The sequence below is a fragment of the Myotis nattereri genome, assembly GCF_964212035.1.
Source record: "Myotis nattereri genome assembly, chromosome: 3".
In the NCBI taxonomy this organism is placed as follows: Eukaryota; Metazoa; Chordata; class Mammalia; order Chiroptera; family Vespertilionidae; genus Myotis; species Myotis nattereri.
In genome coordinates this window covers 179,686,254-179,809,207 of record NC_138077.1, presented here as the reverse complement: position 1 = coordinate 179,809,207, position 122,954 = coordinate 179,686,254, and the positions used below count along the sequence as shown (strand labels likewise).

At 54.7% G+C, this 122,954-nt stretch overlaps 1 protein-coding gene across 10 annotated transcripts; it reads right to left on the bottom strand.

The window, feature by feature from the left end:
• Positions 1–1,531: 1,531 nt before the first annotated feature.
• Positions 1,532–72,844, bottom strand: LRP8 (LDL receptor related protein 8; the record flags this gene model as incomplete). Of its 10 annotated transcripts, XM_081087346.1 has the most annotated exons (21): positions 2,425–3,008; positions 5,258–5,434; positions 6,555–6,727; positions 9,920–9,988; positions 11,590–11,814; positions 13,082–13,234; positions 14,070–14,211; positions 15,825–15,964; positions 16,204–16,322; positions 17,185–17,412; positions 19,559–19,733; positions 21,415–21,540; positions 21,613–21,732; positions 22,942–22,980; positions 24,788–24,910; positions 26,035–26,157; positions 26,970–27,347; positions 30,366–30,494; positions 37,601–37,723; positions 71,721–71,840; positions 72,605–72,716. In XM_081087346.1, 21 exons carry the CDS (start codon positions 72,714–72,716, stop codon positions 2,970–2,972), a joined length of 3,033 nt encoding a protein of 1,010 aa, XP_080943472.1. In that variant the 3' UTR covers positions 2,425–2,969. The 10 variants fall into 10 exon arrangements, with proteins under 10 accessions (XP_080943475.1, XP_080943474.1, XP_080943476.1 ...); XM_081087345.1 differs by lacking the exon at positions 22,942–22,980; XM_081087349.1 differs by lacking the exons at positions 5,258–5,434; positions 24,788–24,910 and having other exon boundaries at positions 1,532–3,008; positions 72,605–72,844.
• Positions 72,845–122,954: the final 50,110 nt, after the last annotated feature.

The window sequence follows — 122,954 nt, the reverse complement described above, 5'->3', positions numbered from 1 at the left end:
GCAATCGCAAAGAGAGAATTGGAGGGATCCATAGTGTTTATTGCTATAAATTTAAATCCAATCTCATCCTGAGGTTACAGGTTATCTCCATCTATTTTTAAAATAATTATGCCATCAAAAGTAAATAAATGAAATTTTAGTTTTCCCTGTTTCTGGAAGGCCTTTTCTGCCAGTGCCTTCATAATCCCGTTGGAAAGATAGGTGGCAGGTTTGGTGCAATGTTCAGGCAGTGCAAAGTAGTCAACTGGAGAAGAAAAGGGAGGAAAAGGACCGCAGCGTTTCTTTTAAATAGAGAAAAATTGTCTGATACACCTTCTGCCCTCCTGGTGTTGTTTCTAAGCATCCTCCAGCTCTCCGTATAGTCCAGTGACTCTCTGACCTGTCCTGACTGTTGGTATATGACGGCATCAGGGCAAAAAGCAACAGAAATGCAACTAAACCTCAGAGTGAGGCTTAAGCCTTCAGGGCGAGAGGATGGACTTGAGTTCTCAGATTTCATCTACTTTACTACTATCCAACACGTGAGTATTCCACAATTTGTTTTTTTGTAGGCTGCTCCCATAGCTGCCTCTTTCAAACTGCAGTTGCAGCATATTCAGAAAACATGGGTATCTCTGAGAAAGTTGTGTTTCATCTTCATTTTGAGATATCGGGCTGAATCATCCTGATCCCATTCATTATTTTTTCTGTGAAGGCCAGTAACTGACTGAAAGTTTAGACATTATGCATTAGACACTATTATAATTTCCCCAGGAAATTCTATTTCTTTGGAGACAGGTTACAGAAAAAGTTGCTTGTTTTTGTGTAAATTTCAATGACTTTTCACTTTCATAATTTTTCTCCAGTCAAAAATTATTTTACTTTTTATTCTTGAAAGAATAGTAGTAAGTGATTAAGCTCCATAGGAGTTGGCCGGATGTTTTTAAAATTCTATTTGGTAACGGTCATTCTAAGTCAATGCATCTTTCCCTCTTACTGGACGTTTCAGGACTATTGGCACATACATATCATGAGGAAATTGCTTGTTTTTTCAAAGCATAGTGCCCAGGCTCCAGAATACGGTTGTTGTCCCAGAATCTAGCAGATCATGAGTGACGGAGAGAAAGAAAGGTCCTAGGAACAGGGTGACAGAACTCCAGAATGCCTGTCTGGAAATTCAAAGGGTAGCAATGGGTGAGACATCCAAGGTTCACTGAGTTGGGGGCAACTTGGAAGTAGGGGAGAGGAATTTGCTTACATGGGCCAAGTTCCAGGTATGCTGAGGTGAGGTACATGTCCTCTGCCCCTACTGAAGCCAAACACGCTGTGTCACATCTTGTTCCTGGTTGTCCAGTGGGAGTACAGTGTGGAACAGCAGAGTTAAGAAAAGACCTTGGACGATAGAGCCAGCGGGGACTGAATTCCTTCTGGGACTATTGGATTGTTTTCAATGGTAGACCCCACAAAGAGAGATGAACACTTCTCCCCGCCTCCCCAAGGCCCAGGAGAGGCAAAGGAAGTGTCCATGGTGAAACAAAGCTGTACATAGACCTAGAGTTCTTCCTTTTATTTACAAAGCAGTAAACTAAACTTCTGTGTGAACATATATCCAGAGTCCTATAATATTGTGTATGCCATTTCCCCCTCAAATAGGACTTTAGGTTTGTCCACCTTTACTGCCTTAAGCCCCGCATTAGTTTCATCTATGCGAACACATGATGGCAACAAACCTAAGTACTACTCTTCCCCACCTAAAGGAAATGGGAGTAGGAGGAAGGGAGAGATGGAGATGTAACAAAACCTATTCCACCATCTTTATCCTCATCCATAGTGCATCCCAGGGGTTCTGTGCCTAAGCCAGTCCCTAGAGTAAACTTGGGCTGTTCTGGAAACATCTCCACTTAGCTCTCTATCATAAGGAATTCAACCTTAATGAATTCAACCCAAGTGTCCTGAAGGAAAATGAAGTTGCTTGAAATGCTGAACTTTAAAACAGGAGTAGCCAAGGTTCAGGCATGTTCTCACCTGAGCTCACGAGGACTTCTGGCACCGTGTAAAGTCTGTACGCTGGCCTTAGCCACATAAGAGAAAGCCCAGGGGGGAGTCCCAGCAGCCATGGGTGAGCTGAAGGGCTTTTCCCGAGTCGGGTCCCAGGAATAGCCAGAGCTGGGGAGGTTCTGCCTCTGCCGCTACATGTTTGCACACACCATGGTATCTGTTCTCCGAGCCAGAGTTCCAAAGGCTAATTCTCTGAAAACTCCAGATACCCTCTGTGGACTGGCTTAAAATATATCTATCGTTATGTACTTGAACAACCGCCATAGGTGCGCCTCTTCTCTAGAGTTTTCTCTTGCACACACATGCAGACAAACACAATGCACACAGAGTCTGTGTGGTGGGCCAATCATACCAAAAATAAATACTCTCATGTCTCTAAATGATTCATAGGACTAATCTTATTTATGAAGTTTGTTAATAAATAATCTAAATTGGGGAGGGAGTTGAGGTGCTTATTTTTCTTTTCTTTTTTATGTTGATGGATAGCCACAAAGCATAATCATTTTATTTACAAAAAAACCCCCAAAACTCCAAAACCTAAAAAAGCCCCCCCCGAAATCAAATATTCTCTCTGTAAATATAGTTTTTAAATGATGAGTAAGCTACTGTACCATCGGCCCCATTTGGTTATGTACATCATGTTAGTCACTCAGCAGTAGCCATTCCATGAATTCCTCATGGGTAGTGCAACCAGTTAAAAAGTGTATAAAACATTATACATATAAAAACTCTCACATCCTTTGGATGTCTGCAGTTCATCATAACTTTGTGGTTACCTTTCTGCAACATAAATTAAAATTACACACGCACACACAGACACGCACGCACTCACGCAGACCCATACAGAAACCCTTCCATCCAGGCATACACCATCCAGAGAGTGTAGTGCATGGAACTGAATTCCGTGAGGCATGAAGGGAGTGGTCCCATCCTTAGGGCAGTCCATCATCTTCAAGGCTTAATGCCACTCGCTGGGGAGACACAAAGAGATCATCGTTAGAACCACAGGAATTACTTGCTGAGTCTGCCTAAGGGCCAGGCATCCTATTACTAGTATGTTACAGGCATTGACTCATATAATCTCTAAGCTACCCCATGAGACAGGCTTCTCATATTTATTTTACAGATGAGAAAATTGAGACTTAATGAGCTTAAACATCTGTCCTGGATCGCGTGGCAAGTGGGTGAACTAAAATTTGAACCCAAGTCTCTGTGAACGCAGAGCTTTAGCCTTTTCCATTATTCTGCTCTGCCTCTTTGTCAAGGAGGGCTGCAGAGATCTAAACTCTCTCAAGCCTTTCTTATAGGATTTTAGGTTTGCATATGTTTTGGGTTCGTTTTGGCATATGTTTAACCTCAGGTCATCAGCTGCTTGGCTCTAGCATGTTAGTCACAGCTAGGAAGGCAATCTGCTGCATCCCTCCCAACTGATTACACAGAACTGGAAGGCAATGCAGGCCAATGAAACTCAGGACCTCTTTCCTTCACCCCTACTTTCTAGCCATTAGCTGCTAGACTTCCGTCTGTGACAAATGCCTGACCACTGGATGGTGAACCTACTAATCCCGGAGCCAGCCTATTCCGTTGTGGACAGTGGGCTTAAATGCTCTCCTATATTGACATGAAATCTGTTTCTTTATCTTCTGATGTTCCCTGATTCTCTCCTAGACTCAGATAGTTCTACACAGACAACACTTAACATTTGCAGTGTTTGAGTTCCCTTCCTTTGGAATGTTTTCCTCTCTGGCTACATATCTAGCTTTCCCCAGCTTGTCCTGTTGTAATCCTGTTTCCCACTCATCCATTTCCTGGATGCCCTCCTTTGGACAGACCCGTGTTTCACTATCTTCTCTGAGCTATGTGAATTTGGGCTAACCATTCACCTCTCGAAGCCTTGGTTTCATCATCTGTCAAATGAGAATAATAATAGGACCTGCCTCCTAGGGTTGTTGGGAAATCAAATGAGATATTGCATGCAGAGTGCTTAGTACATCACTAACACACACACACACACACACACACACACACACACACACACACACACGGGGTCCAGAGTATTCCAGATCAGCCTAACCAGCATGAAACACAACCAGGCTAGCATTTTCCATCTCTGGACATTCTACATACAATAAAAGGTAACCCCACTGCCTTTCAAATCATCTTTTGGTTATTTGTAGTTTTGCGTGAATGCCATGACCTTGCTCCACTAGCATAGATATTTGAGAGTATCTTTTTCTAAGCCAGTTACCCTCCCACTCTCTCCAGGGCAGATCTCCAGGCCCCAAGAAGTGCTAAGGGAGCTCCTGAGAAAGGGACAGGGGAGAGAACAGGTTGTTGAGAATACTGGCTTCCAGAGCATCAAGGCTATTTACCCCATGTCAGAGGGGAAAGAGCATGGGTTTTTGTGTACACACAGACTGGAGTTTGAATCCTGGTTCTACCACTTCCTAGTTGTGATCCTGGGTGTAATGTATTTACTGAGTCTCAGTTTCCTCATCTGCAAAATGGGGATAATAATATCAACCTTATAAGGTTACTGTAAAGACTAGACAAGAAAATGTATATAAAACACTGAGTGGTGTCTGATACTTAGTAGGACCTCACTAAATGTGATTTCCTCACTCTCCTACTCCATTTCTCTGCAACTGGCAGGAGGTTACTCCTCAGGTCTAGACTCCTCAGGAATAGCTGCTCCTGAATGGTTGTATCCTTCTCTGGAAACAGTGCCGCTTCCCATGTGCGGAAGGGGGATGACTGGTCCCATTTTATAAATAAAGGCGAGCAGAGACATGACTAAGATCACAGGTTGAGGAATAGTGAAACTGGGAATCATCTCCTCGCCCCAAGCTCATCATTTCTCCCACTGCGCCCTCTCTGACCTTTAAACATTGCTTCGGCAACTATTTGCTCGGATTGGCCCGGGCCAAGGCTCCTCAGGCCACCTGCTAGCCCTCCTCACTTGCTCAGCCTCATTTCCCCGGACTCCCCTTTGGGAACAGTCTGCTTCAGCAGCAGTTCTGTCTGCCCTGCTCATCCTCAATCATTTCTTCCACATGCCATTTCCTCAGTCTGTACCTACCCCATCGTTTCTCTTGGCGCCAATACCCGGCGCACAGGTGGCAGCCTTCCATGGCCAGAACGCCTTCTAGGCTCGGCTGCACCTGCCTGGGCTCACACCCTCACTCGTCAGCCCCTCGGACTCAGAGTGGCACTGCCCTACCTTGCACTTGACGACAGGCAGCTCGGAAAGAGGGTTCTTCGGGAGTTGGTGCAGCTGTGACCTTGGTTCTCCCGGCAAGACCAAAAGCTCCTTGAGGGCAGGGGCTGGGTCCTCCAGTTCTCTGGTCTCCCCAAGACAGGGCTCTGCCCACAGTGGGCGATCAAAGCTGCTGATTGCCTGACGGGGGGATGGACTGGATGACCTATGAGGTTGCACTCAGCCCCCTCACTGCTACACAACCATGGCACCTGCTTCCGCCACTTGGCAGTCCTTGCTCCCCCAACAAGCCATGCCCTGTTGTGCCTCAGCTTTTGCACGTGCTTCTTTCTGGAATGCCATCTTCCTCCTTCTCTACCTGGGGAACTATTGCTCTTTCAGTTTATCTGCCACCTCCTCTGTGAGGCGCTCCCTGCCAAAGCCCCCAAACCGAATTAACAGCTCCCTGTTGATTTGTTCAACAAACATTCACTGGGAGCCACCTATGCTGCACGGGCATCAGGGAAAGAGATTAGTCAGATCGTCCTACCCTCAAGGAGCTCACGGTCTAAGGCAGCAGTTCTCAACCTGTGGGTCATGACCCCTTTGGCGGTCGAACGACCCTTTCACAGGGGTCGACTAAGACCATCCTGCATATCAGATATTTACATTACGATCCATAACAGTAGCAACATTACAGTTAGGAAGTAGCAACGACAATAATTTTGTGGTTGTGTCACAACATGAGGAACTGTATTTAAAGGGCCAGAAGGTTGAGAACCACTGGTCTAGGGGCAGACCAAAGAGTAAAAAGACCAGTTGACCAGAGTGTGACGTGCTACGATGGAGAGAGGCTGTGAGAGAACAGAGAAAGCCAGGGAAAGTTTCCTGGAAGAGAGACTCCTGAGCGTCCACCATGGCGCCTGGCGCACAGCTGTGCAACAGGAAGTGAGTCTCTAACTCCCGCCCGCTCCTTGGGAGCAAGTGCATTCTCACTCGGCAGAAAGACAGGCACTTGGTGTCTTTACTTCCAGGAGAAGCCTGCTACCTACTACCCCAGCTACTTGCCCCAATATCTCCGTGTCCCCGGGGCCTAGAACAGTGCCTGGCACACAGTAGGTTCTTGATAAATGTTTGAAGGAAAGGAGAGAGGGAGGGAGGGAGAGAGGGAGGAAGGAAAGGAGGGAGGAAGGAAAGGAGGAAGGAAGGAAGGAAGGGAGGGAAGGAAGGGAGGGAGGGAGGGAGGGAGGGAGGGAGGGAGGGAGGGAGGGAGGGAGGAGGAAGGAGGGAGGAAGGACTTCTTCCAGCAAGGAACACTTACTGCAGGATAGACATGGCCAATCTGAGCAGCCCTCCCGATGTGGAGCTCATCTTCATCCTCCTCCTCTGTTGTTTTCCTGTACACGGGGTTGTCAAAGTTCATGCTTTTGGTGTTCTTCCGCTTCCAGTTTCTCCAGATCAGGTAGCCGCTCATGCACAGGAGGGCTATCACCGCTGTGGAGAGAGACGTTGCACTGACCTCCGGCAGGCTCCAGCCCGTTGCTTAGGTGGCAGTTCTTCCCTTGCCACCCCTCTAACCCTACTGGCCTTGTGCCTTAGGCTCTGTTTCTGCTGCTTGGAAGCCCTTTCCCATGTCTTCTTTCATAACCACTCATCCTTCAAATCCAGCTCAAACGTGAAGTTTTGCTCAGCTTCTCAGGTAGATTCTGTTGCTCCCTTCCACGTGTTCCCAGGCCATGGTAGCGTGCTTTACATATATGTGCCTCAACTAGACCGAGCTCTCTGAGGGCAGGGCCTGTGTCTTCTTTCTCTCTCTCTGGCCAGTGCCTTGCCCTGAGGAGGTGCTCAGTAACTCGCCCTGAGTGAATGAGTGAACTTCTTCACCACACCTTTGCCCGAATGCTGCTGCTTCCCTGGATTTCTCTAAGAAAACGGTTCTCCCCCCAAACTCGAGGGGCTCTGCAAGAAGAGGAGCATCTCTAGGAGACAGAGCAGGGAACCCCGGCTCCGCGTTGGAATAAATCAGCATGTTAAGCGCACAGGAGGAAGTTCTCAAACAGAGCTGGGCAAAAATGGGTTCCAGCATAACCTTTTTTTTTAAAAAAAATATATTTTATTTAAATATATTTTATTTGTTAAATATATTTTATTGATTTTTTTACAGAGAGGAAGGGAGAGGGATAGAGAGTTAGAAACATCAATGAGAGAGAAACATCAATCAGCTGCCTCCTGCACACCCCCTACTGGGGATGTGCCCACAACCAAGGTACATGCCCTTAACCAGGATCGAACTTGGGACCCTTCAGTCCGCAGGCCGACACTCTATCCACTGAGCCATACCGGTCAGGGCTCCAGCATAATCTTTATGGATTAACAAGACAACTCTAAAGTTCATTGCAAAGAGAAATTAAATAAAAAATAGCTAGGAAACATATGTAATATTTTCAACAATAAAGATTAAAAAGTAGCTAGCTAGGAAAATGTTGCGAGAATAATAATGCCCTACTAGCTATTAAGACAGAGCACAAAGTTGTGCTTCTAGTATGTAGGAACAGACAGAACTGGTGGGGAGAATAAAGCCTAGAAGCACATCACAGTCTGCACAGGCACGTAGTTTACAATAAAGGTGATCACTCAAGTCAGAAGGAAAAGACGAACCACTCAGTCATGGTCTTGGGAAAACCAGACAGGGATGTAGGAAAAATAAGTTAAATCTCTACCTCACACCAGACTCTAAAATAAGTTCCAAATGTATTAATATCTAAATACTAAAATATGTTTAAAGTAGCAGAAAAATATGTAGAGAGCTATTTTAATAATTTAGAGTGAGGCAAACCTTCCTAAGCAAGACCCAGAAATCATACACAAAAGATTAACATCTGATGCTTAAATTTTTTTAAATTTATGCATGGTAAAAGACACCATAAACAAACCTCAAGTGGCATGATGGGAGAAAATATTTGTAACATGTTTAACATTCACTACGTATAAACATTTCTATAAATAAGAATAAGACATAGAATCAACAGGAAAATAAAAAAAGACCACGAATAGGCAATTCATTACGGATGAAATGTAAACGGCCAATAAGCTTATGGGATGGGAGAACATCAGGGAAAGAATATTCATCTTTCAGCCCTCAGATCAGTGGAAGTTTAACATGTTGACTGTATCAGAGTGGGTTACTGTCAAGAAGACAGCACACACGTGCCTCCGCCCAGCACGGGATGCAGGAAGGGTGAATTTCTCTTCCACTAAGCCTGAGGTCCTCAAACTTGTTAAACAGGGGGCCAGTTCACTGTCCCTCAGACATTCCACACACGCGCACTGCGGCCCGGGACGAGTCGGCTGCTAAGCAGGACAGGCAGCGGCGGCAAAAACACCACACAATATGAGGCTCGAATAGCCTCACCACCATCCTTACTGCTGAACCCATTCAAATGCCATCTTCTCCAGAAGTGCCATTCCTCTCCCCCACGGGCACCATGCCTGTTACAGCACATTTTTAATACCGCGTGTGTAACCACTCTTTTATGACTAAGTCTGATTAAGGACTGAAAGCTCTTAAAGTCTCTTTTTCTTCCTTGGATCCTTGGCCCTTGGCACAGACCCTTGCTCGGTATAGAATTTTTTAAAGCATTCACTCCCTAATTCACCACCATATTGGGGTTCCCAGGTTAAGTGGGCCAAGTCCTTGAGGTACTACTACTCATGGGCAATAAGAGATAAACCTATGAACGGACAGTCCCAACCCAGAGATCCCGCTAAGAGATGACACAGGTATGAGAGACAGGATGCACAGGATACTCTGTGATCACTGCGGTGGGAGGGAATGAATCAACCCCTGGGTTCTTTGTGAGATTTAACAAAAGTTGTTATATATTCTGGCCATACTTAACTCCTACTTCCTGAACCAGGAACTTCATTCCTGGTTCAGCTCATGGTGTCTTCACTGCTTGGGTTGCTCTTGATCCTTCTTCACTTGGCTGACTCAGCTCACATATAATTTCCACTAGGAAACCTTCCCTGCCTGCTCCTCTTCTCTCCCAGTTCTAAGTTAAATGCTTCCTTGGCACTTCTCCTGAACCACATGTGGCTTAATTATAGTACTTACCATGTCATAATCAAATTATCTGTGTTAAGTGTGTCTCTCCAACAAGATTATAAACTTGGAGGGCAGGAACCATGTGTTATCCACTTTCAACCACCTTCCCTCCCCTTATCAGAGTCTGGTACATTGTAGCTGCTCGCTAAATGTTTGTTGAAAACCAAACAGAAAGAAAGCAAGATGGCACGATTAAAGCAAAGGCAAGCAGCTCTCCTCATTAATTCAATACATATATTATTTCCTACCATGTGCCAGACACTGCTGGGAGCCGGGGAGAGACCCACGGAGCCTACAGTGCAGCTCCCATGGCTGGATGCAGAGTGTGAACGAGAGGGGAGTGGGGGATGCATCTGGGTGGTTGCCTGGGGTTACGTCCTAAAGGGCCTCGTGGTGCCAAACTAAGAAACCAAATTTAACCAGGACTGGGAGATGGGCAGGAAGGCTGCCAGGGCAGAAAAAGGTCAAGGGGCAGGTCAGCATGCTAAGCGCTCTGTCCTTCTAAGTGCTTGCTAAGCGCGCTTTTCCCAGACCCCGGGCAAGGTCTCTCTTTTCTCGCAGTGACCTGGGGCCATACTCACCCATGGGCACAATGATCCCAATGACAGCAGCAGTGACCGTTGAGCCCGTCTTGCCGCCTTCGTTTCCGTCTGCAAAACACAAACATTTGCAGGATGGCGTCTCTCATTTCCAGCGGTCCTTCTGCCCATCTGCACTATCATTCGTTTTGAAGACGTAATTGAAGTGGGACACAGTATCATGCAGTGGGATCAAGAGCACAGGCCCCTCGGTCAGACTTCGTGGGTTCAAGTCTAGCTCTACTACTCACTATTTGTGTGACCAAGGGCAAGTTATTATATATCATAAATATATTTGTCTTTAAAATGGGGATAATATTACCTACCTCCTAGGGATACTGTACAGACTAAATGAGATAATTCATGTAAAATGCTTACTTAGCACAGTGCCTGGCACAGCCTTGCCTAGTTCAAGGATGGCAGGGAGTGGGGGAGGGGTTGTTGTAAAGCCTAAATAAAATAGGGTGTAGAGAAGCACATTCTGAATGGAAAAGTGCTTGGAAAGTGAGCTGTAGTTGTTAAGAAGGATGTTGCGTCATCTTTTCCACTCTTAGAGCCATCTTCATTGTAACGTGTGTAATGCACTTTGTAGTCTGGAAGGCATTCCTCCCTGGGGCCCTCATGACGCCCTCTGAGCGGGAAGAGAAGCTATTATCTGCTTTTGCTCCAAGAGAGATGATCGGCCCCTGACAGTGGCCCAGGTGCCACCCTCTCAGTGTGTGTGTTTCTCCGAGCTGCTCGGAGGGAGCCTGATATTAAGGGGAGAGAAGAGCTGCACTGCTTACACAGCTACTGTGGCCACGTGGCTGGCCTCTCCCTGGGGCCCCAGCAAACACTGCACAGCAATCGTGAAGCCTAGAGCAGGGCGAAGCCAGCGGGGACTCCTGCTCAGAGGCTTCGCCAGGCTGAGGAACTGGAATTCACACACAGTCCCCCTGCCTCTCACACCTGCAGGTACGTGCTCAGCTCTGCAACCCCAGCTTCTGCTGGGAGGACAGACCCCGCCAGCAAGGCGCTGCCGAGCGCGCGGCCGGGTTTCTGGGCCTCGCCTGTACAGGAAAGTGTATCCTCTTAGATCACTCCCCTCGGCAGGTAACTCAATTAGCAAGGCGTTTGCTGGTTAATGAGATGGAACTTTTCTGGCAGTGATAATTACTGCTCCTGATGATTTAATTAGTGGGGGAACAGAATGACTTTCATCCCGGGGTTTGGGAAGAGGCACACGCAGACGAGTTGTGGGTATTACTATCTGAGGGACCGACTGAGGGCGTTGAGAACTGAGACCAGAACTTTTGAAGTTTCCAAATCTAAGGGACACCCCCTCCTATACATGTCAGTACACGTGACACAGACACCTCCCAGAGCAGCAGAGGCTGTGTGTGTGAGCACTTCCATTACACTGTCTCCTTTGCCTCTCCTGCAATCTTGTGAAGCAGGTAGGAGAAGGGTTGTTATTATCCTACTTTGTAGGTGAGGAGACTGAGGCTCAGAGATGGGAAGTGGCTTCCTTTAAGACGCTCTGTAAGTTAGGGACACCTAAGACTCCTAAACCACAGGTGCGCACCCCCACTCAGAGATACGCACTATTCAGCTCTGGTCTGACCTCCCATTCCCACAGATGCCCCCGTCGTGGCTTCCCATATAATGAGAGAAGGCAGAAGTCATTTCCTCACAGTGCTGGGAGTGGTTGCTGGTTGCAGGGCTTGGGGTAGACGGGCCGATGCTGGAAGCCCTGGGCACAGTGACTGAGCTTGGGGCTGCAGCTGCCAGGCGCGGCGTCCCTGTGCTGTGGTTCTGGTGGGTGGGGCTGTGGATGGTGGTCCCAGGTGCTCTCGCAGAGTCAGCTTCGGTCCTCACTGTGGTAGAGGCTAATGTCGTAGTTGAGGTAGATTGAGGCGCTGGAGGGGAAACACCCATGGAGGTCACTTGGACAGAGAATTTTATTGACTTAGTGCCTACACTATTGCCTCTATGGACTTTACTTATGAACTCTACTTATGAATGTATCTCATGGCTCAGCTCAAGGGCCACTTCTGGGAAGCCGTCCCTAATCCCCCCGAATGGACTGTGATCTTCCCTTCAGCTGAACCCCAAGCATTGTGTCTGAGTTTATACTGCATGCTGGTTTGAGAAAGATGAGCTATTACAACAATGCTGAGAATTAGGTGTGGGCAAGACCACTGCCAAAGTCTGGGAGGAGGGAAAATCATGTAAACCTAGAAGGATTTTACACGCATGCTATTACACCCTTAGGGTTAAATTCTCACTCCACTTTAAACAATTGCATCTGGAAATCATAAATGATACAGTGGACTTTTGCTCAAACCAAAGGCCTTGGGCCTACACCAAGACTTGGGAATGAGTAGAAATTTATATGGTTGAAGTATGAACTATTAGTCCCAATCATGTCACAAAGGGCTCCTATGTAATATGTTGAGTTCTGGGCAAGAAACAGGCAAGCTCATAGTCACCTGCATATAAACAGTGATAACGCCACGGGGATAAAGGTGTTTTTTTTTGTTTGTTTGTTTGTTTTTTTTAAATATATTTTATTGATTTTTTACAGAGAGGAAGGTAGAGGGATAGAGAGTTAGAAACATCGATGAGAGAGAAACATCGATCAGCTGCCTCCTTCACACTCCCCACTGGGGATGTGCTCGCAACCAAGGTACATGCCCTTGACCGGAATCGAACCTGGGACCCTTGAGTCCGCAGGCCGACGCTCTATCCACTGAGCCAAAGCAGTCAGGGCTTGTTTTTAATTTATTGACTTTAGAGAGAGAGGAAGGGAGAGAGCGAGAGAGAAACATGGAGTTGTTGTTCCACATATTTATGCATTCATTAGCTATTTCTTGTATGTGCTCTGACCAGAGATCGAACCCGCAACCTTGGCATACTGGGGTGATGCTCTAACCAACTGAGCTACCCAGCCAGGGCCAATCAAGGGTTCTTAATTTGAAGTCTTAAAGGGGTTCCTGAAAGTCCTGGAGGGAGTGAGAAGAGGAAAGCCTTGGAAGGACGCCGGGGACACCAGCATTGCAGGAGGTGAAACAGAGGAGCCCGGGGAGCCACAGGAAGCCCGAGCAGAGGGAGGGAGCCGGGGGAGGAAGTCAGCAGGAAGAGGTCTGGCATGGCCAGGCCACCCCTCCTGGCAGGTCCGCCTACCTCGGTAACACCTCTTCATGTCGGGGCCCAGCCACATGGTGTCGGGACAGGCGCACGTGTACTTGGGAGAGTGGCTGGAGAGCTGCGGAGCAGGCAGGCACAGGTACTCGCAGCCGCCGCTGGGCTGGGCACTCAGCTCGCAGGCATCTCCAGCTAGTGGGGGGGAGGGAGAGAGGCAGGCCCTTCCAGCACTGGACCTGGGGCTGACCCCACGCCTCTGCTCATCCTGACAACAGCTCTCGGAGGTGGGCATTAGGCCCCAGACTGACAGATAGAAGAAGCTACGCTGACATGGAGAATATATTTGTCAAGGCTGTACCTCTAAGAATTTGGGAGACAGATTTAAACTGAGGTCTGTTGGACTCCAAAGTCCAAGTTTTCCCCCTATGCCACCAGCCATTTCTCTTTCCTTTTTAAATTTCTAGATCTAGATCAGACACCCACCTTATCTCCTTATCCCCTATGACTTTTCACCTCCACCCTGGCAGCCAGCCCCTCAGTTAGTTAGACTTAGGATACCCTAGAGATAGAGGAGGTGACAGCAGGTGGTAGGATTCCTGGCTTCTTTTCCAACCAACCACCTGCATTACAATCTGGCCCCAGGATTCACTAGTTTATACTACTGTCAAACGGGCACACGTACTAAATGAGAAGCAGTGTGCTCCTTTGAGCAGAGGAGTTCTGGAACCTGAGCTAACAATATTTTGCCTCTGAGCCCCCGCGTCCTCAATTGTTAAATGAGAACAGGAACACCCACACTTTGTAGGACTGGCAAAAAGAGGGCACTTACGTATTTATTTCTTTATGCCCAGGCTTATTTCACCAGGAGCCTGCTTGAGGCAAAAGGAAATAAAACATGTGACAGCTCAGCGCTCTACCAACCGGAGGGGCTGCTGCCATTAATCCTGGGGTGCTGAGCTAATTCGTCGCCTGCGCCTAGTGGAGGGAGAGGCTGTGGGCAGGGGACCTGGGGCCAGTGAAGGCTCACCTCTTGGCTGCTTCAGCTCATGGAAGATGACGATGTCGTGCGGGTTATTGAGGTTCTCAGCCAGGACGGAGATTTCCAGGCCAGTGAGCCGATTTGCACTGAAAATGGCCTCGTTTTCCAGGTCTGTCCAGAACACCTTGTCCTGTGGGCACAAATGCAAAGGATGGGAGGCCTAGAGCCTAAACCCAGGACCTCAGTCTGAGGGTTCAGCCCCAGAGCCTGGCCATAAGAATTGCCCTGCCGTCTCCCGGAGCTCTCCTGTCCACCGGCTCACAGGGGGTCGCGGCCGCTGACCTGTGGCATGTGCTCCGGCTCCCTCTGTCTGAGAGTGTCTTTGGGTGATTTTGTGCTTTGGCCTGGAGGCTGCTCGTTAGAGCTCGGCTAGGCCTGCTTCCTGGGTCTCTGTTAATTGTTACCATTACTGGGGCCCAGGACCATGACTGGAGGAGATGTGTGAGCTACTGAGGACTAGTCCCTGCTGGGCTGCCTACAGCTTCTGGGCATAACACATACGGTGAATCGTACAAGCCTGGATGTGCATCCGTAGAGATGGCCACATGGACAGGAACAAACATGTAGCCTCATGCACAGAACTGGACACATACCCACATGCTCATCAACACACACAGAGGCACACTTGTACCTAAATAAGCACTTGTGTAAGTATTGGTATACATGTTTACGTGCACAAGCACCAGCATATACAGGAACATGCTTTCTTTTCTTTTCTTTTTTCTTTTTAGCAAGAGGGGGAGGGAGGGAGAGAAAGAGAGAGAGAACATTGATCGAGCGATTGCTTCCTTCCTGGGGACTGAACCCGCAACCAAGGTATGTGCCCTGACTGGGAACTGAACCCACAATCCACAATCTTCTGGTACATGGGACAATGCTCCAACCAACTGAGCCACACCGGCCAGGGCAAGGAATGCATGCTTTTAAATGTATTCATGTACACACATGCACATACATGTACTTTACACGCACGTGTCACAAATATGCACAAGCACATACATGTGTCCGGACACACCTGTCTTGAAGCAGGGGCTGGACTTCCCCATAAATTCAGAGCACTGCTGGGTGATGTCGCGCCAAGCAAATACTGCCAGTGCCCACCACAGACCACTGTCCCTTTGCCTTCCCTCCCTCGGTGGCAGAGTTAGTTTTGGGGCAGAAGCGGATGTGTGAGACCTCGGTTGGTTCTTGCTTCTTTGCTCCCCGAGGAGAAAGGTTATTAGGGTCAGAACAAAGGAGGGTCTTAACGCTCACCCTCCTGGGAGCTTCGTGGGCTGGGATAGTGTTTGGTTCACTTCTATGACCCCAAGGCCCAGAAAAGGTCAGTAAAAGTATGTTGAGTTGAACAGTATCTTTCAGGCCATTTCCAACAATAATGATTGTAAGGAAATACAGATTCCTTTTCCCCTCCCTCCTTACCTCCCTCCCCCCCCTCCCTCCCACCCTCCTGCCCCCCTCCCTCCCTCCCATAATTGGGTACCTTCTGTCTATGTGGGCTCAGTGCTGGGTGCTGAGAGTTCCCAGAGAAAACACATGTGGTCTAGCAACTTACCTCTGCGCTTGCTCTGGGAGCGGCCTTGGGAAGGGAGCACAGGAAAGGCAGCCTTTGCACGGAGGCCGCTCACAAAGACACAAACACGCCGGTTGGCTTCCCTGTCCCTTGTTTCTATCTGGACAGCCCTCAGGGAGCCACCCCATCTGAACAAACTTTCCTATGGGCCATGCCTCCCTCACGGGGCTCACCTCAAACACAGCCACCCCAAAAGGGTGGCCCAGGAAGTGGGGGGAGGAAATCAGCATCTTTCTGTGGCCGCCGCTGAAGTCGATGCTGGACAGCTGGTGCAGCTTAGAGTCGACCCAGTATAAGCGCTGGCTCAGCAGATCTTGGGGAGGAGAAAGGGGACGGGGGATCAGGCCACCAGCCTGGGACCACAGCCTGTGTCTCTGCTCTTCAGTGCCCCCTCCCTGCCCACATCTCCAGGCCAGGCCTCCATGGGAGGCCGTCCCGGGGCAGCCAGAGGGACACACGGACCCTGGCACCGCGAGGGATGCAGGAACAAGACCCGTGGGCCTTGGTCAGGGCCAGGTGCTAGCACAGCCCCGATCTGAGGGCAGGGCTCACCCAGGGTGATTCCGTTGGGCCACTCGATATCGTCTGACACCAGTGTGTGCCGGTCTGCACCGTTGAGCCCAGACTTCTCAATCTTGGCCTGGTACCCCCAGTCAGACCAATACATGAACCTGAAAGAGAGAAGAACCCACAGGGCTTCTTGTCAGGGACGTGATTGGGTGGTCTGGATCACAAGGGCCCGATGACCCGCTGAATGCTGAAGAGGACACGCAGTAAGGGCTGGGAAGACCTGAAATCCATGGGAATCATCAGGCTTGGCGTTAGCAGGTGCTTTAGCCTTCACCTCACCCGAGTGCGGGAAGCCTGTGCTCCCCGAGTGTCCCCGGCCTCTGCTGGGTGGCCTGGAAGCCATCTCTCCCGTCCGGCGCTTCAGCCAGAGCCCTGCACGCCAGTGTGGGAGGGCCCTTGCCCACCCTCTCGTACTATTCCGGTCCACAGGGGAGAAAGTGGATGACTACCGGGGCCACACAGCTAGACTGCCCAGGGCTTCTCTCTCTCTCTTTCCTGAACATGTATTGAGGACTTCCCATGTGCCAGGCACGGGGCTGAGTGGTTGGTTTCACCTCATGTACCTACATCAGGACTATGGACGAAATCAAAGGGAGAAAATCCTTTCTAATGGGCAGAACTGTCCCCAGATGAGAAGGGGTCGGGGAATGATGAGCCTGCCTCTGGGAGTGTGTGAGCAGCCGCCAGGGGCCCACCTGCAGCGTGCGGACAGGCTCCCTGCCCAGGAGCGTCTACAGGCAATTCCCAGGCCCTGCTCTGTTCTGAGACGCTGTCGCTGATTCTGTGATAGGATGAATGAGCAGCAGAGTCCTGGAGACTGAGGGGCCTGCACGGACTTTCCTCCCGTGGGCTGTGTCGGAGGCTCTCCGAAGCCCTCAAGGTAGCCCTGATGACAGGTGCATGGGGACTGAGGGACTGTGGCCTACGGTGGGAGAGCAGGAAGTCCCAGGTGAGGACACTCACCCTCGCAGGGGGTCGACGGCGATGGCCCGGGGCTCACTGAGGTCGTGACTGAAAAGGGTGCGTCGGCGGCTGCCATCGACTGTGGCCACTGAGATGGTCTTGTTGCCCGAGTCAGTCCAGTAGATGTGCTTGTGGACCCAGTCCACCGCCAGGCCCTCTGGAGAGTGCAGCTGCTCGTCGATGAGGACCTCCTGCTCTGCCGGGTCGCTGGCCTTGTCCATGTACGCGCTAGGAGCAACCAGAGCTGCCGTGGGGCAGGTGCTCTACCCACACGTCCCCCCGGAGCTGCCTGTGTGCCCTTCTCCCTCCTCTCCCCGCTCTGGGTGCTGGCAGTGGATTTCAGAGGAGCTTAGCTAATTTCTATTCAGTGCATTCCCTGGGCCACCAGGGTAAGCGTATAGGTTTGAATCAGCCACAGCCTCCAGCCCGGAGAAGTTCATTTCAGTGGGCGACAGAAATCGACAGCCAGACCATCACAGTGCAATGTGACTCCATAAACCACTCGGGGCTGTGGCAGCAGAGAAACGGAGGCTGCATCATCCTGGGGGTTGCAGAAGGCTTTGTAGTTGAGTCCTGACGGATGACCGTGCTTTAGGAGCACAGATGCAAACGCCCAGGGGTGAGTAAGGCGTGACATCCAGTGGAGGTGGAGCTGGGTAGTGGGATATGAGACGGGAGGCAGGTGGGAGGGGCCACATCCAGGGGGCTCTGCATGCCCCGAGGAGTGGGATTTTCTCACGGAGCACGAAACTGAACAGGTCAGACGGGCATGTGAGATCACCGTGGCACCTGTGGGCTATGAAATGGATTGGAAAGGGCGGAATGAAGGCAGGGAGACTGGAGGGGGCTATTTACTGCATCCAGGTGAGAGAGAAAGAGGGCCTGCCGGAGGCTGTGCCGTGAGAATGGAGAGAAGGGGCTGAAAACACAGTAGGCGCCCAGGAGGCAATATTAACAGGACTTTCTGTCTCCCAAATGCTGTTTCTCCCAAGGGGGTCTCCCCCGTAACCTCTCTCTGGGAGGTCAGTGGCCACTGCCATCCATAACTCTGACGCTCCCATCCCGGCCACTCTCTGAAGCTCCAGACAGTAAAGCCAGCTGTCTCCCTTGGATGTCCAGACACCTTAAACTCAGTACATCAGGGCCCCTCACCTCCACTGCCCTCCCTCAGCCAGCCTGCTGGACGGCCCCAAACCCCACCTCAGAGAACAGCACCACCCACAGCACCTCCCAAGCCAGAACCTAAAACCCCCAAAATGAACCCGGAAGTTCATCTGACTCTTCCTCCTCAGCCCCGTTTCGTCTGTCATCAAATCCTGCCTCTTTCAGCGACAGCTGCTTCTGTGTGTGTGTGACCTGAGTGTGTCTCTGTGTTGGGGGTGGTCGTCATTGAGTTGTCAGTGAGTAGCATTTGGTATACAGTGGGGCCTTGACTTACGAGTGTCCCGACTAACGAGTTTTTTGAGATACCAGCTGTCTCTCGGCAGATTTTTTTGCATTGAGTTGATAGAGTAATTTGAGTTAACGAGTTCCTTAACGAGCTCGGTCTCGGAACGAATTAAACTCGTAAGTCAAGGCCCCACTGTATTTGTTTCTACCTACCCGTCCATCTGTCCATCTGTCCATCCGCCCATCCATCCCGTCATTCTTTCAACACTCTCCCCAGTGCCTGGTCATGGGCAGGTCTGCTAAGTGGATGGATCTCAGGACGAAGAAAGGCTATGGCTGCCCCAAGGGGCCGGGACATGCGGGGAGGCAGGCTTGTGGTAGCCAAGGAAGAGCGGGAGGAGAGGAGGAGTGTGTGAGGAGCTTCCTGAGCGCTGAAGGTCACCGGCTGGTGTCACAGACCCAGAGGAGGGCTGGACTGGGGGAACTGCATCGGAAAGATTTCCCTGACCCCGCTGATGGGGTCGGAGGCCTCCTCTGCGATCTCCCCATGACTCACGATCATCACAATGGGTGTCACTGTACTGTGAGTGGGTTCTCCAGGCATCTGCGTCACCTTGAGTCCTCAGGACCGAACACACAGGCCTGTGAGCTGCTTTGAAAGTCCTCACCAAAGGCAGGGATTGCTTCCTTTCTGCCAGGGCTGAGCATTTCCTGGGTTTGGCACGGCCCTACTAGGCCGCCAGGGGGCAGTCAAAGCCAGGTGTGTGGCGCTCAAAGCTGCTCTCCGAATGGAGCCACAGCCTAAGGCCAGGCCAGAGGGTATGGGTGGGGGGAGGGGAGGGGTCCTGCAGCTCCATAGCCACTGTGATTCTGTGTCCCTTCCTAAGCCCCAACTCTGTCCTGGAGAATTCCAGGGGCAGAAAGGGCACAGAGGCCGCCCTTCCTCTTCCCCTGTCAGCTCCACCCCCCAGGCCTGGCTGCTCACCTGTAGATCTTGCGGTAAGAGAGGTCACACCAGTAGATACGATTGGTGGCCACTTCGACGTCTAGCGCCACGACGTTCTTGAGCATGGGGATGAGGCGTGAGTAGTCCCGCTTCACCAGGTCTATCCTCCGCACCTCGTGCCGGTTGGTGAAGATTAGGGACGGGCTCCTGCCAGCTGCCATGCAGAGAGGTTGAGAGAGACAAGGGTCAGGGCAAGAGGTGAGGACCTGGAGACCAAGGCGCTACCACTGGTTTGCTGGGCGATGCCTCATTTTCCTGTAGAACAGGTGACAAGTCCTACCTCACAGGTTAGAGGAGCAGATGAAACCATTGTTACAAAAAGCGTTAAGATGCAAAGATACCACACATAACAGAAGGACTTTCCCTCTGTTTATTAGATACAAATTCCCCCAATCCTCCCCACTTCCTCCTCAGGCTCCCACTGAAGGCGGTGCGACCCCCAGCTCCCTGCCTCGCCTCATCACTCGCCTCTCCAACACACCGTGACTCCGACCTCCAGACCACCTATCATTACTTAGCCACCACTGCTTTGCTGCCTCGGGGCCTTTGCTGAAGTTGTCCCCTCTACCTAGAATGCATCTCTCGCCAGCAACTACCACCTCCTTTGCTTAGGGCCCCACTGCGATAGTTCAAGAAGGGGCAACGTGAGCATTAAGCGTTTTACAAAGATGAGTGAGGACCAGTATGGAGGACAGACACTGAAGCTGGGGTGAGATTGGAGGGAGGAGACTCAGGGAGGCCATAGTGACTCTTTAGTTTATGTGGCGTATATTTAGGGCCATAAGAGATAAGGCTGCAGAGGTTGGCAGGGGCCAGACCATGAAGTGTCCTATCAGCTGGGTGAAGAGTTTGCACTTTATCCTGAGCCAATAGCAGGGGTGGGATGTGTGCAATATAAGACACAGATTATGAATGTGTATACACAAAACCCATTTATGGACTGAAGATTAGATTTCAGGAAGGTCCTCAGTGACCTAGACATTCCTGGCTACTGCATATGGAGGGCACACCATGTCCCTCGTCTACTCAAACCCTCGGAAGCTCCCCTGACCTAGAGTGGAACCCAGAGTCACCCCTCACTGGGAGGGGGAGACCTTTGTGATCTGCGCGTCACCTCTCTGACTTCCGCCGGTCCTCCTTGCTCCAGCTGCACTGGCTTCCTCACTGGTATTTGGAACCAGGCATGCTCCTACCTCAGGGCCTTAGCACTTCCGTTCCTTCTCCTGCTGCTGTTCCTGCAGACAGTGCACGGCTCACTCCTTCACCTCACAGGTCACCTTCTCATGAAGGGGAGGGCTCCCTGACCACTCTACCCAAACGGCAAGCCACTGCCCTCCTGCCCTCCCCTCTCCCCTTCCCGGCTTTCTATTGCCCCTTAACCCTTATTACTTCCGGCCACGCACTGCATTTTGTTTGTTTATCTGGTTTCCTGTCTGTCTCTCCCACTAGGGTGAAAGTTCCGTGAGGGCAGACAAGGATGTGTGTCTGTTTTGCTTACTGCTGAATCTAGTGCCTACCACGTTCGGTGTCCAGTACAAAGTACTGAATAAAATGAATGAATACAGCTGGCTGAACTGACCAGTTAGGTCTTTGTGTGGGCTGCCTATGCTGTGTGGATAGTCTGCATGGTCCAGTTTGTCCATGTGTTGTTTCTGTGGGCTGTACTGGGGGCTTTATGTAGTGTCTGTGTGGGTGTTAGTGTGCATGCAGCGTGTGTGACGTGTATGTGCACTCCCAGCACTGTGTGTGCACACCCACTCCTCACCTATACGGAAGCACACTCTTTCTGTACCTCCTCAGAGCTCCCCTCCCCCCACACCTTGGGGCGCCCTTACCGACAGCCTTGCAGTTCTTGGTCAGTGTGTCCATCTCGTAGCCAGGGTGGCACTCGCACTTAAAGTAGCCCTTGTAATTGACACAGATCTGGCTGCAGGCGTCTGGATCCTCGCACTCATCTATGTCTGTGGGGAGGAGCAGAGGTCAGACTGGCAGGAGCTCTGCCTCTGTCTGGGGGTGTGAGGGGAGGGTCTCACCGCCACAGGTCTTCTGGTCCAGGAGCCGGTAGCCTGCTGGGCAGGTGCACTCAAAGCCGATCTTGAGGTCATTGCAGATGTGGGAGCAGCCGCCGTTGTTGTGCAGACACTCATTCAGCCCTGGAAAGAGACACGGGCTCCTGAGGGTCCAGGAGCCCAGCCTGGGGTGGGGGCCAGGTAGGGGTGGGCCAGGGCTGAAGCAGAGCCTCAGGGCAGCGGGACTCCCGAGGAGCCAGGATGCTCTGTGGCCTCACTGGACCTCAGCCTCATCAACCAGGTGCCTGGGCAAGAGGTGGGTCAGAGAGGAGCGGTCCTGGCTCCAGGCCAGACACACAGACAGGGACAGAGTGGAACCAGAACTCGGGTCCTTTGCCTCCCAGGCCAGGGCTCTCTGCCAGGCTGCAGGCCGCTAGGCTGCCTAAGGTTTTTCCTTTCACAAACAAGTTTCTTCCAGCTCTTCCTTCCTCATGGCCTCAGAGTGGAAGAGGCCAGCATGTACTATGTCCAGCCCTCAGGATGCCCCAGCAAGCCCCTCTGAAACGCCTTCGCTTCAACACCTGCAGCCTCAGCAGCACTTCCCTCTGAGGGAACAAAGTCCCTCCTGGCAGGACCACCTCTCTGTGGTTTCTGCTCCTGCTCCCACTCTGTGTGTGGGGCTGACCAGAGCCTAACAGCTCCCTCAGAAGCTCCTTAAAGCACTGATTTCTGATCCCTACCAATCAGATCCCTTTCTCTGGACACACCCCATGTGCCCATGTCCAACTTGCACAGGGCCCAGAGCTAGCCCACCGTGCAGAAGTCTGGACAGTCTCCCCATACTGAGCGTGTGGTTATCTAAGATCCCAGAGTCTTTTTCTAGACTGAGCTGTTGCTCAGTCAATGCCCTCCTACCATGAACTACAATGGATTTTTTCACCCCTTCTCCAGCACCTGTCTATTCCTATGCTTAGCCACAGGCCGGGTCCTGGGATTACCAACTCCTGCAAAGGATGAAGGGATGCCAGGAGGTCATCTGGTCATCCACTCCCTCATCACCTTCTGGCAGGGTCCTAGAGGAGGTCAGGGAGGCCAGGACCAAGGCTCACAAGTTCTCACAGCATCTTCTGAGCTTTAGGATCACAGAAGGTTAATTCTGCAAGCCAAGGGAAGGCGCCACCACCCCTCTGCCCTCCAGGCTCATGCACCACCACTCCAGCCACGCCAAGCAGAGCTGAGCTGAGCCAGCCATGACCATGCAAACAGCTGGTTTGAGCTGCCTACCCCAGGCCATGCACAGCTGTGGTGCCCCCCCTCCAGCCTAAGCCATGCTTGGGGAATGTTCCCCTTTACCCCTGGGCCTCCTCCTGTTTCCCTGAGATGCTGGTAGAGCTGAAAGAACAAGACCACAGCAACCCCATGACTGGGGAGGCCTGGGAGGGACTCAACCAGGCCCAGCCCTGGGAGCCCCAGCCCCTTTGCATGGGCTAAGCCATGGTACCTTTGGGGTGATATCGGTGGAGCACCCCCCCCCCAACAGGAATCTTGCTGTCACGCCAAACCCTCGCTGACCTCTCCCACACCATAGTATTCCCTCAGCACCACCCACTCATTTGTTCCCCCACTCAGTCCCTGCCTCACTCATCACCCACTCACGTCCTCTCTCCTTCTGCAGGTAGCAGCAACTCAACACTTGTATTTACAGGAGCCCCCGGTGGAATGGCAGGTGTAGGATGGCTTGGAAAGGGGCAGCGGGGGAGCAGAGTCCTCCAGGGCAGAGGTGGTCAGGGTGAGAATGGGTGGCGGCCCTTTCTGTCCCTGTCCCCCTTCCTTGGAAAGCGAGCACCAGGGAACCTCTGGGCCTTCCCCGTTCTATCTAGCCTGGAGGTGATTCTTCTGGGGGACTTGAGGGGTGAGGGGGCCAGTCCCTCGGGTCCCCCATGGAAGGAAGGGCAGTGACACTTTCCCAGCACATGCACACACCTGCGCACACGGGCATGCACACACCTGTGCACACGGGCATGCACACACTCGCCAGCTTACGTGCAGAGGCAGACAGACCATGGACTCCACAGACACACTCACACAGAGGTGGGATCACACACAGAGTCCGTGATGCAATTCCCTTGCCTGACTCAGAGAAGGAGCCATGGATACAGACACTGGCCTCTCACCAGCACAGAGACACAAACATGCGTGCATACTTCTCTTTGGCGTGTCATGCAAAAGACGAGAGAGAAGAGAGTTTAGTGGGTTAGTGGCCCTTGGCTAGCTCCCAGTCTGGGCGGGGGTGGGGCGGGGCAGGCTCAGTTGCTCCTGCTTCCCTATCCTCTTCCTTCTTCTGGGACTCTTCTTGGCAGGGCCTTGCAGGGAGGGGGGAGGTAGTCTGTCACCTGCAAGCTCAGGTGCAGGCTGTGACCTTCACCCAGCTCCTCTTCCTTTCAAAATCAATTTTAAAATCTTCACCAGGGGCAGCAACATGATGTTCATTCCTGTGGTGCTCCAGAGAATGAAGCTCCTCTGAGCGCCCTGGCGGGAGGTGCTGGGTGACAACGGGTCTGCCAGGAAGGGGGGAGGGAGGGAGGGCCTGACCGAGGCTCTGCCCAAACCCCTGACCTCAGAAACGGTTTCTGCCTGTTCTCTGAGATGCCCACCCACCTGCAGCCCAGACTCCTGCTCTTTCAGCCTGGGAACCCCCTGACAGCTCTAGCCATCAGGACGCCATCTCCTTCTGCTCCTCACTCTAGTCCAGCCTGTGAGTCTGGGTCCCAGGAAGCCTAAGCTCCTCAGGGCTCAGGATGATGCCGCCCTCACCCAGGCCTGGCCTGAGCCAGATGGACACCTGCCTGCTCTTCCCCACCTCGCCTCCTGCAGGTCAGCAGGGCAGAAACACGGAGCAAGAGAGAAGGTTCCAGCGTGAGCACACACTCAGAGGTCGGCATGTGGAAGGAGAGGCTGGGTTTGTGAGAGGAAGCATGTCTACAAGCCGCTGGGCTGGGAAGGAGAGGCCGTTCTCTTTGTAGAGATGCAGGACAAGGGGCCCCAAAGCAGGGAGCTCCGTCAGAGGCCACAGGACAGCGGGGGCCAGAGAGAGGGCCAGAGAGGAACGGGTGCCCGGGGCAGGTGAGGGCCTTGGCCTGGCTGCCAGGAGGGGCGTGGAGGGGTTAGTCCGGCAGTTGGGTGCAGACAGGTACTGTACCACACTCTTTCAGAGGCTCATCCGACCAGTCCCGGCAGTCCCTCTGCGAATCACACACTTTCCCGCCGTCCACGCACTCGCCACTCTTACACTGAAATCTGCGGGGACCCTCACATGTGGACTCTGTTGGGCCAGACAAGAGAGTGGACAGCTCCTGTGAGGCCTTCAGCAGGGAGGGCTAGGCTGGGCCCAGGGGGGTGAGCAGAGCTCCAGCCCCAGCATCTCCAGAGGGTGGCCCAGGACAGACAGCTGAGTGAAGGGCCGGTGGGAGCTCTGCTCACGGGGCGGGACCCCAGGCTGATCAGGCCCAGGCGTCATGCGGCTGCACAGGGCTGGGTCTGTACCTGATATTGCAGTACCAGGGACCAGGGAGGGAAAAGCATCAGCTCAACACACCCCAGGGGCTGGACTGAGCATCTCCTGGGTGGACCTATGTCCAGGGGCCTGGGGAGGGGAGGCTGCCTCACTGCCCACTTCCCCAGATGACCAGCAGGTTAGGGCCTCTCCTCCTGCAGGGGTGAGGGATGGCCAGCGCAGGTTAGGGCCTCTCCTCCTGCAGGGGTGAGGGATGACCAGCAGGTTAGGGCCTCTCCTCCTGCAGGGGTGAGTGATGACCAGCAGGTTAGGGCCTCTCCTCCTGCAGGGGTGAGGGATGACCAGCAGGTTAGGGCCTCTCCTCCTGCAGGGGTGAGGGATGACCAGCAGGTTAGGGCCTCTAGTCCTGCAGGGGTGAGTGATGACCAGCAGATTAGGGCCTCTCCTCCTGCAGGGGTGAGGGATGACCAGCAGGTTAGGGCCTCTAGTCCTGCAGGGGTGAGGGATGACCAGCAGATTAGGGCCTCTCCTCCTGCAGGGGTGAGTGATGACCAACAGATTAGGGCCTCTCCTCCTGCAGGGGTGAGTGACGACCAGAAGAGCCATCTGAGGAGTAGGGGGCTCCCTGGGGAGGACAGCCTCTGCTCAGTCTGGGAACAAGTGAGAAAAGCCACTTGCAGACTTGGACCTGGACAAATGGTGGGGCTGGACTTCCGGCCGTGCCCTTTCCTGCAGTCCTTAAACATCTAGTCCTGGTGCCACTAGGACCCCAGGGAGGGGGTCAGGGTGGTGTGGGGGCAGACAATGCTCGGGGGAAGATGCATCTCGGGGACCAAGGGGAGGCAGCCGCCAGCTCTGCTCTCCCCGCTGGAGCTGGGGAGAGCCCGGGGCGCTCGTGGAGGCTGCTGCCCCTCCGCTCCGACCGCACGCACCCGTTAGGCAGCCAGCTTCGTCACTCCCGTCCGGGCAGTCCTGCTCCTGGTCGCAGCGCTTGACTGCAGGGACACAGGCTCCGTCCCCACACTGGAACTCGTCTCCGCGGCAGGTCCCCAGTGCTGCCAGGACAGGCCAAGGCAAAGGGTCAGAGCCAGCGCGGTGCTGGGGCGGCTCCCCTGCCCGCCTCCCCGTCCACCCCTGGCAAGCACAGAACCAGTGGCTGAGCTCGGGCGACCTCGAAGGACACCTGACCAAGGCACTTCCAGTGTACAGACGGGAGACTGAAGCTCAGAGAGGGGAAGGCCGCACCAGGGTCCCAGGGCACTCTGGCGGCACAGCCAGGACTGAAACTCAGGTCTCCTGTTTCTCCCTCCACTGCCTCTCCCGGGGGCTGCCTCCCAGCGGACACAGGGCCTTTTCAGAGTTGGTGCTCATCTCGTAATGACTTCATCCCTTCAGCAAACCCTTCTGAGCACCACTGTGTGCCCTCGCGTACCAGGCATGAGGACCCAGAGACTGAGCTTCCCCGCCCTCCAGGCCTAGGAGGTCGGGGTGCGGGGGCAGGTGGTGGGGCACAGCGTGGGATGCCTTATAAGAGAAGGCAGCTGGGGGACCTGTGGGAGGCCAGGGGAGGCCTCCGGGGAGCAGGCCCAGCAGGTAGGAGCGCGGCGGAGTTCCTGAGCGCACCCCCTACCTGGGGCTGAAAGGGGCAGGGGTGGGAGGTGCGACAGGGAGGGCATCATCCCAGGACACAGGTACCCGGCAGACCCTTGACCTCGGGAGTCAGACCTGAGCTCCGCAGCTTAGGAGCCACGTGAACTCAGGTCGCTCCGCTTCCCCAGCTCGGGGTCCGCCGCCGCCAAGCGGGGCGACCCGGGCGGGCAGGGAGCGGCCGCGCACCCCGGGGGGCGGCGCGGAGGAGGGCGCTTACGGCAGTCGGCCTCGTCGGACTGGTCCTTGCAGTCGCGGTCGCCGTCGCAGCGCCAGCCCCGGTGCACGCACTCGCCGCTGCGGCAGGCGAAGTGGGCGGCGGCGCAGGCGGCGGGCGCGGTCGCGTTCCCCGGGCGCGCGCGGCCGCAGAGCTCGGCCGCCTCGTCCGAGAGGTCCCGGCAGTCGAACTGGCGGTCGCAGACCCAGCGCTCGGGGACGCAGGCGCTGCCGTCGCCGCAGCGGAACTCGCGGGGCCCGCAGGCCGGGTCGGCGCAGCCGCGCTCGTCGCTGCCGTCGCCGCAGTCGTCGTCGCCGTCGCACACGAACACGGCGGCCAGGCACGAGCGGTTGCCGCACTGGAACTCGTGCGGGGCGCACACTGCGCGGGACAGACAGCCGGTCGGCCCGCCGAACCCCGGCCCGGACACCCGGCCGCTGGTCCTGCTGCAGGGGCCGGACCCACACCCCTGGGCCAGAAGGAGCCCTGCTGGGGCCTGAATGGTGGACGTGCCGCCAGGGACAGCAAAGGGGGCTTCCAATCCAGGTACTGCGGGTGCGTGCGTGCGTGCGTGTGCGTGCGTGTGTAACACACTCTCCCTCCCGGAGCCTCCCAGCCTCCCTGCCCGCTGGACCGCGGCGCTAGGAGGGCCTCTAAAGCTGCAGGGCGCCACCTGCAGGCCTTCGTGATGTTCCCAGGAAATGCTATGTAGCACGGCACTGACCCTTCCAGGGAACAGGGTCTGGGCTGTTTCCTGACAGCACAGCTCAGCCGCTCGGGTTCCCCGCCACCCGCCCACGGCCGGTACTGCACCATCTGCGTCTGCGGGCCTGGCACCCACGGCCACGAGCACGGAGCCCCTGCTCTGGGCCATGGCCTCCCTCTCTCCAGCACACGCCCTGCTCTGATCAGACCTTTTGCGCACGTTCCACCTCTGGGCTTTGGCTCCAGCTGTTGCATCGGCTGGTATATACGTTGCCCACCACTGTCTCTACACTTTACAGAGATGGGTTCTCGTCTGACGAGGGCCCAAATGCCACCTCTTTCCTAACACACTCCCTGCTCCCTGCTCGGGAAGCCCCCCTCCCGCTCTGCTGCCGGTGCCTTTCACATCATGCTCGGTGTCTGGGTCTCACATCCTTCTCCACCGCCCCAGGACCACACACCGCATGGCACTGGCTCTGAGGCCAACCCAGCGTGGCGCTGAGGGCCCGGCCCAGGGCTCCCCGCAGTGGGCGGGTGTGTTGTGGATGGGTGCGAGGGCTCATTGAGGGGTGTGCAGTAGTGAAGGGCAAAGGTCACTGGCCCTGCCTGGGGTCCTGGGCTTTCCCTCTCTGGTGGGCTGCTCTGAGCTGAGAGGCTGGGAGGGCCTTAGAGATCACCAGCCCAGCTTCCAGTTTACAGACGGGGAAACCAAGCCCAGAGAGGGGAGCAATTTCCTCAGGGTCACACGGTCCAGGGTGACGAGGGAAACAGGACTCGGGTTGGGGGCTCTTCCTTCCTACTCTGGTTTTCTCCTGGAGTGTAAGCTGGTGTCGGAGCAGCGACCTCCTTGCCTCCTTCATTCCTTACACAGAGGCCAGGAACAAGCTGGGGGGCTGAGGTGGGGCTTGGCTGTGGCCGCAGGTAACGAGGTGGTAGCACCAGATCCCTCCACATGGGGGCGCCAAGAGTCTGTTTTTCTGATGGAATTTTTTTTCATTGTTACTGAATATAAAATAGAACAATGCCTTCAGTTTCACAATGTAGGCAGCTCAAGTCACATGTTGCTGACAGTTCTGTCAGGTTTCTGACAGAAGCATTTTTTCCCCTTCTAGGCTTTTGGGATGTTGGGGCTGTGGTGGGAAAAGCACATGTCACCCTGTGGTGTCCGCCCCTCACGATTATGCTGATGCCCAGATTAGCTGCACTCCTTCCCGTCCAGACTCGGCGTGTGCATGTCCAGGGAGCGAGGACTCACGTTGTTCAGAGTTCTGGAAGGAAGTACTTCTCTATACTGAATTCCCTCCAACGTTTTGAAGCGGACGGCCACTTTAAGATCTGTATTCTCAGGCCTGTGCCCAGAGACCCACTCACAGCATTCACAAATGGAAGAAACTCTGGGGACAGGACGGTGGGGGAAGCATTCTTGTTCCTTTCCCCACGTTGGGAGCTGTAGCAGAGAAGCCCACTAAAACCATCTAACACCCTGTCTAGCTGCTATGATTGACAGGGAACTTTCCTGCTACCGCATGCCAGGCTCTGGTTAGAGCTGTTCCCACCCCTGCAATAGCGGCTGATGGCCTTTGTGACCGAGGAAGCACCTGACTGTGGGGGTGTGAAGGGGAGAGGATTCTCATGGGCGGCGAGGCCCCACAAAGAAGAAAAGAGCCAATGCCATCATTGGGGCTTTGACACTGCTGGCCCCCGTCAGGATCTCCCCCATACCCAGATGCTTCCTGCTTCAGGCACATACCCCAGACATAGAATCTCAGAGCTGCAACTCAGAAGCCCCCAGAGGACAGGGCATTTCCCCTGTGCCAGGAAGGGTGGGTAAGATGCAGACACAGAGGTTGGCGTAGGGAGTGGGGTGGAAGACAGTGGTGGGCACATGCCTGGCAAAAGCTCCCGAGTGACCGCCCAGCCTCACAGCCTGGTTATCGACAGCCAGCCTGTCCCCCCCGTTAGTCATGAGCCCCAAAGGGAGGACTGTAGGACGCGCCTCTTGTCCCTTCCGGAGCCTGGCTCAGGCCTTGCACAAAGTAGGAGCCCATCAAATTGAAACCAGCGCGGCCCAGCCACGCTCCCCACTGGCCTAGGCCCTGCTGGCCTGCTCCCTGGGATGGAGATAATCTGTGTTTGAAGCTCAGTGATGTGGAACTGCCCCAGTGACCACTTCCATCTGTCCCTGCCGAGGCCGCTGGGAGTGTCCTCTCTGCCCTGTGACGTTGCGCTTGAATCTGAGATTTCAGCAACAGTCCTTCACACCTCAGGAATCTGTCCCCCTGCCCCGGACACTACCAGTGCCCTGGCCCAGGCCACCACCATTTCTTGCTGCGGTCCCATCTGTTCTCCCTGCCCTTGCTCGGGGACCGGTAGAGACATGGAATGGATGAGCAAATGTCAGGCATGGTAAAAAACACCTCATGGGCTTTGCTGTCCAGACCTGAACTTGAATCTCAGTGCCAGCACTCAGCCTTGAGTACTTTTCCTCACTTGTCTGAGCCTCAGTTTCCTCGCCCATAAAATGGGAATGATAATGACTGCTTGTGAGGTGGTTGTGAGGATGAAAGAAAACAGTGTCTCCAAAGTGCCTGGCCATCACTAGTGTCCTGATCATCACCCTTTCCTTCCACCGATCACGCCCCCGGGGGCTGCCTGGCCGTGCAGCGCAGACCTAGGGATCCCACCCCGACTCACGGGTGGCACAGCCGGCCTCGTCCGCTCCGCTCTCGCAGTCCTTCTCCCCGTCGCAGCGCCACGAGGCGGGCACACACTTGTGGCTGGTGGGTCCACAGCTCAGCTTCTCTGCAGGACACACCTGCTTGGCTGTGGAGACAGACACATGTGCATGGGTTGGCCAAGGAGGACACAGGGCCTGGTGCCAGCCCGTCCTACTGCTTGGCCCCAGCCACCTGGCCTGAGGCCCTGGGAATCCACCAAAGCCTTCCTGTTTCGTGTGTCTGGTGTCTTCATCTGAGAAGCCCCTGTCTGTCCTGAAGACTTTCTGAATCTTGTATCTGACTCCACCACGGCCCCTACCTAACTCTGTCTCATACCCTCCTCGTCCCTGGCGATCAAGCCTCCTTGATCCGGCCAACTCCCGCCTGCTTTGACGGCCCCACCTCCCCTCGGTCCAAACCTCCCCTTTAAGCTCCAGCAACACGGAGCTCCATGCCCTGCAAGTATCTCTGCCATTTCCCAGCTGTGTCCTGGGGCAAGACATGCCCCATTTGGGTCTCAGTGCCTCATTGATCTGAACCTGCAGATCTGAAGAGTTCACCAAGGCCTCAACAGCCCCCCCCCTCCCCCCCCCCCCGTCCACCCACCATACAACTCACCCCCTCCAATCCCGGCAATGGTGGGAGCCGCTGCTGAGAGCAGCCGCCTGTGGCAGGGCCCAGCGGGACCACACAGCTATAATTACTGCAGCTGCAATCAGAGGCTGGCTCAGTCAGGGGCCCGGAGCCCCAGGCTTGATTCTCAATTTGGAAGAAAGAATGAGAACCTGATGGGGGCTGGGGGTGGCGTTCATCCTGAGCATCTCAGGGTGACCCGCGGGGCAGCCCCAGCCAAGGCGGGCGCCTCTGAGACCTTGGCGGCGGCTCCCGAACACAGCGGTCTCTAGGACGTGCCAGGCATAGTCTTCCTCTTCACAGGAACTCGGCAGGGGCAGGATTATCTTGTGGCACAGACATCAAGGGCCTGGGCTCTGGCCCCTGGCTGCCTGGGTTCAAATCCTAGCTCGGCCGCTCACTGACGAGCTACCTTAGCCAGTAATCCTCATCTCTGTGCCATTAAAGTGGGGATAATACTATTCCTTACCACATAGGGTTGTTATGAGGACTAAGGTTATGTCTGGGAAGAACTTAGGACTGGCCCGCCCAGCCCTGAGTGCACTGACGATACTAATTCCCGGGTAACACAGGACTGGCTTATTCTCTCAGCGAGCATCTACCGAGCGCTGCTCTGCCCCAGACACGGCGGCGATCACAGGGCTGGCTAAGGACGGAGTGAGGACTCAGAGTCAGCTGTGTCTGGTGCCTGCAGCCGGACAGTCCACTGCACTGGGAAGCAGCTGGTGGCTGTTGCCTGACCCTCACTCTTCTCTCTGATCCCAGACCAGTTCGTTCTCTTCTTACTTCCATAGCTGGGCTGAGAGGCCACAAGGGCTGGACAAAAGGGCACAGACAAGATGGGGTGGCGGTGCAGGAGTCTGCGTCCTGGCCTCCAAACACTACTGTGCCATGAGAGAGGAGTTCCTTGGCCCCCAGTATGGACCCCAAAGTTATCCCTAGGACGACATTTCATGGACTACAAGGCAACCCATTGGGAATGCAGGATTCATGTTACAGACATTTCCCTTAACAAGTGACTGTTGTGTCGAGTCTGGGGCGGCCTTGGGGCTGCAGTGCCGCGTGGTGAGGGGCCTGGGAGTTGGGAGGGGGCACTACACACTGTGGGACCTCAGTAAGCACTTCCCCTTCGGGGCCCATCAGAACACAGGGAGCTGGGGCTGACCGGCATTTCCGAGAGTCCTGACTAAGGGATAAGGGTGTGGTGGCTGTTGGAAATACTCCAGCCCATCGTAGGCTCAATCCAGCCTTCGAGGGCAGAGTCAGGAATCTGCATTTTAGCAAACCCCCCACCCCAGTGATTCCCATGCACCCCTTGGGAAACCTCCAGGTTATCATTCTGCAAGTTCAAAAGATATAGGATATTTCACCTCTTTTAAATTCACCCCCAGAAAAATGATAGCGATGTTCTATATGTTTGCAAGCCCAGAGAGAGCAATGGGGTGGAGGGACAAGGCGACTGTATGTCCCTGAGCCAGGCCTCAGGAAACCACCTCACCGTGGACCTGGAAGGAAGTCATGTGCACTGAGCACCTGCAGTGTGTCGGCCTGCTCCACGCTGCGCATTTGACAATTCCCCATTTCACCCTTACCCTCACCTGCCAGGTAAGCAGGCCCTGCAGGCTGTGAGTGTGAATTCCAGGGCACCATTCATAGAGATGGTCATGTCAGCATTGCCCATGGAGTGGAACAGGGTAGTGGTCCCTCATCCTATGTCACAGATGAGGAAACGGAGGCTCAGAGAGACCAAGTAATGGCCAAAATGCACAGTGGCGAGAAGCAGAGTCCAGGTTACCCTTCCCATCAACCCCCACAGGCTCCTGAGGGTGGGGAAGTGGCTCAGAACAGCTCCAGACTCTGCCCCACATCCCAGGTGCTGGAAGGTCCCTCGACCACCCGCACCCCCTCTGGGGCTTGGTCCTGCAGACCCCGGGGCAGCAGGCAACCGCTTGAACTTTTAATGAATATTTATACAGTTAATTGCATAACCTTTCAGCAAGGACAATGATTAAACAATCCGTCCGCTTCCTTTCTTTATAATTAATAAGACATTTGCGTGTCCCTAAATAGACAGCTCTAATTATAGGCTCTGGAGGACTCGGCAGCGCCTGACAGCAGCCCTCCTGCCCTCAGAGCGCCAAGGCGCCATGCTGGAATGCCAGGCTCCAGGGGTCGTGGCGGTCACATGGAGGAGCAGCCGTTAGAGCGACAGGAGACAGAGGTCCGAGAGGGGAAGGGACCTGCTGAGGCTACGGGATGCTGGCTGTTCCAACGGCCCGTCTCTCCCGGAACCTCCCCGTCTCTGCTGTGATGTGGCTCTGCCCCAAAGCCAGGACGCGCACCGTGCTCTCCGGGCTCCTGGGCCAGGCCTCTCACTGCGGGCCCTGGGAAGTGCAGGTCTCCTTATGAGGGGCACGGTCATTACCTTCCTCTTACGAACGAGGAGAGCAAAGCCTGGAGAGGGTAAGTCTTGCAGTGAGGGGCAGAGCTGGGCTTCCATTCCAGGACGCACCTCCAAACGCACTGCTTGACTTTTTTGCACTTGATCACAAGAGAAAGCAGGCCCCTTGGGTCCCCACCCTTGTCAGTCTCCCCAGCATCCCTGGGGTGGAGAGGGTGCTGAAGGAAGGAGGCTCGAGGGGCCTCAGCTCAGGCAGAGTCTGCAAGATGGCAGGTGGCCGCCCAGCACCCACTTTCAGGAGGACTGAAGCCAAAGGCCTTGGGGAGCATGAGGTGGGCGACAGAGCCTGGGCTTTCGAGTTCCTTCAGCAAATCGCTTAACCTCTCCGCACTCTGGCTCCTCTTATCTGAAAACGGGGTTACACAGTCTTCTAGATTTGGTGGGTGGTTTAAATGGGGAAACATGGAAATGCCTACTCTCAGAACCTGCAAGAAACTCTAAGCTCAAAAAAGAATGGCCCTTGTTTTAGTTCATAAAATGCAAATGCAAAGGGCTGGAAGGGCCCTGGTCTCCCCCCTGGGGATGCACGTTATCATGGCCCACCACGGTCTGCCCCAGCCCAGAACGCAGGTGCCTGTCTCTGTCTGTCTCCCTGAGACGGATGCCTGAGGGAAGCCCTCGGCCTGCTGGTCAAGTATCCCCAGGTTCTGAGAGGCAGGAGCGAGGGACCCGCCGTCTCGGACGTGGGGAATCCTGCACAGCTGGCGAGGGCCCAACTGCACGCTGGAGAGGCTACAGGCATTTACACATTCCCAGAGAATCTGCCCCAGAAATCCAAACCCGTGGGTACTTTTTCTAATTCATAAGCTCGCAAATTAATAAAAAGGGAAATGTCTGTTGAATAAAAGAATGAAAGTATTTGGCGGCTGCTTATTGAGCCGGCACGTGTGTGTGTCAGGTCACGAGGGGCTCAAGGGCAGCCGACCTCCAAGTGGGGATTGCCGGCTCCAAGGGGACCAGAGCTCGGGCCCTGGGAACGTTCAGTGTCCAGCTGCTGCCGGTGCAGAAGGGGTGGTTGCAGCAGCTCCTTCACACGGGGCAAAGTGCTAATTAGCATATTCAGCTTTTATTAGTATAGATAGGAAGGTACTCTTGGTTAATCAGTGAGGTCTGCTTCCAGGTGGAAAGGTTCTAAGATTCATGCATAAACCCTCATTTTCAATAAGCAGCACCAAGAATTGCAGCTCACTCACCTTGAACCAAACTCCCCACCTCCCGCCCCTCCAGATGCCTGAAGGTGGGTCTGAGCCGTCCCCAATCAATGCGCTATAATTAGAGCTGCGATGCTACTTTCATTAGGCAAATGTCCCAGGCTTTCCTACTGTGACTCCTGGCTGTGTTTGACAGACAATCCAGAACCAGAGGAAAGAGAGCTGGGAGAAACCCCAGTCCCCCAGTCGTCGTGGAGGAATGCAGGAATGGGGGCTGCTCCCAGATCCCTTACCCTCTCGATGCAACCCCCCTCACTTATACTATTCTAAGATTTTAAACTGGGGTATGTGAGGGAGAGGGCCTGAAGTAAAAATATAGTAATGAAAGTAACACTGCCCGTTACTGCAGCACTGACACTTTGCGAGCAGTTTTCCATTTGATCCTCACATCCACTGCAAGGCAGATACCATTACCCCCATTTTAAAGATGAATAAGCTGAGGTCCAGGGAGATTGGGCAATTTGCCTGAGGCCTCACAGGTTAGAAGACCTGAACCCAATAATATCAAACACCGTAGTACTCACCACACTTTACTACTGCCTATGATCCTTCTTTGAGGGTGGGGAGGGCTCAATCCTGGGAGCTGGCACAATCCCCAGAAACCTGGTAGGCTGTGAAGGTTGCTATGACAACACCAATTCAATGGGCAGCGGGTTGGCTGTAGGGTTCTTGTTCAGTCAGGAAGCCTGCTACCAGGCCCTCCAATGCTGCCTGACCCTCGAGGTCCCCCCTGGCTCACCTCCTCCAGGCAGTCCTCCCTGCCCGTAGGCCTGTCCACCTCTGACCATGCAACTCTAGACCGGAAGTGGGGTCCTGAGCTCGTGTCCCAGCTGGGCACAGGCAAAGGAGAAAGTATCTCAGAATCCTGAGTCTAGGAATCTTAGGATCACGGTCTTGGGAATTCTGGGATGTGGGAAACCAGGGCCCACAGAGGACCTCACAGTAATCACTGGGAGGACCCAGAGAGCTGGGCTCCTCCCTCCCTGGACGCAGCCTTGGCTACGCTCCCATGGGTGCTCTCTCAAGCCTCAGGGAGCCTGTGGAGCCTGTTGTCACGGGAGGCAGACCAGCCACAACAACCTGAGCATCTCGGAAGCAAGGCCCTCCACTGCTCTGGGCCGCCAGTAACTGCCTCAGAGCTGGGTGCCAAGCAGGCCCGGGGTGGAAGGCAGCAAGTGCTAAGTGGGCAAAAAGGACAAAGACAGGGACACGGGGCAGGGCAGGGTGAGGGAGGGGCAGGCCAGCAGGGTGGGCAGGACCCAGTGGCAGGAGGAAGATGAAAAGGGACACCAACCCAGAGAAGTGGGGAGAGGGGAGCACAGCTCTCAGGCAGCAAGACAGATCCCGGTAATAATGGTGATGCAGCTCCCCGCTCCCTTTCTGCCCCAGCATCCAGGGTAGCTGCTGGCATGAGGGCGGGTGGCCCAGCTGGCTGGCTGCAGTGGTGGAAAAGCCCCCTGTGGCCACAGCCCCTCCCCAAACACACGCACTGGGCTGCACAGGCTGCACGGCCGCTGGGCGGCACTGGCTCTGCCCCTTGTTAGCTGGGTAGCCTTGGGCAAGGGGTGAACCTGTTCCAGCCTGTTTTCTTCTCTCTAAATGGGGGGCCATCCCACCCCCTTGCCAAGGTGGTCCTGAGGATGAGAGTCACAGTGGGTGTGGCTGGGCTTTGTTCCTTTTGAAGCTCAAGACAATGAGCTGGCTGCCCCCTGCCAGGCACCCCCAGGACAGCGCAGGGGTTGGCACCTGGTGGGTGAGGAAAGGATCCGGCCTGGGGCAATGCAGGGAAGGTGAGGGCAAAAGGGAAGGGAGCTGGGGAGCCCTGTCTTAGGCTGGGTTGCTCTTGCTCGCTCTCTCTCCCCCTTTCTCTTTCTCTCACTCCGAGACTGGTAGCTCTGTTGCTAGGAGACAAGGAAACCCAGTTATCACTAGCTCAGCCCTCGATGGGACTAGATGGGATGCTGGCCTCCTTGTCCCTGCCTCTGCCTCTGGGACAACTGTACCCCTAACAGGACGTGGGGCTGTGACTGCAGTACCCCCAGCCCCACACCCTCCACATGCTTATCCGCCCCCCCCCTCCCGTCTTTTGTCTCAGGCTCACTCGGATGAAGCTCTGCCTCCAGGACCACTGGGTCCTTCCCCGCCCCCTTCTCAGCTCCCTTTTTAATTTAACAAATGTCACAGAATGACCTGCTGGTGTAAGTTTGCTTTGAGGATTAGAGCCTGGAAAAGAAATCACGGAGAGACAAAGCCCTGAGTGTGGGGCAGGCCTGGGGCTCAGCTCTGCCAACCACTCACCCTGCTGCCTGGGCTGCCGCCAGCCGGCCATGGAGGCCGGGACCCGGGCAGAGCTGCCCAGGGCAGAGGAAAGAACTGAATCCTCAACGTCCTGGCTGGGCCTGAGCCTCGGTGTCCCCCTTTGTAAAATTCAGAAAGTGGCAGTCCCTGCCTCATGAGGCTGCTGTGGGGATGAGAGGAATTAACGTACACAAAGAGCTCAGCACAGTGCCTGGCACACAGTACACGCTTCACGAGCACCAGCCGTTGTTAGTATTAGAATTATGATTGGAGTCCTCAAAAAGGTAGTGGGGGTGCGCGGGGCTGGAGGATGTGCTATGGCTACTTCGGGGCCGAAGGCTCGAAGGGCTCTCTTAGAAGCGCCTGGTACTGCAGGAGCAGGGCCCAGTGTGCCAGGGAGCTGCGAAGACAGCCCGGAGCAGGATGCTGGACACCAGCTACTAGATTCACCTGCCCTTTGCCAGGAGCCCCGAGGGCACAGCGCAAAGTGAGTCCGGGCTGTGTTTGACAGATCACCTTCCTTGAGCCTCCCAACCTCCCACGAAGGAAGATCTGATGAGGACACCGAAGCCCAAGACCCCCGCCCGCAGCCCGAGGGACAGGACTCACGGCAGGTGGCCTGGAACTCATCGGAGCCGTCAGAACACTCCTCTTCGCCATCACACTTCCACCGCTCGGGGATGCAGTGGCCGTTGTCACAGGTGAAGTCGGTGTCCATACAAGTCTTCTTGGCTGTGGGGCGAGGAGAAGAGCGTGAGGGGCCTGCTGGGCACAGGAAGCTTTTTCAGGACAGAATGTGCTCGACCACCTGGCCTTCCATGGCCCCTATGTCACAGGGAGCCCCATCGACCGAGGGGAGAGAACAGGAGAGAGAGGCTTTTACCGAGCACCAGAGGCAGACAGGTGACACCTGTCCTGCCCTCCAAATTCAGAGCGAAGTCCAACAAGTGTGACAGGATCCATCCACCAAGGGCATGCCTGTTCCCTATCACACCTTTCTCTTCCCCCAAAGTCTAGTTCCACTGTCACAGCCTCCAGGAAGTCTTCCCTGATCACCTAGGGCAGATGCTTTAGCCCCTTCCGCCAGTTCTCAGTCCCTGTACCTGCTCCCCGAACCAGACCAAAGTCAAGGCCTCGTCTGTAAGCACCAGAAAGCTGGTGATAATAAATCAAAGATGAATGATTGTTTTATGGCAAGATTAATGAGATATCCTCTGTTCAGAGTGGTAGAAAGAGAATCTACTGGCAAGACACCCAAATCAGTCTGTCCCCAGGGTGCTTCCAGTCTGAGGGGCGGGGGAGGCCTCCACACAGGGGGTTTGAATCCCAGCTCTGCCTCTGGTCTGTCTGACATTGGGGTTGTTAACCTCTGAGCCTGTTTTCTTATCTATATAACTAGAGGCCCGGTGCACGAAAATCATGCATGGGGAGGTGGGTGGGGAGGGTCCCTTAGCCCAGCCTGTGCCCTCTTGCAGTGCAGGAGCCCTCGGGGGATGCCCACTGCTATGCTGGGGGGCGGGGGGGCAGCTCCTTCGTTGAGCATCTTCCCCCTGGTGGTCGGTGCGTGTCATCGCGACCGGTGGTTCTGCCTTTCAGTTGATTTGCATGTCAGGCTTTTATTATATAGGATGGGAAGAAGGAGCAAAGGGCTCTGAAGAAGGAAGCAAGCTGTAATGTATGAGGAACACGCAGCAGAGATCCTGGCACATAACAGATGCTCGATAAGTAGCAGCTATTGCTGTTTTCATGGTCTGAAGTCTTAATTAGAAGCAAAGGAAATGGGTGTTCCATGGTCTCATGGGGGATGTAGCAGGCTGAGCTCTCACAGCTGGGAGCGGAACTGGGACAGGAACACGGGGTCCAGTGGGGTGCTCTCCTCCCTGTCCCTCCATTGGCCTGATGCTCCCCAGCGTAGGTGCTATGTCACATTCAGCACAGGACCTGAAGGGGTAGCTCTAATTGGGGGCTCAAGCCCGATGGAAGCACAGCTGCCCAGCCTCTGCTCGCACATCCTGGGCCAGGGCTCCCCCTCCCCCCAGAAGCTCCCTCCCAGTGGCCAGCTTGGATTATGTCCATCCTCCCACAGGCCCTTGGGCTGCCTCTGGAGCAACATGACTGGGTTTCCTGAATCCATCCAATTTCTGCCTCTCCTTTCTTTTTAAAAAATATATATCTTTATTTATTTTAGAGAGGAAGGGAGAGGGAGAGATAGAAACATCAATGATTAGAGAAAATCATTGATCAGCTGCCTCCTACACACCCCCTACTGGGGATTGAGCCCACAACCTAGGCATGTGACCTGACCAGGTGATCTCCTGGTTCATAGGTTGACGCTCAACCACTGAGCCACACCGGCTGGGCCTGCCTCTCTTTTCAGTGGAATCCTTGCAGTATATCTGCATGCTAGGATGTTTTCTTCACACTTTCCATAGGAGAACACCTTTGTGCAGGGCTAGAAGAAACCAGAGGAATCAGAGTCCACCTACAGATGGGGAGCCTGAGGCTCAGAGACGGGGTCAGCCCAGGGGAACAGCAAGGCAGGGACCAGAACCAGCCGTCCTGACTCAGGCTAGGAGCCTGCGCAGCCCTCGAGCCCTGCACCATGGGGTATGGTAGGTCACCGATATCAATACCACCATTAGGTAAATCATGGCCCATAATCACCTGAAATAAGGACAGTGATGACCACAGCACCTGGGCATTCCCAGCGGGGACAGCGGAGTGTTTCTCCACCAGAAGCTCAGCATCCAAAAGAGAAACATTCCTTCCTACATTCCCGGAGTGTGTCCCGTGTGCCAGTCCCCATGTGAGGCACTTTCCCAGGAAACCCCACGACAAGGGGCCCATCTGTCCCGCTTGACGCATGGGGAAAACCAGGGGTGCTAAGTTACACGCCCAAAGTCACATATGGGTGGAAGCAGGGCCACAGTTTGACCTCATAGTCAGATGCCCTGGTAGCCGCTGTTAATCCCATTTTACACAAGAGGAAATTGAGGCTCAAAGAGGTGAGGGTGGTGGTGGCAGAAGTGGGATTTCAATTCCATGTGGCAGCTGCCAAAGCACAGGCTCCCTCCACTAAGGCCCTCAGCCATCTCAGCAATACAGGACTGAGGACTCTGGCAATGCAGCGTGACTGGGTTCCAGGAGCCACTGGTCCAGGCAGATCAACATAGCCCGGAGGTACCTGCATGAGGTGTTCTCCTGGATTGTGCCCTTAAGTGTGAGCAGAATGAACCTGGGCGATGCCAACGGGTGCTCTGCTCGTGGGCTGTTCTGGGGAAACGGAGGCGGGCAGCCTGCCATTTTAGGTCGGGGACCAGACTAAACCACCTTGATGGGCCTGTCTCAAGTGTAACAACGTGGAAGGATTTGGAGTCAGAGCGGAGACTGAATCCTGGCACGGCCACCTCCTCCCCGGGTGACCCTGGGCCAGTTCCTCCGCGCTCTGGGCAAGTGGGGGCGGTGGCTTCCCGTGCAGCACGGACACAGAAGAGGCCAAAAGGCTCCCCTGGGGGACCCGAGCAAGCGCCCGGTGCCGGCTGTCCAGGGAAGTGAGCCGACAGCCCCTCGTCAAGAGGCTGCATCAGCACTGCCAAGCGATGAGGGCTGGGCAGTCTTCCGAGGTGTCGGACAAGCCGTGCCAGCCCCCGCTCTCTTGGCCGTGGCAGCCTTGGCTCCAGCTCCCGGGGTGATTCCCCAGCTGGGCGGGAGGCCGTGGCTCCCTGTTTCCAGGGATTCATGTCCCTCCATGCCAGTCGCCCCTTGGACAATGCCCACCTCTGTGGGTCCCTGTACTCCACAGCCCAGGAGCAGTATGTAATCATCCAGGGTCTGCGACATCATAATCTGGTGCCATGGCAACAGATGAGCTGCCACAAAGGGCTTGGGATTCCACAGGCCAAGGGGGAGAATGGGAAACCCAGGACAAAGGAAGTGGGAATGGCTGTTTATAACAAGAATGCTGGCCAAGGAAAGTGTCAGACAGCCCATGGTCCAACGAACTCTGCTCTGCCACCTGTGGGCTGTGTGACCTTTGGCAAGTTATATAACTTCTCTGAGCCTCTTCTTCCTTCCTTCCTTCCTTCCTTCCTTCCTTCCTTCCTTCCTTCCTTTCTCTCTTTCTTCCTTTCTTAATATATTTTTTATTTCAGAGAGGAAGGGAGAGGGAGAGAGAGAGATAGAAACATCAGTGATGAGAGAGAATCATTGATCGGCTGCCTCCTGCATGCCCCCCACTGGGGATCGAGCCCACAACCCAGGCATGTTCCCTTGACCGGGGTCGAACCCGGGACCCTTTAGTCCACAGGCCGATGCTCTATCCACTGAGCCAAACCGGCTAGGGCTGGGCCTCACTTTCTTCATCTGCATTCGGGGATAATCTCCCTGCTTCACCACACAGGCTCGTTGGTGAGTGGGCTAAGTGCATAAACTGAAAGCATAAAGGCGCACGTTTGCGGGGTGTGGAGCCAGCAGCCCCAGCTGTGGGTGTGACATTGGGCCCATCAGTCACAGATGAGGGCCTGCCTCCTCATATGGAAGTGGAGGTGTGGTGCCGACTGCATCTGAAGCCCCTCTCTGTACCCAGAGTCTGTGATCTTGTGAAATTATTATGATCACTCGGCACCTGCCAGCACCCACCCCCAGAGGCATCCTCCCCAAGACAATGTGCATCCTTCAGTTATTCCCTCCCACGCTCATCCCACAGCCCCGTGCATACAGGGGGCTTCAAAACAGAGATCAGCCTGGGCTGCCAGGTGGAACCGCTTGGTGTGGCTTCCTCTTGGCAATCACAGGGCTCTGTCGTGTCAGAGCCTCGAAGGCCTCTATGAGCTCGGCCGTTCTATAAGCCAGAACACCAGGGGCAGAAGGAAGTGGCTGCTCAGAGTCACAGCACTGTCCGTGGGAGGGCTGCACCTGCACCCAGAGATTCTGACTCCCGGTCCCACCACGTCTAGGGGTCAGGAAAGGCTTCCGGGAGGAAGGGACCGTATTCAAGGAAGAGGAGTCGGCCAAGCTGTGGGAGCGAGGAGAGCGACGAAGGGCATTCCAGGGTCACAGGGCCTGGGACATGGACAGAATGGCCAGGCAGGGTTGGGGACCTGGGAGCTCCCTAGGTCAGGGCCAGCTCGCCCCACCTCCTCAGAGCCTGGTGCAGGGGCTGGCTTTCACCCAGAGACACCCAGCATCGGCTCAGCACAGGGCTGCTTCCTAGCAGCCAACCAAACTTTCGGCTCTCAGCTGCTGGGCCTCCCTAGCAGAGGAGGAGGCCGGCAGAGGACAGGACATGGAGCAGGTGGCCAACCTCCCGGATGTTTGGGATAAGACACTTATTTTCCCTCTTGGAGATCCACGGTGCCCACTGGCTTACGAAAGCCCCGAGAAAGCCTGCACTAAAGGTATCGAATTGACAGTTCCCTCCAGCATTTCCCAAACTTGTTAGCCAAGCAACTTCTATTTTGGTTGCCATGTATGTCCTTTTCCCAGAAACAAGTGGTCTAATGAACCACACCCCGGGAGACACCGCTGCAGTGCCAGCCCCTCATTCTACAGATGAGGCCCAGAGGGGAGAGACTGGCCTGTGGTCACACAGCAGATGCTCGTATCCAATTTTCTGTCCCTGGGCCGGCTCCACCAAGCAGTGACTAGAGAAGGCGTTCCCAGAGTACCTGGCCCAGAGCGAAGCTGACGAGACACCATCCCAGTCCTCAGAGCAGGGACATGTCCAGAGGAGAGCCCAGCATGGGGGAGGGGGATTGACAGCAGGCCACACAGGACAGGAAGACGAGACGCCAGGGCTGCAGGCTCTGTCTGCCCTCTGGTTTCTACAGACAGACTCTGGGCCCCGGGGAATATTCTGTGAGGACAGAGACCCATAGGCTAGGTGGGTTCCAGCTCAACACTGGGGCATGTCCCCTCTCCTCCCAGGGCAGGCGAGAGCCTGAGAGGGCAAAAATGTAAAGCCCCACGTTGGCGGTCAGTGCACAGAGGGACTCATCTGCTCCCACCTCCTCTCCCGGCCTGGACCAGCGCTGGCAGCCTGGCTCCGGGTGGCCTGGCTCCGGCCCTGCAGCCCAGCCCTAAGACAGCTGGGCCACTTGTACCCGAACCAGGGAGATGAAAGGGCTGCTCCCCCCACGGTTACCCTTCCCAGAGCTCGCCAGACCCTGGCGTTGCCAAGACAACCGCTGCCAGCAGAAGGAAGATCCGGGGTGGGGGCAGGGGGCGTGCCAGCCCGCCTCTGGCCTGCTAACCTGGCAGGCAGATTTAAATGACAGCCCAGGAAGCTACTATTAAACTGTCACCCCAGTCAAAGGACGACAGACCCCGAGTGTTCTCTGGCTTCGGCAACAACACAGCAGGAGTGAGAGGGGGAGGAGCCGGTGGCCCAGAGCAACCTGCACCCCCTCGGGGAGCCCCTCCCCTGCGCCCACTCACCCACCGCCAGAGCCAGCCAGAGCCAGCCGTCCTGCAGGCTGCGGCGGGGCCTGGCAGGGAGCTGCGTCCCAGCAGGGCCTGGAGCACTCGCTCTTTATGTTAAGCAGAGGAACCCTTGTTCCCAGTGAAACCCCCACGTGAACGTGAAGCTGCACTCCAGGAAGCAGGAGGGGAAGCTCAGCAGCTGTTTCCCCATTTCCGCCCACGGGCCTGGTGGGGCCATGAAACCCGGGCTCTCGGCAGCTGTGGGTCACACCTGACCCTGATGCCTCCCCAGGTGTGTGATGCGCTTAAGTTCTCACCCCCTAGTAACCAAGGTTCTGAGACTGCGCCACGGGTCCGCTCACCCTCCGCCCTGTGGCAGGACTCAGGGCAGCCACTGCATGAGTCAGACCTGCCAGTGAGCTGTGGATGCCCCCACCTTCCATCCCTACAAGGGACAGTGTCTCAGTCCACACACTGACAGTCAGACTCAAGGGTCTTGGTGGTGCCAGAGAAGACGACCGTTCCCACAGTGTCCCGACACCCAGAGTGTGGTCGGCGGGGCTCAGCTCCAGGTTTTGTGGGGCCCGGCGAGCTCCGGGGCTCTGGCCACCACCATCCATCAGCAGGTGACATCTGAGTCTGCTTCCTCGCCCAGCCTCTCCTCCCACCGAGGGAGAAAGAGGAAATGAACCGGTGGGGCAAGCCTGTGAAGGGTTGGAGAAGATGGAAGAGTAAAGGGCTGCATGTGAGGGGACCACCCTGGGGAGGGCAGCCTTGCTTTTAAGTTGGGCAGTGGCCTCAGCCTGGTGTCCCCTGGCCCCTCGGTTATGCTTCCCCAGCATTTCCTTCATCGCAGCGGCCCCCTCACACGGCCACACACGGGGCCTGACACCAAGGTGCTCAGAGAATACCCATGGCCCTGCCCCTTGACAGACGGTGTGACCTCTTCCCACTCTGGCCTCAGTTTCCTCATGGGAACAGACCTTTAAGGACCCCCGACAGCGGACATTCTGGGTCTGTAACTTTAAGACAGAGAAGGTTGTGGTTCATGGTGCTGCCTGAGGCCCCCCCGGAAAGGTCACCTGGGGCTTTCCACGGCCAAGTCCCTCCCCCAGGCCCAGCACAGCCCAGCTGCTCTCGGACACTGCCCGACCCCAGCCCTGTCACCAAGGGAGGTCCAAGCCCTCGCTGGGGTATGTGGGACTCCCTGTCACCACGGGGAAGACGAGCGTCTCCGAGGGACCGGCGACAAAGGGGTCTTCCTGTCCCAGTGATTTGTGATGCAGGAGGTACTGGGCCAGTGGCAGCTGGAGGGGTGGGGGAGATGGGAGTGGGAGAGGTGGAGAGAAGCATGGGTCCCGGCTGGCGGCTGCACCATGCAGGGTGCTGCTTAGAGGAGCAGGCAGGGCATGGAGGGGTACCCATGGCTCTGCCCATCTTTTAGGATAGGCCTGCCCACCCTGGGTTTGGGCCACCGCTTGGCATTAGGATTGTAGGTCTCCAGGAATCAGCCAGAGGAAAACACAGGGTACCCTCAGCGTGGAAGCCTCCAGAGGACAGGAGGCTGGAAGGCCCTGCGACCTCCAGCCAGAGCCGGCCTGGCTCCCAGCCACCGGCCCCTCCACTCCGGCTGGAGCACTTGCTGGCCCCAGTGGGGACTCAGCCTCCTCTGACCATGGGACCTTCCTGAACTGGGGGTGGGGAGATTCCATGGCTCCACTTCCCCACTGGCTTCAAGTGGGGAACCCAGGACTCCCTGGACAGAGCCCTGCAGCCAGGAGTGAGGAAGCCAGGCCAGAGGCGCCCGAGAACCCACACAGGGCAGAGCTGCACGAGTCAGACCTGCCAGTGTGCTGTGGGTGCCCCCTCCCCCTTCCCTTCCTACCAGGGGCTGTGTCTCAGTCAGCAGCTTAGATAGGGTTTGCCTCTGCAGAGGGAGCAGGAGACAGGCCAGTCATTCCTGCCCCACAGCCTGGAGGTGTGGAGTGAATGAGGGAGAGATGATGCCCGCCTGTCTGGGGGAGTCCTTCCTCCCACTCCTCAGGCAGACAGCACCTCTGGCCAGGAGGCAGTGGCTGCCCATGCTAGAAGCAGCCCTGGCTAAGTGGAAAATGCAAATGATTTCACCAACTAGGCTGGACGGAGGAGCCCCACTGGGTCAGCCTGGTGGTAAAGGACAGTGACACCGACTATTGGGAAATCCATCTCCTGGGACTGGGTGGGTCTCTTGGGGCACACCCTCTGTGCTGGCCCAGGGCTTCTTGCTCAGGAGGCTGGTATGCGCTTTCCACTACCCCCAGCTCCTCGCTGGCCAGCCAGGGAGCCTCAATGCCCCGCAGGATGCCTGAGAGCGAGGGCGTCACTCTGTGAAGCTGCGTAAGTCTGTGCCAGCGAGGCTGCTGGCTTTTATTTGAAGGTTAAGATTATTTCATTGCAGTCTGACCGGTGTGGCTCAGTGGTCAAGCATTGACCTATGAACCAGGAGGTCACGGTGTGATTCCAGGTCATGCCCAGGTTGCAGGCTCGATCCCCAGTGGGGAGCGTGCAGGAGGCAGCCAATCAATGACTCTTCCTCATCATTGATGTTTCTCTCTCTCTCTCTCCCTCTCCCTTCCTCTCTGAAATCAATTTTAAAAAATTAAAAAAAAAAGATTATTTCACTGTGAATGGGATTAGCATTGGTTTCTCCCACCCCTGGCTGGGGGCCTGGCTCTACCATGTGACTGTGTGTAAGTCCTCCTTCTCTACGCCTTGCTTCCCCACGAAATAACTGGTTGGACAAGATGGTCTCTACGTCCCTTTGCTTTTGAGGTATGGTATTACCCTCCAAGGCTCAGGTGAAGCTGGCAGAGGGAGGGAACATGCGCGGTCCCATTCCCTCCTGTGGCTCCAGATCGGGGGCTATAAATTCAGAGTCAGTAGCCACTGCCCTGCTGGGGCCTCCCCATACTCTGGAAGCCATCCTTCCTTCTCCCACTGGGCCCCCTCCCCTAGAACGTGGCCACGTGTCTGAGCAGGAACTAGGGACCACGTCAAGCTGCCCGCTACCTGTGCCTGCTCTGCACCCTTGGCTGCCCCGCCTCCATATCCACTCACCGCTCATGGGCAGACCGAGGGCTGTCCCGCCAGGTGCCTGGGCTTGTGCAGCTCCACCAGGCAGCAGACTCCTTCCATCTCACTGGGAAAACCCTCCCACGCCTCCAGGCCACTCGAGCATCAGTGCTGATGGTCTGACAACGCCCTCCACCTCCAACAAAGCCAAAAGGAGGGGTCTGCTGGGGCCCAGAGCACCAAGGGCAGAACATTAGCAAGCTCAATTCTCCAGAAGGTGTTTATTCTGTCGCCATAGTTTTGGCAGGTCAGAGCTGGGCAGTGTCTGCAGCCAGCCCTTCCAGGCTGCACCCACCCTGGCTGGCAGTGTCCAGGTGAAGATCTAGGGCCCTGCTGGCAGCCCGAGGAGGCCAGGGAGTCCTCCACCAAATTGGCCATCCCGCCAGCTCAGCGAGCCAGGGACTGCGGCTCAGCTACCACCATGAAGCCAGCCTCATGAGATGCAAACCTTCCCCTCATTGTAGCTGGGCTCTGGGCTGCAAAAGCCCTTCATAGGGCAACTCTGGGGAAGTTCCACAAACCCAGGCTAGCATTTGGGGAGAGGGTGGTGGTTGAGAGAGCCTCTGACTGGTATGGGCCTTGGAATCCTGGGCACTCCTCAGGCTGCCCTTGACCTCAGGAGTGACCTCAGACGAGTCCCTTACCCTCCCCGTGCCTCAGTCTCCTCATCTAGTCGTGGGAGGAGAAAGTGTTAGAGGTAGAAATAGAATATTGGGGACTAGCTACAAGTATAAGAAATATTAATCATGCTCTGTTAACCGAGACTGTACTGTTCTGATTAGAGAAAGCGCATCTAACCTGGCTGAGAGTTGAATACCCTGGGACATGGGAGCCAACATCGGAATGCAGTCCATCCTCCTTCCCCGAGAACCGCTACCAGTATGGAAAGATAAACAATCCGGTCCTAGAGGCGCTCACCCTTTGCAATCCCCAGTCCCTACTGCCCGTAATCTGCCCCGGAGGTGCCCAGAGGCACCCCCTCCCCGCCAGCCCTCATTGCCTGTAACCTGTAACCATTATACCTTGCCTCCTTTCCCATGCCTGGAATTCTGACTTTCCTACGTAATCTTTGTCCTTCTACCCAATATAAACAGCTGGTTTCTGGGAAGGGGAGAGCAGATTTTTGTGGATGACCTGCTGCTCTCCCATACTGCCCACATTATTGGAATAAAGGCTCATATATGATTCAACCCTGTCTCTGCTAAATTGGCTCAAGTAGTGACAGGCAGCCCAGACCCCTTGGTTGTCTGGTTACAAAAGGAGTTAGGTGTGCCCCACTCACAAGCCTGCCTTGGGTGCCTCCCCAGGTGAAGAGTGGGAGGGCTGATGGAGGGCATGCCAGATGTGTGGGCAGGGCTGAGTGCTGCGAGCCTGCGTGGTCAGCACCTGCTTCTAGGAGGGGCAGCTGGTGTGCAACTGGGTGAGGAGGACATCAGAGCACCCGAGTGGCTCAGGGTAGGTGCTCCATGGAGACAGGGGAAGGGTGCTGACATCAGGGGCCCCAGAGGAGGACCATGGGGGCGTTAGGGGGACAAAGAGACTGGTTAGAAACTCAGCAGGGCCCACAGGAAGTCTGCAGGACGGGGATCCTGAGTGGGTGCAGTGCTGAGTAGCAGGTTAGAGCCCCGACCCAGCAGCTCTGTGAGGTGGGTAGGTGGGGGCGGGAGGATCACCATTTTTGAGAGGTGAGGAGGCAGAGTCCTTGAATGGCAGTGGACTGTCCCAAGGTCATAGAGCTCAAGGCAGAACCAGAACCCAGGTGATCTTACCCATAATGCTCTACAAGAAAATAAAAAGATGAGAGGCGGACCTTCCCCCACAGTGTACAGCCAAGCCGAGGAGCCAGGGATTCAGCTGTAACAGTTACAGCCCAGACCAGATAAGATGGTCCTGATTAGAATCGAGGGTGGTGAGGCCATTGCGCGACCTCAGACAGTCACCTCCCCTCTTCAGGCCTCAGTGCCCCCAGCCTGGAAACAAGGATGCTGAACCCAGGGGCCTCTGAGGGGCTGGGGCAGAGCAGGGAGCCTGTAGGTTGAACCTCAGAAAAGGGGTGACTTTGGCCGGCAGCCAGTAGGTGCGGGGGAAGCCCACCTTGAGAAATCTTGTTTGATCCAGAAGAAGGTAGATCCTAAAAGCAGATGGAGAAGGTGGTTTCTTTTTTGGCTTTTTGTGCTTTTGGAAGGAAATGGGCTCCGTTCTCCAAAGCCCTTTAACATCCCAGGCAGTGGTCGGCAAACTGTGGCTCGCGAGCCACACACGGCTCTTTGGCCCCTTGAGTGTGGCCACGAAGTTTCAATCGCACTGTACGTCTGTGCCCGCACGTGGTATTTTGTGGAAGAGCCACACTTAAGGGGCCGCATTTTGCTGACCACTGATCCCAGGGATTGGTTCCAGCAGGAAAGCATGTGTAGGGGCCACAACCCTCCAGGTAGCAGATTCCTAGGAGGATGGCCCAGGGCCCCCTGGCTTCCTCGTCACACTGACCACCTCGGGCTACTTAGGCTAGGGTCACTCGGGCGGCCTGAGGCTGTGTGATGCAGGGTCCTGGCACGACCAGTGTGACTACAGGTGAGTTAACCTCTCAGAGCCTCAGTTTCCTCATCTATAAAATGGGGCTAACAACCGATAACTACATCCTCGGGGAGGGGGTGAGAATGAAAGGTATTATAGATGTTGAACTTCTATGGTGAGCTGTAGAGCAAAGAAGCCACAGAGCTCTTGTCAACGATCTGGCTTATTTCTTACCACCACCCACTGGTTCTCCTGCAGGGACTTCGGAGGAGAGCGGGTTCCTTCCTGCTGGAATGGGAGAGGGCTGTGGGCAGGTGGACAAGGGCTTGGCTCAGGTGGGAAAAGCTTCTTGGTCCCCTGAGGTGCTGGGGGGTGGCCGGTGCAGGTGGGGCACCATAGGGGGAGGCTCAGAAGGTGCTCACAGGGGCTCTAGGCAGAGCACACTGGGAGGTCAGGCCCTGGAGGCCATCTGGTCCAAATCTCACATTTTATAAATGGGGAAACTGAGGCTAGAGCTGGCCTGGCCTGAGGCCACACTCCCAAGGCAGCCTCAGCAAAGCCCTCCCAAGACCTGGTCATGGCACAGAATTGCAGCTTAAGAGGCTCACGGAATCATAAAATAGCCTTAGAATCACAGAACAGAATCTCCAATTCCAGGAGAGGATCTTGGAACCTTAAAACACAGAATTGGAAAGTACTTAAACCTAGCCCTGGCCGGTGTGCTGGGTGGTTAGACCATCAGGCCATGCACCAAAGGGTCACGGGTCTCATTCCTGATCAAGGGCACATAACTGGGTTGCGGGTTCACTCCAGGCCCCCAGTCCAGGCTCGTGCTGGAGGCAACCAGTCGATGTGTCTCTCTCACATCGATGTTTCTCTCTCTCTCCCTCTCTCCCTCCCTCTCTCTCCTCCCTCCTTTCCACTTATTCTGAAAAGCAGTGAAAAAAATATCATCAGGTGAGGCTTAAAAAAACAAAACAAAAATGTACCTAAACCTAGATGGCCCAGTGTTAGGACCATGAATTCACAGAATCTTTCCAACTTTGAAATGACAGAGAGAACTGTAAACCCAAAGTGAGAAAACAGAACCCTAGAAGCTTCGAGCCACAGACGACTCCGGGCACCAGGTGGCAAAGGCCCGCTCTTCCTCCCACCATGCAGGAGCCCTCCTTCCCACCGCTGACATATGGCCATTCCGCTCCTTGAATGCTCTCAGCGACAGGGGACCCAGTCAGCTGTGCTGGCTGGGGCTCGACGTGCTCCTTCCTCTGTGCAGGGAGGGAAATAAGTTCTCAACAGGAGATCCCCACTTGGTACAAATGGATTTTTCACCCCTCCTTGTTCTTTGGCTCTGATCAGAAAGATTCCTAGGGAAGTGGCAAGGAGCCAAGAGCTGCCACAAAATGACTTTAACCAGCAGACAGACCGGTAATAGGTTTCGGTGGGAAAAGGGATGGAGAGGGGCGATTAATTCCAACTTGCTATGCGATAAAGGAAATTAAGGCATAATACTGAGGAGGCAGCAATTCTATTAACCTGTGTGGAATACCAATTACTTCAGCCTTCTCAAAACTGCTAGAGATAAAGAGCAAACCCCAAAAGCGACTGTGACTGTGGCCCCAGGCTCATCTGGATTCGGCCGTTTGTTGGCCCTGGCACGCTAATGATGGGAACGAGGGAAAATCCCCTGTTCTTGTGAGATGGTCCGCAAGGGAGGGGGGAAGGCGGGCCCACAAATTGCCACTGGACTGCTTGGCAAGTGCTCGGGGCAGAGATGCCCCAGGCCCTCTTCAGGGAGAGCTCAGTGCAAGGGCCATCAGGCCTCCCCTTGCCCCGCTCACACCCCTCAGTCCTGTGTTCCTGGGAGGGAGTCTGGGAGGGCGGAGCTTCTGTAGATCCTCTTCTAATGGGAACATTTCGGGTCTCTGCTGCTGGAAACAAAAGCCTCAAGTAGGGGCCTACTCTGTACCAGTGCCCTGTTAGGTGCCAGCCCTGTGGTTAGGTAAGACCTTAAGAGGTGGCCATATCCTGTAGGGCTGGGCTCAAGGCTCTGGTGGAGACCACCCACACATGAGGCAGGCAGCGTGGGCAGAGCAATGGCTGCGGGCCACGGCTCAATACCTCCGGCCAGGGGCCCAGCAGGATGGCTAGGAGGCTCTGGCCAGAGCTGGGCCAAAGGAGACAGACATGCTGTGGGAAGTGAGCAGAGGGAGGGAGTGGGGCAGGTGCCAGCAGACGTCACTTCCCACTGGCATCCTGGCCCAGACCTCTGCCACCCCTACCACTTCTCAGAGCCTCTGAGGCAGGGTGCCCGTCACCCTGAGGTTCTGAGCCAGCAAGGTGGGTGCCACTACAGCTTAGATGCAGGAGAAGCCCCTTCTGGAACAGCTTGCTCTCTAGCGTGCCTGCCGCCCGTGACGACCCCACCCACCACGGGCTTTTCTTCAAGTGGACATCCTCTCCTGGCACAGAGGTTTGGAGGATGCTAACTGCTGCCTGCTGTGCCCTCTTCCCACCAGGAGCAGATTAAGAAATCAGGGCTCAAACCCTGGCTTTGCCCCTTCCTGGCTGTGACCTCAGGCAGCTCACTGGGCCACTGGAGCCTGTGGTTTCCTCATCTAAAGCTGGGATGATGAATTCTGACTTGCAGGATTCAAGCCAGAATGCAGTGGACAGATGAGGCCTGGCCCAGAGGCGCTGTCACACCATGGTCAAGACCACATATCTGGTGCCCTCCCTAGCCCTGCCGACTGCGAATCTTTCCCAACATAAAGCCTGGACTTAGAAAATACTCAGGGACAGAAGCTCCTCCCAGCTCTTCTCAGTTGCTCCCCCAGCCCCAGGCTTTGCACACAGCGGGTGGGGGTCCTCAGGAAGTTTCTGTTACAGTTGTTAAAGGGCATCAGGAGGCCTGGCCTCGGTTCTTCCTAACTTGGCGTCTCCACACATAGAGCGGAAGGGCTGCTCCTTAGAGAAAAGGTCCAGGGGGAGGTGTTGCTGGACAGCCAGCTGGGCTCACAGGTCTGGCTGTTTCAGAAGTGGCGTCCCCAGCTAATCCCACCACGATTATAAACCTTGGCAGAGCAAGGCTGGGGAGGGCACCCGATACGCGGCCTTGATCACAGTGTGACGCGCCTCTGTCCACTGCATCGTAAGGTTTACAAAGCCCTCGGTACGCACCTCTTCATTTAGTTCTTACACCCGCCTGTGAGGCTCAGAAAGGGACAGGACGGGCACAGGACCATCCATCCGCCCAGTCTTCTGCCTTGACACAACCCTGGGCCAGGCCAGCGGCCCAGCTGCCTCCTCTAGGCAACGGGAAGGATCTGCAGGACAAGCCCTGACCTTGCCCTCTGAGCAACCCTGAGAAGGGGGGTGATACCCTCTCAAGAACCTCTCTGTGCCACATGAAAATCCGATAGCAAAAAGGTGGCAGAAGCATGAAGCACTGGCCGGGGCCACAGCCTACTGGAGGAGAGAGAGCACCGGCCAGGGAGCCCCAGTCCTGGCCCCTTCAGGCCCTGGCTCTGTGCTTGGGAGGACCTGGGCTTCCCCAACTGTCAAACAAGGGACAAGAATCCCACCCTCCCTGCCCTTGCAGGTCAGCGGTGCACTTGCTAAATTTAGCCCTGCCCCACTGCCCCTGTGACCACCACCTCGGCCAGGAGGGGATGGGAGGGGGCCCTCTCTCTGCCTGACTCATTGTACCAAAAGCTAGAGCCGGGCACAGAAGTGTGCCCAAGCAGACGTGCAGACCTCAGGCCCATGCACACAGCACATGTATGTGCAGACAGGCACACATTTGCACACTCAGACGTGCACCATATCCTGAACATACTCAGACACACATGCTGCACTGTGCACATGTTGCCGCAGCACACAGACCACACACCCACATGTGCACAGGTGGCTTCATATGACTCTCACACACTACAGACAAATAATCATAGCTTTTCCAGCCTTTCCTGTGACAACCAGATGGTGGGATGCTCCCAGAGGGCTACCATTTAATGCTCTAATTAATTTAAAAATATTCCAGGAACCCAGAGCATGGGTTTGTTCCAAATGTCCCAAACATGGCCCAGCCTGAGGCCAAGGAGGGAAGCAGGTCCTAGGGAGAGGGAAAGGGGCCCTGGAAGGTAGAGGGTCTCTCCCTGCACCTAGGAGAGGCTGAGCGCTCACCTGGAGGGTTGATGTCTACCCTAGCAAGGAAGGTTGGACTCAAAACATGGGCCTGATCCTGATTCCAAGAGCACCCCTCGACCCCAGACAGGGAGAGACCCCTTCGCGGCAGCCCTGGCAGGGTTGTCTTGCCCAGCCTGCATACCTCAGCAGTCAGGGAGCTCAGTCCCTGCAAGGCTGCCAGGCTCCTGTCAGACTGTAGTTCTGGGCTCACGTTAAGACCCAAATTTGCCCTATGAGCCCTACTGTGTGACTCCAAGGCACCAGGAGAGGAAACAAAGCACAGGGCCCCCGCAGTCTGCTGTGTGAGATGGATGAGTTGGAGAGTAATAGGCTGGTCCAGGGGGACTTGCAGTGCTCCCTGCCCTCCTGTTACATGCCTCCAGTGACAGGGAGCTCACTACACCTCCAGGCAGCCTGCTCTGGTGGACCAAGGTGAGCCCTGGCCCATTCTCTGGGCCACGAGAGCACAGAGGTTCAGGTTGGCAGGCCTTGCCTCTGCCTTCTCCCGGGGAGCAGGCCAGGGGCGCCTTCTTTGCTGCTGAGTGTTTGGGGAAATGCAGCAATAAATTTACCGCCTCACTTATGAGTAATCTGCTGTCAGGAGCTCTGCGTAAGCAGAGGGCTGAATTAACGGGGCTTAATTAACATTAATGTTGTGACAGATTTCAACCAGAGTTGGGAAATCCCCTATCCTTGCAACCCAGGCCCTCGCCTGCCGCTTCCCTGCTCATACGGGAGGTGAGAGGCCCAGGGAGGGCTCTCAGAGCTGTTGACAGACGTGACCACAGGGGCTGCCTCTCTCCCAGGATTAGGAGGGATTTGGGATCTGGGGGCTGGATGGAGGCTTGCAGATCAGCAAGGAAGCCAGGAGCCTCTGTGACTCTAATTATAAAGGAACATTCAAGCTGAGCTCTGTGTGCCCTGCCCGGCACAGTGGCAAACACACGGGCCTCAGAGTCCGAGAGACCAGGGTTCAAATCTGCCCTCTCATGATGAGGGACCTTAGGGGAGTCATCCCACGTCTTTGTGCCTCCCCATCCTCGTCAGCAAAGGGGACTGGACAAATGCCCCTCCCAGGGCTGCAGGAGATTCTGAAGGCCATGCATGGAGTGCAGAGGTGCTCTGAGATCTGCACCCCCCTCCCCTAAATCATAAGCATCAGAGCAAACACGGAGGATTACTGTCCCTGCTCATCACCTCATTTAATCTCCCTGTGGCTCTTGGGGGTAGGGATGGCTATAACCTCACTGTGCAGATGAGGAAACTGAGGCACTGAGAGGGGAGGGGGTCTGCCCAAGGCCACGCAGACAGCCCGCAGGGTGCGGGGAACACAGCACCCACCACCCCACTGGAGAGCCCCTGGCAGGACCCACAGGGCCAAGGGGTGGGAAGGGGAGGGCTCCATGTGGGATCCGCCTGTGAAAGATGGAGGCAGCGGGTACCCCCTGGAGAGGTCCAGACAAATGGAGTGGAAGGTGCAGCCTGTTCTCAGGATTGGTATCACCTCCTATTCCGCTCAGCTTTCTCCAGGGTAGCCAGCCCAGCCCTGGCCCAGGGCACACGGCGTAATTCACCATTAATGATCACCATTATTAGTATTAATGAGGAAGACACCTCTGACCAGAGCCAACATCCAGCGGCAGCAGGGAGGAGCCCCAGGCCCCACCCACCCACCCATCCCGACACAGCAGGCCCCGCCTCACCCTGGCACATCTTGGGCCCCTGAACAGGACAGGCTGTGTTAAGGCCCTTGGGCTCCACCAGGAGCACCCCCTGTCCTGGTCTCTAAGGGGCTCTGGGCCCCAGGTCCCGGATCGGACCGAGGGACTGCCCTGTTGGAGCCTTTTTGTTGTTGTTAATCTTCACCCAAGAATTTTTTTCCCATTGATTTTTAGAGAGAGTGGAGTGGAGGGAGGGAAGGAGGGACAGAGAGAGAGAGAGAGAGAGAGAGAGAGAGAGAGAGAGAGAGAGAGAGAGAGAGAGAGGAGAGAGAGCAACATTAATGTGAGAGAGACCCACCAATCGGTTGCCTCCTGCACACACCCTGACCGGAGCCAGGGATCGAGCCTGCTACCTAGGCATGTGCTCTTGACTAGGAATCAAACCCGAGACCCTTCATTGTGCAGACCTGACACTCTAACCACTGAACCACACTGGCCAGGGCGCAGGTGGAGTCTTGGTGTCAAGGATCTGCTTGGGAATACTGTGGGGAAGCAGGAGGGGGCAGCTCTATCTCCAGAGTGTGACTGCCTTCCAGCCCTGTCAAGCCCCATGCACCCCCAAGCCCTGCCATAACGCCCTGTCCAGGAAGCCTTCCGCCGAGCCCCCACCTCCTGACTCAGACATTAGCCAGAAGACCTTTAGGGGGACAAAAACAGGACCTATCTTATGGGGCTGCCATGAGGATCAAAGGAGAGACCACCTGGCACTGAATGGGGCGCAGGGACTGCGAGCACTGATTGCTGCCAGCTGTGACCGCTGACAACGGAGCTCAGTGCAGGGAAGACCCGGCCCTGCCAGGAGCCCTGGAGGAGCTTCAAGGCTGCTCCGAGGCAGCAGGACCAGCCAGGGGTCTCTGTGTGGCCCCGTCACAGGCCTGGGACGCACAGGGCCCCTCAGCACAGAATCAGAAAGGACCTTGTCTCGGAAATAGAAAGAACTTCCTTCGAAAAGGTGAAGCCTGTCCCAGGGGGTGTGCAAGCAAAGGGTCCGCCTATTCATTCAGCAAGCGCTCACGGGCCCCTCCCCTGTGCTGAGCCCTGTGTTGGGCCCTGGGGGCTGGGAAAGGCAGCATGAGACCCAGTCCTCCTGCAGACACCACAGTCGAGAGATGCTGAAGGTGCCAGACAGACCGCGGGTCAGGCCTGCCCGCCGCTGTGAGTGTGCGGGGCCTGGAGGAGAAGGGAGAGGCACTGCCGTGAAGGAGGCTCGGGAGCACCCGGGCAGCTACAAGAGGGGCTGTGCTCTGGCCCAGCAGATGTGAGGCCGGGTTCTACCGGCTCTGAGCCCCCCCCAGGGCCTGTGATCCCGGGGACCTCCCGTGTCCCCCAGGGCCCGTGCTCTCCCTGCCCTGGTCCACCTTGACCACAGATCACTGCCAGCCCCCAGAGCCCCTGCCTGTCCCAATACCCAGTGAGGGGTGGGAAGGAGGTGTCCGTGGAGGGAGGGGCCTGCTGGCAGCAGGGTGTGAAAGAGGGAGGGGTAGCTGTCTCTACAAGGGCACAGCTTGTGCCAGGCAGGTGGTGAGCTCACCCCTTACCCACTTCTCTGCCCCACATCCCGCCCCCCTCAACCATGGTTCCCGGGGAGCAGGCTCCAAGGAGGCCCAGCAGCCAGACCACCAGCTGCTGCCCCCTCCCCATACAAACCCCGGTCACAAAGCACCCTCCCCCAACTCTGCCCGCCTGTGGTGACAGCCTCTTGGCACCAGCTCTCCCCTACCCTCCATCTGTCAGGAATCGGTGCAGACAGACTGTGAGAACCACAAGAGTAAGCAGCGACTCTGCTTGGGCCCCCTCCCCACCGCCTCCCTAGCGCTCCCCCCACCATGTTCCTGCTCTCCCCCCACCCCTGTCTTCCTTTCCCTTCTGTCTATCTGCCTCTTTCCTGCTGATGAAGACATTGACAAAGTGGGAGTGGGGTGGGGGGGGGGGACCAGCCAGCCAGTGACACACACTTATTTGCAACCTCCACATATCACGGCCACAGCAAGCCACCCATCTGTCTTCATCCCTTCCCGCTCCCCGCCTATTGAGGGGTCGGAGTCCTGTGGGACTGTGGGCTCAGTGCCCCTGTCTATACAACTGAGCAGTAAATCCCGCGAGCCCAGCGGCAAGATGCGGAAAGGCTTTGTGAGTCACGGGGCCTTGCGCAGGCAAATGTTTGGTGTCCCCAGCTCCTTCCTATTTAGCGTGGGGACGGAGATCCAGCTGCCCTCCTCTTGGCAGTGGAGAGGTCAGAATGGTACAGGAACAGACGGGACGGTGCCCAGAAGGATGCAAATGGCAGCAAGAACGCAATGTGAGGTGCACAGGGCAGCGCTGGGAAGCTGAGGCCCAGAGAGCAGCCACACAGCCGGTCAGAGGCGGGAGGGGGACGGGACAGCGGCCAGGTCGCCCGGACCCGTCCACAGCGGCCCTGGCTCCTCCAGACCTCCCTTCCGAGGGGCTTTATTTCTCCTTGAATTCCTCCACAGCGGTTCTCAACCTGTGGGTCGCGACCATCGGAAAACACACAGAGCACATCAGATATTTACATTACGATTCCTAACAGTAGCAAAATTACAGTTATGAAGTAGCAACGAAAATAATTTTATGGTTGGGGGTCACCACAGCATGAGGAACTGTATTAAAGGGTCGCGGCATGAGGAAGGTTGAGAACTGCTGCTCCAAAACATGAGGAGGAAATCAACTCTTCACCTTTCTTTAAAAAAAGTGATCCCTGACCAACCGGCAGCAGAACCCACGAATAACAAGGAAGCCCTGCTGCAGACCTGGGGGCGCAGCGACCAGGGTTCATGGGGTGCAGGCGGACTGTTACGTCCCGTCTGACGTGGGACGTTAATTTAAAAAGCGGGACAGTTCTGAGCACACCAGGACGAGTGGTCACCCTCGTGGGAGTAGGCCCTGGACGACACCCAGGTGCTGGGCAAGTGCAGCCGTGAGAAGAGAGCGAAACTCCTGCTCACTCTCTGCCCCTGTGAAGCTGGCCCACGGCCCCCCGAGGCCAGGTGGAGGGAAGTGCTGGCCCAGCTGCAGTCTTGGGGTCCTGGGGGGTCCATGTCTCACCCCAACCACGGCATAGACGTGCCCAAGGAAAGGGGGGAGGGGGCCTGAGTTCTCCAGCTCTTTCGTAGCCAAGGAAGTCTGAGGCTCAGAGAAGGGACACCCGTTGCCCAAGGTCACACACTGAGTGAGGCGGCCCCGGCTCAGAAGACAGGCCTGCTCTTCCATCTATAGGTCCTCCCCAGGTCCCAGCAGGGCACTGGCGCAGAACAGGCCTCCAGTGAACATTGGAGTGCGGACTCAAAGGCTCCAGTCCACACCAGATGCTTCCGTGGGACCCACAGAAACACCCATGTCCGGGCACACACAGCATGAGGTGCGGGAACACAGCATGGGGTGGGTGGGGGTTGGGAGGGGCACTGGGCATGAAAGACCCCATCCATCCTCCTTCCCCTCCACCCTCCTTCTCTGCCCAGGTCTCCTGAGGTCTGGGATCTGGTATGACCCCAAACTTTTAAAAAATATGTTTTAATTTATTTTTTAGAGAGAGAGGAAGGGAGAGGAAGAGAAAGATAGAAATATCAATGAGAGAGAATCGTTGATCAGCTGCCTCCTGCAGGCCCCTACTGGGAATTGAGCCTGCAACCCAGGCATGTATCCTGACCGGGAATTGAACCGGCAACCTTTCGGTGCCTTTCCAACTGAGTCACCCCAGCCAGGGTGAACTCCAGACTCTTAACCAGACCATTCCAGGGCAGAATGGCAAGGACGAAGATGAGGGGAACACAGGGTCGCAGCCCGGAGGAGGCCCTGACTCACCTGTGGGGGGAGATTCCTGGAAATGAGCCTGGAGGTAAAGCAGGGTCAGACAAGCAGAGCCAGGGCCTCAGGCAGAGGGGAACTGCCTGTGAAAGGGCGATGCTGAGCAAGGACAGAACAAAACCCCGCATGTTTAAGAGCACTCAGCTGCAGAGCGGGGCGTGGGCAGGGCTGCTGCAGCTGCCAGGGAGGCTGCAGTGAGCGGGGAAAGGGCTCGGACTGGCAGGTGGCAGGGGAGGAATCTAAGGATTTGGTGGCTATTGCAGGTGAGGGAGAGTGGGGCTGTGACAACTCCCAAGGCCCGGGTGAGGTCCATGCTGTGGACCTCAGAGGCAGGAGAGGTCCATCCTCAGCCCCAGTGCCTGTGTGCAGGTCATCATAGGGTCGGGGCAGTGCCACCCTGCTGACCAGGAGACCACGCTGTCTGTGGAGATGTCACCTTTACCTCGAGGCACGGCACATCGTCTTCACCCTCCACTTCCCCGGCAGGTGGGTTATAGGGACAGCCAGCGTTTGCAGAGCCCGAGAGTGCAGCCCCCAGGCCCTGAGAAGCCGTGGAGAGAGGAGGGGTCACACCGCATGTCAGCTGTCACAGGCTGGAAGGGGACCCTACGCAGGCTTGGGGTGAAGGCAGTCTTTGTGAGCAGAGGCCCCAGAAACAGAGCTGGGACCAGAGGGGCACAGGAGGCAGATCCAACATGGAAAGGAAGACAGATTTTCTACAGGAAGAGCTGTCCAGGGACAGAAGGGGCTATCTGGTGAGTTCCCTGTCCTTGGAGGTATTCAAGCAGAAGTTGGAAACCCCTCCACACCCCCCGCCCTGGGGCTGCTGGGGGAATTCCTGCACTGCAAGTGGGGAGGCTGCTCGGGCGAAATGAGGATGCGGCTCCAGTCCCAAGAGCCATAGCTCCCTCATTCATTCACTCAGCACAGGTTCCCCAAGGCCTGTTCTTGCCAGGCTGGGGACCATGGGCAGAATCAGAGAAAAACCTCCTCTCTCAACTTTCCCCATCCCCATCCAGGGGGCAAGGCTGGAGCAGGACAGGGGACAGAGGATGGAGGCACTGGCTGCCCACGCTCCATGTCACAGATCTGTATCGTCCCCTGTCAGAGCGAGCACGGGGCCAAGGGCTGGGCAGGGGCAGGCACAGTGCAACCTCCTCCTGCACCCCACCCCTTCTGGAGGTCCCCGAGGCTCTGGGCTCATTTCCTAATGAGGTCTCTGGAAGGGCTCTTCCTAATTAAACTAGGACAGTAAGTTATGGCCGGGGCCGCAGGGAGGAAGGGGAGACAAAGGAGCCTTTTGGGGCCCCAGCCCCTCCCATTCTACCCAGCAGTGAAGAAGCATGGCAAGGGAGGGAATTCCTGAAGAACAGACAGGAAATGAGGGCTCACAGAAGGCTAACCCTGACTTGAGCACTGACCATGGGCCAGGCACTGCTCCGCATGCCTTTTGGAAATTAACCCACATAGTCCTCCAGTCACCTTGAGGGTTCGGTGTTGATGGCTCCAGCTTACAGATGAGGCAAGAGCTCAGAGAGGTGAAGCAACTTGCCCCGGGTCACACAGCTAGGAAATAGTGAAGTATGGACTGGACCCCAGGCAGTCCTATCAGAGGCCTGGCTGCTATCTGTGTCACAGAGAGGCCTCTCTTGGATGAGGTGACCCACGCAGGAGCAGCAAGAGGCAGGGGGCCTGAGGGGGCTTGGCAGAGGGTGTCTTCACGTCTATGGCTCCCTCCTGGTTGCACAGTAAACAGAGGTTTGGAGTCAGACATCGACAGGGGCCAGGGAATCTGAATTTCAAAGGCTGCCCAAAGTGATTCAAACTCCTGATCCAATGCTAACCCCTTCCCCGTACAGGTGAGGAGACTGAAGCCCAACGAGGGGCAGAGACATGCTCAGGGACAAGGTGAGGCTACCTGGTTCCTGGTGGGGCTGAGAGCCAAGGGTGTGGGTGAGAATGGCAACAGGGTTCAGTGAACCCACACAGGGAAAGGGGAGAACTCTGCACAGAATGCAAGTGTGGGAGGGCCCAAAGCCAAGGAGAGGGAGGGCGAGAGGTCTGGGAGAACAGTGGCACAGGGGCCAGGGGCTGTACCCACAGGCTGGCAGACTTCTGAGCCCTAGTGGGCCCAGGTCCTGGTGAAGGAAGAACTGACTGGCCCTGTGGGACCCAACACGGTTTATGTGGGCCAGAAATTACTTACTACCCACATCTGGGGTTCAGGGTCAAGGGACTTGCCCCCGGCCTCCAGCTAGGATGCAGGTGACCGTGGACTCCATTCCCCTGGCAGTGGGAACCCAGGTCCAGCTGGCACTGGGAAGCCAGACTGGTCCCTGCCCCCTCTGCTCCCTTGAGAAACATCCAGTTGTGGCCTGTGGGTAATGGGTGGACAGGGGAGGGAGACTAAAGAGTCACAAACACAGCTGATAAAAAGTTTGCTCTGCTGGCCTGGTCAAACTCAGCAAAAAAAATCAACAGGCGGAACTCCAGAGTGAATGTAGTAATAAAGAGTAGGTTGTGGCTCTGTGTGCATGTTTAGCCATGTCCCCGTGTGAGGGGCTGTACTTCACAGTCCCTGCTCCCTGCTCCGGGGTCTCCTGGCCTCAGGGAACAGGGGCAGCTCCTTAGACCCCACCCCCACCTGGGGCCTGGCTGTGGGGGACTCCTGTGAATACCCTGGCTCTCAGGGAAAAATAAAAGAATCCCAGAGAATTGGGCCAAAAGAGGCCTGGAGGTGCCTGGCTCCCCATGCGTAGAGACCCCAAGACGGGTAGCGATGAAGCAGAGGTGGACCACGGCGATGGTATCAGCCTCAGCCCGCTAGGTGGGGGCTGGACAGTGGGCTCAGGCTGAGGCTCGGTGGGGGGCGGCTGCATGGCGGGGGGCAGGCTGGGAACAGAGATTGCTGGCGCCTCTCCAGCTACAAATAATTCCCCACCACAAACAGCCAGTGGGGGGCTTTGGCTTTGGCTTGGCTGGGCCGCCTCGGCCTGTGTGGGAGGAGGAAGGACATCCTTGGCCCTGCCGCCTCTGTGTATCCATAAGTCACCTCCCTCCTGGTGCACCCTCCTCGAGCACGCACACCCAGTGCACATGCGCATGAGCTGGGGCACATGGCTGAGAGGGCTCTGAGGGGAGGTGGGCAGCAGATGGCAGCTCGGGGTCCAGGAAGTGGAGAGGGAGAGGGGAGCACTGGCCTGAATGTCCTTGGATTCCGGCCACCAGGAAAGCCCAGCCTTGGTCTCCAGCTATTCACGCGAGCAGCTTAACCTGGGCCTGATGGGGCCTTCCTGCCTCTTATCAGCTGCCAACTCTCTGATGTTAATTTGGACCCACTGGTGAACCACGGCCCCTCCTGGATGACGCACCATGCCAGGCCTGGCAGGTTAGCCAGTTCTCCTTGGCTCCCTCTGCTTAACTAGCTGCCCCAGGCCACCCGGGAAGCAGCCGCCCTGGGGCTCCCAGTGCAGATCGGATGGTTCCTAGAGTCCCTCCCAACCGGAGAAGCAGCTGAGCTCCAGGCAGCCCAGTCCTCCCCGCTGGCCAGTTGACCTACATCTTTCCCGCTACTTCAGCAGCTGCCCTCTGTTGTGTCCTTGGTGGAGGAGGAGGAGGGAAGCTGCTGCCGTCCCTTCTAGTCAGCTGTTCCCTGTGCAGGGGTCACAGGCTTGGGAGGGGGAACGAGGATGTTATTTTCAGGACCAGGATCTGGGCAGAATGCTTTGCGCCAGCCTGTGCACCTTCACAGCTGGGCTCATTATCCCACTCCACAGACCGAGGATCTAAGGCTCAGAATCTACGACCTTCACCAGGGTCCCGGCGAGCCCGTCCCGGGGCTGAAGGACCCAACTCCATTTTTCTCCATCACTCCACTGCATCCAACCCAATCACGGCACAGGAAGAAGGCAGAAGGGACGTGGCCCAATGAAACTGGGCCTAAGGGCTGAGTTCCGGAAGTGGACCCTAGGAAGTCCAGCTACCCTTCATATCTGCCTGCCCAGAATCCACCCACCAAGCCAGCCCAATTTCCTGCCAATCCTCACCAGGCTGTACGGAGCGTGAGGGCCACGGGTCTCCCACCCCCAGGCCTGGACTGGCCCTGAGCCCAGCTGCTGGGAGGAGAAATCTGCTCAGAGTGCTGGTGGCAATGTAGGTAGAGCAAGGACCAGTGGGTGAAGGGGAAATGAAGTTCAGAGAGGGAGAACCGCTGGCCCAGGGTCAAGCGGGGGTAGAGACAGAACATGCAAAATGCTGTGAGGGCATGGATTCTACGAATATCTTAAGAACGAAGACCAAGTTTGTTCCCTTTCATTTTCTTCAGTGGGGGTAGGAAGTCCTTGGGGCCAGAACACAATTGTCCTTTCTCTTTGCTTTGCTTTGTGCAGATGAGATCTGGTTACTTTGTCCAGTGAACCCGGGACAAGGTGGCCCTGTGCTCAAGGAAGAAGGAAGTCCTGTGGGCCGGCCACCGGCTGGGGCATTAGGTGGTGGTGTGAGACGGGAAAACAGTCTCCTTGAAAGAGAGAGATGTGGCTTTCTCATAAAAATGCACACATTCAGCAATCCCTTTGGTAAGAATTTATCTTAAGGAAAGAATCAGATAAACGCACCAAGATGTAGTTCAAGGATGTTGGTCCCAGCACTGCGTGGAATAGGAGAAACAGAACCAGCTAAACACACGTCTATCAGTAGGAGACGGTAGCATTAAATGGAATAATTCATGCAACAGAGCACTACCCAGTCCTTTAAAACAATGGTACAAATCTTCTGTTATTGACGCGCGAAAAGGCACGTATGACACGGGGAGAGAAGAATTGGCACAGCACATCCTTATTTTTGCTTAAAAAATAAATGTGTTCATACAACCAGCTCACATGCGGAGGAAAGACTCTGGAAGATGTGCTGCTTCCGTGCGGTGTAACCAGGAGTGACTGTTAGCATCCTTTTTGCTTTTCTGTATTGTGTGTGTGTGTGTGTGTGTGTGTGTGTGTGTGTTAATGACAAGCATGAAATTACCCTTATAATCATCAAGTTACTTCCACTGGAAAAATAAATAAGATAAACGGAAGTGAGCCTCCGCTCCAGCACTACCAATAATTAGCCGTGTGGCCCTTGGCGAGCCCCGGGCCCTCCCTGGGCCTCAATGTCCTCATCAGGAAAATGGGGTAATAATGAGCTCCTGCACTACCTGCCTCCCAGGATGGCTTTGGGCACAAGCTGGAAAAGGCCATCCTGTGGCCTACCAGGTGAGAGGGCTAGACCTGAAATAGTCTCCAGCGTGACTGGCTGACAGTCCCCTGTGGCAACTCGAGTGGCCACATGACCACTCCCGTGGACTCCCAGAGAGGCTGTGGGCTGTCTGTCCTGCCGTGTTCCAAGGGGCAGGTGTGTGGGGCCGTGAGGGGTCCTGGGAACTGTGTGGCCTGGAAGCCCCATGGCTCTGGCTTGCAGGTTGGCCCTTTCAGTCACCAGAGGGCATTCTGAGGGACCTGATAGTATGCTGGGTTCTGCACCCCCAAAGTGGCCAGTTTGCAGGCATCGGGGGGAGGCCCTGCTAGGGACGCAGAGGTCAGACTGGATGGGGAGCTCATGGTCACCCCTTCTGAGCCGCTCTGGCTGCAAGGCTATGCCTGGGGTCCGTGACATACAGCGGCTTGGGAGAGGCAGGGTGAGCGAGGCTGGTGATTAAAGATGCTTGAGGGCTAGCAGGGGCCAGAGCTGCTCAGAGAGAGCCACTGGTGGGGGCTGGCTAAGGGGGACACCTGGAGCGCCTGGAAAGGAAGGGCCACAGCTCGTCCCATGCGCCACTCGCACTGCTGTGACTGGGATGTGGAATGTGTGTCTCTTCCTTTCACCTGCGCCAGACTTTGCCTGCAGACAGGCTTGGCCCAGTCCCGCCACTGAGCAGCCAAACTGCCCAGGACAAGTGAGCTTTGGAGCTTCTGGGCCCTGTGAAGGGGGTTTGGTATGAGAAAGCCCCTAGCAGCAAACATTAACCCTTATTACAACTAACATTATGACTTTAGATGAGTTTCCAGCAATCCAGGGCAGGCACCTGCAGTCCCCCAAAGCCCTTTCTGTGGCATAAGCCCTTTCTGTGGCCTGGGAACTCCTTGTTCCCTGATCCAGAGGGAAGAGGGAGGGCAGGGGTGCGGTGGGTGCTGCAGGGGGTAGGAGGTGGAAGCACACCGTTCTGACTGGAGTCCTGCCCAGGACACCCTAGTTCTGAGACGAGTCCAGCCACCTTCTGAAGCCTGGGGCTAGAGAAGCTCCCAATTCGCCTGCTGGGCAGAGCCCTGGGGGTGCTGAGCTTTCCCCTTCTGAGCACAGCCAGGAAGAAAGGAGCGCAGGCCAGACAGGACAGAAACCAGCCCTGGGACAAGCACGGGCTGAGGGAAGCCATCCTCTGCCCTTGCTGAAACCAACCAGGCCTGTTTGACCCATTTCTTCCCCCAGCCCCTCCCGGACACCTTTCTCCCTTCCCGGTCCAAGACTGAATGACCTTGGGGCCACCTCCACTGTGGCTGGAAACCCACTGGCTGAGGCAAGCCCCAGTGGCAGAGCCTTCAGACGCCTAGGAAGCAGGTACCTAGAGACTTCAGGGAAAACCCTCCCTCCAAGAACAATCAAACTCATTGCCATTCAATGAACATCTATCTAGTGCTGACCAGACACATTATCTCACTGAATCCTCACACCGTCTCTGGGAGGGAGAGACTGTTACCACACGCAAGCTCACCCAGCAGCATAGAAAGCCAGGCGTGTCTGATTCAGGGCCCCACTGAGCTGTTGTTTAAACACAGGCCCCGAAGTCCCTCTCTCTGACTCCTGTAACTCAGCCTTGAGGAGAGAGGGCATCAGGGAGGGCTTCCCAGAGGAGGTGACACCCAAGATGAATCTTCTAAGGTGACAACCAGAAGGTAGCTAGGTGAGGGAGCAGAAAGAGGATTCGAGGCAGACAGAATGGCACGTGCAAAGACCTGGAGGTGAGAAGCAGTAGGAAAGCAAGAGTGAGAAAAAAGTCACAGTACGGTGTCACAGGCTCATAGGACGAGACAGGAACAGACTAGGGACGTGGACAACAGGCCTCAGAAGGACCCTGAATGGAGGAGTTGCCTGGTCAGATGAGGAAACAGAGGTTCAGAGAGAAGCCGCGCTGTCAGATGACTCCATCCAAAAAGGAGATGAAGCTGGGCCTGGTGTCAGGGGTGTGAGAATGGGGGCCACGGCCAGGCGGCACCCTGAAGGGCAGATGGAGGCCGCAGCCCCAGCTGGGAGCTGTGGCGGAGTTTTAATTATTTACGAGGCTGCTTCCCAGCAGGCCTCAGCGCTCCTGCGGCTGGGCCTTGCCCAGCTAATGAACTCTCAGCCATGGGAGAACTCACGGTGGCTGCTCTTTATTAGACCTGGGATGGAGGGGTGATGGGGGCTGGGAGAACAAGGCAGCCCGAAGGAGACAGAGCAAGGGAGAGGGATCTGAGCACAAAACCGGCCAGCATACGCCCAGCCCCTCAGCCCATCCACACAGAGAAACACACGTTCTTCCCAGAGCTGGAGGGGGAGAGGGGGTGGGTGCCATCTCACGATGGGGAAGCAGGCCTGGAAGGACTTGCCCGAGGCCACCGGAGAGTGCTCGCGACAGCACAGGTTCCATAGCTGGGTGCCTGCATTCACACCACGGCAATTTCGCTGAAAAACCGTACACGCTGGGACTGGTTACTTAACTGCTTCGTGGCTTTGTAAAATGGGAATAACACAGGCACTTCATAGAGCTGCCCATTTTATAGAACCCAGAAGCATGAGGCGATGCACGTAGAATCTCAGCACAACGCCTGGCCCACAGCAAGTGCTCAGTAAGCGTTCGCTGTTGTTGTTACTCTGGGAGCAAAGGGCTGGCCAGAGCCCAGAGCCCCCATGTGCGCCCCCAGACTACGGAGCAACAGGAAACTGAGGCCAAGGGGCCAGCTGGCCTACGTGACCCACGTCCACGGCCAGGGACCCACCCAACTTCCCCTGGCTGGGCCACCCCTGGGCTTCCTGGGGCCTGGCCTTCCAGCTTCCAGCCCCTTCCTACACTTTGAAGGCCTTTGAGCTGGGAACTGACGCTCTGGGAGCCTTTCCTCTCCCCAGCCCGCCAGCTCTGTCCCGTATCTCCAGAGGGCCGAGTCCCACCTGCGGTGGCCGAGGACGAGGATATAGAAGGCCTTGGTTTGAGTGCTGCCTCGAACCCCGACGAGACTTTGGGAGAGTAATTTCACCTCTCTGACCCCAGTTTCCTCCTCTATAATATGGGGACTGTACTACCGATTGTTAAATGGTAAGCTCTAGGGCAGCGGTTCTCAACCTGTGGGTCGCGACCCCTTTGGGGGTCGAACGACCCTTTTACAGGGGTCGCCTAAATACATCCTGCATATCATATATTTACATTACGGTTCATAACAGTAGCAAAATTACAGTTATGAAGTAGCAACGAAAATAATTTTATGGTTGGGGGTCACCACAATATGAGGAACCGTATTAAAGGGTCGCGGCATTAGGACGGTTGAGAATCACTGCTCTAGGGGAATGGTATTAGTTACCATCTTTCAAGGCCTGGTCTATCTGTCTCCTCCTCCAGGAAGCCTTCCTGTGCTTCCCCAGCCTCCATCAGTGTTTGGTATTCACAGGCTGCATTTTGGCCCTCTAGGAGCTTGAACTCATTTTGCTTCACACAGACTTCATTTACAAATTGCAACACCCATTTTGCAGGTCAAAGGGTACAAAGGTGGGGCAGCTGTCATGGAGTGGAAGGGTGGACGTGCCAAAGAAAGGGGTCGTTTATAAGGCAGGGAGGCTGCTCAGGGAGAAGCCAACAGCCTTGAGGGGAGGATAGTTCAAAGAAATGCAGTTTGGGCAGGTGGCCCAGAATGAGGGGGAAATCCCCAGATGAGGAAGGAAGAAGTGAGGAAAGATCATTTGTGAACAACTGGACCCACCCCCTTTCTTCAAGGTTGCTTTTTGTGGCTCCAAGGGGCCCCTTTCTAAAGGCCTTGGAGGTGTGAACAGTCATTCATTCCCTTCTCTTTGCCAGCCCTGCGTGAACACTTTTCACAAGTATAACCTATGACGGAGGAACAGCTACCCCCATTCAGCAGATAAGGAGGATACAAACTCAGAGAAGACAGAGTGTGGAACTGATACTTGGTACTAACAGCCAAGCCCCCAACCCTTCTTCCACTGCAAGCTATCAATGTCATTTGTTTTTCTTCACTCTCTGCCTATGACTCCACCCCATCTATCTCAGGATGAAATCAGGAACCCAGATTGGCCATCAGATCTCCCCTGGTCCCATCTGGGGCCACCCAGCCACCCACTACTTCACACTCATCTTGCCCAGAGCCTCTCATAAAGATGAAAAGCAACAGGCTCAACACTCAGAGTATGACTTTCAAAAACCTGGGTCACCTTCCTAGATCCTTCCACACCCCACTCCCCACCCCCAGCAAATAGTGCCCCAGAGCTCGGAGGCAGGTGGACATCTTGACCAAGTTCTGTCATTGTCTGCTGTGTGATCTTGGGCAAGTCACTCAACTTCTCTGAGCCAGACCCTTACCTACAAACAGGATGATAAGAAAAAGGTCTGCTCTTCACAGCCACTCTCAGAAGATTGCTATTATAAAGAATCAGGGAGATAAGGTATAACTAGACCAGAAATACAGGGGTTTTTTGTTTATTTGTTTGTTTGTTTGTTTTAATTGATTTTAGAGAGAGAGGAAGGGAGAGGGAGAGAGAAACTTTGATGTGAGAAACATCCATTGGTTGCCTCCTGTTATACTGACGGGACAGAACCTGCAATCTGGGCACGTGGCCTGACTTGGAATCAAACTGGCCACCTTTCGGTTCATGGGACAATTCTCAACCAACGCTGGGCCAGGGCTATTCAGGTTGGGTTGTTTTTAATCCTCAATGGAGGATATGCTTTTATTGATTTATTTTAGAGAGAAAGAGGAAGGGAGAGAGAGAAACATTGATTGGTTGCCTCCCATACTCGCCTCAACCCAAGGGTTGAACCCAAAACCTTTGTATGTGCCCTGATGGGGAACTGAAACCAAAGCTTTGTGTACAGGAGGATGCTCCAACCAACCAAGCCACCTGGCCACGGTCAGAAATGTAGTTTTCATTTCTTTGCGTCATCCTCAGCACTCCCGCTGTAAAGGGACCACAGAGAACAACTCCCCACAATGAGACTCGTAATATTTTACCCCAGCTCAGCCATACTCATAACTTCAATAGCACTGGGTAATGGTCGAGTCACGATTAGTCTAAGAACCCTGGAGTCAGATGCTTAAATTCAAGCTCCTACTTAGTAACTCAATAGCTGTGGGGCAAGTAACTTCATCTCTCAGCACCTCTGTTAGTATAGTCTTTAAAATAGGACTATTCTGAAGATTAAAGGAGTTTATATAAGCACAGCCATAGTAGTTGGCACACAGCTAATGGTCAGCGAGTTAGTCTCATTACTTCCAATTACATTACTAGACCTGGTCCTCAAAACCAGAGCAGGAGCCCAGCTGGCGTGGCTCAGTCGACCTCTGAACCAGGAGGTCACTGTTTGATTCCTGGTCAGGGCATATGCCCAGGTTGTGGGCTTGGTCCCCTGTGGGGGTCGTGCAGGGGATCAATGACTCTCTCATCATTGATGTTTCCATCTCTTTCTCCCTCTCCCTTCCTCTCTGAAACCAATTTAAAAAATATATATTGAAAAACAAAACAAAAGACAGAGCAGGAATCATTAGTCCAAGTGTTCAGGTGAGGAAACTGAGGCAGGAGGAAAAGATGTGCCCTAGTCACAGAGCCAACTCTGGGTTGGGTCTGAGAAAATGAACCCAGTGGCTGACTGGCAAACCCAGTTTAAAAACAAACAAACAAACAAAAACCTTGCCCTGGCCAGTGTGCTCAGTAGGTTGTAGCGTCATTCCATACACCAGAAGGCCATGGGTTCGATTCCCCATCAGCGCACATACCTAGATTGCAGGTTCTATCTCCAGCTGGGGCGAGTTAGGGAGGCAATCAATTGATATTCCTCTCTCACATTGATGTTTCTCTCTCCTCACCCCCCAGCCGCTCTCTCTAAAAATCAATGAACATGTTCTCCGGTGAAGATTTAAAAAACAAAATAAAACCTTGGGGACTCAACAGATGGTGCCTGTCCAGGTGTTCCCTCTACCTCCCACCCCACCCTACCCCACCCCTGCCACCGTGTGGAGCTAAGGGTCTGTCCACCCATTGCTCTCCTCCCGAAGATCCTGTTCCCCTGGCCAGTGGCGTGGGCTTGCTCTCCAAGTGCCTGAGTGCCTGCCCACAGGCACTGAGTAGGCGCCCAGTAACAGAGAATGAATGGCCACCTGATTCTGTTTCTAAAAATCCTGTTTTTCTGTCCTTGGAACTACACTCCATCGTGGCAACTGCCTGCTAACTTGCTTCTGGTCCCACAGACATCTGGAACCGCATGCACCCCAAGAAGGAACTTCCAAAGCAGTTGCCCCCGATGTACAAACACCAAACTCAGAAAAGATCACCTGCAACCAACACAGCTGGGGTGCACATGCAGCCCAGGAAACAGACTCTTCCTCCTGCTCCCTCCTTCCTGGTCTGCCCCACTGGTAGGGGCAGAAATAGAATATTGGGGACTAGCTACAATTATAAGAAATATTAATCATGCTCTGTTAACCATGATGGTTCTGTTCTAATTGGAGGAAGCACATTCTAACATGGCTGAGAGTTGTATACCCTGGGACATGGGAGCCAACATCGGAATGCAGTCCATCCTCCTTTCCCGAGAACTGCCTACTATTATGGAAAGATTTACAACCTCCTGGCTGAAGCAATCTAGTCCTGGAGGCCCCAGCCCTTTGCAGCCCCTAGGCCCTATTGCCTGTCCCCAGGTGCCTGGAGACACCCCCACCCCCCACCCCAGCGCTCATTGCCTGTAACCTGTAACCATTATACCTTGTCTCCTTTCCCATGCCTGGAATTCTTTCTCTCCCACGTAATCTTTGCCTCCTACCCAATATAAGCAGTCGGCTCTGGGAAGGGGAGAGCAGATTTTTGTGGATGGCCTGCTGCTCACCCATGCTGCCCGCATTATTGGAAGAAAGGCGCATATATGATTCAACCCTGTCTCTGCTTAACTGGCTCAAGTGGTGACAGGCAGCCAAGACCCATTGGTTGTGTGGTTAGACCATGACTCATGCCCCAGTCGGTCTGACTGGAGATCCAGGTCGGCTAACGAGGGTGCCACAAAGGGCTTCCCGTGACTAGGCAGAAAACCAGCGGGCTTTAGCTCGGTCCGCCTGCAACTACTACCCGCGGGATGAGCGTAGGGGTGTGGCCAAGGCGGGGCCAGGGCAAGGCCCCTGCGCCCACTGCGCCCCGAAAACCACGCACCCTTCCTCACCACGATTGGCCGCTCAGGCCACGGGGCCTATGGGGTGGTCCTCGCCCAGCCAATCAGGGGCCCCGGGGAGCCCATTCATTAAAAAAAAAAAAAAAAAAAAGGAAAGAAAGAAACGAGCAAGTAAAGGAGCGCGGCTAGGCCTGGAGCCGTGCGGAACTTTGAAAAAGCCGCGCGTTCCGTGGAGCCGAGGCTGGAGCCCTGGAGGCCGGTTCGTAGGAAGCCGGACCCGCGCAGGGACAGTGGCGTCCTCGCCCACAGTTCCGGCTCAGCCACCGGGTGTGGTGTGCCCTCCTCCAGGGCCCCTGCGCCCCGGGCTCCGCCCCGACCCCCTGAGGGCCCGCCCGCAGCCCAGCTCCCAGCGGGACGGCTCAGCACACCGCCCCGAGGGAGGCGGTGCCCGGCGGCTGCCCGGCTGCCGGAGTGAGGTCCACGCAGGTGGCTGGGCGGCAGCTGAGCCACGTGCGCGCTAAGTATGGCGTCCCCCACCGGCCCTCCCTCCGCCCCGGCCACTCACGGCAGTCGTCCTCGTCGCTGTTGTCCGAGCAGTCATCGTCCTCGTCGCATCTCCACACAGAGGGGATGCAGCGCCCGTTCTGGCACCGGAACTGGTCCTCCTCGCATTCCTTGGCCAGCCCTGCGCGGGGAGACGGGGCGTGAGATGGACCCCAGACCCTGCAGTCCAGGCAGCGGGCAGGGTCTCCGGCGGTGAAGGAAAGGGGGGCGATGCAACAGCCCCGGGGACCTCGGGGACCCTCGATCCGCAAGGAGGGGAGGGGGGGTCCCGGGATGGCAGGCAGTGCCGTGGCAGGACGAGGCCGGGCACACACAGTCGGTGTCAAACAACTTAGGCGTACCCTCCATTCAGTCACACTCGCCCGCACACTCGGCCCATAGTCAAGGATCCACGCAGACACATCCCACGGGGAGCCCCCAAACACGCCGAGACCCATGCCCCGGGCGCTGCGGGCACCTGCCCCTCTTGCTCGCAGCCCCTCTTGCTCGGCAGCGTGCAGGGGTCCCCGAAAACGCATTGTCAGGCGGGGAAGTCGCCCCGCTCCGCTACCGCCGCCACAGAGCGCGAGTCAACGACAAGAATCGTATAGCTCACCCCAAACCATCAATGACTACCCCCCCACCCCCAAAGTTCCCGGCCCGTCGGGCCCTCACTGCGCCCATCCCCCAAGAGCAGGTGCCGAGGGCAGTGCCCACAACGCAGGGAGCCGCGGGGGCGGGGGACAAATGAAAAGATAAATGCGTCCAGCGAAGCCTATCCTACCCGGGCGCCTCTGCCAGGCCCGGGCTGGGTGGCCCTGGTGCACCCCGCTCCCTGGCCGCCGCGCCGCGCTTTGTTGGCGGCCACGGCGGCGCAGAGCCTGGGCCGGGACCGGCCGCACGCACCTTGGCTCCCGTGCAGTGGATCCGCCGCCGCCGCCGCAAGATGCTGGAGTCGCAGCAGCAGCAGCAGCAGCAGCGCCAGCGGCCGGAGCGCGCCCCATTCGGGGCGGCCCATGGCGGGCCCCGGGCTCCGGCCGCCGCGCCCCGCACACCCCGTGTCGCTGCCGCCGCCGCCGCGCTTCAGCCCTCCGAGTTCTTGCCGCGGCGCCGGGGCTGCAGCTGCCCCCGCCGCCGCCGCCGCCGCCGCCCGCCCCGGCTCCTCGGCTGCATTTCAAGCAGGTTCCGTGACGCTCGGCGGCGGGGCGGGCTCAGGCTGGGCGCGCGGCCCCGGCCCTGGGCTGCCGCTGCCTCCGGCGCGCGCGCCCCCTCCCGCTGCCGCCTCCGCCCCGCGTCCCTCTCGCTGCTGCCACCTCTCCCTTCTCCCTCACGTCCTTGGTCCACTCCTCCCCAGGCAGGCTCTCGGTGACCCTGCTTAGGCGGCGTGCTGGGCGCTGCAGAAGCTGGGGTGAGCCAGATGAGGCCACTGTTCCCAGAGGTAGCAGATAGTCCGTCCAGAGGAAGCAGCACAGGCTGCCTGGAGGAGGTGGCAGGCCGGTAGGAGGCTGAGGAGGCCTAGGAGGGAATCTGCGTGGGAGGGGAGATGTTGTTCCTGCGGGCACAGGTCTGTGCAGGGGCACGTGGAGCTGAGGTGGCGGTGGATAGGAGTTTGGGTACCAGGATGTGCATGAGCAGGAAGAAGGTAAGGGAGTGGGGCTGGATCTCTGCGTGCCTCATCAGCTCCAACCCGGACATTACACATCCGTGAAGCTGGTTAATGTGCCCATGTACATCTGTGCAAGCTACCTGCTCATGGGACCATGGCCAAGGACGGACCTGGGGCACAGATTTCTCATTCATCTGCATTTGACTCTCCAGGGCGTGCGGCAGAGGGGAGACAATCAGAAGAGACAACAGGGTACACCTTGCTGTGGTAGGGAAGGGCAGGGACTGTGGGCTCCAGAGAAGGGACTTGTCATTCCCGCCCTTAGGAGACAGGGCCTCTGCCGCTGTTGCTGGCCTCTGCGTGAATGAGAAGGCCCCACCTCTGGGAAGTCACAGCCCACCTCACCCGTGCCAGGGTACAGGGTGCGGGGTGTAGAGAGCAGAGCTGGGATTAGGTTGTTGATGTTTAAGGGCATAGGCCACTAAGAGGCAGGCTCACAGGTGCCCAGGCCCAGTGTGCGTCCACGCCCTCTCCCCTCTTGCCCTCTCATTTCCACTGCAGAGGGGCAGAAGACGGGGCTGCAGGAGGTGTTAGTCCCAGGCCTGGAAGCCCCTCTGTTTCATGAACAGCCTCTTGAGCCCTATTACTTCCCACAAAGGGCAGCCCCTTGGCAATGGCTGTGGCCACCCGGTGGAGAGCCCAGCAGGTACTCATGCCATTACTCCTTCTATCCTTGCTCGTTCAGTCATGCAACAGACATATTCCAGCCCTGCTCTGTGCCAACCCCGTCTTGGGCCTAGAGGTGGTGCCAAGGTGCATCAGACATGGCCCCAGCCCCAGAGACCTGTGAGGTCTCTGACTGGTGGGGAGACGGACCATCAACAGACAATGAAATACAGGTATGATGTCAACAAAAATGTATGGAGCACTTACTATGTGCCAGGCATTGTCTGAGGCCTGGGGATACAGTGTAGAAACATATGAGGTCCCTCCTTTCTCTCCTGTAACTGACATTTTAATTGGGAAAGGCAGACACAAAAGGAAGAAAGCAAAAGAGATAATTTCAGATCATCATAACTGCTATGAAAAAAATAAAACATGGTTCTGTGAGATGATGGCAGGTAACTTTAGAGAGGTGATCAGGGAAGACCGCTCTGAGGAGGTAACATTTCACTGAACGGCAAGAATGAGCCTGCTATAGGTTGAGTGTGTGTGTCTTCCCCAAATGCATATGTTGAAACCTAATTCTCAATGTGAGGGTATATGGAGATGGGGCCTCTGGGAGGCACTAGGACATGAAAGGGATTAGTGCTTTTATAAGAGACCCGGAGAGATCTCTGGCCCCTTCTACCACATGAGAACACCGTGAGAAGAGGGCTGTCTATGAACAAGGAATGGGGCTCTCACCAGACACCAAATCTGCAGGCACCTTGACCTTTGACTTCCCAGCCTCCAGAACTGTGAGAATTAAATTTCTGTTGTTTATAAGCCACACAGTCTATGGTATGTTTTTTATGTCAGCCCAAACAGACTAAAACAGAGCCCAACCACATGGTAATCAGGCGGAAAGGCATTCCTGTCAGAGGGAAGAGCAGTGTAAAGGCCTTGAGGTGGGTGGGCTGGAGCCTGGTGATGAGGAGGAGAGGGTGGTGACCAGGTGGGGTCAGAGGGATGCAGCAAGGCCTGATCACATGAGGGCTTTGCAGGCCCCAGTAAAGAGTTTGGATTTTGTTCTAAGCACAAGGATGCCAGCTGGGACAGCAGGATGCCTAGGACTGCGGAGTCTAGGATGGAGCCCCTCCTGCAGACCAGATTGACCTCCCCAGCTCAGCCCCTCCTTCTTCACTCTGTGGTCTTAGGAAAGCTAGTCCCCATCTTTGAACCTCAGTTTCTCATCTGCAAAATGGGGGTAATGGGATATTTCCAAGGTTCATTCTCGTTTTAAGATAATTATGTAGATTGAAGTTCAGAGGCAGCAAGGTAGAGAGAGTAAGAAGAGCATGAGGTCTGGGTGGGACTGCCTGGGCTTAAGCCTGTTCTTCCCCTTCCTCGCTATGTGACCTGGAGCAACTCACTTAACCTTTGTGGCTCAGTTTCTTCATCTGTAAGATGGGAATGGTGACAGAACTCACTTCACAGTGTTTTTGTGGGGATTATGTTAGATAAGATTGTGTATGCATAGCATGTAGTATACAGTCGTTGCATAATAACTGTTAGTTATGTTGCTATGATGCAAACACAAGTCCCTGCTCAAAAACGCTGATGACTTCTCAACACTCAAGCAATATAGATTGAGCCCAGGCATTCCTTGACCTCCCCTCCGAAGGGGGTCTTTTCTCACACGATCTCACAAATGACCAGGTGCCAACAAGGGCACGCCTTGTCTCTCCACAGCCCTTCCCCCCCCCCCCCCAGAGGTTCTCTGGACTCCTCTCCCCAATTTGGGCTACTTGCTTCTCTCCCTAGTCAGCCTGTGATCTCCCCAAGGAGGAATCAACTCTCCTGCATTTTGGGGCCCTGGCACAGGCCACATTTTACCAAAGTTTGTTCCTGCCTTTACTGAAGGTTTCTGAACCCCCAGGAGGACTATGTCTTATCATTCTTATATTCAGAGGATAAACACAGGCTTGACATATAACAAGCATCAGATAAATGATGTTTAAATACTTGAAATCAAGTTAAAAGGAAAAGCATATCAAGTCATAGTGATAGTCAATATTTATTGTACACTTGCTGGTGGTCTGGCACCATCTAAGTCAGCGGTTCTCAACCTGGGGGTCGAACGACCCTTTCACAGGGGTCGCCTAAATACATCCTGCATATCATATATTTATATTATGATTCATAACAGTAGCAAAATTACAGTTATGAAGTAGCAACGAAAATAATTTTATGGTTGGGGGTCACCACAACATGAGGGACTGTATTAAAGGGTCGCGGCATTAGGAAGGTGAGAACCACTGATCTAAGTGCTTCAATTGCTTTAACTCATTTAGTCCCGACAACAGCCCCACGAGGAGAGCTTTACGTTTATCCCATGTTACAGGTAAGCAAACGGAGGAACGGGAAATCACACAGCTAGTAAATGGCAGAGCCAGTATTCGAACCTACATGGCAGAACGGGATTTTTCAGGGCACATTCGTGGTTGAAATCCAGTGAGGGGCAAAGGGAGAACGCCTAACCCTTGGCACATACCAGACACCAAATGGACACGGAGGTTCGGGTACAACCTCTGCTGCCCAGGGGACTTCTTGTCCTCACCTGTCCTCTCCTTCATTCTCGACCGACTCAAACACATGGGCCGTGCACACTCCTGGGTTTCCAAAGAAAACCCTCAAACCCGACCCCGAGTACAATGATTCCCCGTGAAACGGAAACAGGTGGCATTCCATCTGCTGCCCCACCTCAGCCTCCATATTCTGCCTCCGGAGCCACCAGAGGCCCAGCAGCCTGCCCTACGCGCTCTACTCCTTCGCCCTGCCCCCAAGAACGGGAGTTTCAGGCCTCCTCCAGGCTGTACCCTCTGCCTAGAACACTCTTGCACTGGTTGACTTCTAGTCATCCTTTGGGCCTCAGTTCAAATGTCTCCTCCTCTGGGAAACCTCCGGGTCTCCTCCAGAGAGGGCCTGCCTGCTCCTGGCTCCCACAACACTGTGTCCCCATCTCTCTGACCACACTGGGCTGTCATGGTTGAACCCTCCATCCAACGGGGAGCTCCCCAAGTCAGAAACAGGGTCATCCTGGTTCTTGCTGTGTCCCCAGTGATGACTTGTTAAAGGGAAGTGTGACTATGAATTCTCTCCCAGGCCAAGATTAGGGCCAGAGGGTGCATACACCTCCCTCCCGCCCCCCCCCCCCCCCCCCCCCCGCTGCCTGCCCTCCCGCCCTTGCTAGGCAAGGGGCACAGATGAACTAGACTCCATCACGGCCCTTGAGATCTCTGGTCTTATCACACTGTGACAGCTCAGGGGCATCAGAGTCCTGCCCCAGGTACCCAAGGCTGCGTCACATGCCCAGCATGGGTCCTGAGTTCATCACAGCTGAGCTCAAGGCAGCAGAGCTCTCCCTCTGTAACTACCTGCACGTTACAGAAGTCTAGTCCAGTGGTCGGCAAACTGCGGCCCCTTGAGTATGGCTCTTCCACAAAATACCACATGTGGGCGTGCACGTACAATGCGATTGAAACTTTGTGGCCACACTCAAGGGGCCAAAGAGCCGCATGTGGCTCACAAGCCAGTTTGCCGACCACTGGCTAGTCCAGTGATGGCAAACCTTTTGAGCTCGGCGTGTCAGCATTTTGAAAAACCCTAACTTAACTCTGGTGCTGTGTCACATATAGAAGTTTTTTGATATTTGCAACCATAGTAAAACAGAGACTTATATTTTTGATATTTATTTTATATATTTAAATGCCATTTAACAAAGAAAAATCAACCAAAAAAATGAGTTCCTGTGTCACCTCTGACACGCGTGTCATAGGTTCGCCATCACTGGGCTAGTCCAAGTCCTTCATGCTGTACTGTGAGCCAGTTCTCTCTCTCTCTCTCTCTCTCTCTCTCTCTCTCTCTCTCTCTCTCTCTCTCTCTCTCTCTCCAGAGTGTCTTCCGTCCTATAAAAGAGGGATTCTAATTCATTGCATGAACCTTGTACAGACACAAACTGCCAGGATTTAAATTACTTGTTAACTGTGTGACCTGAGACAAGTTACTTGAACTCTCTGTACCTCAATTTCCTCACCTATAAAACAGAGATGACAACGTTACCTAATAGTAACCCGCAAAGGTAGCCCCTTGAAACAACAATGGTCATTTATTATCTCACAGTGTCTGTGGGTCAGGAATTGGGGAGCAGCTTAGTTGGCTCACGACGTTGGCTGGGCTGAATCTTCTGCAGGTTTAACTGGGGCCCGAGGGTCGGCTCACTCACATGGCTGACAAGTTCACTCTGTTTTTCAGCCACATATTTCTCCAGAGGACTGAGTGAGTGTCTTCACAACATGGCAGCCAATTTCCCCTAAGTGACTGACCCAAGAGAGAGGAAGAGAAAGCAAGGAGGAGTGACGAAGCCTTTTATGACCTAACCATGCAAGTCACACTCCATCACTTCTGCAATGTCCTGTTGGTTGCACAGACCAGTCCTAGTCCCTGTGGAAAGGGACTCTACAGGGGTGTGACGGCCAGGAGGCAAAAATTACTGTGGGCGCCTTGGAGCCTGGCTGCCACACTGTCTCATAGGGTTAGTGAGGATGAAATAAATTCATATATATACAGTGCTCAGAAGAGTTTCCTATACATAGCACACCCTATATAAGTGTTTGCTTATTACCTTATTATTATTGTTTCTAGTACATAGTAAGCCCTCCACGAGGATTATCTACAATTATCATGGACATTATTGCTTTTAGCTGTCGAACCCCTTCACTATACAGAGGGAGACGCCCAGGAACTGGGAGGGTGACAGTGTCTCAGAGCTCAGAGCGGACTAGAGGCAGAGCAGGACAACTGCAGCCTCAGTTTCCTTCCTGCTGGCCGTGTGCTCTCAGAGAGCAGGCCTCACACCTGAGAGAGAATCATTAATCGGCTGCCTCCTGCACGCTCCACATTGGGGATCAAGCCCGCAACCCAGGGCATGTCCCTGACCAGGAATCAGACTGTGACCTCCTGGTTTATAGGTTAACACTCAACCACTGAGCCACACCAGCTGGGCTGCCATACTATTTTCTTATCTCCATTTCTACTTACCTCCTCTATTCTCATCCTAGTATTTTCCTTAAAATCCTTTCACTAAATAAACTTAGCTTTATCCTAAGCAATAACCTCCATGAAATCACATGTTTGATATGCTAATTATATTTTTCCAATACACATTAACATAAATGTGTGCTTATTCAAATAAACAATGCTCCTCTGTCCATCCAGATGTGCCTCTCTGTGCCTCCCATTTAATCTGGGGGACAGGATGGAGGGAGGAGCCCTGACCACTCTGCCCATGATGACAGGTTTCTCAAGGTGACTTGGAGGCGGCCAGGCCCCGGGTGCCCACTGCCTGAGTCACAGGGCCTTCTAGGAGAGGTTCTGCAATTTTCCATTTGTTTTTGTTTTATTTTTATTGTCTGTTTTCTTATCAAAGTTTTACTTCACACGGTTTAAAGAATCAAATAGTTCTTCAAGGCTAGTTATGGAACATTTAAGTCATTCACGCCCCACCTCCATTTCCTTCTCCTAGAGGCAAACACTTTCAACTCTTCTGGCTGATTCTTTTGGTATTTACTTCCTTATCATTAAATAACACGCTTGTTTCTATTTCTTGATCTTTCGGTTTTAGGCACCAACTGTTGACTCCCACCATGACGAGGAAGATTTAGCTCTCACACCCCCCGCCCCAGCACCCTGGAACACATATACATGCAAACACCCACACACTCAACTCCCTGTGCCTCAACTTCTGCCCATGCTTCCAAGATGGTTGCGATGCTTAAAAATGTCTTTTTATTTTTAATTGTGGTAGAATACACATAACAGAAAAATTACCTTCTTAATCACTTTTAAGTGTAAGTTTTGTGGCATTAAGTACATTCACATTGTTGTGCTACCATAACCACTATCCATCTCCAGAACTCTTTTTCATGTTGGAAATTCTATACCCATTAAACAGTAAGTCCCCTTTCCCCTTTATCCCCAGCCCCTGGCAACCACATTCTACTTTCTGTCTTGATGAATTTGACTACTCTAGGCACCTTATATAAGTGGAATTAGACAGCATCTACCATGTTGTGATTGGCTTATTTCACTTAGCATGATGTCCTCAATGTTCATCCATACTGTATCATATGTCAGAATTGCCTTCCTCCTTAAGGATGAATCATATTCCATCGCATGTATATCCCACACTTTGTTTATTCATTCATCCATTGGTGAGCACTTGGGTTGCTTCCATCTCTTGGCTATCGTAAATAATGCTAATATGATCACGAATATACAAAAATCCTTCTAGTCCCTGCTTTCAATTCTTTTGGGTATCTACACTAATAAAAGACAAAGATGCTAATTGACAGTACCTTTGCTATGCTCACCAGCCAGTCAGAAGAGCATGCAAATTAACCCAACAAATATGGCGGTTAAATTTGCATACTGCAGGCAGATCCCACTGCGCCTCCCTGCACCGGCGGCAGCACGATCCCAAGCTGCCGCCCACCCCAGCGCATATCCGGGCCTGCCATGTGCAGGGCCGGGCAGGTGGGGCGGGTGGCAGCGCGATCCCCAGCTGCCACCCACCCCAGCGTGGGATCTGGGCCTGCCGTGTGCAACCAGGGGAGACGTGGCAGGCACCGTGGGATCAGGTGTGCCATCTGCCACCAGGGGAGCAGGCCTACGTCAGCAGGTGGTTATCTCCCGAGGGGTCCCAGACTGTGAGAGGGCACAAGTTGGGCTGAGAGACCCTCCCCCCCGCCAGTGCACAAATTTTTGTTCACGGGGCTTCTAGTATATTCAGAAGTGCGAATTGCTGGATTATATGATAATTCTATTTTTAATTTTTTGAGAAACTGCCCTACTATTTTCCATACTAATTGCACCATTTTACATTCCCACCAACAGTGCACAAGGGTTCCATTTTTTTCACATCCTTGCCAGCACTTGCTATTTTCTGTTTTGTTTTATTTTTGTAGCAGCCATCCTAATGGGTATGAAGTGGAATCTCGTTGTAATTTTGACTTGCATTTCCTTGATTAGTGAGGTCAAACATCATTTCATGTGCTTTTTGGCCATTGTTTATCTTCTTAGGGGAAATGTCTACTTAAATCTTTTGCCAATTTTTTAATTGAGTTGTTTTAGATTTTTGTTGTTGCTGAGTTATAGGAATTCTTTATATAGTCTGGACATTAATCCTTTATTATATATATGATTTGCAAATATTTTCTCCCATTCTGTGGGTAGCCGATTCACTCTGTTGATTGTGTTCTTTGATACACAGTTTTTATTTTCTGTAGCCCAGTTTATCTTTATTTCTTTTGTGGTCTGTGCTTTGGCGTCATATCTTGAAAGGATTTTTATGTCATCAGAGCAAAAGAAATGCTATTCACAGTGTGCTGTGATTAATATTTTTTCCTGCACAACTTTGTGTCTTCTAAAATTAATACTTAATCTTTATGTTATATTTTTTGCTTAGTTTTCTATAAATGTATCCCTTATTTCCAAACTCTCCCCCATTTGTGTAAATCTCCTCTTAATACAATCTCTCCTATTAAGCATTCTACTGATTCGCTTGCCTAAAAGTCCCTGCAGATTTCTGACGGCTCCATCCTGGCCTGGTTGATGGCAAGGCCAGCTGCCCAGCCCGAATCACCAGCTCTCCCTTCACCACCATCTGGAGGCTTCTTCTTCTTTGTTGAATCTCTTGCGCCCTAGATCCCACATCCTCCCTCTATACTCCCCACATTATTTGGGGGAACATCTACCAGTAGCTTTCCAAAAGTTGATATTTTAGGTAAAATTTTGAGAGCTTGTATTTCAAAATTGTCTCAACCTCACCGGGGCCGTTAATTGATAGTTTGACTAGGTATAGAATTCTAAGTTGGAAAAAATCTTCCTTCTGAATTTTGAAGGCTTGTTCCATCGTCTTCCAATTTCTGTTGAAAAAGTCCAAAGCCATTTTGTTTCCTAATCTTTTCTAGAAACCTTGTTCTTTCTCTCTGGAAGCTTTTAGACTTCTGTGTCCTGCGTGTGTCTTAGAGTAAATCTATTTCCATTCATTGTGCTGGGCATGCTGTAGGTCCTCTCATTCTGGAAGCTCATCTTGAGTTTGGAGAAAATTTTGTAGAACTACCTTTATAATGATTATTTCACCTCCACTCCCCTGCCCCCTACTTTTTCCTTTCTGGATCTCCTTCATAATTCCAATACTGACCCTCCTGAAGTGGTCTACATTTCTTTTCTTCTTCTTTTTTTTTTTTTTTACCTCTTTTTGTTACCCATTCTGGAAAGTTTCTTTAACCCTCTACAATTTTCTTTTTTCTCTTATTATATTTCCAAGAACTCCATGTTTGTTGGGTGACTATTCCTTATTTTATTTTATTTTTTTTGGTATCTTGTCCTTTTTTTATGGGTGCAATATTTTCTTATTTATTTGAAGATGTTAATAATGCTTTATCATTGTTTCTGTTAATGTGTTTATCACCATTCACAGTCTCTGCTTCCTCCAAGCTCTTTGCTTTTCTTTTTTCTTTTTCCGTTAATCCTCACCCGGGGAATATTTTTCCATTGATTTTTAGGGAGAGTGGAAGAGAGAGGGAAAGACAGAGAAACATCCATGTGAAAGAAACACATTAATTGGTTGCCTCCTGCACGTGCTCCTACCAGGACCCAGACTGGTGAGGAGCCTGAAACCAAGGTATGTGCCCTTGACCGGAATTGAACCCAGGACCCTTTGGTCCACAGGCTGACGCTCTATCCACTGAGCCAAACTGGCTAGGGCTCATTTTTTATTTTTTTTTTATTTCTTAAAGTATTACAAAGAGTATTACACATGTCTCCTTCACCCCCTCCCCCTCCGCTTGACATTCCCCCGGCTTCCCCCACCCCCCAGTGTCTTGTGTCCATTAGTTATTCTCATATGCATGCATAGAAGTCCTTCAGTTGATCTCCTACCCCGCCAACCCACCCCAGGGTTCCCACTGTAGTTTGCCAGTCTACTCAATGCTGCTCTGCCTCTGTATCCATTTTTGTTCATCAGTCTATAATGGTCTTTATTATCCATAAATGAGTGAGTTCATGTGATATTTTTCTCAGCTTCCCAGGGGCCATCTCAGCCTCACAGGGGCCATCCCAGCCTCACAGGGGCCGCCTCAACCTCACTGGGGCCGTTTCAACCTCACCAGGGCCATTGCAACCCCACTGGGGCTGTCTCAACCTCACCGGGGCCGTCTCAGCCTCACCGGGGTCGTTGCAACCTCACTGAGGCAGTTGCAACCTCACCAGGGCCATCGCAACCTCACTGGGGCCGTCTCAACCTCACCAGGGTTGTTTCAGCCTCACCGGGGCAGTTTCAACCTCACCAGGGCCGTTGCAACCCCACTGGGGCCGTCTTGACCTCACCAGGGCCATCGCAACCTCACCGGGGCCGTCGCAACCTCACCGGGGCCATCTCGACCTCACCAGGGCCGTTGTAACCTCACCGGGGCCGTTGCAACCTCACCGGGGCAGTTGCAACCTCATTGGGGCCGTCTCAACCCCACCAGGGCTGTCTCAACCCCACCGGTGCTGTCTCGACCTCACCGGGGCCGTTACAACTTCACTGGGGCCGTTGCAACCTCACCGGGGCAGTTGCAACCTCACTGGGCCCGTTTCAACCTCACCTGGGCTGATTTCAACCTCACCGGGGCTGTTTCAACCTCACCAGGGCCGTCTCAACCCCACCGAGGCCGTCCCACCCCTACCGGGGCCGTCCCAGCCTCACCAGGGTCGTCTCGGCCTCACGGGGGCTGTCATAGCAACACGAAGTTTGGCATTCTGTCCTTTGTTGGGCGGCTCCTTCTGGACAAAATCTCCAGGCGTTCCTGGTGGCTGAATATCTGGTATGCTTGCTTGGATTTCGTTTCCTACCAAGTGCACAGACTGCCTGTCTGCCGTCTCCCAGCATCCCATGTGAGACTGGATCTGGTGGACCTGCTTGTGTGTTTGCTGGTACAGCAGTTCCACATCGCCAGCCCAGCCGGGTCCGGCTCCAGCTTCCTCCAAACCTGATTCTGCTTCTTGAGTGTGTCCCTTATGTATGTGAGGAGTTGAAATCTGCATTCTGCTGGGCTGGGCTGCAAAAGCACCGGTGGTTCTCTTTGTGCCATTAGCACAGCTTGGGTGGGGATGTAAATTGAGTAGGGCAGGGTCCCCAGGAATCACCAGGGTGGAGCAAGGGGCAGTGGCATCTCCATGACTCCTTGCGTCTCCACGACTCTGTGTTTCGCGTCCCCGAGGGCTGGCGAGCAGCTCCGCGAGACAGCCACTCTCGCTCTCCGGCCCATTGCGAGGCCATCCCACCTCTCCCCGTAGGGGTCTAGGACCTCAGGATCCTGCCCCAAACAAGCTCAGTGGATTTGAGAGTCTGCATCCCCTTCTGATTGAAAAAAAACGCGCATCCAGTTGCAGCCAGCCTGGCTCATGACTCCTCACCTCTGTTCTTGGCAAATCACCAGGGCGGGGCCAAGGACAATGGTGTCTCCAAGACTCCTCGCCTCTCCGCAACTCCAGGTCCCTGTGTCCCTGAGCGCCAGCAGGCAGCTCCGCGAGACAGCCACTCTTGCTCTCTGGCCCAATGCAAGGCCGTCCCGCCTCTCCCCGTAGGGGTCTGAGACCTCAGAATTCCGCCCCAACATGCTCGTGGACTTGAGAGTCTGCAGCCCCTTCCGATTGAAAAAAAAACGCGCATTCAGTTGCAGCCCGCCTGGTGCGTGACTCCGTACCTCCGTTCTTGGAGCCTCTGCACAACCTACTCAGTCTCAATGCTCTTCTTTCTTTCCTTCCAGTTGTAGAGCTTCCATTGGGTCAGCTTTCCCATGGTTCTGAATGATAACTGTTTGTTTTATAGTTGGTAGTCTCGATGTTGTTGTGGGAGGCAGCATGCACAGGTCTGTACCTTACGCCGCCATCTTGGTTCTCCCTCATTTTTTTTCTGATAATTTAAAAGACTAGCCACAAATTGGGAGACTATTACAGTACAAATAATGAACAAAGCATTACTACTCAGACTATATAAAGAACTCTTACAAATCAACCGGAAGACAAAAAATTCAACTAAAAAATAGCAAAAGATATGAACAAGTATTTCGCAGCAGAGGAAATATGAATGGGAAATAAACCTAAAGAAAAGATGCTGAACCTTATAGTAATCAGGAAAATGCAAATGAATACTGCAGGAGATTGTTCAGAAAGGGAATGGGACAGAGAGGAGTACTGATGAGAATGTGAAGCAACAGGAATTCTTCTACGCTCCGAAAGCAGTGACTACTGTTACAGTCACTTTGAAACTTGTGATTTCATTACTAAGTGGAAACTGTAAAGAAACTCTTGCATAAAAGCACTGGGGGACCCACACAAGGATGTTCATAGTAGTGCCATTTATAATGGCACAAACCTGGAAACCAAGCTAATGCCTGGAGCAGGAAAATGAATTAATAAATTGTGCCCCCTCCATATACTGAAATCCTATACAGCAGTGGAAATGAATCACATATAGCTGCAGCCAACTATGAGAAGGGATCTCAGAAATATAATGCGGAGTGAGAAAAGCTTGCTGCAGGAGACTACATACAATATAATCCAACATTTATAAGGCTCAAAAGTGAGCCAATTAATATTGTTTAGGTTCTCATACAATGTGATACAGTTTGTTTGTTTTTTCTTATTGAGGAAATGATTCACACAAAATTTGAAATAGTGGGTATTATTATGGAGAAGAAGGGGGGAATGAGATAAGGAAGAAGCCCACAGTATTAGTCACACCCCCATGATTAAGTTGGGTTCAAAGGTGTCTATTATATGCTTCATATCCAGGGTGCCATACACCCAGGGTTCCCAGCACCTGTTGTCCCAACACAATCATTTATTATAACCCTGTCTTTCTCAGAAAAGTCCTGATTTAATAATAAATTATATGACCTGTCTATTTCCCCCATTTATTTCTTTTTTTAAAATATATTTTTATTGATTTCAGAGAGGAAGGGAGAGGGAAAGGGAGATAGAAACATCACTGATGAGAAACATTGATCGGCTGCCTCCTGCACACCCCCTTCTGGGGATCAAACCAGCAACCTTGGCATGTGCCCTTAACCCAAATCAAACCCAGGACCTTTCAGTCTGCAGGCCAACGCTCTATCCACTGAGCCATACCAGCCAGAGTCCCTATTAATTTCTTCTAAAAATGCAGCATACACCTCTTTTGTATGTACCTATTTTTACGTAATATATGTAATGTTTAGTGCCAGGACCCAGCACAGGGCAGGATGTGTCCCCACCTGTGCATACACCCTGCTTGATGCAAGGACTTTGGTGTGTTGCTGCTGGGCCCCGTGCTACTAACGCAGTGACAATGAATATTTGCTGAGTGGAGGAAGAAATGAAATGCATGACTTCCTGGTGCCCCACCTGAAGTCTCCCCTCTGTCCTGGCCTAGAGCGGGTGCGGCGGGCAGGATGTGCATTGTGATGTGATGCCAGTGTGCTCCTGAAGCCCAGTCCCCCTTACAGCCCGTGGCTCCTCGTTGATCCGCACAGCACCTCGTACTGAAGCATCGCTGCCTCTTCTTTACAGGTGAGGAAGCCTGCCCAAGGCCGCACAGCGAGGACGTGCGCCCGAACCCAGGACTCCTGGCTTCCCTGCCCGGGGCCTCTCAGGACTGCAGGGCTGGGAGCCCCGGAGAGAGGGCATCAGGCTGAGGGATTTTAGTCAGAGTTCTTTCTTCAGTAAACATCCATGTAAAAACTCACGAGGTCAAATCCCTCAAAGGAGAGTATATTAGCCATGCTAGTCTGGGCCCTGCTGAGGTAACAAATAAACCCTGAAATCCCAACGGGGGACACAATAAAAGTTTATTTCTCGCTCACACAAATACAAAACGGGCCAGTGGCTCCCCTGAGCATCTCTTCTCCACGTGAAGGCACAGGGACCCAAGCTCCGCCCATCACAGTGCCGCTGAGTAATGGGATTTCAGTGCATAGTCGCTGTGGGAGGCAAAGGAAAGAGCCAAGAGTCACACTGGGGCTTGGAAAGCAGGGCCTGGGGACAGTGCACAGCGCGTCCTCCTTCCAAAGAAGCCAGTGATCGGCCTTTGTCACTCATGCAGGCTGGTGAGAAATGCAGGCTTCCTGTGGGCTCAGGAGGAAGAAATGAGACTGGCGAGCCCGCGGGCACACTGACTGCTTCTGTTGAAGGCGGGAGAGGAATCCTGGAGCCCCACAGCTGGCAGCTTTCCACCCAAGCCCCTCTCCAAGTGGCGAACGTGGTTTGAAGATCTCCCCTGGAGTTCAGTGGTGGGGAGGGTTGGGGGTGGGGGTGGGGAGGATGAGGCCCAGAGATGGGCAGGATTTGTCGATTTCACTCAGCGAGTCCAGGACAAATGTCCCCAGGGTCCTGGGGAGGAGGCTGGGTTGGGCCTGGAGCAGTTTCCTGCTTCCTCTAAACCTGTGTTCATTGGGTCTGCTCCCGGTTGTCATGCTGAATCCGTAAAGGCAATCAGCCTGGCGTGGAGGGTTCTTAGTTTTAAGCTCTTCCTGTCCTAATCTCTTAAACCCTTGGTGCCGGCGCCAGCTGTGGTCCGGCTGGGCCCAGGATAGCCCGAGGCACTCAGCTCCTTTAGGTCAGGATTTCAGGAGCCTGGGCTCCCACTGGGACGGGCAGCGGCTCACTGGGCCCAAGGGGGTCTGAAAGCACAAGTGGCAAGAAGGAGCCAGGAGTCGGGAATCAGCCCGAGTCCCCCTTCCGCCCAGGAGCCCAGTAGACACATCATTTATCTTCCCCTCCAGGCGTGGGCTCCAGGGGAGGTGGTGGCCTGGTTTCCCAGGGCCTGCTATGGGGACCAGCCTGTCTCCCAGGAGACAGGAGACATCCTCCCAGCCTCAGGCCAGAGCCAGCTGACCCCGGGGACTGGCTCTAGTGTGTGTGCAGTTCTGCACCTTTGTGTGTGTCCCACTGTTGGGTGATGTGCATGGTTCTGCATGTGTGTGCATTTGTGTGTGTTCAGGCATGTAGAAGGCTATGTCTGCAAGTATGTGATGCTGTGCAGGTAGCTGTGTATGTGTGTGTGTGGTTAGGGCATCATACATGTATGCATGTGCCTCTGTGTAGTTTGGGCCTTTGGGTGTCTAGGGGCACCTAGGGGAAGAGGGTAGTGGTGTATATTTGGGGGGATTCAGCCATTTTATTGAGGGCATTCGGAGGGTCAAAGGGCTGGGGGAACAAGAGGTCCAACGTCCTTCAGCCAGGCCGGGATCGCCCCAGCTTCACAGCCACCACGAAAAAGAGAGAGTAGTGGTTATTTCTGTGCGGTTGCATGTTTCTGCCATGTGTGCTGCTGTGTGCTTGAAGGTGAATGTGTGCTTGCGTTAAAACTATAGGTGCACAGGCCAGGATGGAGACAGACACATGCACAATGACAATAATGTGTGAGGGGGTGTGACAGGGCCCTGGGGGCATTGGAGGAAAGTGGGACAAACTCTACTTCCAGGGAAAAGAGCGTTTCCCCAGAGGTTGAGGGAGAGCCTTCAGACAGAGGGAATAGTCCCAGCAAAGGCCCAGGACTTGGAAAGAGCATGTCCAAACAATGTGGTAAAGTCTCCTCACTTAAGGGGACTCAAAGGGGCTGAATTTAGGACGGGGAAAGGCCCCCTTTCTGGGCATGGCCCCCAGGGGCCTCCTGGAAGCTCTCGAGCCTGGGCTCAGGGAACCGAGTGGAGGGAGGCCTGGAAACAGGAGGTCGATGCCTCCTCCCTCCCCACAGCGGCTGGGCCAGCCCTGCCTCTGGGGTCGAGGAAGGCGAATGGTGTGGCTCCCGCATCGTTCTCTGCCTGTTAATTCCCTGTCTGGGGGGGTTCTGTCCCGTGCACAGAGCAGAGCAGACCCCGGGTGGGGGTGGGGCGCTGTCTGGGACGGAGAGCCTGGGAACTGCATCCTCGCTGCTGGCTCTGCCGCCCACACTCTGACGGTGGAGATGAGCGGGCGGTTAGGACCCAGCGCTGCCATCGCGCACGCGCTGTGTTCACAGGGTTGGAGGAAAAGCAAGGCTCTGAGCCAAAAGCCTGGAACTGCGCCTCAGTTTCCCCATCTATGCCTGCTGAGAGTGTTGATGCAAGGGTTACACTACTTAACCAGGTGAGTCAGGCTCTTTTCCGGGCACTGAGCACATTTATTAAGTTAATCTTCCCACCAGCCCTCTGAGCCACATGCTGTTCCTCACTGTCTTCTCCTCCGGGTGGAAAAGGTGACCCCTCAGAGGGCCGTGGTGGGAGACAAATGAGATAAGAGAAGAAAATCGCTTTGAATGGGGCCGGGCACTGGTAGGCGTTATATATATATTTATTATTATTATTCCTGGAACTTCAAAGTTGACAGAACGAGAGGACTCCTCCTGCTCTTCTGGGAAAGTGAGAGGGGTAGGGAGTAGGACATTAATAATATCATTTTTTGCTGTATTCATTCGTTCATTCATTCATTCATTCATCAACTCAGTCAGCACCCATCCAATGACCAGGCCTGGGCCAGGAGCTATGGGGACTCTGAGGCAAGAGGCTGAGGGCTCCCAGCGGCCACACGGCCTGTCGGGACTGGAGAATGCGATTCAATCCAGTAGACGGTTACCTGGCAGGGTGGGGAAAACTGAAAATCTAGATTTTTGTGTTAAATTTCATAATCTTCTATCTTTTAAATGTTGGCAACCAATTTGATTAAAACAAACAAACGACTGTACAGGCTGTGTCCTGTCCATGGAGCATTTGAACCCTCTGGGAAACTGAGGCCCAGAGATGTGAGGGGACCTGCCGGAGGTCGCACAGCTGGGGCATAGCTAGGATTCAGATCCAGGCTCTTGAGTCTGGGCCTTTTCCAGCCGCCTGAGAGACGCCACTGGGGCTCACGGGGATGCTGCTCTAATGGTGGAACCCCAGGCGGTGGGGAAAGACAGGCAGCTCTCCAGTCACATTGAGAAATAAGATGCTGGGGTGCGGCCCACACTTCCGGCTGGCACACCTGTGCAGGAGTGTGCAAAGTCCCCAAGGGCAGGGCCAGGGCGAGGATTCGTAAGAATTCCAGCTTCCTGGTTGCCTGGGAGGAGGCCTGTGTCCAGCAGCCGGCAGTCATGCCCTGAGGCCTTGGCTAAGCCCAGCTGATTAGACAACAGTCAGAGCCCCTGGACACCACTGAGCAATGCGTTCCGTCCTCCGGTGGCACCAATGTGGCGCGGGCCGGTCCCAGTGACCCTCTGGGCCCGTGTTGCAGGGTTGATGGTTCCATGTGCTAGAGAGAGAGCAAACATGGCAGAACCGTGGCTCTGCAGGGTATCAGGCCCAGCCTGAGGAAGGAGACCTGATCCTGGGAAGGGGTTTTTGGGAGCACCTGCCCCTCAGCTCGGGCATTCCTACACTGAGATGCCTGGCATCCCAACCTCTGCCCCCCCCCCCCGCCCCGCCCCCCCGCCCTCCCCCCACACACACACTCCCCTCTCAAAAAATGTGGGCTGAGTCAGGCAGGGGAAGCACATCAGATAGGCACATGGCCTAAGCAAAGGCCTGGTGCCCAGGCTCTGGTGGCCTGTGGGGCGGGGAGGTGGACATGGTGGACAGTGAGCTGGGCCTTTCAAAGGGCAACCCTGCCAGCCCCCAGCCAAAGTGGCCAAGAAGCACAGTTTGAAACCAAGTTGCCACAGCCCGCTCTGACTAACTTATGAACTTATCTTATCTCATGCATCACGCTGACAGCGCAGGATGAGGCTGCTGCAGGGCCTCACCTGGCTCGTCCTCCCTCATCCTGCCTCGCTTAGGCGAACGGCTGGAGGTGGTTCTGTGCTGAGGATTTGTGCCTGAGGCCTCTGGGGATGGGGTGGTTCAGTTGCTATTTGCAGAGGCTCCCTGGGGCTTGGAAGTCTGACCTAATACAGATTCTTGTCCCTGGGCTCAGAACACGTTCACCGTCCCCATTTCGCAGGTATGGAAGGCGAGGCTGAAGGTTACACAGTGAGCCCATGGCAGAGAGCCCAGCACGGAGGCAGCTCAGCTGGACGACTTCCCGCTCCCTCATCCAGCCCAGGATTCTCTCAACAAGGCCTCCCAGCCACCAATAGGAATGGGTGGGGCGAGGAGTAAACTGGAGGTGGGGGGCGGGGAGTGAGGACCCCATGGGCCCAGAGCCTGATGGGAAACTGGGCTCTTACTCAGAAATATGTATAATGGGGCACCAGAGAAACCAGAGGGTCCTTGCCCTCACTGTGTTGGGCACCCTGTGATGGGCACAAACTCCCCCTCATGTCCTCCGGGAGTTACATTACTCTTTGAAATTAACATACGTTTCCAGTTTGGAGGGACATAAAAAATCATATCTATGGAAAAATCTAGAAAAAAACTCCCCAAATGTGGTCCCCTTTCAGGAATGTGGGGACTGAGGTCCCTGTCACAGGGCACATGCAAGCAGAGGCTGATTGCCCCTAGTGATGGCAGCAGGCCTAGAGTCTGAATCTGAACCCTTTGCCGCTGACCCATTCATTCATCTGCCCATTCAACAATCACTTATTTAGCATATGCTCGTGCCAGGCTCTGTGCCAGGCACATGGGTGTAGCACTGAGTAGAGATGTGTCCCTGCCCTTAGGGAGTGAACAGACCATATAGAAAACAGTGCCAGGATTTGAAAAGCTTTGGTGAAAAATGAAGCAGGTCAAGGGGCATGCGTGGCCAGCAAGGCCTCTCTGAGGGACATCTGAGCAGACACCCAGTTAAAGGGAGGGAGGGGGCCTCCGAAGACGCAGGACGAGTGTCCAGCACAGGGAGCAACCGAAGCAAAGCCATGTCTGCACTGCGCCCCGGCCTCCTGCTCGGTCTAGGTGGCTCACCCCGGGACACGTCTGTCTTCCCTACCCAGACCCCACAAGATCTGTTCCACGCAGCCAGCCCTGCCACCAGAGGGACCTGGCGGGTCTAGGTGGCATCCTTGTTGAAAGTAACCACAAGACCCATGGCTACCCCTTGCTTTGGGGCCTGATCTTCCCAGTGTGTGGCGGTCATACCAGCGTGACTTTAGGAGGTCCCTGGAGAAGCATCTCCTTATTTTCACAGCAATGCGTGTATTTTTAAATGGCCTTAGGAAAAAAACTACAAGCGCATCAAACCTGGTATTATAGCCACGGACACATGGAGAAAGGCTTTGTTTATTTCAATTCAAAAAAGAATGAGTACACACCTAGAGAGAGAAGGTTAACAGTTGCTGACTCTTGGAGAAGGAGCTAGGGCGTTCATTTTTTCGTCTTTCACCTTTCCTGTGTAATTGAAGAATTTCAGAGTACAAAGTTGGAGGCGGGGGGGGGGGGGGGCGGGGGGGGCGGGGACTAAAGCTGAGAAGTTCTTTCCCTTGAATTCCTTTCTGCAGATCCCCTGTTTTCTCTGCAGCAGAATACGGTGGTTACAAGTGCAGGCTTGGGAGCTCCACCGCTTGGGTCTGTCTCTGAACTGTGGCCCTGAATCAGTTACTTAACCTGCCTCAGTTTCTCCATTAAAAAAGTGAGATGATAACAGTACCTACTACCCCCTCAGGTTGTCCCGAGGCTCGGATAAGTCAACAGATTGTCACCAGAACGGCCCCCCATCAGAGGCGGCGCTCCGTAAACACCGCTGGGCTGTGGTAGGCCCGCTCCCTGGAGAACTCCGGCAGGGTCATCGACATGGGACATGGGTCGTGGTGGAAAACCACCTGGTGCCTCGAGATGACCCTGCACTGTGAAGGGCTTCAAGCCCCGCCTCCCCTTTCACCTATGAAAACACATACACACACACACACACACACACACACACACACACACACCCGGGCCAAATCTGCACAGAATGCATTGTTATATGTCAGTCAGATTTACTAGTACTTCTATTGGGCTGTTAATTTTTTATTCCATTTTTAAATTTTAATAACATTGTTTTGTTTTCACTGCTCATTTTTAAGATTAATGTCTATTTGAGGCAAATCATGCTGGTTTTTCATTTGCAGAAATAATGAAAACTTCCTTTTAGAATAAAGTTTAAGAAGTGAGTTCTCAGATCTCTGAATTACTTTCACAATATTTCTATAAATCTAAAAACCGTTCTAAAAGTAAACAATTTAATTAAAAAAACCCAGATCCAATGTTTTAAAAAAGTTTTTTATAAAAAAAAGAGAGTTGATTGAAGGAAAATACTAAATCCTGGCTCTGGAGGTTTGCAGGGACTGCTGGGTGGGAGACACTGCTTTGCCAGGAACCAGTTTGGTTGGCCTGCCTTCCTGCCGACACACTGTGTTCACAGGGGAGGAGCGTTAGGGCGGGCGGGGGGGGGGGGGGCCGGGGGGGCAGCAAGGAGAGAGTAGTTGAGAAGTTGTAGGTGATAGAGCACAGAGCTCCTTGGGGGCAGAGCAGCCTGTGGATGGGTGTCTCTGAGTTGTGTCTAAGGACAGGTTAAGAGATGGTGAAATACCCTGAGACTAGCACCAGTGGGAGCCATGGCACCTAAAGGGCCAGGCAGGCAGCCCTTGCTGGAGCCCCCCCGAGGGCAGAGGTTCTGGGGGAGGGCCACCTGGAGGGCTGCAACCTGGCCCCACAGGAGGGGCGCCAGGTAACAAACCCCCAGCCTCTCTCTCCTCTCAGCCTCCCAGCTGCTGCGCCCCAGCCAGAAGCCAGAGGGCCAGGGGGTTCAGCCGGTGGAGCCGAGAGAAGGGCAGAGTGTGCACCTGCAGGGACAAACGGAGAACGTCCAGTCCAGACCTGGGCAGCTGGGGCTGGGAGGCTGCTGCAGACAGTCAGCAGACGTGGGAGGAGACTGGAAGCCAAAGTCAGGCTTGGGAGCCCCCTGCTCATCCCACCTACTCACGCCTCCTGCATCGTACAGGACAGTCACTTCCCACCCATCACGGGGGAGCAAACGTCCCTCCAGGAGCACAAGGAGCTGCAGTGAGGCAGAGCAGACTACATGGACCGGCACAGAAGTAGCCTTGCTGGTCAAAGCAGAATGTCGCCTGCCCCTTCCAGGAGAGGATGGGGCCCCCCCCCACCTCCTCCTGGCTCCCCGGGGCCAGCCGGCTCCTCACAGCCACCTTGGGGGCTGTAATGCCCTCACACAGCTCATGGTTGGCCCTGTTACTGCCAGTTTGCTCACACCAGGCCTCCGGGCTGTCCCAAACCCCACCACACAGCTTCTCACCTGGTCCAGCCCTTCACAGCATAGACAGGCGCAGAGGCCCAGAGAGGGGACCTAGTCCAAAGCCACACAAGTTAGTGACAGGTCAGTGGATTTAAAGGGGCCTGGTTGGCCAGGATGAGAGCAGGGAGGCCCTTTCCTGGAACTGGCCTGATTTCCTGGCCTGGGAGCCTCCCAGGAGGCAGGGAATCCCGGTCAAGGCTCTGGCTGTCTATAATTTTCCAGCCTAATTAAACACCTGCAAATCCATTGGCTGCTAATGATAGAGAGGGAGCTCCAGGGAATTTTTGAAGTCGAAAGACACATAATCATTCAAATTGAAAGAATGAATAAGCCCGGTCCTGCACGTATGTGGGTGCCAAGGGCAGTTTTTGTGATTCCAACACCCCCTGTCCATCAGGTCTCCCTCCACATTCATTTATGGAGACTCGATGGTCTCTTGGTCTTAAGTAAAGAGATTGCAAAAGTACATTCAAACCCCTCTTCTTCCCGTGGCCTTCCTGGGCCCAGCAGGGAAGCCCCAGCAGATTTTAATCCCTACCCATGCTGACGGGCTGTGTGGCCTTGAGCACATGCCTGCCCTCTCTGGGCCCCAGTCTTTCTCACCTTAAACGGGCCCCTCCCCTGTTGTCCTCATCCTGCCAGTTCAGGAGATGAGAAACACTCAGACCCAGCCCTCTTATCCACCTCCACTTTCTGATCGCCCCGCCATGCTGCAGCCATGCTGACCTCCCCGCCACTCCCCAAATGCACCCCGTGAACTAGAGAAGGTGTATCCGTGTGACTTTATTGTGTAACAAATAACCTCCCCGATTCAGTAGCAAAACAATAAGCATTTACAGATCAGCTGGGTTTATTACTGCACGTGACTCCCTTCTGTGACAGATTACAAAGCTGGCCCCTTTCTCCACCCTCGGCCCCCATAGCCATGCCCCTCACAATGAGACCTTACAATTCCTCCCACCAAGAGGGGAGGCTGTTTTCCTACGCCACTCATCTGGCTTGGCCTTATGACTCGCTTTGATGAATAGAATGTGGCAGAAGTGATGATGGGCCGGAGCTGAGCCTCGGCCTGAGATGTTGTGCAGGATTCCGCTTGATCTCGGCTCCGGTCACTGCTGCCATGAGAATCACCTGGGCCAGCCGCTGGAGGATGAGAGGCCCTGGAGAGAGGCCCTGCCTCCCCAGCCCAGCCGGCCTGGGCCTGACAGCCCCACTCAATGGGGGTGGCCGACTGTTTCAGGTTCCCAGGATAGAGGGGTTCCCTGGGATGAGGGTCTCTCAGTGCTGTGCCTGGGCCAGTCCCCGGCGAACCAGGATGGCTAGTCACCCTACAGCAGTCGAGCCAGGTTCAGGAATAAGCAACAGCTATCAGCAGTTTCTCCCCGGGGCTCTAAGAATTTCTTTTCCCTCAAACAAAACAAAATAAAACACCTCTTAATGGTCTCCTGTCCTCCAACGAGATTTTCTTTTTTGAATTTTTATTTCTAAAATTATTGTACAGTAAATTTACATTTTTTCTTTTGGTGTACAGTTCTATGAATTTTAACATGTGTATAGATTTGTGTAACCACCACCATAATCAGGACATAGGACAGTTCCATCACCCCAAGGGACATTTTTTCCAAATATATTTCCTTATCTTATTTAAAGATATTTTTATTTATTTCAGAGAGGAAAGGAGAGGGAGAGGGAGAGGGAGAGGGAGAGAAAGAGAGAGAGAGAGAGAGAGAGAGAGAGAGAGAGAGAGAGAGAGAGAGAGAAAGAAAGAAAGGAAGAAAGAAAGAAAGAAAGAAAGAAAGAAAGAAAGAAAGAAAGAATCATCGATGATCTAGCCTGCAACCCAGGCATGTGCCCTGACTGGGAATCCAATCAGTGACCTCTTGGTTCTTGGTCGACATTCAACCACTGAGCCACACCCAGCTGGGCATATTTCTTCTTCTTTTTTTAAAAAATATATTTTACAGAGAAGAAGGGAGAGGGATAGAGAGTTAGAAACATCAATGAGAGAGAAACATCGATCAGCTGCCTCCTGCACGTCCCCCAAGGTATGTGCCCGCAACCAAGGTACATGCCCTTGACCGGAATCGAACCTGGGACCCTTCAGTCCGCAGGCCGACGCTCTATCCACTGAGCCAAACCGGTCAGGGCAGGGCATATTTCTTTATTTTAAAAGTTTGTAATGGCTAATACATATACTTTGTTTGAAAGTATGAAAGTTACTCAGTGAGAACTGCCTCCCACCCCGAATACCCCTCAGGTGCAATCTCTAGTTCCTGGCGCCTCCTCCTAGAGATCTGTATATGCAGGCATAAATATGTAGGACTCTCCTGCACACTCTGGTTTCATGCAATTGGAGTGTTTTTATACCTAATATATGTTGGAGATTGCTTCGGATCCGTAATAATTATAGTCTACACATACATTGTTCTTACTATGTGCCAGGCACTAATCTGAATGTCTTAAGACCAGGTTTTTTACTCATGTACTCCTCAGCATAACCTTTTAAGGTAGGTGGCATTCCTCCCACTGCTACTAATCCCGTTAGGCTGAGAGAGCTTAGGTTAGGCAACGGGCCCAAGGTCACACAGCCGGTAAGTGGGACCCAGGCATCTGGCTCCAGAGTCCACATGTGAGGGCCCACTTCATCCATTTTGGTGCACTTCAGGCAATTTCAGGGCATCCCATTGTATCCAGACCTGGTCGTTTATTTCACCAGCCTCCTCTTGGTGGCCGTTATTTCCACTGGGAGCAAGGCTGCACTGGGTATCCTGTCATTCGTCTTTCCGGACATGGGGACGTGCGTCTGCTGAATTAATTTCTAGAAGTGGATTGCTTGGGTCACGGGGTAGGCGCAGGTTTGTATTTGATAGATATCTCCAGATTGTCTTCTCAAGAACTGTAACAATTTATACTTCACCCACAATGCCTGAGAGAGCATGTGCCCTATCTTCTCCCCAACGCAGGAGATTATCAAAGATTTTGGTCTGTGCCATCTAATAGGGGGAACAGTGACTCGGCAATTCTCTCACTGTAATTGAGCAGGGACGTCTCTCGTATGCTTAGAGGCCATTTGTATATGCTTCCTGCGAACCATCTGTCCCTGTCCTGGGCCCATTTTTCTTCTGGGTTATTGATCTTTTAAATAAATGGACATGTGGTCTCCCATATCTATGAGATAGTTTGTTCATTTTTTTTTAAAGATTTCATTTGTGACATTTTAAAAAAATCGGGCATGTTCAGTTTTAGTGGGTATTTGCATATTTTCTTTTATAGTTTCTGGGTTTGAATTATTTTGAGAAAGTCTTTCCCCTTCCCAAACTAAGAATCACAAAAGAATTATCCATCTTTGCTTCAATACTTCCATGTTTTTATTTATTTACCTTTAGACTTTTGACCCCTCCAAAATGAATGTTGGTGTAAGCAATGACATGTGGTTCCAATATACTTTTTTCCAGTTACTTCAACATCGTTTATTAACGAATCCATTTTTTACCCACTCATTTGAAATGATACCTTTTATCAAATTAAAATCTCATATGTGTTTGTGACTGATTATTAATTCTTTTTATCATCTTCCCAGCCATTCTTTTCATTTTGTGCAATTTATATGTAATAAAATATGCAGATGTTAAGTGTCCAGTCCAGTAAATTTTGGCAATTGGATACCTGTATAATCACCACTCAAAACAAGACAGGAATTTCCATCATCCCCGAAGATTCTCTCCTGCTCCTTCCCAGTCAGTCTCCACCTGCACCATCCCAGAGGCGACAACTTGAAGTTTTCCCACCATTGGTTGGTTTTGCTTGTGTAAAATTTCATAGAAATGGAATCATGCAGCATGTGCCTGCTCATGCTAGGCTTGTTTTACTCAGCATGATGTTTTTGAAATTCACCCAAATTGTGCATATCAATAGTTTGCTCCTTGTTATTGCTGCACAATATTCCATGATATGAATATTTCACTTTGTTTAGCCAGTCTCCTGTCAGTGGACACCTGGGCTAATTCTAATCAGATCTTTGCAGGAACATATTTTTCCATCTCTCTTAGGTGGAATTTGCTAGGGTGAAGGTCAGGTGTGTGGTTAGTATTAAAAGAAGCTACCAGACTTTTTTTTTTCTTTCCCCAAAATGGTTGCACCATTTTACATTCCCACTAACAATATATAAGAATTCCAGTTGCTCCACAACCTTGCTAATAATTGGTGTTGTCAATTTTTAAAAATGATCACTATTATAGTGTGTAGTTGTATCTTCTTGTGGTTTTCCATGATGACTTATGGTGTGAAACACTAATTTGCTTATTGGCCATTTGCATATCTTTTAGGATGTATCAATTCAAAGATTTTGCTTATTTTAGAAATTAGGTTGCTTGTCTTTTTTATTATTGAGTTATAGGAGTTCTTTATAAATCCTGGATATCAATCCTATGTTTTGCAGATATTTATTTTTTTGGAATTATTCTAAATGTATATATTAATGTAGGAAAAACTGGTTTCTTTTTACTGTCTTCCTATCCAAGAACAGAGAATCTCTTTTCATTTATTCCTGGCTGTGTTTTTTTTTAAGGTGTCCAGTAGTATTTAATGTTTTTGCATATATATCTTGTATTTTTCTTATTAAATGTGTTGCTAGACATTTTATCTTATATATTTTGTCTTTTTTGCTATTTTTAGATGAGATTTTTCTTTAATTGTCTTTTATATCTCATTGTTCATATTTAGGGAAATTATTAATTTTTATATTTTAATTTTGTACCCAGTTATCTTACCAAATTATCTCATTTGTAATAATTATTTTCTTGGGGTTTTCAAATAACAACACTTTTGTCTTTTGTCTCTTTCTTTCTAATATTTATACCCCTTATTTCTTGTGAAATTACAATGCTAATATCTCCAGAGTAATGTTAGATAAGACTGGTAGGAGGGGACATCCTAATCTTGTTCCTAAATTTATTGGGAATGCCTTAAGTTGCTCACCATTATACATACTGATAATGGCTTTTGCTTTTATATATATTATCCCATTAAGGAAGTACCCATCTATTTATATTTTATCAAGAAAATAACATATTTTTCTTCTTTTGATCTATTAATGATGACAGTTTGTAATATTACATTATTGATATTAACCTACAGTAGTAGGTTTTCTAAAATTCAACCATGCAAAGATTAGTTACAGACTTCTGCTATTTTTTTAAGGTGCTTTTGGATTTTAAACTATATTCTTATGTTGTCAGGGTTCTCCAGAGGAATAGGAGAGAGAGAGAGAGAGAGAGAGAGAGAGAGAGAGAGAGAGAGAGAGAGAGAAACTGGCTAATGAAATGATGGAGGCTGAGAAGTTCAGAACCAAGAGAGCAGATGGGGCCATTTCAGTCTGAGGCCAAAGGCCTGAGGATAGGAAATCTGATGGTGTACGTTCCAGTTCTAGTCCAAGTCCAGAGGCAGGAGATCAGTGTCCCAACTCAAAGACAGGCAGAGAGAAAGAATTCTCCCTTCCTTCTTTTCTGTTGACGCCCTCAACAGATTGGATGGGCCAATGGCCTGGGCAATCTGTTTTACTCAGTCTACTGACTCAAGTGCTAACCTCACCCAGAAACACCCTCACAGACATACTCAAAGTAATGTTTGACCAAATAGCTGGGCACCCCGTGGCCCAGTCAAACTGACACATGAAATTACCCATCACCGTACCTAAAATCATTATTTTACTGAGGATAGTCACACTCCCAATATTTATGAGATTGATTTATTGTTTTTTACTTGGTGCCTTGCTGTGTTTTGTTATCAGTATTAAACTGTCTTCATGAAAATAATTGAGAGCGCGCCTTCCTCTATGCTCAGTTTACTTGTCATTGGAGTTACCTGTGCCCGTAAGGACATTCACTTGTCCAGAGCTCCCCCAGCCAAGATGGCCAGGGCCACACTCTTTGGAACTGGTTGCTGCCCACGTGGGGATCCCTGCTAGGACCCCAGTTCTTCCAGGCCATGCGCAGAGACCCCAGCCTGACATGTCCAGTCACCCTCCACCCCTTTGCTCAGGCTGCTGCGCTCACAGGTGACAGTTTGTCTTCACCTGAAGAGAATGGCATTTGATTTTCAAAGGCAGCTCCTGTGTCTCTCCTCCACCTCCTCCAGGAAGCCTCCCCTGACTGCCCTAGCACACAGTGGCCTCTCCTTCTTCTGAGTTCTCTGTGTGTCTCACGCCCTGTGGGTCTCAGCCACTAGACAGTGAGTGCCATGAGGGTGGGGACAGGGCCTGGCTCAGTTCAAAGACCCAATACTCTAGAGAGGCATCTTGGGCCAGCATTGAGTTTAAATTGCACCTTGTTCACTTTTAAGAGTTTTAATCTCTTTGAGCCTCAGTTTCTCATCTGCACAATGGGAATAATATCAATGATCTGTTCCAGATTGACAGCCTGGAGGGAGTTGTACTTCTTGAACTCCTTGCACTTGAGCTAACACTTAATCAGCAAAGATTTGGGCTCAGAGCCCAGAACCAGGAGCCAGGCCCTGGATATTAATCTATTTAATCCTCAGCCTGTCACGGAGCTTTACAGCTACTCTCTGTGAAATCTCCTTATCACCTAATCTTCCTTAGTCCTCACCTTTTTCCCAGAAAGGGAGGGGCCATCCCACTCTAAGGCCTGGTCTTGGGTCCTGAGTGAGCCTGCGTGAGCCTGGAGGGGGTGCTATGTCTGGGAGAGCCCCTGACCCACCTACCGCCCAGAAAGGCTTCCCGCCTGGGCGGATGGGGGCTGGGACCTCAGGGATGGCAAGATCGGGGGATGTCACCAGGTGAAGGGGAAGAGGAGCAGCAGCACTGCGCAGGTGTGGGGTCAGGGCCGCGGCTTCCGGAGTCTGTGCACTCACACGGGCCCACCGTCAGAGGGGTGTAGGGCTTTGCAGTCACCATCTTGAAATTCTTAATGTTTGGACGGGAGAGGGGAGCACCTTTCCATTTTCCACTGCATCCCGCCAATTACCTGTCCTACGCGGGTGGGGCTGAGACTATCACCAAAGGGGCTGGGAAAACCACGGAAGGGCAGGACTGGGGCCAGGACTTATCCCGGACACTGGGTGGCCCCGGACAAGGCCCTTTCCCCCTCTGGGTCTCAGTTTCCCCATATGAGCAGCAAGGAGGGCCGTTAGACGGCGAGATGTAGAATGGGGCCGGGGGAGACAGGAGAGCTCAGAGTGGAGGCCGTTTCTCGCCCGCTCTCCCTCCCCGCTCCATCTTCCCGCGCCTGGGCCCTCGGGAGCTACTCTAATGAACCCCAGGGGATATGCTGCCACTGCCACTGGGTTCCCGTCTCCCTGCACACCCTCTGCATGGATCTGGGCCTTCCTTCCTCCCAGGACTTGCTGCCGCCTGGAGGTTCTGCAGTCCCCACAGGCTGTGGGGCAGGGCCCCTCCCTGCTCTCCCTCAGCCGAGCCCTCCACAGAAAGCCAATCTCTCTTTAAAGATCTCCTCCTACCTGGGAATAATGGGGTGACCCAAGACCCCCTCGCCTGCCTTCAGAGAGCCCGGTCCCATCCACAGATCCGCTGGTGACACCCCTGGTCCAACAGAGCTTCGGCCACCCCTGCAGCCCACAACAGCCCATGTTTATCCTGCGTGGGTCAGAATGTCTGGCCCTTTACATCCTAGCCAGGACCAGCCACCGGCTTACCCTTCTGTGACATGGGCAGGATGACAGCTCCCACCTCCAAGGTTAGACGGGTTCAAGGAAAAGCTCTGGGCTCACAGCTGCCGTCTACGATGACCCCAGGAGGCAGTTCTTTACATAAGGGGAAGCCAAGGCTCAGAGAGGGCAAGCCACTTCCCAAGGCCACACAGCAAGTGAGGGCAGAGCCAGGACTCAAACCCACATGTGTCTGATGCCAGAGTCTAAGCCCAAGACAACTGGCCCAGCGAGTTCAGGAGCCCCCTGGGAGCCTCCCTCTCTACCCCACTCTCCCCCTCTCACTTCTCCGGCCTGTCCCGGTTTATCGCCCTCCAGCCGTTCCCCATTGGCCTTCCCGGCTCCAAACCTCATCCTGGGGGTCCCCAGGGGGCTGCCTTGCCTCCCTCCCCTCCCTACTCTCACGGCTGGTGCCCAGTCTCCCAGGACACCCCAGAATTCTCTGGGCGCTGCCCTGACCCACTCTGTCTCCCTGCCTTTGCTGCTGCTGTTCCCGTGCCTGGAATGTTCCCCCTTCATCCTGCCTTTAAACTGGTGCACAGATGTCCCAGTCAGGCACTTGCCTCTCTCTCTTGGTGAACTACCTTTGATTGGCATTCTCCCTCCCACCTGTCTGCCAAAGGAATCAGTTTATATCTCCATCACAGCTGCCTTGGGTCTGGTATGAATCTGTTTCTCCCAACTGACTAAAACTTCCCTGCGGGCAGCGGACGGCTCCCAGGTGGCTCGGACCCGGCCCGCTGTGCGACCCTGGCCACCTCTCTTCTGGAGCCAGTCACTTATCTGTAAAATGGAGCTAACGGCCCAGCACGGTGCCAGGCACAGAGCAGGTGCTCAGTAAATGCTGGCTCGATGCAGCTGCATCGCCCGCAGGGCTTAGCCCAAAGCCCGCAACTCCCCGCCCCCCCCCCCCCCGCCCCTCCACCCCTCTCCCCCCTCCCGCCCCCCCCTCCCTCCGATGCTCAGCTGCCCCTTTGCTTTCAGTGTGCCCTTCCTTCCTTCCTTCCCACACTCTCCAGCTCGGCTCCCGTTGGGCGGATGGGCCTCAGAGCCAGTGCTCACTGGAGGTGGCGGTGCTTTTTGGGGCCGGGCCCAGCAGAGGTTTTGTGGGTGTGTTGCTTCCTTCTCTTCACCTGCCCAGGAGCAGCCAGGTGCCCCGACACCGCCACCGCCCACGTGGCACCAGCCTCCAGCAGCAGCTGCTCTTTACCCAGGAGGGTTGGGGCAGGGGATCCAGCTGCCGCCTGCTGACGGCCTGTCCTCCCCACCCAGACCTCCTCCCCTGCCCACAGCCCACCCCCAGCTCCAGCAGCCCGCGTCCTCACGTCCAGCCGCCTCCGGGTCCACTCTGAGGGGGCAGAACTCACCACCAGCCCCTGGGGCCTTGGCAAGTCCTTCCAGGGCCTGGGCCTTCACGGGCAGCCAGGGCCAGCTCCCACAGCCCAAGAACGTGGCACACGAATCTTCCTCAAATCCTGTCACACTCGGTGGTGAAGATGAAGAGCGTTGACGCTGAAGCAGCCTCAGCCACCACGGGCTGTGCCTTTGGGCGTGAGTCCACCCTCGGTGTCTCTGTGTCCTCCTCCGTCAGGTGGGATAGGAGGGCCTCCTCCCTGTTGCGTGGACTGAGGAGAGAGCTGTGGCTTCTAGGGCAGCAGAGCCCCCAGGAAGCACTCTGCAAGGATGAGCTGTTGTTACTTTATCTGTGTCCTGTGAGTGGGCCGGGCAAGGACTGTGATTCCCAGGGGGGGTAGGGAAGCTGAGGCCCAGGAGGGGGCCACGGCTTTAAGACCATGAAGCGCCAGGAACTGTGGCCGGACCTCACTCCTGGCCTCCCCACGTCCCCGCCCAGCCCATCGGCAGCCACACCAGCCTCCACCTCGGTCCTCTGGTCCTCGGGGACCAGGAACGCCTCCCGGGTGCTTCGTGCTGGAGGGGCTCCCACCAGCCCAACACCGGACAGGCCTAGGGCGCCGGGAGGAGGAGCGTAAGGGGAGGGACTTTACACGAGAGGGACAGGTGAAGGTGGAGGTTCACTGAGCTCGGAGCACTGGTCCCGGGCACACGGTGGCACACGGGCAGGTCTTAAACAGAAACTTCCAAAGGACACTCTGATCAGAGCCCACCAACGAGGCACCCACGTTCCCTGCGACGTAGAAAGAAACCCCGGCTCAGGTGCCCATTCCCCAGCCGGGAGAATCTCCTCCGTTCCCCTGCCCGGGGCTGCAAGGCGCTGCCCCCCGACCTTTGCACCCACCCCCACCACCCCCACCCCCACCCCCACCCCCGTGGTGCAGAGGAAGAATAAAGTCTTGGCAGATGAAAGAAAGCTGCCGCTGCTGATGAGGGCACAGTGCTCCCGGAATTCTCCCCTCCCTTCCCTCTTCCCAGCAATGGCTGTCTCCGGGCTCAGGGGAGGCCTGTGCAGGGCCCACAGCAGAAGTTGTCTGCTAGGCACTTCCCTTCCCTGTATAGATTTCAAAAGCTCAAGCGCTGTGAGGGCCTCCGAGGGAGAGAAGTCAGCAGCCCCGGGGACGGGGGGTGGAGCGTGGGGGGCACAGAGGGGGAATATGTGGGCCCTGAAATGACACACCTGCCAGCACGTGGGCTGGGACAGCGGCCTGGGCAGTGACTGCTGGACCGACCTGTGCTTCATCCTGCGCCTCAGGCCCTCCCCACCATCGTGAGCAGATTGAGTGGATTCTTAGAAAAACGAGAAGGTACTACTCACACACCTGCGACATGAGCTTGAGTCCGCTCCTCTCAGGTCCCCAGGACACGCTGTACCTCCCTCCCAGCACTGCCCCCCTCCCAGCACTGCCCGCCTCCCAGCACTGCCCCCCTCCCAGCACTGCCCGCCTCCCAGCACTGCCTCCCTCCCAGCACTGCCTCCCTCCCAGCACTGCCCCCCCTCCCAGCACTGCCTCCTCCCAGCACTGCCCCCTCCCAGCACTGCCTCCCTCCCAGCACTGCCCCCCTCCCAGCACTGCCCGCCTCCCAGCACTGCCCCCCTCCCAGCACTGCCCGCCTCCCAGCACTGCCCCCTCCCAGCACTGCCTCCCTCCCAGCACTGCCCCCTCCCAGCACTGCCCCCTCCCAGCACTGCCCCCTCCCAGCACTGCCCCCCTCCCAGCACTGCCCCCTCCCAGCACTGCCTCCCTCCCAGCACTGCCCCCCTCCCAGCACTGCCCGCCTCCCAGCACTGCCCCCCTCCCAGCACTGCCCCCCTCCCAGCACTGCCTCCCTCCCAGCACTGCCTCCCTCCCAGCACTGCCCCCTCCCAGCACTGCCTCCCTCCCAGCACTGCCCCCTCCCAGCACTGCCCCCCTCCCAGCACTGCCCCCCTCCCAGCACTATCCCCCCTCCCAGCACTGCCCCCTCCCAGCACTGCCTCCAGCACTGCCCCCTCCCAGCACTGCCCCCCTCCCAGCACTGCCCCCCTTCCAGCACTGCCCCCTCCCAGCACTGCCCCCCCTTCCAGCACTGCCTCCCTCCCAGCACTGCCCCCTCCCAGCACTGCCCCCCTCCCAGCACTGCCCCCTCCCAGCACTGCCTCCCTCCCAGCACTGCCCCCCTCCCAGCACTGCCCGCCTCCCAGCACTGCCCCCCTCCCAGCACTGCCCCCCTCCCAGCACTGCCTCCCTCCCAGCACTGCCCCCTCCCAGCACTGCCCCCTCCCACCACTGCCCCCCCTCCCAGCACTGCCCCCCTCCCAGCACTGCCCCCCTCCCAGCACTGCCCCCTCCCAGCACTGCCCCCCCTCCCAGCACTGCCTCCCTCCCAGCACTGCCCCCTCCCAGCACTGCCCCCCTCCCAGCACTGCCCCCCTCCCAGCACTATCCCCCCTCCCAGCACTGCCCCCCTCCCAGCACTGCCCCCTCCCAGCACTGCCCCCCTCCCAGCACTGCCCCCCTCCCAGCACTATCCCCCCTCCCAGCACTGCCCCCCTCCCAGCACTGCCCCCCTCCCAGCACTGCCGCCTCCCAGCACTGCCCCCTCCCAGCACTGCCTTCCTCCCAGCACTGCCCCCTCCCAGCACTGCCTCCCTCCCAGCACTGCCCCCTCCCAGCACTCCCCCCTCCCAGCACTGCCTCCCTCCCAGCACTGCCCCCTCCCAGCACTGCCCCCTCCCACCACTGCCCCCCCTCCCAGCACTGCCCCCCTCCCAGCACTGCCCCCCTCCCAGCACTGCCCCCTCCCAGCACTGCCCCCCCTCCCAGCACTGCCTCCCTCCCAGCACTGCCCCCTCCCAGCACTGCCCCCCTCCCAGCACTGCCCCCCTCCCAGCACTATCCCCCCTCCCAGCACTGCCCCCCTCCCAGCACTGCCCCCTCCCAGCACTGCCCCCCTCCCAGCACTGCCCCCCTCCCAGCACTATCCCCCCTCCCAGCACTGCCCCCCTCCCAGCACTGCCCCCCTCCCAGCACTGCCGCCTCCCAGCACTGCCCCCTCCCAGCACTGCCTTCCTCCCAGCACTGCCCCCTCCCAGCACTGCCTCCCTCCCAGCACTGCCCCCTCCCAGCACTGCCCCCTCCCAGCACTGCCTCCCTCCCAGCACTGCCCCCCTCCCAGCACTGCCCGCCTCCCAGCACTGCCCCCCTCCCAGCACTGCCCCCCTCCCAGCACTGCCTCCCTCCCAGCACTGCCCCCTCCCAGCACTGCCCCCTCCCAGCACTGCCTCCCTCCCAGCACTGCCCCCTCCCAGCACTGCCCCCCTCCCAGCACTGCCCCCCTCCCAGCACTATCCCCCCTCCCAGCACTGCCCCCTCCCAGCACTGCCTCCAGCACTGCCCCCTCCCAGCACTGCCCCCCTCCCAGCACTGCCCCCCTCCCAGCACTGCCCCCTCCCAGCACTGCCCCCCCTCCCAGCACTGCCTCCCTCCCAGCACTGCCCCCTCCCAGCACTGCCCCCCTCCCAGCACTGCCCCCCACCCAGCACTATCCCCCCTCCCAGCACTGCCCCCCTCCCAGCACTGCCCCCCTCCCAGCACTGCCCCCTCCCAGCACTGCCCCCCCTCCCAGCACTATCCCCCCTCCCAGCACTGCCCCCTCCCAGCACTGCCCCCCCTCCCAGCACTGCCCCCTCCCAGCACTGCCCCCCTCCCAGCACTGCCCCCTCCCAGCACTGCCCCCTCCCAGCACTGCCCCCCTCCCAGCACTGCCCCCCCTCCCAGCACTGTCCCCCTCCCAGCACTGCCCCCCTCCCAGCACTGCCCCCCTCCCAGCACTATCCCCCCTCCCAGCACTGCCCCCTCCCAGCACTGCCCCCCTCCCAGCACTGCCCCCCTCCCAGCACTGTCCCCCTCCCAGCACTGCCCCCCTCCCAGCACTGCCCCCCTCCCAGCACTATCCCCCCTCCCAGCACTGCCCCCTCCCAGCACTGCCCCCCTCCCAGCACTGCCCCCCTCCCAGCACTATCCCCCCTCCCAGCACTGCCCCCTCCCAGCACTGCCCCCCCTCCCAGCACTGTCCCCGCTCCCAGCACTGCCCGGTGTAATTAACAGCTATTGCAGGGCAGGCAGCCACCTGCAGGCGACTCCGCCTGAAATGGTCACAGCTGGTACAGGATGGGGGGCCCTGAACCTTCCCGCCAGCCCCCACTCAGTTATCAGCCTGCGGTTTCATCTCCACCTCACGGAAAGACGCTTAAATAATTTATTCAGACGTTATCACAAACCCACTCCTGGCGCGGTGGGAAGCAGGAGAGTGAAGGAAGCCGAGGCCGGAATGACAAGCAGGGCAGGCAGGCTCCCCGACTGGGAGCCATGCACTGACCATGGAGTGGGTGGGGGCAGAATGCCAGGGACGGGGGGAGTGGGGCCTCTGATCCCAGGGCCTGTCAGTTCTTCCGAGGCTCATCTGCAAAATGAGCAAAGTCACGCCCATCCTATTCCCCTCATGGGATAAAGAGACCCCACAGGCCGGGCACGTGGGCCCTGGTCCCTGCAGCATCCCTCCCTCCCTTTGCACCAGTCTCAGCTGGCTAGGCACTCTCAGCTGCACCCCAAACCCGCTCAGAGCTGGCACAGAGAACCTGCTTGGTCTGTCCTCCTCCCTCCCTTTCTCCTTCCCCTCAGCAATGCCAGGCGTGCATGTGCACACTCTGGGAACCGAGTGACCAAGACAAGGCCCTGCTCTCATGGGGTTTTACAAATCAGAGTGGACAACAAACAAGTACATTACTAAATAAGATAATCTATTGAGTAACTAAAACAGGGTGATGGGGTCGAGTTACTCCAGTAGGGAGGCCACCTCAGCTGCCAGGTTTGCCAGGAAGGAGAGGCTGAGCTGAGACTGAAGGATGATGGGAGGATGTGGGGAAGGGAGTTTTAGACGAAGGGAACAGCAGATGCTAATGGAGAAACAGAAAGACATCAGAGGGAGGCCAGGGAAGATTATTTAGGGCCTTGTCGGCCAGGTAAGGAGTTTGATTTCTGGTAAGTGTGAAGGGAAGTCATGGAAGATTATTTAGGGCCTTGTCGGCCAGGTAAGGAGTTTGATTTCTGGTAAGTGTGAAGGGAAGTCATAGGAGGATTTAAGGTAGGGGAGTGTTAGCCCCTCCCACCTCCTCTTAGCATGTCTGATGAATCCTATATAATAAAAGGCTGATATGCAAATTGTCCCCTTGACCAGGAGTTTGACTGGGAATTCAACCAGGGGGTGGGGCTGGCCCACCAACCTCCCTCGTCCCCTCCCCCAGCAGGCCCAGCCTAATCGGCTGATCAGGGCGGGCCAGCCAGACCCCACTGGTGCACGAATTCATGCACCAGGCCTCTAGTGAATGAATGAATGAATGAGGAAGGGAGAGAATTAGTGACTGTGTATATGAATGGGCCTAGCCATATGGATGCAGCATTATTGTTATCAGCACCATGATGAACACCATTGTGACTAAATGTACACACCTCTTTCATTATGTTCCAAAAATACACTCCTGGAAATGGTACTAAATAATATTATTGGAACATGAGAGCACATGGTGTCACAGAGAGAGCATGGGGAGCAGGACACATCTGTCAGAAGTCTGCCTAAGGCCAGAGGGGTGACCTTTAGCCAGCCAGGTAAGCCCTGCCCCTCCCTGTGGCCCCCGCGCAGGGCAGCTCTTCCCTCCTCACTGGGGCTGGGACTCGGTGGCTCCAGATGGCCTCATCTTGAGATGCAGCTCTGAATTAGTGTCACACGGCCAGGGTGTCCCTAAGGGTCAACTATCTGCCTTGGGCTCCTTCCTCACCATCCTCTGCACTGTATCAACCCCAGCCACCCAGAGCTCATTCCTGTTCTCCTTCCAGGCCCTGACACCAGGCCTCAGAGCATCCTAATAGACATCAGCTTGAGGTGGGGACCTTCTACTGTGAAAGCCAGGGTCTTGCCCCCTCAGGGCCGTACTTGTCAGGAGGGGCAGATCCTCGGCCCCAGGAGCTTGTTCCTCCCTCCCTATAGCTGAGGCTGGGCAAGGAGCAGGTGGTGGAGACCTGGGTTTGAGCCGGGGCAGGAGGAGCCTGAGTAGACAAATGTGGAGCCCCACGTAGCCCCCGAACCTGGGCCACAGAGCTGGAATGAATGATCAAGGTCTGCGGTCAGCCTCCTGACTCCTTAGTTGAGTCTCTGAGCCTCTGTTTCTCATCTGTAAAATGGGAATAATGATCATACCTCCCACAGAGAACTGAGATAATAAATATAATAACAAATAAATGCTATTATTTATTTGTTATTATAATAGCTAACCCTTTAAAAACACTAAGTGATAGGTACTGTTCTAAGTGCAATTAAAATAATTACTGCAAAGCACATAACTTGGAGCCTAGTACTCAGTAGTAGGTGCTTAATACGTGGTGGGAAAATGACCTGAATGAACATTCCCCGTTTTCAAGGACAAGTCATCCACCGACAGATGAACATGCATGGGGGCCTACTGCGTGCCAGGCATTGGGCTGGGTGTTATAAACCCCGCCTTTCCCTGCCCTGCGGATGGCAGGGTGCTGTTGCAGGCTGGCGGATGTGGGATATAAAGAGTGAATGCCGAGGCTGCTGTAATATGTGTCATTATTGTTTTAACCCAGTGGTTCTCAACCTGTGGGTCGCGACCCCTTTGGCGGTCGAATGACCCTTTCACAGGGGTGGCCTAAGACCATCCTGCATATCAGATATTTACATGACCATTCATAACAGTAGCAACATTACAGTTATGAAGTAGCAACGAAAATAATTTTATGGTTGGGTCACACCGTGAGGAGCTGTATTGAAAGGGCCAGAAGGGTGAGAAGCACTGTTTTAACCGGTCTCCCCCACAGTTATGTGCTCTGCCTCACACTGCTTTGGTGCTGCAGAAGGAAGGTCTCGTTTGCTCCAAATCTGGCTCATGAACAGCCTGGCACACTCTCTGATCGAATATTTAGGGCCTCAGGGGTGCTGTCTGCGATGTGAACGTGGCCAGCCACGGGCCCTGGCTGCAGCCACGCTAAGCGCTGGGGCTTCAATAATGAACGAGGGCCTCACCTGGAGAAACGTGAGCTGCTCTGGCCCATGAGCAGGACACAGACACCACAGGGAAACATCTGAGATGAGCCCCGACGTGGACTCACACACTCGGAACCGTTCCCTCCCAGACGTCAGCATGGCGTTTCGTAACAGGCATCTGGAGACTATTTAACGTTTGGGCAACTTTACCCCTAGGTTTTCCTTGAAGTCCAGATGAAGGGAATAATAAAACATGTGGGAAAAGCTTTATGTTTTAGAATATTCATTTATTATTATAATAGTAAAAATTTAGAAATGACCAAAATTCTAAACAATAGGGATTAGTTAGAGAAATAATAGTGTAACCTCTGGGCAGAATATTCTGTAGCCATTAAAAATTATGTTTACAAATCGTTTTAGTCACTTGCTGACATGATTCTGATTGCAGTTAAGTGAAAAGGGCAGGATAAAAAAATGCTATCGTCCAGGTAGCACAATTATTAAGGTGATTGTTTAAACTTGGGCAAATTCCTTCATCCCTCTGGGCCTCTGCTTCCTCACCTGAGAAAGAGGCACAACACCTTCCACAAGGCTTGTTGTGAAACAGAATAAAGTGGTGTTTGGAAACGGCCTAGACAGCGTCTGTAGTGGACAAACAATTCATGGTTCTTGCTATACACATTTTAACAAAAGGGATTAGAAAGACACGATCCCAAAACATTAATGATAGGCGTGTTTAAGTGGTAAAATCATGAGCAATTTAAATTTCCATTTCTTTTCTGTTTCCCTTTTTTTTTTTTTTTTTTAATAACATGGTAGAACGCTTCTAATGACTTAAAACGCATTCAACAAATATTGATTGAGTGCCTTCAGAGTGCCAAGCACTGTTCTAGGCTTTGCGATGCACGGAGGAATAAGATAGACAAAAATGTCTGCCTCTGTCTTGCCTGAGCAGGGGAGCAATGACGAATGGGCACAGTAAGTTGGGAATTATGTAGCTGCGAGAAGGTACTGAGGGTGGTTGGGGAAAAGGAGAGGACGTGAAGGAGGTTGGGTCTGCTTCGTTGGGGGAGGCAGGTTGCAGGACTGAAGCGGGTGCTGGGGGTTCCAGGCAGAGGGAACAGCCAGGGCAAGGACCCTGAGGTGAGAATGTGCCCGGAGGACACCAGGCACAGACAGGAGGCCAGTGCGGTGAGAACCAAGTGGGGGAACCAGAGAGGGGATGGGACCTGGTCATGCGGGCGGGGCCTGAGGCCACAGGACAGACTCTGGTGAGCTGGGAGCCATGCAGGGTTCTGAGCCCAGGGGGGCTGTAATCTCTCCTGGATTTGATGGGGCTCTTTCTCAACACGGAGCTGAGAAGGGACTGCAGGGGACAGGGGCCGAAGCAGGGAGGCCCATGGGCAGCCACTGTGAGTGTCCAGGCCTAGGAGGAGTGCTCAGGCCAGAGGGGGACTATGGAAGGTGCTGGAACCCGAAGGAGGAGCCCGCAGATCTGACGACTGAATGTGGTGGGAGAGGCAGAGTCTCCCAAGAGGAGCCCCAGGTTCCTGGCCTGGGCAACTGGAAGGAAGAGCTGTCCCTGCAGACAGGCCAGGAAATGAGAGAGAGAGAAGCCTTGGGTGTGCAAGGCTCCCGGGGTGGGAGGAGGGGCAGGAGGGGGGCTGGGCACGGGGACCTGGGGGAGTGCCGGCCCTGGTGCATCGTGGAGGCTGCTGTGCCTTCGATGAGGAGAAACTGCTGGCTACCGGGGTGGGATCAGCTCTGTGCCAGCCGCGCAGGACTCCCAGGGACCCTTCCCCGTGGCTTCCTCTGTTCCAGCAGGAGTAATGCTGTGACTTCTAACACCGCTCCCACCAGGCAGGACTTCCCTGCAGCTTTCCTGCCCGTTGGCCAGGGCCTGTGCCCTCACCTGGGGGGGGGGGGGAGGGGGCAGGGACAGGGGCAGGAGGAAGGGAAGGAAGTCAGTCTCCTCTCCTGTTCTTGTCTCCTCCCCACTCCTCCCCAGGGGCCACCCAGCTTCCTGGAGACCATGCCCAGTAAAGGCCTCTCCTGCCCTCCCCTGGAGGCCCCAGGAGCTCAGGCCGGCGAAGCCCAGGAGGAGACTGCGCTGGAGGGAGAGCCTGACTCATCCTCTGCCCTTAACTTAACCCCACCCTCCTAGTTCCTTCACCATCACACCCTTCCACTCCCTCCTCGCCTGTCTGCACATGGCCAAGACCCATCCAGTTGCCCTCTGGCCCTCCCCCCTGCCCCCCCCCCCCCCAACCTCAGACAGAGCAGATCCAGATACTTGGCCTGGCCACCTGCGGGCCTTGTGGCTGGGGCACACTCCCTGCTTTCGCTGAGTCTCAGTTCCCCCGTGAAATGGGGGTATTAATACCTATCGACCTAGCAGTGGTTGTGTGGTTGTTGGGAGCATCGCACAACACCTTGTGCGACACCCAGCACACATCTGGGAACAGCCAGCACCTGGGGGTGACATTTCCCTTCCTTCCCATCCTGTCCAGAGTAGATGCTTCCTCCGTGGCATCCAGACCCCTGTCCTGGCCCCCAGCACGACCCTGCTCCTCCCTAAACCTGCCACTCCAAGAAGGAAGGTGGCCAGCAGGGTGTAGAGGAGAGAGCCCAGCTGCTCCCGAACATTCCATTCTGGGAAGGGACAGGAGGGGAGCAATCAAGGCTCAGGACAAAGGAACTCGACTCTCATGGTGGAATCCTAGGCAGCAGTTCATAGGTGAGGGGAGGGTGTTCCTGGCAAGGAGGGGCCTTTGTTAGCTTAGAACACGGTGCACATGCAGGCGCTGTTATGACTGTAATGGCTCCTGTTTCTTTGATCCTCAGAAGAATACAGTGAGGTGGGAGCGCCACCGCACTCACTTGAAAGCAGAGGAAGCCAAAGCTCAGAACTAGCAGCGGGCAGCTGGCACTGGTCCCCTCAGGGCGCCTCGCCCACCTCCTCTGGCGTCTCTGTCCGCGCCCCCCCCCCCCCCCCGCCCCCAGCCCCACGGGCTGGTGCGCTTGGCCCGGGCCATGGTACAGCAGCTCGCTGCTGCGGCGGGTTCTCCATGCCAGGCAGCCCGTGTCCTGCCTGTGCAGAATGAAGATTGCACCTTACGAATGTCACTTGTCATGAGGCAGTGGCTCCCCCTGGACTGCCTCCTGCCTGAGTTCATAAAAAGCAATTTACGACGTGTCAAGTAATGGCAGGAGATAGGAGGAAGGCGCCGCCCTGCACCGCCATGGGCATCTGGCTGAGACGGTAGGCTGCCAAGCTGGGGGACTGCGCTTTCGATTAAAGCTGGGCCCAGCTGAGCCAAGAACCAGAGACCTTGAGCAGCTCTGCAGACTCTGAAAGGGCCCACCCCAGTCATACTTGCCAGTGGGGCCTCCTCCCCAAGATGCCTCAGCGCTAAGTGCTGAGCCAGGAGCAGGGCTCCAGCCCCTCCCAGAGCCATCCCTGCCCTCCACCAAACCCCAGCTCAGGGTGGGGGTGGACAGACCTGACGATAGTGATCAAAGCTAAGTGCTAAGGATTTTGGACTTAACGAGGCAGAGGTGAGATAGGGAGGGTGGGATCTATGTAGTCCTACTGAGAATCTGGATAGGTTTGCAAAGAATTCAGCAAAATTCTCTAACAGCGGATGAGTGCTGGCTTACTGAGGGAAACAGAAAATGTCACCTTAGAGATTGACATCAGGGAAGCCAAACTTGGGCCTTCTCAAACTCCTGCTTGGATGGTTTCTGTGCCAGAAATAGAACCTATTTAGACATCCTTTCATCTGTCCATCCATCCATCCATCCATCCATCCACCCATCCACCCACCCACTCATCCATCCACCCATCCACCCACCCACTCATCCATCCACCCATCCATCCATCCATCCACCCACTCATCCATCCATCCATCCACCCATCTATCCATCCATCTATCCACCCATCTATCCATTCATCCACCCATCCATCCATCCATCCATCCATCCATCCATCCATCCACCCACCCATCTATCCATACATCCATACACCCACCCACCCATTCATCCATCCACCCACCCACTCATCCATCCATCCACTCATCCATCTGTCCATCCATCCATCCATCCATCCATCCATCCATACACCCATTCATCAACCCATCCACCCACCCATCCATCCACCCACCCATCCAATACAGAAAGACTCTTGGCATAGTGGCATAGCGTGAAGTGGTTCTTCGAGCGGCCAGATTTAGTGTTTCCTGGGTTGAAGAGAGGCAGCCATGGTGCACTAAAAATGACACTGAGGAGTGTAAATTATCAGAAACGGCTGCTTAGGTTTATGCACTTTGTCCATAATTCTTGCTCCGTTCCGGTGTGATCAGAAATGAAATACGTCCAAGCATGCCCGTTACCCTGTGTGGGCCTTGTGTGTTCCGGCTTAGTTATCCTTCTTAATCCACTTGGCAATTTACCGGCCTGCCGAAGAGCCGTCCTGCCACTTCACTGCTGGAGTTTTTCAGCTGAGGATCATTTTTCCTCCCCGCTGGCCACAGGGCAGAGAGTGGAGGAAGCCGGAGTTCACCTGCAGGCAGTGCAGGGCGGGAGGTGGGAGCAGCTCCCTCAGATGCCGACACAGCCCCTCGGCGGTCAGTTCCCTCTGTGACTAAGAAGAGCAAGGAGTCAGGAGATTAACTTGTTACATGACCTTCAGCACCTGAGCCTGAGTCTCCACTCCCCCATCTGGGATTGCACTTGATGGCACGCATGCCACTCCAGTTGCCCGGTCTGGCTCTTTGGGACGGAGAGCGGACATGGACTCAAAGGTGCCAGGTTGCTGGGGAAGGATGCCTGTTGGTGCGGTAGTGTCCAACATGGCCATGGGCCAGGAGGGGTGATGCCAGGCAGTTACCATCCCTAACAGGTTCCTGGAACGGCCCTCCAGGCCTGAAGCCAGGACCTCTGCCATGCTTCTCTGTATCGTGGAAGTGATCGTACTTCTCTATTTGTAAACTTGAGGGTTAGACCAGGAACATCAACGTTTTCTCTGTGCTCCTGGAGCATTTTCTATAGGCTACTGTCAGCTGATGCCACATGTCAGACTAGGGCTACTTTGAGGGCAGTCATCTGGTTTATTTCTGGGTCCCTGGCATGAAGCATAGAGCTTGGTTGGTACAAAGTGGGCACCAGTAAATATTTGATAAATGAACAGATAGATGAGTGAATATATGGAAAAATGAATGAATGAATGAATGAATGAATGGTTCCAACCTCACAGTGTTAGTGAAGATGAACTCCATGTTGTTAAGGGTCATGGGAACAGGGAAGGGAAATGGAATGTGGAAGACAAGATGTGCAGCATGTCAGAGCGATGGGCAGGAGGAACAAGGACACGGGGCCAGAGCGTGAGGGTGTGTGCTGGGTCTGCGCCCTGACTGGGAGATAAGCAGGCCTGGGCTCCAACAGCGGGCCAGCTGGGGGGTAGGCCGCTTGCATCACAGGGCACTGGGACAGGTCACAGCGCTGGTGATGTGGGTCTTGTTTAGCAAAATATCATTATCCTTGTTGCTTTCTCTGATGATCTGTGTAATAGGTTCTCCTGGTAAAACATTTATGCAGAACAGAGAAAGTACACAGAAAAACACACAAAAAATCACTCCAAATCCCACCACTGTGAGTAGCCGCTGGTAAGACTTAGGTAAAGCTTTTGCAGACATCTCTTTATGCACCTAAATACATACACACATGCATATACATTACACATGAATACAAAGCTGCAGAAATGAGACGCTCCTCTACATGCTGTGCTGTAACCCAATTTTGTCACTCAACAGCCTGTGAAAACGGATTCATCTGTGTCATCGTTTTAAAGGTGAAGAAATTTCTGCTCAGAGATCTGAGGCCACTTGAATGCTCACCCTTTGGGTCCTTCCTTCCTTCCTTCCTTCCTTCCTTCCTTCCTTCCTTCCCCCCTTCTTTTCTTCTGACAAGAACGAATTCCCGGATCATGTGTGGCAGTCTTGCCATAGGCGTAGGGTATGTAAAGGATGAGGTTTAAATGCTGTATTTGACCCCACACCCAGCAAGCAGCTGAATGGAATGTGCACGGCTGTGCTGAGATGCATACTAGTAGGTCCCTCTCTTTTCTTCTGAAGAGCCCAAAGCCTTCATCGAAAGAGCAGCAGTGCACCCCATGACTTGGGAGCTGGCAGAGGTGATGCCCGCAGGAGCTTGAAATGTGCTTTGTTGTGGGGCTCACACGCCCCTGCCTCGATAGGCTGGCCTGCCGCGCCGGGGAGCAGAGCCACGCCGCCAGCCCCTGACCTCGCGTGAGACAGAAACGCGAATTGTTTGCTCCGCGGAGACCTTGAGCTGCCTGTGCTGCAGCAGCGGTTGGCCAGTGCTTCAGGGGCGCACCGCTGAGGGACCACACCCTCCGAGTCGCAGTTCCTTCGCCTGAAAAACAGAGTCAGGGCCGACCGAATGGGGCTGCTGCCTGAGTCCAGGGCGCTCCGGCCGGCACAGCGGGCAGGGGGAGCTCAGTTAACAGCTATTACTCATGCATGACGCCGAGTGAAGTATTTCAAATCACACAGCCCACGCATGGGCCATGGAATCCACTCAGTGAGTCACCACTGGCATTTCCTTTGGATGGATGGAATGGAAAGCTATCACAACATTTTGCAATTCAAAAGGGTAAGTATTGTTTTGTGGGGCTGTTGTTTCAGAGTGTGTACAAAACAAAGTTCTTTCAGACAGATTTAAAAGCCCCTGCCTGAGCCTGGTCGGCCGCTTCCTTCCCTGTGATGAGGCAGGAGTGGAGGAAGGGGACCCGAGGGCACCGACCCCCTCCCCGTGCCTCCCCGCGTGGCCCTCTTGTCAATGAGCAGCCAGGCAGAGAAAGCGCTGGCCACGATGGGAGAAACCCTGAGGCTGCCAGGCTGGCCTCTTAACCTTCTCTTTCCCGCAGCGTGAGGGGGCTCCCTGGCCAGCTTAACCAGGACACTCCCCTCGGGTTCCCTAGCCGCTCTCTCCCCGGGCCCTCCCGTGGCACTTAGGATGAGTCCAGAGGGTAGTATTAGAGTCGGACCTGAGCACAGAGCCGGGCTCTACTCATTGCTAACAGAGGAGACGTGGTCAATTCTCCCCTCAATCAAATGAGGCCACGGGGTTCCCACCTCAGACGAGTGTGGGGAGATTGGATAAAACAAGAATTACTATCTTCATTTTTCAACAAATAAATATGGAGCTTCTCCCGCGTGGTGGTGGGGGGGGTCGCATTTGGTGCACGGTGAGCACTGAAGAAATGGCGGCCATAGTCTTCATCATTTTTTTTTTGTCTTCATCATTATTATTGTGTTGTTTCCAGTGTTTTTCTAGTTCTCACTTCACTCATTCATTCATCTGCTTCCTCAACATGTACTGAATGCTGGGGACATAAAGATGACCAGGGCGGCCACTGCCTCTACCCGAAGGCAGATTCCTGGCTGACTGACCTGGATCATAGTGAGGGGTATGGCTTAGTCTGGAACCTGGTGACCTAAGTTTGAATCCCAGCTCCTCTACTTACCAGCTGTATAACCTTGGCCAAGTTACCTATCCAGTTGGGCCTCCTCCATAAAATGGGGCCATTAGCAACAGGTCATTGAATGGATTCAGTAAATAATATTCAGACGGGTCAAGCACCCGGCATGCTTCTGACCCTCAGGGTGCACTTAGCAAGGGTCTGTGGATGTTACTAAGACTCTCAAAGTTCAGGTGCATGACCTGGAAGGGGCCTGGAGACTGTTCTAGCCCAGGCTGGGCGGCACTCCATCCCCAGCGCCAGTTGCCTAAAGTGCTGCGTTGAGAAGGATTCTGGGACCGAACCTGGGCTCAGCAAATAAAAGCCTTGAGTAATGAGAGATGTAGGCATGAGCAAGGGAGGGGAGAAGGGGGTGCAAGTTTCACAAACTTGCCATCCCTGGTGCAGCCGGACGCTGCTTTTACAGAGAGGAAACTAGGCCCCAGAGAGGGGAAGGGACAGGCCCCAGGCCCACGCTGGTATTTAGGTCAGGGCTTCTGCCTCAGGGCAGGGCTCCTGCTGACTGTCCCCTGCCTGGGGGGACCAGAGCAGCAGCTGGCCTTCGCCAGGGTGCCACGGCAGCATCTCCCTGCATGCCCACTCTGCGTGCACCAGGCTTAATTGGGCTGCGGAACATTTGAGGTGAAATGCAGGCCTGTGGAGAGCGTTCGCCTAAATGGCAATTTTTGTGATGATAAATGTGCTTGTTTGGGTTTGAATGGGACCGAATCAGCAGATACGGTATCGTCCTGGAACCCGAAGGGGTGGAGAACGCTCCCTTTTTTCCTTGAAAAAGCATGATTTTCATATTGCAATTAAACAGTCCGTTCGGCTGATTTTGCTTCTCTGTTGCTGACACTGAAAAACGCCAAACAAAGATAGCAGCTCGGCTCTCCTTGTGATGTGACTCCAGGAACGGGAGGCAGCCGCTCGTCTCTCCCGAAAACGGGGTGGGGTGGGGGTGCTGACACCGTCCTGGAGAACATGACTCTGGCCTGCGCGGAACTGGCCCCAGCCCAGCTGTCCCCACGAAGGGCCCATGCCACAGGTACCCTTTCTACCCCTGAACCGAGGACCGGACTATCTGTAAGGACCCCAAAGCCTGGAACTGTATACTGACTCCTACCTGTGGGTCTAAGATTTTGAGGACCGGACATGGCAGACTAGACCCGGCAGACAGCCCTCACGAGTCATCTCAATCCTGCAGGGGCTGTTAACATTCTCCTTCCACATAGAGGGTGGGGGGGAATCTGAGATTCAGGGCCAGGCCCCCACTTTGGAAACTGAGGCAGTGAAGCTGGTCTCTTCCTGAAAGCTGAGACGTGTGCTTAGTTCAGAACCGTGCCAGGGCCATGGACCCTGAAGGAGGGAAGCAAAGCAGAAAGGACCAGTGGAGATGGTAGCGCCATGGTGGTTAAGAACGTGGGTTCCGCCCGGCCGGTGTTGCTCAGTGGTTGAGCGTCGACCTATGAACCAGGAGGTCACGGTTCAATTCCTGGTCTGGGCACATGCCCGGGTTGCAGGCTCCATCCCCAGAGTGGGCCCTGCGGGAGGCAGCCAGTCAATGATTCTCTCTCATCATTGATGCTTCTATCTCCCTCTCCCTTCCTCTCTGAAATCGATAAAAAGAACTTAAAAAAAATACCCAGAGAATTTCAAAAGAGAACACTGTGACACACACACATGGGGAGTGCTGGCTGGCAGGACAGTGATGGGCTTCACTGAAGAATTTTCTGGTTCTTTCAGAGCTCGGGGCAGAAAGAGGGCACTGGGACTTGGGGACAGGTATGGGCGTGGGGGCAGGAGAGACCTGTGCTAGGCAGAGCCAACACAGCTGCAGTGTGGCATGGCTGTGGCGTGGCATGGCACGGCTGTGGCGTGGCATGGCTATGGCGTGGCATGGCACGGCTGTGGCGTGGCATGGCTATGGCGTGGCATGGCTGCGGCGTGGCACGGCTGCGGCGTGGCATGGCTGCGGCGTGGCACGGCTGCGGCATGGCATGGCTGCGGCGTGGCACGGCTGCGGCGTGGCACGGCTGCGGCATGGCATGGCTGTGGCGTGGCATGGCATGGCTGTGGTGTGGCATGGCTGTGGTGTGGCACGGCTGCGGCGTGGCATGGCTGTGGCGTGGCATGGCATGGCTGTGGCGTGGCATGGCTGTGGCGTGGCATGGCATGGCTGTGGTATGGCATGGCTGTGGCATGGCATGGCATGGCTGTGGCGTGGCATGGCTGTGGCGTGGCATGGCATGGCTGTGGCGTGGCATGGCTGTGGCGTGGCATGGCTGTGGTGTGGCACGGCTGCGGCGTGGCATGGCTGCGGCGTGGCATGGCATGGCTGTGGCGTGGCATGGCATGGCTGTGGCGTGGCATGGCTGTGGCGTGGCATGGCTGCGGCGTGGCATGGCATGGCTGTGGCGTGGCATGGCATGGCTGTGGCGTGGCATGGCTGTGGTGTGGCATGGCTGTGGTGTGGCATGGCTGTGGTGTGGCACGGCTGCGGCGTGGCATGGCTGCGGCGTGGCATGGCATGGCTGTGGTGTGGCATGGCTGCGGCGTGGCATGGCATGGCTGTGGTGTGGCATGGCTGCGGCGTGGCATGGCTGTGGCGTGGCATGGCATGGCTGTGGCGTGGCACGGCTGCGGCGTGGCACGGCTGTGGCGTGGCATGCGGTGTGGCTCTTCGCGTTAGGTGTGATCAGGTCCCAGGACTGCAGTTTTCTTTGGGGCTCGGCACTGCTCAGACTGACCCACCCACCCAAGCTCCCCTGTGCTTCCTGTGGAGAGAAGGGTGGGAGGGAATTGGGGGAGGGGCTTCTATTCCATAAGCAAATCATCGTGGTTAAAAGAAATGTTTTTGGAGTTAGTGTCCAGGTTAGAATCCCAGTAACACCACCAGCTCTCTGTGTGACCTTGAGCAAGTTAATTCACCTCTCTGAGCTGTCATTTCTCTTTCTGAGCCTCACGGGGTTTTCTCGGGGACTGAGCACTTAGCACTAAGTCTTAATAAATGGTAGCAATTAGTATTATGTTGCTGAGTTTATCTTGTCAACCCCCTCGTAACACGCTCGGTTTATCTCCTCCCCAGGTCTCTGCCAGCACCAGAGGAAAGGAAGCCGGGTTAGAGTGGGAATTCAGCGAACGGCAGACCCCGGTCTGCTCTGGGGTCCCAGGAGGGCCTTCTTGGGGATCACTGTTCTCTGGAGCAAACCACAAGTGGGAGCTGTAGCTATTATTTGAGGCACATGGCTTCATTCAGAAAGTGGGTGAGTCTAATTACAGAAAAACTGTGAATAATGCAATCCTTTCGTTCCTGTGACTGTGACTTCCAGACACCTGCTCCATTCAGGAGGAAAAAAAAGGTTTCAATGGAAAAGCGCTTCTTCTGCAGCCCTCATCACCACCTCATTGAAGTCTGTGGCACGAAACACAAAGCATCTTCCTTTGAGGAAGCGCCTCTGAGTGATGGGCAAAGTCCGAGGAGGGGAAGCAGAGCCCCCGACTGGGGGCCGCACCCCTTTACTTGGCTGGGATGGGGGGTGTCGTCCAGACTGGAGGGCAAGGCCAGTGCCCCTGACTGGATATGGTGAGTCCCTCACAATGACATCTGTGGACAGTTCACAGCCCGTAGAAACACTGTTAGAAAGTTGAGTGAAAAAAGCAGATGACCCCGGCCACCTAAACACCGACTACATTTCTCACTTAAAATAAACAATGGGAACCTTGCTTCCATCCAAGATGGAGCAACAGGACCAGACTCACTTTTCCACACGAAACAACCAAAACCTTAGACAAAATATGTGAAACAACGGATTTCAGACATTGACCTACAGGAGGCGCAGGACGGGGACCCCCGGGAGAGGAGACACCCCAAGGAAGGAGCCTTTATTGCCCAGTTTCCCGCCTGGGGAGAGCTTTCAGGCTGCGGCACAGGGAGGGACCCCAGGGGGAGCCTGTCCCCGGAGTCAGGAGACAGAGTGGAAGCCCACGGCGCCAAGAGCCCCAGAGAAGAGGGAGCTTCCCCAAGGAAGGCTCGGAGACCGCCTCCCTCCTGCCTCCCCTGAGAACTGACCAGGCCAGGGTCATGCTATTCACCAAGGCAGATACAGGGAGGGTGGGTACATGGGAAGACTCTTGGCCCATGTGTGGTTTGGGTACCCTGGGCATCGGGGCATTTGTCCAGTGGGCTGTTTGCTGGCCGTGTGGGTCTGAGCAGGCACCACAGTGGTCAGCGGAGGGGAGCATCTGGAAGCCGTGAGAACGGAGACATTGCCTGGGGAGAGGGGGGAGGGGAGAGGGGCACAGAGGCGCTGGGGCACCTGCCTTAAAGGAGAACCCAAGTCTTGGGAAGGAAAGGAAAACAAGCAGCCTGCTCCCATGCCAGCTCCTTCCTGGCTGAGAGTGAGCGGCATAAGGGAGAGAGGGGTGTGGGGAGGACCCTGGCCCCTCGGTTGGAGGAGACAGTCCCGCTCAGAGGTGCCAGACAAAAGTGCCACCCCAAGGAGCAAGCCAGCCTGGTTCCTAATGTCCCAATCTGATCATTTTGGTAAGAAGTTGGACCGAATTCATATCTGTGGTGCACCAGCCCTGCTGCTTGTTCATCTACTCGTTCATCCAGCGAACAGTTACGAGCTCCCTCCCATGCCAGGTGCAGGCTGGTGCTGAGGGGAGGGCTCAGACACAGGCCCTGCCCGGAGACGGCCTGGTGCACCCAGGTCAGTGTGGGTGAGGCTGGCAATGACTGGCAGGGCTCTTTGGGATGGTCACCTCCAAACTCGCTTCTCCCTTTTTTAAAACCATCTTCCTCCCTTAACGTAGGTACCTCTCGGCACCTGGCCCTGGATCCTCTGTCCTCCTCTCCTCTCTGGAGAGGAATTCTCCAGAGCCCCCTCACCCTCAGACCCACAAGGCCAGCCGCCCACCCTCACCCTCAGACCTACACGGCCAGCAGCCCACCCCTCACCCTCAGACCTACACGGCCAGCAGCCCACCCCTCACCCTCAGACCTACACGGCCAGCAGCCCACCCCTCACCCTCAGACCTACACGGCCAGCAGCCCACCC